At 54.1% G+C, this 139,139-nt stretch overlaps 1 protein-coding gene and 13 long non-coding RNA genes across 15 annotated transcripts; 12 read left to right on the forward strand and 2 right to left on the reverse strand.

Moving 5' to 3' along the window:
• The first annotated feature begins 2,500 nt into the window (after positions 1-2,500).
• On the forward strand, positions 2,501-3,188 carry LOC135405857 (uncharacterized). The gene is made up of 3 exons (XR_010426041.1): positions 2,501-2,592; positions 2,842-3,015; positions 3,104-3,188. It is a non-coding gene; the product is annotated as an uncharacterized LOC135405857 (long non-coding RNA).
• Positions 3,189-4,993: 1,805 nt separating this feature from the next.
• Positions 4,994-8,347, forward strand: LOC135405849 (ankyrin repeat domain-containing protein 26-like). The gene is made up of 4 exons (XM_064640436.1): positions 4,994-5,054; positions 5,225-5,318; positions 5,784-6,065; positions 8,223-8,347. The coding sequence occupies exons 3-4, from the start codon at positions 5,811-5,813 to the stop codon at positions 8,265-8,267; spliced, it is 300 nt and encodes a 99-aa protein (XP_064496506.1). The 5' UTR covers positions 4,994-5,054; positions 5,225-5,318; positions 5,784-5,810; the 3' UTR covers positions 8,268-8,347.
• A 4,586-nt stretch (positions 8,348-12,933) lies between these two features.
• LOC135405862 (uncharacterized) lies at positions 12,934-14,182 on the forward strand. Of its 2 annotated transcripts, XR_010426048.1 has the most exons (4): positions 12,934-13,114; positions 13,466-13,611; positions 13,723-13,973; positions 14,092-14,177. It is a non-coding gene; the product is annotated as an uncharacterized LOC135405862 (long non-coding RNA). The 2 variants fall into 2 exon arrangements; XR_010426047.1 differs by having other exon boundaries at positions 12,935-13,114; positions 13,723-14,182.
• Positions 14,183-14,953: 771 nt separating this feature from the next.
• LOC135405871 (uncharacterized) lies at positions 14,954-15,606 on the forward strand. Its single transcript, XR_010426057.1, has 3 exons — positions 14,954-15,127; positions 15,253-15,378; positions 15,471-15,606. It is a non-coding gene; the product is annotated as an uncharacterized LOC135405871 (long non-coding RNA).
• Positions 15,607-20,797: 5,191 nt separating this feature from the next.
• Positions 20,798-22,265, forward strand: LOC135405860 (uncharacterized). The gene is made up of 4 exons (XR_010426045.1): positions 20,798-20,944; positions 21,033-21,139; positions 21,843-21,933; positions 22,190-22,265. It is a non-coding gene; the product is annotated as an uncharacterized LOC135405860 (long non-coding RNA).
• A 6,574-nt stretch (positions 22,266-28,839) lies between these two features.
• On the forward strand, positions 28,840-30,785 carry LOC135405851 (uncharacterized). Its single transcript, XR_010426034.1, has 3 exons — positions 28,840-28,947; positions 29,412-30,386; positions 30,741-30,785. It is a non-coding gene; the product is annotated as an uncharacterized LOC135405851 (long non-coding RNA).
• Positions 30,786-32,173: 1,388 nt separating this feature from the next.
• On the forward strand, positions 32,174-32,891 carry LOC135405856 (uncharacterized). Its single transcript, XR_010426040.1, has 3 exons — positions 32,174-32,414; positions 32,538-32,663; positions 32,756-32,891. It is a non-coding gene; the product is annotated as an uncharacterized LOC135405856 (long non-coding RNA).
• Positions 32,892-47,886: 14,995 nt separating this feature from the next.
• Positions 47,887-49,130, reverse strand: LOC135405884 (uncharacterized). The gene is made up of 4 exons (XR_010426070.1): positions 48,936-49,130; positions 48,796-48,816; positions 48,034-48,069; positions 47,887-47,922 (listed from the first exon to the last, which is right to left on the reverse strand). It is a non-coding gene; the product is annotated as an uncharacterized LOC135405884 (long non-coding RNA).
• A 15,014-nt stretch (positions 49,131-64,144) lies between these two features.
• LOC135405880 (uncharacterized) lies at positions 64,145-65,309 on the forward strand. Its single transcript, XR_010426066.1, has 4 exons — positions 64,145-64,257; positions 64,376-64,411; positions 64,710-64,775; positions 65,169-65,309. It is a non-coding gene; the product is annotated as an uncharacterized LOC135405880 (long non-coding RNA).
• A 9,452-nt stretch (positions 65,310-74,761) lies between these two features.
• LOC135405899 (uncharacterized) lies at positions 74,762-81,869 on the reverse strand. Its single transcript, XR_010426084.1, has 2 exons — positions 81,670-81,869; positions 74,762-76,737 (listed from the first exon to the last, which is right to left on the reverse strand). It is a non-coding gene; the product is annotated as an uncharacterized LOC135405899 (long non-coding RNA).
• Positions 81,870-90,292: 8,423 nt separating this feature from the next.
• LOC135405892 (uncharacterized) lies at positions 90,293-91,315 on the forward strand. The gene is made up of 3 exons (XR_010426077.1): positions 90,293-90,330; positions 90,449-90,789; positions 91,175-91,315. It is a non-coding gene; the product is annotated as an uncharacterized LOC135405892 (long non-coding RNA).
• A 16,133-nt stretch (positions 91,316-107,448) lies between these two features.
• On the forward strand, positions 107,449-109,055 carry LOC135405865 (uncharacterized). The gene is made up of 3 exons (XR_010426052.1): positions 107,449-107,914; positions 108,338-108,871; positions 108,960-109,055. It is a non-coding gene; the product is annotated as an uncharacterized LOC135405865 (long non-coding RNA).
• Positions 109,056-110,033: 978 nt separating this feature from the next.
• Positions 110,034-111,041, forward strand: LOC135405872 (uncharacterized). Its single transcript, XR_010426058.1, has 3 exons — positions 110,034-110,255; positions 110,426-110,519; positions 110,983-111,041. It is a non-coding gene; the product is annotated as an uncharacterized LOC135405872 (long non-coding RNA).
• A 3,866-nt stretch (positions 111,042-114,907) lies between these two features.
• Positions 114,908-117,012, forward strand: LOC135405887 (uncharacterized). Its single transcript, XR_010426072.1, has 3 exons — positions 114,908-115,046; positions 115,743-115,978; positions 116,655-117,012. It is a non-coding gene; the product is annotated as an uncharacterized LOC135405887 (long non-coding RNA).
• Positions 117,013-139,139: the final 22,127 nt, after the last annotated feature.

Genomic DNA, 139,139 nt, shown 5'->3' on the forward strand with positions numbered 1-139,139 from the left:
TACTACTGAATATGTAACAGTTCTCCTCTAGTTGGGTGGGGCTTTTTTGTTTTGGTTTGGTTTGGTTTTTAATTAATTTCTTAGCAGCTGTATCAGGGAGAATTTGGAAGGAACAAAACCAATATTTATTAGCAGGACGTGGCCAACAAAAGGGAAAAAAACAAGAGAGAGGAAGGAGGAGAAAAATAAGCCCTCAGTACGACTCCTCAGTCCCCCAGGTGTTGCTTCTGAAGTTATCTCACCTCCCCAGAATGCCCAGAATTGCCCAGAGCAGAAGCTGCACTCTGGGACAGTCGGCAGGCTCACAAGGTCGCAGCGTCCCCGCAACAGGCAACGTTGTCCTTTCAGGTGAAGCTTGTGTCTGCCGAGCACGAACCATCTGCTTTTTACCCAATTAATTGGTGAGGTCTGCCTGGGCAGGTGTGGCCAGCACCACCCAGCCAGAGGCCTTCAGTCCCTGCCAGCGTTCTGGAAGTGGTGCCCCTTCTGCGCACGCGTGTGTCCTTTGGAATTCCCCCCACGCTTGCGCACTGTATTCAGGGGGTCTTTTCTAAATGAGTCTGGGGCCATACTTCATCACCCTCCTCTTCACTTTCTTCTTCAAATGCCCTTGGAAGGCCATCAGCCAATAAGAAGACACCAATTCATTGTAGTTTGTACAAAACGCCTCCTTCAAGGACCAAGTTCCCGTTTCTCAGTGCTTGTTTTCTCCTAACTGGGCAGGAAAAGGAGAGACTGTCCCAGGTGGTTGGGCCAAAGACAGATCAAAAGTATCAACATCTAATACAACCCTGATATATCCACAAAGAAAAGGGGAAATTTCTTCAACCTGCTTGCAGTGCATTGTAGTGTCCCTCCCCTGAGAAAGCTGGTGCAGAACCTCTGGGCCTTCACTTGATGTTGTCACTGGGGCAAAGTGGGACAAGATGTGTTTGAAAGTTTCTTCCTGCCCTGCTGTGTGCTGCCCGTTGGCTGGTGGAGCAGCAGAGCAGAAATTCACTGTTGGCATCTGGCAAAGCAGCAGGAGAGAGCAGTTGTGAGGGGAAGGGGGGTGAGGTGTCTGCTCTTCAAGAGGGACAAGACAAAGGAGTTGGGGAATTGTCCTGGAACTCTGGCCTGGCAGGCTTGGAGCGCTGGGTGGGCATTTCTTGAGAGCTGTGGTGGCCCCACTTCGTCCTGAGCCTCATTTGATGGCAGTGTGTCCAGAGGCAGCCCGGCTCCAGGCTGAAGCAAAAAGCCAGAGCGGGTGATGCGGGAGCTGCTCCAGCGCCTACCGCAGCCTGCGGCCCGGTGGGAGCGTCCCGGGCCCTGCCCCGGGGCGCCCTGAGGCGGGGCAGTGCCCACTCCCGCCGGCCGCCCTCACAAGGCCCAGGCCGCCTCCTTCCCACAAGGCCCAGCAGGGCCGCCCTCACACCTGCCCCGCCCTGCCCTGCCCCGCCCGGCCCCACCCTGCCCCGTGGCCTCTGTCACACCCCACGCTGACGTGCTGAGCCTTCCACCAGCCATTGTGACGCCACAGGCGCCAGTCGGGCACGGCTTTGTTGGTGCCCGCAGCCGGCGCCCAGAGCTGCTGTAGCCTCTCGGGGAGCAGCAGCACATCCCACTCGGGGAGCATTGCGCGCCTGCATCGCCGTCTTGGCAGCTGCAGGCCACGACCACTGCGCAGGGCGACCTCGTCTGCCTTGTGCTTCATACCCTGTGCCCGTCCTTATTCTCGTCCCCTTTGTCACCCTCCCCCTAAACCTCGCCCCGTCCCATTCCTCATCCCCACTTGGCTCCCGGCAGCCCGCCGGGGCCTTCTTGCCCTTCCTGCTGCTGGGAGCTCCAAGCAGGGCCATGCCGTGGCTTCTGAGCAAGAAGCGACGGCAGTCGCCCTCCAGCAGCCCCAGTGGGCAGCCCTGGGCTGCCACCAGCTCCAGCAGCGCCTCCCAGCTCCGGGAGCAGGGGCTGGGCAGGCTGCACCGCGCGGCCGCCCGCGGTGACCTGGGCTGGCTGAGGCGCTGGCGCTGGTACGTCAAGGTAGTCGGCGTTGACAGGCCAGACCAGGAGATGCGGTGAGTTCTGGGCCACGCTGATGGCACACCTTGGCTGCTCCTGAGCCAAGCTGCAGCAGTCCTCGGCAGCCCTCTCTTAGGGACAAGGCTTGAAAAGTGACATTTGCCCTGTCAGCTGGGACAGGGAACTCTTGAGCTTTTCACTGCTCGGAGCTGCCGGCCGGGCTCCAGCGCTGCTGCAAACGCGTGTTGCCCACCTGCCCCTTGGCCGTGCTCTCTCTGCAGGGCTGTTCTGCAGCTGCTCGGCCCTCACCTGTTCTCTTCTGCCCTCTGGCTCCTCAGGGCAGGGTTGCAGCAGCAGCAGCAGCAGCAGCAGCAGCAGGAGCAGCAGAGTCCGGGCAGGGTCCCCAGGGTGCTGGGTAGAGACACAGCTTGGGCTCGTCCTTTGTCTGTCTGGGTTAAGAGCGTCTGTTTAATTTTTAGGACACCTCTGCATCTGGCTTCAGCCAATGGCCATGCAGATGTTGTCAGATATCTGCTAAGAAAGAACAGCCAGCCCAACCTCGCTGACAGCTTCAAGAGAACGGCCCTGATGAAGGTGTGTGGAATGCCTTCTGAGCTTGGAGGTGGGGCTCAGTGCTGGGGTGTTAAAGGGGAGGTGTCTGGCAGGATTCCTTGCAGGGCAGGGCCATAGAAACACGCCTATTGCAATGGGCACGGCACAGCCTCTGTTAGCTGATCTTTGAAGGTGGTCTTCTATGGCAGCACTCAGGGGCTGAGGCAGTTGTGGGAGAGGGGGATGGATGTAAAAGTTGGAAGCCTTTCCCTTTTGGTGTGTTGTTGCCAGGCAGTCCAGCAGGAGCAGGAAGAATGTGTTGCTGTTCTGCTGGAACACGGTGCCGACCCCAATCTGGCAGACGCTGACGGCAACACTGCCCTTCACCTGGCTGTGCTCTCTAAAAACACAGCTGTAGCAGGGCTGTTACTGGAGCATCATGCCAACAGTGATGCTCAGAACCAGGTAACCTTGGCACGTGGCTAAAGCTGCTCTTTCCAACAGCTGCAGAGCTTGTCTGTGTCTTTCTAATGGGGATTCTTTCTCCTTTTAGTGGGGATTTACCCCCTTGAAACTTGCAGCCTTGCAACAGCATGAGGAGATTGTGGAGTGCCTTGTGAGCAAAGCAGCTGACAGGCCTGCTCAAGCCCAGGGGGAAAGGTGAGGGCTTTGTCAAAAGAGCACCCGGGCCTTCTGGGTAGTCTGCATGTGTGAGTGAGACGAGGGGCGTGGCAATGAGCTGGGAAAAAGAAGGAGGAGCTCCGTGGAAGCAGTTCACTGGGTGACTGGTAAATGCAGGTCTCTGCACTTGGCTGCTCTCGTAGCTTTGGGGCTCTCACCCTTTGTCCGCTGAGGTCTGCAAGAAAGCCTTGTCTGTGGTGCCCTTCCCCCCCACAGAGCCAGAGCCATGGGGAAACTTGCCAGTAGCTCAGCAGCGTGGCTGCTCTGCAGGCCAGGGGGGTTTGAGGCAAGGCAGAGTTGGTGCGTTCAGTGCTCTGAAGGGAAGCGTTGGGGGAAAGAGAAGCAACACTGTCCCAGGGGACACGAGGGGCTCCGAGCGCACCGAAGGAGAAAACTTGCTGCCATGGAGATGGTCAGGCGGTGGGGCCTTTGAAGAGCAGTGCAAGGAGCCCTGAACAGCACGGCCTGAGCTGGTAGTTGAGGCTGCTTCAGGGAGGCCCCTTGTAGGAGAAATTCTCCAGTGCTTGCATGGACTTGGCTTTGCTTTCCCAGAGCTTGTAGGAAAGGGGGGAAGAGGTCTTTTGGGAGCAAGCAGGGGAAAAATGATGCAGGATAAGACATGTTTCCGATGAACTTTTGGATGCTTTAGGACTGCTCTTGTGGTTCCTGGAAGCCATGGGGCTCACCTGGAGGAAGATAATCTGCGCTTCCAGGAGGAGTTGGACAGGGCTGACGCGGAGGTATGGAAAGCCTGTCCCCACAGGGATAAACCTGGGGGTGCTTGTTGCTTCCTCTCCATCACAAAAAGGGACAAAACAGTATTCTGGGAGCCACTCTGACAGAGACCTAAGGAAGCGGCAGTTCCATCAGGCTTTGATCTGCCTCTGTCCCTCCGGCCCCCTGCCCCACAACCCGCCATGCTGAGGCAGAGCTGCCTCTCCTTAGGGTTTCACTCCTTACCGCTCAGGGGGGCAGGGGTTCCTCTCTTTCTGCTCCATTGGAGGTCTTCCTACTTTAAGAAGACTCCCCACGCAGCCCTGGCTCCATTCTCGACTCCAGGGCAGGTCTGTGGAGCAGTTCACCTGGCTGCCTTTGCTGAAATGGCAGTTATCAGCTCGTCAGTGATGCCACCCTTCCTGACCCCACCCCACTGAAGCAGAACTGCCTCTCCTCAGGCATCCACTGCTTCCTGCTCAGGGGCTGCTGGGCGCCTCTCTCTGCACTACAGTGCGGGTCTTTCCCACTGAAGAAAACTCCCCGTGCTGCCCTGGTGCAATCCTGGGCTCCAGAGCACGTGTGCCAGAGCACTTGGCCTCTGCCACTTGCCAGACGCCTTCCTTTAGGAAGATGAACTATTTCAGTGGTCTTTTCCTGGAGTAGCAAGCAAGGGAATACAGGAAGTGTCCCAGGTGACCAAAAAGGACGGAGGGGCAGTGTCGGTGCTTAGAAGCGTGCTGTAGGAAAGCAGTGGAGGGATAGGAGAGGCTGCTGTAAAAGAGGACAAAGGCCTACAGTTTGTGTTCATGGGGCAGTAGAAGTGAAGCTTTGAAGGGACTTGAGTGGATTGCAGTTCTTTGGGCAGAGGGGATGCACACAGACATGCAGCACCTGAGTTCTTCAGCAGCAGCTGGCTCCTCTCTGGAAAAGCTCCCCTGACAACTGTGGATTCTTCCCGTGGTTTTACAGCTGCGGGAGGAGGAAGAAAAGCATCTTCAGTCTGAGCATCGCGTTTGTGACTTGAAGACTGCCTTGGATTCCAAGAGAAGAGAGGCAATAACTTCCTCCCAGGAACTGCAGGACCTCCTGGAAGAAGACGCGCAAGAGTAAGAGAGTAACCCAGTGAAGCGAGGGGTCTGTGGCTTTGGGGGATTGGGTGGAAACAGGGGGAGAGTCAGTGGGATTTTGAAGGACACTTCTGCTGTGGCTTCTGTTCCTTAGCACAGTTTGTCTGGCATTGGACTTTCTGGTAATAAGAGCTGTATTTCTTCTTAAGCTTTGCAAGTGAGAACAGCAGATTGGAAGCCACTGTCCAGCAGCCAAGCGAGAGCGTTGAAGCCCTTCCGAGAGCCCTGCAAGCCTCTGCCTCAGTAAGCTGGTCCTAAATTTCCCTTTCTGTGACTCTTGAGCCTAGTTGCCTATTTCTGTGGGGCAATTGCCAGATGAAGTTTTCCTGGAGAGCCTGGGGAGCTCAGTTTCTGCCTTCTCCTCAGCAGAGGCTGCTCAGAAAGCAGCCTGGTCCTTTCCCCAGCTGCTACAAAAGCCCTGAGAGTATTTGGTGTGCTGGACACTGGAGGAATTCTTAGATTCTAAATGAGGAGTTTCATCATGAGCTCCAAGGGACCCAGAAGTATTGCTGCCAGAAGTGTCTCCCAAATTCTTAAGTAGGTGTAAAGTTTCTTCTTTCTGTGGGGGAATCTTTCAAGTGTTTCCTAGGCTGGTTTCCAGTAGATGATAAATACAGTTGCCATGGCCACCCCCTTGAGAGATTTTCTCAGAATTCACTGCCTTTAGATCACGCTGAGTTTCCCTTTCTTTTTTTTTTCTGTGTCCAGGGTGGTGAACTTTCCCAGCAGCTGGACATGGAGCCTGGAACAGGCATGCAGCTCGAGGCCCCAAACCAGGCTTTGCAAGAAGAGCTGTCCACTCTGCTTGGGAAGTGTGAACAACTGGAGAAGAGCAAATGTCAGCTGCAAGAAGAGGTGACAAAACTCCACCACCATTTGGAGACTTTGGTGCTGGATGGCAGCCAAAGAGAACAGTGTACAGGAGAGGTGGCAGAAGGAGCTGACCAGGAAAGAAGTGCAAAGCTACAAGAGGTCAGCCTCGTTTTGCAAGTAAGTGAATTTCTCCCCAGTGTCCACAGGCTCTTCATTAGGAGCTTTGAAGCAGAGTGCTCATTTGGGCTTCTTTCCCACTGCAAAGAATTGTTTGCCCTGGTAGCTCCTGGGTTCTGCCTTGATTGCTGCTGGGAGTGAGGAGGCAGAGCCGCCTCTCTGAGTAAGGCTGGGCCCTTGGAACTGGGTGTGTGCAATTTTGTGCTGGGCAGAGCTCTCTTTTTCTTGTGGTGGTTGAAGGTGCACTGTCTCCTTCAGGCACAGGCAGCCCACCAGGCCCCACTAGGACAAATTGAAGACAGTCATTGTGTTTCCATGAGAATCCAGTTGGAAAAAAGGATTAGAGATCTGGAAAGTGAATTGGAGAGGATCAAAAACACCCAACAAGAGAGAGCTTCTCGTAAAGAAGCAGCACAGGGAGGGATGGAAATGTACAAAGAGCTGTATCTGGAGGAAGTGAAAACCAGAAGATGCCTTGCCAAGAAACTGGAAAGGTAAGTCCTTGCTTGTTTGGAGTGGTAATAAGAGACTCCTTTTTCTTCCTGCATTTTCCTTGGAAATCCATCTTCTACATCTGGCCAGCATTATTGCCCTCCATTGGCCACCAGGGTCTGATGGAGTTGCCAAGACCCTCTCCTTGATGTTTGAAAAGTCGTGGCAGTCAGGGGAAGTCCCAGGTGAGGGGAAAAAGGGAACCCCACTGTGCCCATCTTTGAAAGGGGTAGAAAGGAGGGCCCTGGGAACTGCCAACCTGTCAGCCTGCCCTCTGTGCCTGGGGAGGTGATGGAAAAGATCCTTCTAGAAGCTCTGTCAAGGCACGTGGATGACAGGGAGGTGATTGGAAGCAGCAGCACAGCTTCGCCAAGGGCAAGTCCTGCTTGACCGACCTGGTGGCCTTCTAAGATGGAGTGACTGCCTCAGTGGACAAGGGCTACCCATGTCATCTCCCTGTCATTCTGGGAAGCCTTTGACAAAACATCCTTCTCTCCAAAGTGGAGAGAGATGGATTGGATGTGTGGACTGTTAGATGGATAAGAAATTGGGTGAACAGTGCCATGCAGAGGTGGTGATCAATGGCTCAGAGTGCTGAGGGCCATCAGTGCCGAGTGGTGTCCCTCAGGGGTCTGGACTGGGCCCAGTGTTCTTTAATGTCTTCACTAATGATCCAGAGGAAGGGCTGGAGTGCGCCCTCAGCAAATTTGCAGCTGACATCAAGCTGAGGGGTGTGTTTGACACAGCTGATGCCATCCAGAGGGCCCTGGACCAGCTGGAGAAGTGGGCCCATGGCAATCTGCTGATGGTTTACCAAGAGCCAGTGCAAGCTGCTGGCCGTGGCTCAGGGCAGCCCCTGTATCAGTGCAGGCTGGGGGATGAAGAGGGGCAGAGCAGCCCTGCCGAGAAGCCCTTGGGCTGGAGGAGAGGCCGGACATGAGCCGGCGATGTGCGCTCGCAGCCCAGAGAGCCAATTGTGTCCTGGGCTGCGTCCAAGGCAGCGTGGCCAGCGGGTGGAGGGAGGGCATTCTGCCTCTCTGCTCTGCCCTTGGGAGAGCCCAGCTGGAGGGCTGCATCCAGCTCTGGGCTCCTCAGCACAGCAAGGACCTCCAGCTGTTGGACTGAGCCCAGAGGAGGCCACCAAGGTGCTTGGAAAGATGGAGCACCTCTGCTAGGAGAAAAGGCTGGGACAATTGCAACCCTTCAGCCTGGAAAAGAGAAGGCTTTGGGGTGACCTAATTGTGGCCTTTTGGGGTGAGAAGGGAGCCCACAAGAAGGATGAAGAGAGTGCATTTAAAAGAGCAGGTAGTGAGAGGACAAGGGGGAATGGCTTCAAATGGAAAGAGAGTAGGTTTAGATTTGATCCTGGGAAGAAATTGGTTGCTGTGAGGGTGGTGAGGAACTGCAACCGGTTGCCCAGAGAAGCTGTGGATGCCCCATGGCTGGAAGTGTTCAAGGCCAGGTTGGATGGGGTTGTGAACAAGCTGGTCTGGTGGAAGGTGTCCCTGCCCAGAGCAGGAGGCTTGGAACTGGATGATCTTTAAGGTCCCTGCCAAGCCAAGCCATTCTAGGCTTGGATGCTGTCTGTGCTGTTTCTGTGAGACTGTGGGGGAAAGGCTGGTTCTTCCTGTGTTTCATGGGTTTCTTGACTAATTTGCTGTGCAGGCTGGAAAAGCTTCTGAGGATAGAGAGCAGGAAACTCCGGGTTAATGAAGAGAAAGGAAGTCAGTCCCAGCTGGAAGAAATGAAGAAGAGATATTCTGAAAAGGTCAAGGAAGTTGAAAGATTCCAAAGAGAGGTGAGCTGCGCTCTGGGTAGGGCTCTTTGGTTGTGGTGTTCCTTCTTTTGAAAGCTGGGAGATGCTTTCCCTCTATTTCTTGTCATGTGGATGTTTTTATTCCCTTGGCTGCATTTTGGATGTGATGGGCTTTTCTTAATGCTCCTCCTGCTGTTCCAGTGGGAGATGACTCGAACTAATCCAGAGGTAGTTCTCCTTCTGGGGAAAGATGCAAATGTTGAGGGCAAAGCAGTAGGTGTAAGGGCTGATGGAGGCCAGGCTGTCCTGCAGAGGAGGGGCAAGCCAGGAGTGGCAGCCAGCCTGGCAGGGTGCGTGAGCTGAGGGGCCAGGGAGCCGTCCCACAGGCCCTGAGCAAGAAGAGCAGAACAGGTCCCCTGAGAGTGAGCGGGGTCAGCCAAGAGTGCAGATCCCCCGGCTGGGCCTGAGGGATGGGCAGGTCTGCCGTCCTGGCAGGACATCACGTGCATGGGCTGAGAGCAGTGGGGCCCAGCTCAGGCCTGGCTGCAGCTGGAGGGAGGCTGTGACAGCGTCCTCTGGGTGTGCCAGATGAATTGCTGCCCTGGCAGAGAGGGGAGGAACAGCGCTGTCACTGGCAGGGCACCATCAGCCCCTGAGCCCTGTCTCAGGCACGAGCTGAGCAGGAGGCACTTGAGGTTTGGCTTTTCTGCACAGTGTTGTTGCTGCCCAGGGCCCAAGGAGGACAGGGGCCTCCCAGGGGAAAATCTGTCCCTTCTTGCTCACGGGGAGCTGTTTCAGCCCATCCTGTGGCGGGGAGCCAGAAGGACTGTTCCCAGCAGTGCTGTTGAGGCTGCTGTGCCTGTGCAGCAGTGGCACAGAACCTCTGATCCCTTCTCCGCTCGTCACTCGGATCCGTTGCTAAAGCGGCGTCTGTCAGAGCCACGCTTGGGTTTGAAGGCATCCCTGTAGAATGGCTTCCTGCCTTTGCAGTCATTCCTTTGGAGTCCAGAAGCTTGGAGCATTTTTGCATGAGGAACTCCAAAAGGCTGGGAAGCTGAGGAATCCTATGGCAAATGATGGGAAAGCTGTTCTTGCTGGAAAAGAAAAGCCTGGTTGCACTTTGTGTCTAGTCCTGAGCCAGCAGATGATGAATAAAGTCTCCCTGGGCACCCCCTTTTGGGGTTTTCCCAGAATTCACTGCCTTTACACCATGCTGAGTTCCTTTTTTGTTCTTTCTGTCTGCAGGTTGCTGAACTTTCCCAGCAATTGGACAGGGAGCATGAACAGTGCACGCAGCTGGAAGCCAAAAATCAGGCTTTGCAAGAAGAGCTGTCTGCCCTGCGTGGGGAGTGCGAGAACCTGGCCATGGACAAATGCCAGCTGCAAGAAGAGCTGGCAAAACTCCACCATCATTTGGAGACCAACGTGGTGGATCGCAGCCAACTAGAACAGTGCAAAAGAGAGGTGGAAGAACAAGCAGACCAGGAAATAAGACAAAAACTCCAAGAAGTCAATGAGTTTTTGCAAGTAAGTGAATTTCTCCCCAGTGTCCACAGGCACTACGTAAACTTCTCTTGTGGCCATGGTGTTTGGTCTTTTTCTTTTGCTCCTGTATTCTGTGGGTTAGCTTCTGTCTTTGCTGAAGGCAGTGGCAGAAGGCAATCTGGTTGGGCAGGAGTGCTGTCATGGGTGTGGAATGTGCTGGCAGGTCCCTGAATCCAAAGGCTGCCCAAGGCAGATTCCCACTTTGCAGTGCTTGGGGGGATCTCTGTGCGCTGCTCTGCTTCTCACTGCTCATCCTTGAATGGGTTTGGCAACTTGCAGCTGTCATGGCCAGACCTACAGGTGCTGCTTTGTCCTTGTAGGGGGTGAAAGTGCTCAGAAAAGGAGTCACTGAAATTCCAGTGGTGTGGGTGAGGGGGTGGAGGTGGAGGTGGAAGCTCTTCTTGTCTTTGAAGAATCCTTTTGGACATGCCCTGCCCTACAGACCCAGTGTCTCTTCATTAGTAGCTTTGAAGCAGAGTGCTCATTTGGGCTTCTTTCCCACTGCAAAGAATTGTTTGCCCTGGCAGCTCCTGGGTTGTGCCTTGGTTGCTGCTGGGAGTGAGGAGGCAGAGCCGCCTCTCTGAGTAAGGCTGGGCCCTTGAAAGTGGGTGTGTGCAATTTTGTGCTGGGCAGAGCTCTCTTTTTTTTGTGGTGGTTGAAGGTGCACTGTCTCCTTCAGGCACAGGCAGCCCACCAGGACACCTTAGAAGAAATCAGAGCCAGTCATGTGGACTCACTGAAAAAACAGTTAGAAGACAGAATTAGAGATCTGGAACGTGCACTGGGAAGGACAAAAAGCAACCAAGCAGAAAGACCTTTTCAAAAAGAATCAACCCAGGCAGAAGTGGACAAGTACAAAGAGCTGTATCTGGTGGAAGCCAAAACCAGAAAAAGCCTCGCCAAGAAACTGGAAAGGTAAGTCCCTGCTTTTTTGGACTGGTAAGAACAGACTCCTTTTTCCTCCTGCATTTTCCTTGGAAATCCCTTTTCTACATCTGGCCAGCGTCAGGTGTGAAAGCAAAACGTGGCATCTTTGTGGGGAAAGTTCCTTCAGAGCCTTCCCTTCCTCAGACCTGTCTTCCTTTCTCTTTAGAGTTCCAGCAGTAACCCCACAGCAGCACCACTGTGGCATTATTGGTGTCTTTTCAAGTTGAGGTTGTTTTAGCAGGCAGTCTTTTTGCCAGTCTCTCCTCTCCTCATGCCGTGGGTGACAGAGAAGATGAATCTTGTGCCCTTTCCTGTTTGAATAAGGAGAGGCCTCTGGGAGAAGAGAGTTGGATTCTGTGAATCCAAACTAAGGCGGCTCTTTCTTGGCTTCTGTTTTGGCAGCGGGTCTGAGGGTTGAGCTTTCCTTGAGAAGGCCAGGGTAGGCCAGAGTTCTTCTGGAGGTGACACTGGCTGCTCCTTGCACTTGGTGTGATTTCTTAGAAACAGGCCCTGTGAACAAGCTCAGATCAAAGGATGTGCTTGTTTTGGACGCTCTTCATGCCCTTGGCTTTTAGAAGTCGAGTAGTAGCCAAGGCTGTGGAGGGGAACTTTGCAAAAGCCTTCCTGCCAAAGATGACTCTGTGTGTGCTTGGGAATGTTTCAGAGCTACTGAGAGACTTGCAGTGGCCAACACCAAGCTCTTTTTGGAGCGCCACAGAAGCAGATCTGCGGTCCCAAGCAGCGCTGTCAGCGGAGTTCTGGCTGCAAGTCCACTTCTGGATTCACCTGGCCTGGGACATCTTGGCATCAGTTTGGGACTGAGCAGAAGTCTGGCTCTCAGAACACCACCCAGACACCTGTGGTAAAGCCCAAGACTTCTGCTCATCAGGTTGGTACAGATTTTCCAGAGTGGTCAAAGGCCAAAAAGATTGAAATGGAAGCAATGAGCTGTGGAACTCCATTCTTTTCCAAGAGAAACTGTGGGCAAGAGCTCTGTGGCACAGGAACCTCCCACCTAAGTTCTACCCTAAATTTACACGTAGTAATCTTCTGTAGTCTGTGGGGTTTGGCAGGAAGCCAACTCCAACCAGCTACAGATGGTTTTGGTGTCAGAAGTGGGATTGTTTTGGTTCCTTTGGTTTTGTTGTGGGAACATTGTCTGGGAAAGCTGCCAAGAGCAGGTTTGTTTTGTCAACATCCACCATTGTTTTGGGACACTCCTGGGAGAGCTGCCAAGAAGGATTTTGTTTATCTAAACATAGCTTTGTTTAAGAACAAGGAGAAAGAAAAATAATAACAATGGCCTTTTTACTAATTTTATTCCTGATTCTTGCTGGTTTTGTGCCTGTCCCAGGACATCCTGTAAGGGACCGTTCAGATGGATGGAACAAATTGCTTCCTTTCCTTAATTTCGACATCCACAGCCTAGTAACCAGTTTCCTTAATGGTGGCCTTCAAGGTTTGGTAGCAAAGACTCCAAGATCAGCTCTAACCCATCCCTGCATTGTTCAACGACAATGATCCTAGTGGTGAAGGCAGCGAAAATGCTACTTAAAATTGGAGAGGTGGTGCTGCATTGGTCCCCTTGTTGTACGAAAGGAATCGCTGGAGCTTTGGGGACAAGAAGTGCCAACGGCCACGACAACTGTACACAGGCAACAGTATCGGAGGAACCGAGATGCTGTGACCCCCATCCATCCATCCAGTACATCCATGACATCATTGTGTGGGGGGACACAGCAGAAGAAGTTTTTGAGAAAGGACAGAAGATCATCCAGATTCTCCTCGAGGCCGGTTTTGCCATCAAGAAGAGTAAGGTCAAGGGCCCTGCCCAAGAGATCCAGTTCCTAGGGCTGAAATGGCAAATGGACGACACCAGATACCAACAGACGTCATCAACAAGATTGTAGCCATGGCTCCACCCACAAACAAGAAAGAAACCCAAGCTTTTCTGGGAGCCATTGGCTTCTGGAGGATGCACATCCCAGAGTACAGCCAGATGGTGAGCCCTCTTTACTTTGTGACCTGTGAAAAGAACAATTTCCAGTGGGGTCCTGAACAACAACAAGCTTTCAGGCAGATCAAGCAAGAGATTGCACATGCCGTGGCTGTTGGAGCAGTCAGGACAGGACCAGAGGTAAAGAATGTGCTCTACTCTGCAGCTGCAGATAAAGGTCCCTCCTGGAGCCTCTGGCCAAAGGTGCCTGGTGAGACGTGAGGGCGACCACTGGGTTTCTGGAGCCGAAGCTACAGAGGTTCTGAGGCCAATTCCACCCCTGAGGAGAAGGAAATCTTAGCAGCCTATGAAGGCATACGAGCAGCTTCAGAGGTAATTGGTCCCAAAGCACGTCTCTTCCTGGCACCCCAGATGGGACCCCAGCATGCAAAGTGTAACTAGATAAGGGAAAAAGGGGTAGGGTTTATCCATTTTAGGGAAAGGGTGGCCAAAAGGGAAATACTGCAATGCAGCAAACTTTGGCCAATCGGGGAGCGGGGTCTAAGGATACAGACATCAAGGGGAGTTTTCATCAAACTTTCAGGGGACAAACAAGGGAAAAACTACAAGAAATGTTAAGACACAACCGTAAAACTCGAAAGGCATTGGGTCTGAACTTCTTGACAACTTCATCCAGGGCTTTCATCCTCTGGAGGGTCACACATTTCTTGTTGTCTTCTCCAGCTTTCAGATTCAGCAATGTCCTCACTCCTGACAGACCAGGGTCCCCTTTCCAGAGTAATGGAGGAGCACCGTGATTTTTTAATCCAAAATTCCCGGATTTGAATGAAATGCTCTGGAAAGGCTCTGGAAATCATTGGGTGTTCACAGTGAGTCTCTGGTTTCCCATCCCCTGCTTCAGATGTGAAAACATGTTCCTTGCAGTCGGAATGTAAACTCATCGACTCCATTAAACTTGAGCACTATATCCCATCATCCAGATCATCAATGAAGATGTTCACCAGGAATTGCTGATCACTGGCCTCCAGCTGGATGTTGCACTCCTGATCACCACCCTGGCCAGCAGATTTCAACCAGCCTGCTGTCTGCTCATCCAGCCCATACTTCATGGGCTTCTCTGTGAGGGAGCCCTGTCTGTGTCCACTAGTACACACATTCATTTTGATTTTAAAAAATCAAACAGAAGTGAGAGTTTTAAGAGCAGAATTATTTTTCAAAGGGAAATAGAAGGGTAAGAGTTTTCAATTTTAATGATCATGTTTTACATGATGCTAATTGACATCTAGTAGAAATGAGAGAGCACCTTAAGAGACAAATCTACATTCTCTATTTATGCCTCTGAATTACAGGTATGGCTTTGATGGAACGAGTGCCTTCAAGCTCCATTGGCAGGCACTGTTTGAAAACTATTTGGGTGATTTTGGATAAGAAATGAAAGATGCAACAGCAGGAAGCCATTCAGCAATCCCTGACAAGGGAGGTCCACTGTCAATTGCTGGGAGGGCCCTCACCTGTTTCTTTTAATGGTGCTCCCAAATCCCACCCCTTGGGCCTCCCATCCCATCCTTTTTGGTCCCCTCAGGCATCTCCTCCCCAGGATCTGCTCTGTGTCCTACCCAGGGTCCCCAAACATCCTCCCACTGATCATTCCCAAAGCTTTTCTTTCCAGACCTTTGCCTTTCACCCAGGCCACTGCCCTGGTACCTCCCAAGACCATTCCTTGCCTCCCTCTCCACTCCCAACCATCTCCCAGTGCCCTCGTTTTTGTCCTCCTCCATCCTCCTCCTCCTGTCCCCACCAAGCCTCTCCCTTGCAGTCCCCATGTCCCTACACTTGAATTCCTTTCCCCTCCCCTGCATCCCACACAGGGTCCCTTCAACACCCCAATCCCAGTCCCGTGGGCTCCCCAGTTCCCCCCAGTTCAGCATCTTTGGGTCCCCTCCTACTCCCCCCACCCTCCCTGCAGGCCCTGAATTCCCCTGGCTCTCCTTGTCTCCATCCCCACCCTGGGCCCTGCAGGCACAGGGGTTGGAGGTGAAACTGGGTGCAGTGGGAGCAGGGGGAGCAGAAGGGATTTTCCCCTTCAGACGGGGGCAGCCCTGGGCTGGGGGGGCTGGGGACACCGTGTCCCTCCCCCAGCCCCACGGGGGCCAATCCTGCTTAAACCTTTGCTCTCCTTGCCCAGGCACTCTTGGCAGGAACCCAAAATGAACTGCGGGAGGTGAGTGGGCCGGGGGGACTGGAGGGCATCCAGTCTGGGAACTGGGGGACACTTTGGTCCCCCCATCCCTCACCTGGCACCGGGGACATCCCAGTGACCAGCCAGGGCTCCTGGTCTCTCTCCAGCTGCATTTAGTGGACGTTGGGATCCTGAAGATGGCTCAGGTGGGTACCAGGAGTTCTGCCTGAGTCGGGTCCTCCCCTCACATGGCCATGACACTCCCAATCCATCCCAGTCTGCCCCAGTATACCCCAGTGCACCTTCCCAATGATCCCATTTCTTCCCCCAGGCTCCCAATACATCCCACTGCACCCAGGGTGTCTCTGAGCCTGTCTTTGTCCCCAGCCCCCTGTGGTTGAGAAGGTGCTGGGTCTTGTTGGTGAGAAAGGCGTGGCTGCATCCCTGGATGGCTGAGGTGAGCAGTGCCTGCAGGGAGAGGGGTCAGGACAAGGCCCCTCTCATGTTGCAGTGGACTTTGGGGGTGACATTTTGGGCTCTGTCTTTCAGGACTGGTGGTGACACCCGTGCCCTGTCCCCCTCCAGCACCATGAAGAGATGATCATCCCTGGAAGAACCCCCTGCTTTCCCTCAGAGCCCAGGGGCATTTTCCCTGAATGATCAATAAATCCCTTCAGCAAAGCTACTCTGCTTGATCTTGTGTGTGTGTTCCCATCTCCATGGGTGTGTTCCCATCTCCATGTGTGTGTTCCCATCTCCATGTGTGTGTTCCCATCTCCATGTGTGTGTTCCCATAGAATCACCACTTCCCTGGGCAGCCTATTCCAATGGCTGATTACCCTCTTTGTAAAGAAATTCTTTCTAATATCCAACCTAAACCTCCCCTGGCACAGCTTCAGACCCAGCCCTCTTGTCTTGCTGATGGTTGCCTGGGAAAAGAGACCAACCTCCAGCTGGCTACACCCTCCTGTCAGGGAGTTGCAGAGAGTGAGGAGGTCTCCCGTGAGCCTCCTCTTTTCCAGGCTGAACAGCCCCAGCTCCCTCAGCCTCTCCTCACAGGACTTGTGCTTGAGTCCCTATCCCAGCCTTGTTGCTCTCCTCTGGACCTGCTCCAGGACCTCAATATCCTCCTGATCTGAGGGGCCCAGAACTGGACACAGCACTCCAGGGGCGGCCTCACCAGCACTGAGTCCAGGGGAAGAATCACTTCCTTGGACCTGCTGGCCACACTGTTCCTGAGCCAGGCCAGGATGCCATTGGCCTTCTTGGCCACCCGGGCACGCTCTGGCTCATGTTCAGCTTCCTGTCAATCCAAACCTCCAGGTCCCTTCCTGCCTGGCTGCTCTCCAGCCACTCTGTCCCCAGCCCAGGGTGCTGCAGGGGGTTGTTGTGGCCAAAGGGCAGGACCCGGCCCTTGGCCTGGTTGAACCTCATCCCGTTGGAATGAGCCCAACTCTCCAACCTATCCAGGTCCCTCTGCAGAGCCCTCCTGCCTTCCAGCTGATGGACACTCCCCCCCAGCTTGGTGTCATCTGCAAACGTGCTGATGATGGACTCAATCCCCTCATCTCATCATGGCCAGTCTTCATGAACCAAGATTTGGGAAAGGTCTCCACCCACATTTGTTACAAGCGCGCTGGTGACACAGGGCTTTGCAAATGCGGGTAAGGCCTTCGAGCCTGAGCAATGGATATTTTAGGTGAGACACAGTGTGCGCTGAACTGAGCCCACCCTTTAATCCTGAGGTTCATCTGCCGGGGCCGAGCGAGCTTGGACGGTGGCAGCGAGGTGCTCAGGATGTAGGTTTGTTCAGAGTGACCTTCTCTTAGATGGATGACCAGGTCGAGAGCAAAACGGCCTCAGAGCTTTTTCCAACACACACACCCCTTGCCTCCGTTAAGGCAGAAAGTGAAGTGCCACTTTCCAAGGAGAGGAGGGGAGAAAAAAACCCCTCACGCCCCCCCCCAGCCCCAGGGAGAGCTGTCAGGCTGGAATGTAGTTCTGCCAGCCAGCTCCTTTGGGTAGGTAATCACCCAAGGCAGAAAACTGTCCTCCCCATTCAACATCCCTCCCTCACAGGCAGCAGGGGAAAAAAAATTCCCGTCCGGGTTTTTAGAACAAGTAAACCCGTGACACTGGGGAACAAATCCCCCAGTGTATTGCCCCCATCTCTACACTGTCAACTCCTTTGAACACCAGGCTGGGCAGGGATTCTTACTGTCATTGGATCTCTGTGAACACAAACAGAGCTGTCCTTGGGGGCTGAATGACTGCAAAGGGTCATAAGTGAACATGGCAGTGAGGACTTGTGCTCCACATCCCAGCAGCTGTGCCACAGGAAACTGTGTTACTGGTAAATTTCATTGAATCTGGCCCAGTGCTACAGACAGAGCCCATTCATCCTGGGTTTGATCCTACTAATCATCCTAATAACCATCATCCTGGGTTTGCAACTACTAATTTTCTTCTCATCGAAACCCCCTTTCCATACTTGTTGGGTTTAACAGCCTTTGAAACACCTTGCAAAGCACAGTGACACAAAAGAGCTGGTTAATATTCAAGGATCACTTCCATCAAGCTCAAGAGAGTTTCATCCTAAAAAGCAGGAAATCAGGGAGAAATTCCAGGAGGTCTGCATGGATGGCTTGACAAGGAGCTTCTTGTTCAAACACAAAAAGGAAGCTTACAGAGAGTGGACGCAAAGAAAGAAAACAGAAATGTTATCTGGGCATGCAGGGATGAAGTTGATAAAGCCAAAGCCCAAATGGAACTGAATCAGGCCAGTGATGTCAGAGACAACAGGAAGGACTTCTTTAAGTCTGTAGGTGACAAAAGGAAAAGCAGGGAAAATGTGGGCCCATCCCTCAACAAGATGGGGCAGCTTGTTCCACAGGACAGGAAAAAAGCAGAAATACTGAATGTCTTCTTTGCCTACGTCTTTCCTGGCTTTTCCCAACCTTCAGGGATCGCGACAACTGTCTCTAGGAAACCCTGTTCCAGAACAGGCCTTGGACTAGAGCACCTTAGTCTTTCCGTGATTCTGTGCAGAGGGTGAGCAGTGGCCACCAGCAGAGCAGGGCCATACCCACAGTGCAGCCTGTGCCAAAGCACACACAGCATAGAGGGGCTCCTCCGCCAGAACCAACGGCAGTCGCCATCAAGACTCCAGGATGTGTCCTCGTTTTCTTCTTTTCCCCCTGCCGGCTTTGCTTCTCCCATTCCCCCATCCCAAGGCTGTCCCCTCTTCTTCCCTCTGCTTGCCTCTGGGACAGGTGGGGACCTGTCCAACTTTGGCAGAAAGGGCACGGCTGCCACAACTGTCCCGACATTTGAGGAGAACTGCTGCGTTTGGTGACAGAATTGGAGCTCTTTGGGCCTAGGTGGGAGGGATGAGAAGAGTCATATTTTTGAAGGCTTCTTAAGGCTTTCTTCCCGGGCCGGGAATTAAGACTTCTCTCTCTGCCCTTGCTCTGAGTGCAAATCAGTCCAGCAGACATCTTCAAGGCTGAAAGAGAAGCCAAGCCTGAAGGCTGAGCCAGAGCTGTCCTCTGCTCCCTTCAGCTCTGCTCACAGCTGCATCTTCAGCCTGTCCCAGAGGCCAGGCAAATGTGTGCCCTTCCTCCGGGAAGGCTTGAAGCACAGTGGTGTTAAGATCATGGCCTCCAGGTGAGCTATTGCTGCTACTCAGTTGCCAGACTCTTGCAGTGCTTTCGAGCCCTCCTCTTTGTGTTCTGGGCAGAAGATAGTGGGTGAGCTCCTGGTAGCCTTAAAACACAGGCAAATCCCTGATCCTGAGGGAAGCAGACTGGTTTGTAGCCTGCAGAAAAAAAGGGAAATTTCTTCAGCCTGCTTGCAGTCCACTGTAGTGTCCCTCCCCTGAGAAAGCTGGTGCAGAACTTGTGGTCCTTCACTTGGTGTTGTCATTGGGACAAAGTGGGACAAGATGTGTTTGAAAGTTTCTTCCTGCCCTGCTGTGTGCTGCCCGTTGGCTGGTGGAGCAGCAGAGCAGAAATTCACTGTTGGCATCGGGCAAAGCAGCAGGAGAGAGCAGTTGTGAGGGGAAGGGGGGTGAGGTGTCTGCCCTTCAAGAGGGACAAGACAAAGGAGTTGGGGAATTGTCCTGGAACTCTGGCCTGGCAGGCTTGGAGCGCTGGGTGGGCATTTCTTGAGAGCTGTGGTGGCCCCACTTCATCCTGAGCCTCATTTGATGGCAGTGTGTCCAGAGGCAGCCCGGCTCCAGGCTGAAGCAAAAAGCCAGAGCGGGTGATGCGGGAGCTGCTCCAGCGCCTACCGCAGCCTGCGGCCCGGTGGGAGCGTCCCGGGCCCTGCCCCGGGGCGCCCTGAGGCGGGGCAGTGCCCACTCCCGCCGGCCGCCCTCACAAGGCCCAGGCCGCCTCCTTCCCACAAGGCCCAGCAGGGCCGCCCTCACACCTGCCCCGCCCTGCCCTGTCCCGCCCGGCCCCACCCTGCCCCGTGGCCTCTGTCACACCCCATGCTGACGTGCTGAGCCTTCCACCAGCCATTGTGACGCCACAGGCGCCAGTCGGGCACGGCTTTGTTGGTGCCCGCAGCCGGCGCCCAGAGCTGCTGTAGCCTCTCGGGGAGCAGCAGCACATCCCGCTCGGGGAGCATTGCGCGCCTGCATCGCCGTCTTGGCAGCTGCAGGCCACGACCACTGCGCAGGGCGACCTCGTCTGCCTTGTGCTTTCTACCCTGTGCCCGTCCTTATTCTCGTCCCCTTTGTCACCCTCCCCCTAAACCTCACCCCATCCCATTCCTCATCCCCACTTGGCTCCCGGCAGCCCGCCGGGGCCTTCTTGCCCTTCCTGCTGCTGGGAGCTCCAAGCAGGGCCATGCCGTGGCTTCTGAGCAAGAAGCGACGGCAGTCGCCCTCCAGCAGCCCCAGTGGGCAGCCCTGGGCTGCCACCAGCTCCAGCAGCGCCTCCCAGCTCCGGGAGCAGGGGCTGGGCAGGCTGCACCGCGCGGCCGCCCGCGGTGACCTGGGCTGGCTGAGGCGCTGGCGCTGGTACGTCAAGGTAGTCGGCATCGACAGGCCAGACCAGGAGATGCGGTGAGTTCTGGGCCACGCTGATGGCACACCTTGGCTGCTCCTGAGCCAAGCTGCAGTAGTCCTCGGCAGCCCTCTCTTAGGGACAAGGCTTGAAAAGTGACATTTGCCCTGTCAGCTGGGACAGGGAACTCTTGAGCTTTTCACTGCTCGGAGCTGCCGGCCGGGCTCCAGCGCTGCTGCAAACGCGTGTTGCCCACCTGCCCCTTGGCCGTGCTCTCTCTGCAGGGCTGTTCTGCAGCTGCTCAGCCCTCACCTGTTCTGCCCTCTGGCTCATCAGGGCAGGGTTGCAGCAGCAGCAGCAGCAGCAGCAGCAGCAGGAGGAGCAGAGTCCGGGCAGGGTCCCCAGGGGGCTGGGTAGAGACACAGCTTGGGCTCGTCCTTTGTCTGTCTGGGTTAAGAGTGTCTGTTTAATTTTTAGGACACCTCTGCATCTGGCTTCAGCCAATGGCCATGCAGATGTCGTCAGATATCTGCTAAGAAAGAACAGCCAGCCCAACCTCACTGACAACTTCAAGAGAACAGCCCTGATGAAGGTGTGTGGAATGCCTTCTGAGCTTGGAGGTGGGGCTCAGTGCTGGGGTGTTAAAGGGGAGGTGTCTGGCAGGATTCCTTGCAGGGCAGGGCCATAGAAACACACCTATTGCAATGGGCACAGCACAGCCTCTGTTAGCTGATCTTTGCAGATGGTCTTCTATGGCAGCACTCAGGAGCTGAGGGAGTTGTGACAGAGGGGGATGGAAAAGTTGGAAGCCTTTCCCTTTTGGTGTGTTGTTGCCAGGCAGTCCAGCAGGAGCAGGAGGAATGTGTTGCTGTTCTGCTGGAACACGGTGCCGACCCCAATCTGGCAGACGCTGACGGCAACACTGCCCTTCACCTGGCTGTCCTCTCTAAAAACACAGCTGTAGCAGGGCTGTTACTGGAGCATCATGCCAAGAGTGATGCTCAGAACCAGGTAACCTTGGCACGTGGCTAAAGCTGCTCTTTCCAACAGCTGCAGAGCTTGTCTGTGTCTTTCTAATGGGGATTCTTTCTCCTTTTAGTGGGGATTTACCCCCTTGAAACTTGCAGCCTTGCAACAGCACGAGGAGATTCTGGAGTGCCTTGTGAACAAAGCAGCTGACAGGCCTGCTCAAGCCCAGGGGGAAAGGTGAGGGCTTTGTCAAAACAGCCCCCGGGTGTTCTGGGTAGTCTGCAAGTGTGACCCAGACGGGGGCGTGGCAATGAGCTGGGAAAAAGAAGGAGCAGCCCCGTGGAAGCAGTTCCCCGTGGGACTGGTAAATGCAGGTCTGCCCTTGGCTGCTCTCGTACCTCAGGGGCTCTCGTCCTTTGCCTGCTGAGGTCTGCAAGAAAGCCTTGTCTGTGGTGCCCTCCCCACACCCAGAGCCAGAGCCCCGGGGAAACTTGCCAGTAGCTCAGCAGCGTGGCTGCTCTGCAGGCCAGGGGGGTTTAAGGCACGGCAGAGTTGGGGCGTTCAGTGCTCTGAAGGGAAGCGTTGGGGGAAAGAGAAGCAACACTGTCCCAGGGGACACGAGGGGCTCCGAGCACAGAAGGAGAAAACTTCCTGCCATGGAGATGGTCAGGGGGTCGAAGGGCTTGCCCTGGGAGTTTGTGCAGCCGCATCGGGGGGACTTTGAAGAGCAGTGCAAGGAGCCCTGAACAGCACGGCCTGAGCTGGTAGTTGAGGCTGCTTTAGGGAGGCCCCTTGGAAGAGAAATTCTCCAATGCTTCCATGGACTTGGCTTTGCTTTCATGGAGCTTGTAGGAAAGGGGGGAAGAGCTGTTTTGGGAGCAAGCAGGGGAAAACTGATGCAGGATCAGACATGTTTCCGATGAAATGTTGCATGCTTTAGGAGTGCTCTTGTGGTTCCTGGAAGCCATGAGGCTCACCTGGAGGAAGATAATCTGCGCTTGCAGGAGGAGCTGGACAGGGCTGACGCGGAGGTATGGAAAGCCTGTCCCCACAGGGAGAAACCTGGGGGTGCCTGTTGCTTCCTATCCATCCTGAAAACAGACAAAACAGTGTTCATTGTGTTCATTGGGGAGTAGAAGTGAAGCTTTGAAGGGACTTGAATGGATTGCAGTTCTTTGGGCAGAGGGGATGCACACAGACATGCAGCACCTGAGTTCTTCAGCAGCAGCTGGCTCCTCTCTGGAAAAGCTCCCCTGACAACTGTGGATTCTTCCCGTGATTTTACAGCTGCAGGAGGAGGAAGAAAAGCATCTTCAGTCTGAGCATTGTGTTCCTGACTTGAAGACTGCCTTGGATGCCAAGAAAGGAGAGGCAATAACTTCCTCCCAGGAACTGCAGGACCTCCTGGAAGAAGACGCGCAAGAGTAAGAGAGTAACCCAGTGAAGCGAGGGGTCTGTGGCTTTGGGGGATTGGGTGGAAACAGGGGGAGAGTCAGTGGGATTTTGAAGGACACTTCTGCTGTGGCTTCTGTTCCTTAGCACAGTTTGTCTGGCATTGGATTTTCTGGTAATAAGAGCTGTATTTCTTCTTAAGCTTTGCCAGTGAGAACAGCGGATTGGAAGGCACTGTCCAGCAGCCAAGAGAGAGCGTTGAAGCCCTTCCGAGAGCCCTGCAAGCCTCTGCCTCAGTAAGCTGGTCCTAAATTTCCCTTTCTGTGACTCTTGAGCCTAGTTGCCTATTTCTGTGGGGCAATTGCCAGATGAAGTTTTCCTGGAGAGCCTGGGGAGCTCAGTTCCTGCCTTCTCCTCAGCAGAGGCTGCTCAGAAAGCAGCCTGGTCCTTTCCCCAGCTGCTACAAAAGCCCTGAGGGTATTTGGTGTGCTGGACACTGGAGGAATTCTTAGATTCTAAATGAGGAGTTTCATCATGAGCTCCAAGGGACCCAGAAGTATTGCTGCCAGAAGTGTCTCCCAAATTCTTAAGTAGGTCTAAAGTTTCTTCTTTCTGTGGGGGAATCTTTCAAGTGTTTCCTAGGCTGGTTTCCAGTAGATGATAAATACAGTTGCTGTGGCCACCTCCTTGAGAGATTTTCCCAGAATTCACTGTCTTTAGACCACGCTGATTTTCCTTTTCTTTTATTTTTCTGTGTCCAGGGTGGTGAACTTTCCCAGCAGCTGGACATGGAGCCTGGAACAGGCATGCAGCTCGAGGCCCTAAACCAGGCTTTGCAAGAAGAGCTGTCCACTCTGCTTGGGAAGTGTGAAACACTGGAGAAGAGCAAATGTCAGCTGCAAGAAGAGGTGACAAAACTCCACCACCATTTGGAGACTTTGGTGCTGGATTGCAGCCAAAGAGAACAGTGTACAGGAGAGGTGGCAGAAGGAGCTGACCAGGAAAGAAGTGCAAAGCTACAAGAGGTCAGCCTCGTTTTGCAAGTAAGTGAATTTCTCCCCAGTGTCCACAGGCTCTTCATTAGTAGCTTTGAAGCAGAGTGCTCATTTGGGCTTCTTTCCCACTGCAAAGAATTGTTTGCCCTGGTAGCTCCTGGGTTGTGCCTTGGTTGCTGCTGGGAGTGAGGAGGCAGAGCCGCCTCTCTGAGTAAGGCTGGGCCCTTGGAACTGGGTGTGTGCAATTTTGTGCTGGGCAGAGCTCTCTTTTTCTTGTGGTGGTTGAAGGTGCACTGTCTCCTTCAGGCACAGGCAGCCCACCAGGCCCCACTAGGACAAACTGGAGACATTCATTGTGAATCCATGAGAATCCAGTTGGAAGAAAGAATTAAAAATCTGGAAAGTGAATTGGAGAGGATCAAAAACACCCAACAAGAGAGTGCTTCTCGTAAAGAAGCAACACAGGGAGAGATGGGGATGTACAAAGAGCTGTATGTGGAGGAAGTGAAAACCAGAAGATGCCTTGCCAAGAAACTGGAAAGGTAAGTCCATGCTTGTTTGGAGTGGTAATAAGAGAGTCCTTTTTCTTCCTGCATTTTCCTTGGGAATCCATCTTCTCCATCTGGCCAGCATTATTGCCCTCCATTGGCCACCAGGGTCTGATGGAGTTGCCAAGACACTCTCTTTGATATTTGAAAAGTCGTGGCAGTCAGGGGAAGTCCCAGGTGAGGGGAAAAAGGGAACCCCACTGTGCCCATCTTTGAATGGGGTAGAAAGGAGGGCCCTGGGAACTGCCAACCTGTCAGCCTGCCCTCTGTGCCTGGGGAGGTGATGGAAAAGATCCTTCTAGAAACTCTGTCAAGGCACGTGGATGACAGGGAGGTGATTGGAAGCACCAGCACAGCTTCCCAAGGGCAAGTCCTGCTTGACCGACCTGGTGGCCTTGTAAGATGGAGTGACTGCCTCAGTGGACAAGGGCTACCCATGTCATCTCCCTGTCATTCTGGAAAGCCTTTGACACAGTCCCCCACAACATCCTTCTCTCCAAAGTGGAGAGAGACGGACTGGATGTGTGGACTGTTAGATGGATAAGAAATTGGGTGAACATTCCCATGCAGAGGTGGTGATCAATGGCTCAGAGTGCTGAGGGCCATCAGTGCCGAGTGGTGTCCCTCAGGGGTCTGGACTGGGCCCAGTGTTCTTTAATCTCTTCACTAATGATCCAGAGGAAGGGCTGGAGTGCGCCCTCAGCAAATTTGCAGCTGCCACCAAGCTGAGGGGTGTGGTTGACACAGCTGATGCCATCCAGAGGGCCCTGGACAAGCTGGAGAAGTGGGCCCATGGCAATCTGCTGATGGTTTACCAAGAGCCAGTGCAAGCTGCTGGCCGTGGCTCAGGGCAGCCCCTGTATCAGTGCAGGCTGGGGGATGAAGAGGGGCAGAGCAGCCCTGCCGAGAAGCCCTTGGGCTGGAGGAGAGGCCGGACATGAGCCAGCGATGTGCGCTCGCAGCCCAGAGAGCCAATTGTGTCCTGGGCTGCGTCCAAGGCAGCGTGGCCAGCGGGTGGAGGGAGGGCATTCTGCCTCTGCTCTGCCCTTGGGAGAGCCCAGCTGGAGTGCTGCATCCAGCTCTGGGCTCCTCAGCACAGCAAGGACCTCCAACTGTTGGACTGAGCCCAGAGGAGGCCACCAAGGTGCTTGGAAAGATGGAGCACCTCTGCTAGGAGGAAAGGCTGGGACAATTGCAACCCTTCAGCCTGGAAAAGAGAAGGCTTTGGGGTGACCTACTGGTGGCCTTTTGGGGTGTGAAGGGAGCCCACAAGAAGGATGAAGAGAGTGCATTTAAAAGAGCAGGTAGTGAGAGGACAAGGGGGAATGGCTTCAAATGGAAAGAGAGTAGGTTTAGATTTGATCCTAGGAAGAAATTGGTTGCTGTGAGGGTGGTGAGGAACTGCAACCGGTTGCCCAGGGAAGCTGTGGATGCCCCATGGCTGGAAGTGTTCAAGGCCAGGTTGGATGGGGTTGTGAACAAGCTGGTCTGGTGGAAGGTGTCCCTGCCCACAGCAGGAGGCTTGGAACTGGATGATCTTTAAGGTCCCTGCCAAGCCAAGCCATTCTAGGCTTGGATGCTGTCTGTGCTGTTTCTGTGAGACTGTGGGGGAAAGGCTGGTTCTTCCTGTGTTTCATGGTTTTCTTCACTAATTTGCTGTGCAGGCTGGAAAAGCTTCTGAGGATAGAGAGGAGGAAACTCCGGGTTAATGAAGAGAAAGGAAGTCAGTCCCAGCTGGAAGAAATGAAGAAGAGATATTCTGAAAAGGTCAAGGAAGTTGAAAGATTCCAAAAAGAGGTGAGCTGCTCTATGGGTGGGGCTCTTTGGTTGTGGTGTTCCTTCTTTTGAAAGCTGGGAGATGCTTTCCCTCTATTTCTTGTCGTGTGGATGTTTTTATTCCCTTGGCTGCATTTTGGATGTGATGGGCTTTTCTTAATGCTCCTCCTGCTGTGCCAGTGGGAGATGACTCGAACTAATCCGGGGTAGTTCTCCTTCTGGGAAAAGATGGAAATGTTGAGGGCAAAGCAGTAGGTGTAAGGGCTGATGGAGGCCAGGCTGTCCTGCAGAGGAGGGGCAAGCCAGGAGTGGCAGCCAGCCTGGCAGGGTGCGTGAGCTGAGGGGCCAGGGAGCCGTCCCACAGGCCCTGAGCAAGAAGAGCAGAACAGGTCCCCTGAGAGTGAGCGGGGTCAGCCAAGAGTGCAGATCCCCCGGCTGGGCCTGAGGGATGGGCAGGTCTGCCGTCCTGGCAGGACATCACGTGCATGGGCTGAGAGCAGTGGGGCCCAGCTCAGGCCTGGCTGCAGCTGGAGGGAGGCTGTGACAGCGTCCTCTGGGTGTGCCAGATGAATTGCTGCCCTGGCAGAGAGGGGAGGAACAGCGCTGTCACTGGCAGGGCACCATCAGCCCCTGAGCCCTGTCTCAGGCACGAGCTGAGCAGGAGGCACTTGAGGTTTGGCTTTTCTGCACAGTCTTGTTGCTGCCCAGGGCCCAAGGAGGACAGGGGCCTCCCAGGGGAAAATCTGTCCCTTCTTGCTCACGGGGAGCTGTTTCAGCCCATCCTGTGGCGGGGAGCCAGAAGGACTGTTCCCAGCAGTGCTTTTGAGGCTGCTGTGCCTGTGCAGCAGTGGCACAGAACCTCTGATCCCTTCTCCGCTCGTCACTCGGATCCGTTGCTAAAGCGGCGTCTGTCAGAGCCACGCTTGGGTTTGAAGGCATCCCTGTAGAATGGCTTCCTGCCTTTGCAGTCATTCCTTTGGAGTCCAGAAGCTTGGAGCATTTTTGCATGAGGAACTCCAAAAGGCTGGGAAGCTGAGGAATCCTATGGCAAATGATGGGAAAGCTGTTCTTGCTGGAAAAGAAAAGCCTGGTTGCACTTTGTGTCTAGTCCTGAGCCAGCAGATGATGAATAAAGTCTCCCTGGGCACCCCCTTTCGGGGATTTCCCAGAATTCACTGCCTTTACACCACGCTGAGTTCCTTTTTTGTTCTTTCTGTCTGCAGGTTGCTGAACTTTCCCAGCAGTTGGACAGGGAACGTGAACAGTGCACGCAGCTGGAGGCCAAAAATCAGGCTTTGCAAGAAGAGCTGTCTGCCCTGCGTGGGGAGTGCGAGAACCTGGCCATGGACAAATGCCAGCTGCAAGAAGAGCTGGCAAAACTCCACCATCATTTGGAGACCAACGTGGTGGATCGCAGCCAACTCGAACAGTGCAAAAGAGAGGTGGAAGAACAAGCAGACCAGGAAATAAGACAAAAACTCCAAGAAGTCAATGAGTTTTTGCAAGTAAGTGAATTTCTCCCCAGTGTCCACAGGTGCTACGTAAACTTCTCTTGTGGCCATGGTGTTTGGTCTTTTTCTTTTCTCCTGTATTCTGTGGGTTAGCTTCTGTCTTTGCTGAAGGCAGTGGCAGAAGGCAATCTGGTTGGGCAGGAGTGCTGTCATGGGTGTGGAATGTGCTGGCAGGTCCCTGAATCCAAAGGCTGCCCAAGGCAGATTCCCACTTTGCAGTGCTTGGGGGGATCTCTGTGCACTGCTCTGCTTCTCACTGCTCATCCTTGAATGGGTTTGGCAACTTGCAGCTGTCATGGCCAGACCTACAGGTGCTTTGTCCTTGTAGGGGGGAAGGTGCTCAGAAAAGGAGTCACTGAAATTCCAGGGATGGCAGGGAGGGGGTGGAGGTGGAGGTGGAAGCTCTTCTTGTGTTTGAAGAATCCTTTTGGACATGCCCTGTCCTACAGACCCAGTGTCTCTTCATTAGGAGCTTTGAAGCAGAGTGCTCATTTGGGCTTCTTTCCCACTGCAAAGAATTGTTTGCCCTGGCAGCTCCTGGGTTCTGCCTTGGTTGCTGCTGGGAGTGAGGAGGCAGAGCCTCCTCTCTGAGTAAGGCTGGGCCCTTGAAAGTGGGTGTGTGCAATTTTGTGCTGGGCAGAGCTCTCTTTTTCTTGTGGTGGTTGAAGGTGCACTGTCTCCTTCAGGCACAGGCAGCCCACCAGGACACCTTAGAAGAAATCAGAGCCAGTCATGTGGACTCACTGAAAAAACAATTAGAAGACAGAATTAGAGATCTGGAACGTGCACTGGGAAGGACAAAAAGCAACCAAGCAGAAAGACCTTTTCAAAAGGAATCCACCCAGGCAGAAGTGGACAAGTACAAAGAGCTGTATCTGGTGGAAGCCAAAACCAGAAAAAGCCTCGCCAAGAAACTGGAAAGGTAAGTCCCTGCTTTTTTGGACTGGTAAGAACAGACTCCTTTTTCCTCCTGCATTTTCCTTGGAAATCCCTTTTCTACATCTGGCCAGCGTCAGGTGTGAAAGCAGAACGTGGCATCTTTGTGGGGAAAGTTCCTTCAGAGCCTTCCCTTCCTCAGACCTGTCTTCCTTTCTCTTTAGAGTTCCAGCAGTAACCCCACAGCAGCACCACTGTGGCATTATTGGTGTCTTTTCAAGTTGAGGTTGTTTTAGCAGGCAGTCTTTTTGCCAGTCTCTCCTCTCCTCATGCCGTGGGTGACAGAGAAGATGAATCTTGTGCCCTTTCCTGTTTGAATAAGGAGAGGCCTCTGGGAGAAGAGAGTTGGATTCTGTGAATCCAAAATAAGGCGGCTCTTTCTTGGCTTCTGTTTTGGCAGCGGGTCTGAGGGTTGAGCTTTCCTTGAGAAGGCCAGGGTAGGCCAGAGTTCTTCTGGAGGTGACACTGGCTGCTCCTTGCACTTGGTGTGATTTCTTAGAAACAGGCCCTGTGAACAAGCTCAGATCAAAGGATGTGCTTGTTTTGGACGCTCTTCATGCCCTTGGCTTTTAGAAGTCGAGTAGTAGCCAAGGCTGTGGAGGGGAACTTTGCAAAAGCCTTCCTGCCAGAGATGACTCTGTGTGTGCTTGGGAATGTTTCAGAGCTACTGAGAGACTTGCAGTGGCCAACACCAAGCTCTTTTTGGAGCACCACAGAAGCAGATCTGCAGTCCCAAGCAGCGCTGTCAGCGGAGTTCTGGCTGCAAGTCCACTTCTGGATTCACCTGGCCTGGGACACCTTGGCATCAGTTTGGGACTGAGCAGAAGTCTGGCTCTCAGAACACCACCCAGACACCTGTGGTAAAGCCCAAGACTTCTGCTCATCAGGTTGGTACAGATTTTCCAGAGTGGTCAAAGGCCAAAAAGATTGAAATGGAAGCAATGAGCTGTGGAAGTCCATTCTTTTCCAAGAGAAACTGTGGGAAAGAGCTCTGTTGCACAGGAACCTTCCACCTAAGTTCTACCCTAAATTGACACGTAGTAATCTTCTGTAGTCTGTGGGGTTTGGCAGGAAGCCAACTCCAACCGGCTACAGATGGTTTTGGTGTCAGAAGTGGGATTGTTTTGGTTCCTTTGGTTTTGTTGTGGGAACATTGTCTGGGAAAGCTGCCAAGAGCAGGTTTGTTTGTCAACATCCCCCATTGTTTTGGGACACTCCTGGGAGAGCTGCCAAGGAGGATTTTGTTTATCTAAACATAGCTTTGTTTAGGAACAAGGAGAAAGAAAAATAATAACAATGGCCTTTTTACTAATTTTATTCCTGATTCTTGCTGGTTTTGTGCCTGTCCCAGGACATCCTGTAAGGGACCGTTCAGATGGATGGAACAAATTGCTTCCTTTCCTTAATTTCGACATCCACGGCCTAGTAGCCAGTTTCCTTAATGGTGGCCTTCAAGGTTTGGTAGCAAAGACTCCAAGATCAGCTCTAACCCATCCCTACATTGTTCAGCGACAATGATCCTAGTGGTGAAGGCAGCGAAAATGCTACTTAAAATTGGAGAGGTGGTGCTGCATTGGTCCCCTTGTTGTACGAAAGGAATCGCTGGAGCTTTGGGGACAAGAAGTGCCAACGGCCACGACAACTGTACACAGGCAACAGTATCGGAGGAACCGAGATGCTGTGACCCCCATCCATCCATCCAGTACATCCATGACATCATTGTGTGGGGGGACACAGCAGAAGAAGTTTTCGAGAAAGGACAGAAGATCATCCAGATTCTCCTCGAGGCTGGTTTTGCCATCAAGAAGAGTAAGGTCAAGGGCCCTGCCCAAGAGATCCAGTTCCTAGGGCTGAAATGGCAAATGGACGACACCAGATACCAACAGACGTCATCAACAAGATTGTAGCCATGGCTCCACCCACAAACAAGAAAGAAACCCAAGGTTTTCTGGGAGCCATTGGCTTCTGGAGGATGCACATCCCAGAGTACAGCCAGATGGTGAGCCCTCTTTACTTTGTGACCTGTGAAAAGAACAATTTCCAGTGGGGTCCTGAACAACAACAAGCTTTCAGGCAGATCAAGCAAGAGATTGCACATGCCGTGGCTCTTGGAGCAGTCAGGACAGGACCAGAGGTAAAGAATGTGCTCTACTCTGCAGCTGGAGATAAAGGTCCCTCCTGGAGCCTCTGGCCAAAGGTGCCTGGTGAGACGTGAGGGCGACCACTGGGTTTCTGGAGCCGAAGCTACAGAGGTTCTGAGGCCAATTCCACCCCTGTGGAGAAGGAAATCTTAGCAGCCTATGAAGGCATACGAGCAGCTTCAGAGGTAACTGGTACCAAAGCACAGCTCTTCCTGGCACCCCAGATGGGACCCCAGCATGCAAAGTGTAACTAGATAAGGGAAAAAGGGGTAGGGTTTATCCATTTTAGGGAAAGGGTGGCCAAAAAAGGAAATACTGCAATGCAGCAAACTTTGGCCAATCGGGGAGCGGGGTCTAAGGATACAGACATCAAGGGGAGTTTTCATCAAACAATTTCAGGGGACAAACAAGGGAAAAACTACAAGAAATGTTAAGACACAACCGTAAAACTCGAAAGGCATTGGGTCTGAACTTCTTGACAACTTCATCCAGGGCTTTCATCCTCTGGAGGGTCACACATTTCTTGTTGTCTTCTCCAGCTTTCAGATTCAGCAATGTCCTCACTCCTGACAGACCAGGGTCCCTTTCCAGAGTGATGGAGGAGCACCGTGATTTTTTAATCCAAAATTCCCAGATTTGAATGAAATGCTCTGGAAAGGCTCTGGAAATCATTGGGTGTTCACAGTGAGTCTCTGGTTTCCCATCCCCTGCTTCAGATGTGAAAACATGTTCCTTGCAGTCGGAATGTAAACTCATCAGCTCCATTAAACTTGAGCACTATATCCCATCATCCAGATCATCAATGAAGATGTTCACCAGGAATTGCTAATCCCTGGCCTCCAGCTGGATGTTGCACTCCTGATCACCACCCCGGCCAGCAGATTTCAACCAGCCTGCTGTCTGCTCATCCAGCCCATACTTCATGGGCTTCTCTGTGAGGGAGCCCTGTCTGTGTCCACTAGTACACACATTCATTTGGATTTTAAACAATCAAACAGAAGTGAGAGTTTTAAGAGCAGAATTATATTTCAAAGGGAAATAGAAGGGTAAGAGTTCTCAATTTTAATGATCATGTTTTACATGATGCTAATTGACATCTAGTAGAAATGAGAGAGCACCTTAAGAGACAAATCTACATTCTCTATTTATGCCTCTGAATTACAGGTATGGCTTTGATGGAACGAGTGCCTTCAAGCTCCATTGGCAGGCACTGTTTGAAAACTATTTGGGTGATTTTGGATAAGAAATGAAAGATGCAACAGCAGGAAGCCATTCAGCAATCCCTGACAAGGGAGGTCCACTGTCAATTGCTGGGAGGGCCCCCACCTGTTTCTTTTAATGGTGCTCCCAAATCCCACCCCTTGGACCTCCCATCCCATCCTTTTTGGTCCCCTCAGGCATCTCCTCCCCAGGATCTGCTCTGTGTCCTACCCAGTGTCCCCAAACATCCTCCCATTGATCATTCCCAAAGCTTTTCTTTCCATCTTTCCCCTCAGACCTTTGCCTTTCACCCAGGCCACTGCCCTGGTACCTCCCAAGACCATTCCTTGACTCCCTCTCCACTCCCAACCATCTCCCAGTGCCCTCGTTTTTGTCCTCCTCCATCCTCCTCCTCCTGTCCCCACCAAGCCTCTCCCTTGCAGTCCCCATGTCCCTACACTTGAATTCCTTTCCCCTCCCCTGCATCCCACACAGGGCCCCTTCAACACCCCAATCCCAGTCCCGTGGGCTTCCCAGTCCCCCCCAGTTCAGCATCTTTGGGTCCCCCCCAACCTCCCCCCACCCTCCCTGCAGGCCCTGAATTCCCCTGGCTCTCCTTGTCTCCATCCCCACCCTGGGCCCTGCAGGCACAGGGGTTGGAGGTGAAACTGGGTGCAGTGGGAGCAGGGAGAGCAGAAGGGATTTTCCCCTTCAGACGGGGGCAGCCCTGGGCTGGGGGGGCTGGGGACACCCGTGTCCCTCCCCCAGCCCCACAGGGGCCAATCCTTCTTAAACCTTTGCTCTCCTTGCCCAGGCACTCTTGGCAGGAACCCAAAATGATCTGCGGGAGGTGAGTGGGCCGGGGGGACTGGAGGGCATCCAGTCTGGGAACTGGGGGACACTTTGGTCCCCCCATCCCTCGCTGGCACCGGGGACATCCCAGTGACCAGCCAGGATTCCTGCTCTCTCTCCAGCTGGATTTAGTGGAAGTTGGGATCCTGAAGATGGCTCAGGTGGGTACCAGGAGTTCTGCCTGAGTTGCGTCCTCCCCTCACATGGCCATGACACTTTTGACCATCCCAGTCTGCCCCAGTATACCCCAGTGCACCTTCCCAAGGATCCCATTTCTCCCCCAGGCTCCCAATACATCCCACTGCACCCAGTGTGTCTCTGAGCCTGTCTTTGTCCCCAGCCCCCTGTGGTTGAGAAGGTGGTGGGTCTTGTTGGTGAGAAAGGCGTGGCTGCATCCCTGGATGGCTGAGGTGAGCAGTGCCTGCAGGGAGAGGGGTCAGGACAAGGCCCCTCTCATGTTGCAGTGGACTTTGGGGGTGACGTTTGGGGCTCTGTCTTTCAGGACTGGTGGTGACACCCATGCCCTGTCCCCCTCCAGCACCATGAAGAGATGATCATCCCTGGAAGAACCCCCTGATTTCCCTCAGAGCCCAGGGGCATTTCCCCAGAATGATCAATAAATCCCTTCAGCAAAGCTACTCTGCTTGATCTTGTGTGTGTGTGTTCCCATCTCCATGTGTGTGTTCCCATCTCCATGTGTGTGTTCCCATCTCCATGTGTGTGTTCCCATCTCCACGTGTGTGTTCCCATCTCCATGTGTGTGTTCCCATCTCCATGTGTGTGTTCCCATCTCCATGTGTGTGTTCCCATCTCCATGGGTGTGTTTCCATCTCCATGAGTGTGTTCCCATCTCCATGTCTGTGTTCCCATCTCCATGTGTGTGTTCCCATCTCCATGGGTGTGTTCCCATCTCCATGTGTGTGTTCCCATCTCCGTGCCTGCGTTCCTGTGTCCCTGTCCCCTCCTTCTCCAGCCCCTGCACACCCAGTGCCTCTCTGGCCGCTCCCCTGCCATGAGCAGAGAGGCTCAGGGGGCTCCTGGGGGTCTCTGCACACGAGATCCCCTTCACCCCCTCCATGTGCATCCTGAGCAGTGCAGGTTGGGGCATCATGGAATGTCCCTGCTGGGTGCTGGGAAAGGCAAGGGGCACACGGGGCAGCCCCTGGAGCACCTGGACCTCCCCTGTGCTCTGGGAGGGATGGGAAAGGGGATCAAAGGAGCCAGCGGGTGTCAAATGCCCCCAGATGTGAAGGGCCAGGCTCGGGGCTGAAGGGATGGAGAGCAGCCCTGCATCCAAGGCCATGGGGATAGTGGGGGATGAAAAGCAGGATGGGAGCCAGCAATGGGAGCTCACAGCCCACAACCCCCCCGTGTCCTGGGCTCATCCCACAGTGTGGGCAGCAGGGGAGGGGGGTTCTGCCCCTCTGCTCCGCTCAGCTGAGACCCCTCCTGCAGTGCTGCCCCCAGCTCTGGGGCTGCCTCAGGGTGTGGTTTTCTGTTGAGGAGGAAAAGGCAGGACTGAGTCAGGTCAGACTCTATTGGCAAAATGTGTCTCTCTTTTTAGGAAGACCTCTCTGCATCCCCCTCCCCTGAGCTCTGGGTTTTGCTGGCTGATGGGGGCTTTGAGAGCAGGGACCCTGTGACAGGCTCCCGAGGAATCCTCCTTGCTGTGAGAGGCAACTCGGAACACAGGGTGATCCGAGATTAAATGTGCCTGTGACACATCAAAGCGTTTCCAGCCCTGCTGTTCACAGTTTGCCCAACTGCAGAGCAGAGCTGAGGGGATTTGCTGTAGTTTTGTTACAGTTTCACTTGGCACATTTAGGAGTGAATTTGGATGGCTGAAATCCCTGACATTTCTAATGTTCTCCAAGTGAAATCTCGTGGGTCCTGGGAGGCAAAGGGATGGTCTCTCAGTGCAGAGAGAAGAACTACGCTGGCCATCACTCCTGTTCTCAGCCGCCCCTCGCTGGCAGCTTGGAGCTGAGGGAGGATCACACTAAGGAGCTCCCTTAAAAAGAGACAGGGCCTTTCTGGGAGCAGAGGAATCTGGGCTCAAAGGGCAGATTGACAGACTCCTTGTCTTTTCTCAGGGTGCCTGTTTAGGATCTCCTCTTTCTTCTCCCAGACTGCTGCACAGAGGGATCATTGCAGCTGCCCAGAGCATTTCTATGGCTCTTACCATCGAGGTGTCCTCTCCATGGGGATCCCAGACAGCACAGAGATACTATGGCAGAGCTGTGCCCTTCTGGAGGACACCCTGCAGGACACCCGGGGAAGCAGCTGAATGTCCTGAAGTTGCCTGGAAGGCACTTGGGCATTTTGCTCCCACAGACATCCCCACAGCAGCACCCAAAGGGTTTGTGTCTGGACAGGAACCTGCCACCCCAAAGCCCCTGCACTGCCTGAGAAAAGCCAGTGGTGAGAAGAAGAACAGCCCAGACAACAGGGGATGGCAGGGAAATGCCACAATGCGGCTGCCAAGGGAGGAGGGACACACAGAGAGAGATGGAAATGGGGGCCTTGTCCTTGCCTGGGCTCTGGCTGCTGCAGGGCAATGCACAGCCCAGGGGCCATGGCCTGAGGGCACAGGCTCTGCTTAAGCTGGGAAAGGAGCCCAGGGAGGAGCTGCTCAGGGAAGGGGTCTGTGCCACAGGGACAGCAGGGAGGGCCCACATCCCCCTGCCCAGCACTTGTGGCAGCAGCTGCCTCTCCCTGCCTGCCTGTCTCTGGGTGAGGAGCTGTTCCTGCCAGCAGCCCCTGCCTGTGCCCAGCTCAGCTCCCTGCCAGTGCTGCCAGAGCCATGCCCAGCCCAGTGCCCAGGGGCAGCTCTGCCTGGGCAGGGGCTGCAGAGCAGATCCCAGACCCCTGCGGTGGCTGGGAAGGGGGAGGTGTTCTGGGGGGATGTGCTTCCTGAGAAGGGCCCCTGGAAATGGAGGAGGTGGAGCTGAAGCTGTGAGGAGCCCTGACCCTGCAGCTGAAGGGCCCTGCCCAGCCCTGCCCGGCCCTGCCCAGCCCTGCCCGGCCCTGCCCGGCCCTGAGGGGTCACTCCTTCCACCCACCCCTTCTCCCCCAGCCCCGTGGCAGCTCCTTGGCCGGGCTGAGAGCTGACCCTGGCAGGCAGCAGAGTCCCTGCCCCAGCACACAGAGCCCTGGGGGCAGGACCCTGCTCTGCACCACAGCCCTGGGCACCCCTGGCTGCACCCCCACCTTCCCACCCCACAGCCAGCCCTGCCACAGGGAACCTTCTTGCCCTGGGCCTCTGAGGGGGCAGCAGCAAGTCCTGCTCTGCAGCAGCTTCTCCTGCTGCACCCCAGCAAATCCAGCAGAGCCATCCTGGCAGCTCCTGCCACTGCTGGCATTTGGCAGCTGGGAGAGACACTTGCAGGAACTCACCTGCACTGCTCTGCAGCCACAGCCTGACCCTGGCAAAGGGCTGGGAAGGTTCCTCCCCCGAGCAGCTCTGCCCTGTCCTCCCACCCCAGGATCCCTTGAACCTCCTGCTCCCTTCTCCTCTCTGGCCTTGCTGCCTGCAGCTCCTGCCCTGCTCTGCCATGTGGCCACTTCCCCTGCACTGCAGCAACTGGGAGAGTCCTGCTGAAAGATCCTAGAAGCTGTGGGATGTGACAGCTTTAGGAGATGCCTTCAGGAAGGGAAGTTGAACTTTCCTGCAGCCAGAGAAATAATCCTTCAAATCCCGTGAAGGTTTCTCCCACAGTGAGAGCTCAGTCACCTCCCAGCCCAGGCTGCCTCTCATCTCTCTGCCTTCTCTCCTGTGCCCTGGGTGCTGCAGGCAGTGCCCTCAGCCCTGCTGGGCTGTGCAGAGGAGCTGCTCCTGGGCAGAGCTTGCCAGGAGCTCCCTGTGTGCCAGGAGCCCGGCCCAGCTCAGCAGCACAGCAACAGCCCCAGGCAGCACTTCTGCCCTTCAGGGATCCCTCCAAGTGTCCCTGGGGCTCCAGGGGACCCTGCTGGGACACAGCTGAAGGAAATAATGATGTTCCTTCTCTCAGCTGGGCACAGACACTTCTTTCAGCAGGGTCATTTCTCCAAACAGACACTGAGTTAAATTCAAGATTCCCCTTTTCATGTCCCATCATTAGACAGGAAACCCAGACAGTGCCCAGGAGGGATCTCCTTCAGCTGCACTGAGGGAAGGGACTCAGCTGAGTCAACAGAGGTGTCTCCTTGTGGCTCTGCAGACCTGGGGCCAGAAGGACACTCAGCTCCCTCCACAGCCCCCATGGGGTGGGATTCCTCCTGCCCCAGTTCAGGGGGCCCAAAACAGGCACCTGCAGGTGACTCCTGTTGGGGCAGATGACACTGCAGAGATAAGAAATTATCTTAGCCAGAAACCATGGAATTGAAAGACAGACAAGGAAAGCTTCTTTACATATACCACCTGATATTTTTATACTATCTTTTAATTAAGCAGACTTGCTGTCTCCACGAAAATCCTTTTACCACCTTGTTTACCCCATCTCCTGTTGTAAATGTGATAAAGAAATATCTGTTTATCTGTTTGAAGAAAAATATCTCCCTGCGCTTCCTGGACCCTCAACCTCAAATGTGAATACAATGTATGTCCCCCCTTCCCTGAACCCTATATATAGCTAGAGTTGTGTCAAACAAAGGATTCAGCTTTGTACCCACAAAGTGGATCGTGCAATTATTTAAACCGTCTTAGACTCCTTGTCCCATCTCCTGTGGGAATGAATGAAGACCAAAGCCAGGAGTGACCTGCTGGGACACAAAGCCCTGGTCACTTCTGAGGGGCCAGAGGTGACCGAGATTCCTGCTGGGAACTGCAGGCTCCAATGGAGCAGTTCCTAGGCACAGGGCAGCAGCTGTGGGATCTTCTTGGAGGCTGCTGGGACATTGCTTTGGCCAACTTCAGTGGCAGAAGGTGCCCACATGTAGGACAGGGGAACCTGTCACTGTTCCTCCTGTCCAGGGCAGCCCACAGAGGTGCTCAGCTGACCAAATGCAGGGAGAGAGGTCTCTCTCCTGTTCTTTATCAGGGTATTTTCTACACATCCTTAGAGTACAATGGCAGTTGTCTCCTGGACATCCCTTCATTGCTGAACAAAATTCAGGGCAGCTGAACCTGAATTTAGTACCCAAAGAGGGGCCTGTAGTGCCAGGGGAGGTGCCAGGGCTCTGCAGCACAAGTGCAGCAGCTGCCCTGGACAGCACAGGGCCTGTGCAGGGACCCCGTCCCCATTCCCAGCAGTTGTGGGACAGGCACCACCCAGGGCTCCTCAGACACATTGGGGGCCTTTGGGGCAGGGAGTGAATCCCAGCCCTGCAGGGACATAACGTCTGGCCCTTCTCTATCCAGCTGGTGCTGGGCAGTTCCTGAATACAAAGCACATCCCAGCAGGGTCTCCACTCCTGTGCATTCCCTTTTTGTGTGGTTTAACCCCAGTGAGCAGCCAAGTGCCACAGAACTGCTCACTCAGTCCCCCGACCTCCCCCTGCACTGACAGGGGGAGGAGAATCAAGAAAAGGCAAAACCTGTGGGTTAAGAAAAATGTAATAACTGAAACAAAGTAAAGTATGAAAATAACAGTAAGTGTAGTAACTGTGATAATAACTGTATTGAAAAGGGAGACAGAAGAAAGAGAGAGAGAAATAAAACCCCAGAGGAACAAGTGATGCTCAACATGATTGCTCACACACACTGCCCAGTGCCCCACACCCCAAGCAGTGATCTGCCCCTCCTGCACAACCCCTCCTCATGTATCCACTGGGAATGATGTTCTGTGGTGTGGAATATCCCTTTGGAATGTCCAGGTCGGCTGTCCTGGCCCTGCTCCCTCCCAGCTTCTTGTGCACCCGGCAGAGCACGGGAAGCTGGAAAGTCCTTGATGAGGGTAAGCACAACCAAACCATCAGTGTGTGATCAACATTGTTCTTTCATGGAATCCAAACCACAGCCCTGCACCAGGTATTAGGAAGAAAATTAACTCTCTGCTTAGGAAGAAAATTAACTCTATTTCAGAATTAATCTGTAGTTAATCTATAGGAAGATTAACTCTATCTACTAGGAAGAACAGCCAAGACAAGGCTGGTGTCCACCTCTTATTCCACACCATTTACACCATATCAGATCCCACATTTTCCAATACATTCCACCATCACCTTTCCTATCATTTGATAGAAACCCACAGATCTCATTGCTTAGTCTATGAAAGTCTGTTGAGTTCATTTAGTCCAGGATTTTAGGCTCCATCTGCCAAAATACTTTTTCAGGGCAGGAAAAATGCTGTCTGCTGTGAGATTGTTGCCTGTTGCAGCCAGTTCTTGTTCCATCACCGCTGTGCTTGTCTGGTCTCCTCCAAGCTCATTGTTCATTTCTCTCAGTGATTTTCACTGTAATACCCCAACAGGGCAAAGAGTGGCCACAGCAGTGAGAATGCAGTGTTGGATAGTTACCACCGTAATACACCTGAATTCCTTGGCTGTTCTCACCCAAAATCCAGTCCCTTCGAGGCACACACTGGATTTCCCATCTTTCCCTCCTTCCCCACCAAGCGCATCCGTGTCCTTGAGACACGTGAATCCCACGGGTGCACTTCCCTTTGCCTGAAGCAGGAATAACCCAGACTGTCTTCTCAGCATGTTTTTAATGTGCACTACAGGAACTTTATCCCTTTCCATGGCACGTAAAAACTTGGACTGGACAGGGCCAGCCTGATTGGCACATCCCCCAGTGCTGAGTGACCAGGTGGCCTTTGCTAAATGTGCATCCCAATGTTGGCAGGTCCCAGCACCCACTGCATCATTCCATCTTTGCTGGTGCATGGCAGGTGTGGTGGTTTTAGCACCATCAGGAAATTAAAATTCACATAAGTCACTCCCTTTCCCACGGCCCTTCTGGTGAGGGAGGGACAAAAAATGAGAGACTCTGGGTGGAGATAACAATTCACTAAAAGCACAGAGCAATGGAATAAGACGCACAGTCACAACAGCAATATCAGCAGCAAAAGTATCCAGAAATAGAAGGTGTTTCACTCCCAAAAGGGGGTCACCACCGGGCACACAGAGAAGATGTTGGGTGCTCCCCAAGTGACGTGTCCGTGCGGTGCCCCCGGACAAAGGCAATGCGGTGGGGGAGCTCCCAAGGGTAACGTGTCCAACCCCTCAGCCCAACAACAAGGAGAACCAAGGACAAGCCAAGCCCCGGGAGCTGGGTCGTCCCGGCCGTGTGGCGCAGCCGCTCCCTGGGCTCAGTCCCGCGCTGGCTCCTCTCTTCTCCTCCCAACCCGAGGGCTGAGGGGGCTGAGGCTGCCCCCCAACCGCCCCGTCCTGCTCAGAGCTTTGGTTCAGCACCACGGCCCGTCGTGGTTTCCCCTTTCAGCACCAAAGGTCCATCGTCCCGATCTGGGGAAAACGTGAGGGGGAGCAGCGGGGCAGAGGACGGGGAGCAAAGGAGTGATGCTGACAGTCCCTGCCCTGCAGAGAGCGGGGCAGGATGGAGCAGTTGCGGTGCAGAGCCCCGGCTTTTCCTGCTGGAAGCACAGCCCTAGGGATGGCACGGATGGTACAGGATAAATAACTTGGTGACACCCACAAAGCGCTAAACTGCCCCCTCTGCTCCCTAACCAGGACACTGTGGTGACTGACCATGGGAATGGGAATGCGTGATGGTTGCCATGGTAACTGACCATAGCAATGGGAATGTCTGATGGTTGCCATGGTAACCGACCATAGCAATGGGAATGTCTGATGGTTGCCATGGTAACTGACCATAGCAATGGGAATGTCTGATGGTTGCCATGGTAACCGACCATAGCAATGGGAATGTCTGATGGTTGCCATGGTAACTGACGGTAGCAATGGGACTGTTTGATGTTTGCCATGGAACTGCCCATAGCAGTGGGAAGTGTGATAGTTGCCATGGTAACAACTGTAGTGACAGGAATGTCTGATGGTTGCCATGATAACTGACCGTAGCAATGAGACTGTCTGATGGTTGCCATGGTAACCGATTGTGCCGGTGGGAAGTATGATGCTTGTCATGATAATTGACCTTAGCAATGGGACTGTCTGATGGTTGCCATGGTAATCAACTGTAGCAATTGGCATGTGTTATGGTTGCTATGGTAACTGACCGTAGCAGTGGGAATGTTTGATGGGTGCCATGGTGAATGACCATAGCAATTGGTATGTATGACGGTTGCCATGGTAACTGACCATCGCAATGGGAATGCATGATAGTTGCCATGGTAACCAACCGTAGCAATGGGAATGCATGATGGTTCCATGGTAAGTGACTGTAGTATGGGAATGTCTGATGGTTGCCATGGTAACTGACCATAGCGATGGGAATGTACGATGGTTGCCATGGTAGCTGACCGTGGTAAAGAAGAATGTGTGATGGTTTGCATGGTAACTGATGGTAACAATGGGAATGTATGGTGGTTGCCATGGTAACAGACTGTAGCAATGGGAATGTCCGATGGTTGCCATGGTAACTGACCGTAGCAATGGGAGTGGATGATGATTTGCCATGGTAACTGACTGTAGCAGTTGGAAGTAGAATAGTTGCCATGGTAACATACTGTAGCAATGGGAATGTTTGATGGTTGCCATGGTAACAGACTGTAGCAATGGAATGTGTGATGGTTGTCATGGTAACCGACCATAGAAATGGGACTGTCTGATGGTTGCCGTGGTAACTGACCATAGCAATGAGAATGTATGCTGGTTGCCATGGTAACTGACTGTAGCAATGGGACTGTATGATGGTTGCCGTGGTAACTGACAATAGCAATGGGAATGTCTGATGGTTACCATGGTAACTGACCGTAGTGACAGGAATATCTGGTGGTTGCCATGGTAACTGACCATAGCAATGGGAATGTATGCTGGTTGCCATGGTAACTGACCATAGCAATGGGAATGTATGCTGGTTGCCATGGTAACTGACCATAGCAATGAGAATGTCTGATGGTTGCCATGGTAATTGACCATAGCAGTGTGAAGTATGATAGTTGCTATGGTAACCAACCGAAGTGACGGCAATGTCTTATGGTTTCCGTAGCAATGGAAATGGTGGGAAACCATCACGTATGGTGACCGTAGCAATGGCAATGTGTGATGGTTGCCATGGTAACTGACCGTAGGAGTGGGAACTATGATAGTTGCCATGGTAAATGACCATAGTGATGGAAATGTGTGATGATTGTCATGGTAACTTACTGTAGCAACGGAATGTATGATGGTTGCCATGGTAACCGACCATAGCAGTGGGAGTGTATGATGGTTGCCATAGTAACTGACATAGCAATGGGAATGTATGATGGTTGCCATGGTAACTGACATAGCAATGGGAATGTATGATGGTTGCCATGGTAACTGACTGTAGCAAAAGGAATGTGTGATGGTTGCCATTGTAACCGACCATAGCAATGAAAATCTCTGCTGTTTGCCATGGCAACTGACTGTAGCAGTGGCACTGTATGAGGGTTGCCATGGTAACCAACCATAGCACAGGGAATGTATGATGGTTGCCATGGTAACTGTTTGTAGCAATGGAAATGTGTGATGGTTGCCATGGTAACCAAACACAGCAATGGGAATGTACGATGGTTGCCATGGTAACTGACCGTGGCAAGGGGGCTCAGTGGCGTTGCCCACGGCTTCCACTTCTGCAAATTGGCTTCATTCACCTTCTCCTTCAGCAGCCTCAGCCACTCGTCGTGGGGGCCCCACACAGCAGCTTCCCAGCTCCGTGAGGTTCTGCAGCAGCCCAGGGTTCCTTTGGCCCCACAAGGTCCTGCAGTGTCCCGATGGCCCCTCGATTCTGTGAGGCCCCACAGTGTCCCAGGGTCTCCCTGCTTCCATGAGTTTCCCCAGTGTCCCAGGTTTCCTTTGATTCCACGAGACCCAGATGTGAAGCAGTGGCCCCTTCATTCCACGAGGTTTTGCAGTGTCCCGATGGCTCCTTTCTGCCCTCAGGTTCTGCACAGTCTCAGGTTCCTCTGTTTTCAGGAGTTTCTGCAGTGTCCCGATGTCCTAGTTAGGACAGCTGAGAGCAGTTCATCACTGGATGGGTGTAACCCAGAACTGTGTATTCTATAGCCTTCCATGCCATTTCCCAGAAACTGTTATCAATAGAGCATTTACACCATCTGCACACAGAGCCTGACTCCTCAGGCTATAAACTAGGCATTAAGAGGCCTGCAAGATAGGAATATGTTCCTGTCCTCACACCCTTTTATGGAATACCCCGCTCTGAGGGAAGGACTGAGCATTCCTGCCTGAACTGGAGAATATATAAACTTGGAGTTTTGGAACCTTTTTTACCACTCGTGGGATCCAGAGGAAGACTGCAGCTCACTGCTCTCAACCAGACTGAGACCACCACCCTCAGCTGGACTGCAATCACCACTCTTGACCAGACTGCAACAGCACTCTCACCAACAGGTTTTCCCCTCACCTTTTCCTTTGGACTCAGGGGGCCCAAAGAACACCACTCTGTTCATGCCCCAAGGTGCTGGGTTATATATTTGGGGTTTGTGGGTTAAAACCAATTGTTTGTCTGTATAATTGTACTTATTGTATTCTTGTATTAAATTGTTATTCTGATTTATAATCTCTCTTTTGAGCTGAGTTCATTTCCTATTTATTCTTGCTTTGGTTTTCTCCTTCTTTCATATGCTCTAGTTTTATGGAAGAAATTTGCTTGAACCATGCATCACCACAAAATTCCAACATTTTACCTCAGGGAATATCTGGAGGAACATAAGAGTTGTCACCCTTTTTGCCACATCCCCTATCTGGATTTTTGCCCGTCTTGGGCACTGAACTTTTGTCCCCCTTAGGCATTTTCCTTTTGCTTCCCCCCCTTCCCACATTTACTCACTGATGAGATTCCTCAGTCTTTCCCTGTGGACTCCTTTCCAGATTAGGACATTTCCTTACCCTTTCTTCCCCTCTCGCCTGTCTCTGGCCAGTCTCAGGAACCCGATGAACTGTTTGATTCCGGCCACAAATGAAGGGAGTTGATCACCAAACTTCAAAGCAGGGGCTTCCCTATCCCTTGCAGCTGCTGGGTTCTCTTGTTCCTCAGCAAACTATACAGATGCTTCAAAATGGGGGTCAAAGGCTGCTTCAAAATGGGGTCAAAGGCTGCATAAACAGTAACTTTCTACTCTACTGCTAAACCAATTAGGACTGTAGCACAAGTTTTGCAAGAACAGTCTTATTATTACTTATACCAGGCAGGGAGTTTCCAGCACAGGATGAATTTTCTTTGTTAGTCTCTTCTTTATCTTGTGGTTACTTCACATGTCCTTGGAGGGCTCTAAATTCTGGATTCCACGTGTCCAGATTTTAGTTCCCCCAGGATTTCTTCATTGAAGCTTTTAAGTTTGAAACTTAAAGTTTCAGTGGTCTAATGATCAACTCTGACAGTAACTGTCTGTGAAAACAAGTTTGGCACCAAGCTGACTGAAGTGGGAAATTTCTTGATTGAGGTGTTTGTTCCCTCTTGAGCCTCCTTTTGCTACGAGGGGATTTCTCTGATGGTTCCCTGTTGGCTTCCATTACCCCAGGAGTCCCTGGCTCACCTCTGTGAGACATCAGCTGTGCTCCAGTGTGGCTGTTCCATCTCAGAGTCACCTCAGAGGGGCCCTCACGGGTACCTTGTCCCTCTAAGTTTTTAATGTTATCCCACAGATTTCCCGGAACAAGCCTGATCTTGTGCCCCTCCCCCATCATGTCCAGTGTAGAGCCCTGGGACACTGTGGAACCTCATGGAACCAAGGGGCCACTGGGACACCACAGGGCCTCATGGAACCCAAGGGACCCTGGGACACTGTGGGGGCTCATGGAACCCAAGGGACCCTGGGACACTGTGGGGGCTCATGGAACCCAAGGGACCCTGGGACACTGTGGGGGCTCATGGAACCAAAGGGACCCTGGGACACTGTCAGGAGCCTCGTGGTGCCCAGGGCTGAGGAATCCCGTGGGTGCAGGTGGCTCAGGGAGCAGCTGCAGTTGGAGCTGTGGGATGAGCTCTGGGTGAGGGGCCTCAGCCCAAAGGCCGTGAGCTGCTGACCCTGGAGCAGCCAAGGGAGAGGACACTTGGAGACAGGGCAGGAGCCCAGGACTCAGCAGGAAGAGCAGTTTGTGTGCTTGGAGTGTGAGGGGATAAAACCCCATGGAGGTTTTTTTGGGGGTCCCTCCTTGAGGCACCAGCTCGGGCTGTTTCTGTGTTTCTTCACAAGAAATAAATTGTTTTATTGTTTCTAAGACATGAGACTCTGCCATGGGAAACCTGGGGTGGAAGCAGTGAGGAAACCTGGTCCGACTGTGAGAGTGGGGGGTGTGGGGAGTCACAGGGGACCCGTCGGGTCACTGGAGCTGCTGCTGCTGGGAAGGGGCCTGAGTGTCAGCAGTGCCAGTCTGGGCTGGTGGGAGAGTCACTGCCAGGGAGTCCTGGGAATGGTGAGCCTGGGAAGTTGCCTTAAGAGTGTGAGGGGGATCTTGTGTGCAGAGACCCCCAGGAGCCCCCTGAGCCGCTCTGCTCATGGCAAGGATGCAGAGAAGGCAGAGTTACTGAACACCTTTGCCCTGACAAGACCAGCCCTCAGGGATCTCTGGCCCAGGAGACCAGGCTATAGGAATGTTGGAAGGAAGATCTTGCCTTGCTTAAGGAAGATTGGGTCAGAGAACACCTCCAAAAACTCTACCCCCACAAGTGCATAGGACACTTGATGACTTCCTGTCACCAAGGGGACCCTGTGACACTGTGGGACCTCGTGGTTATCAGACTCCCAAATATTGTGTGCAACTACAGTTTCACAGAACTTCCAAAAGTACTGTGAAAAACAGTGGAGCCTGAGCGTGTTGATCCAAACTATTCCCATCTCACCTGAAGATGTCCCTGCTAACAGAGGTCCTGTGTGTTCCCTCTGCTCTCTGGGCACTTGCATCCTTTGAGAGCTGCCCATCACTCTGGTAGCCAGGAGCACAGGGCGGGGGATCCCCTGGAGGGGGAGCAGAGACATCTTTCCTAGATCACCTTGCTCAGAGCCCCATCCAACCTGGCCTTGAATGTTTGCAGGGATGGGGCATCCACCACCTCCCTGCAAATGTGTTCCAGTGTTTCAGTCTCATCATCAAATGTTTCTTCCCTCTCTCTAGTTTGAACCTCCCCTCTTTTAGTTTAACTCCCTCACTGCCTGTCCTACTCTGACAGGCCCTACTGAACCCTTTGCCCACATGTCACTAAAAAGCTGCCTTGAAGTACTGGAAGGCCCCAAGGAGGTCTCCCCACAGGCTTTTCTTCTGCAGGCTGAAGAGCCCCCACTCTCTCAGCCTGTCTCCATTAGAGGTGCTGCAGCCCTGGGATCCCCTTGGTGGCCTCCTCTGGAAGTGCCCCAAGAGGTGCGTGTCTTTGCTGTGCTGAGGAGCCCATGGAGCTGCAGGAGATGCCAGGGCTGGCAGGGGAATCCCCCCAAGCCATTGCCATTGCGGGCGGGTGCGTTGCAGACAGCCAGAGGAGCCCAGAGCTGGAGGCAGCACTGCAGGAGGGGTCTCAGCTGAGCGGAGCAGAGGGGCAGAACCCCCCTCCCCTGCTGCCCACGCTGTGGGATGAGCCCAGGACATGGGGGGTTGTGGGCTGTGAGCTCCCATTGCTGGCTCCCATCCTGCTTTTCATCCCCCACTATCCCATGGCCTTGGATGCAGGGCTGCTCTCCATCCCTTCAGCCCCGAGCCTGGCCCTTGAGATCTGGGGGCATTTGACACCCGCTGGCTCCTTTGATCCCCTTTCCCATCCCTCCCAGAGCACAGGTGTAACAGGGAAGGGACTAAACCAAAGGGAAAAACACAGGTTCGCGAGATTCTGGAACGTGAATAAACCAAACATCGTTGTTAGTTGGCAAAAATAATAGCTATTTTTTAGGAAAAGGTGGCAAACAAGGAAAAGGGAGAAAACAAAACAGGCGCCTGTGGGAAAAGGATTGGGGCGGAGGAAGAAGTGCATAGAAGACCCTAGGATGAAGGCTTTCCCCCCCATACTCACCCAGGTGTCACCTGTAAACAAGTCTTACCCACTCTAACCTATAATGAAATCCCCCTGCAGCAGCTGCGGGTTCATGGGGGGTGGCAGGCTCCCACTTCAAGCAGGCGTCCCCGCTGAAAACAACTTGGTCCATCGTGAAGAGCCGGCCACCCGCCAAGAAGCGTCTCTGCTTTTATAAAGTTTTTTGAGAGCACCTGCCCTGGAGAGGTGTGGCCAGCACCGCCCCGTCAGGGCTCTGAACCCCACCCCTTCTGTTGTGTAAGTGCACCCCTCCTGCGCGTGCGTGAGCACCTTGGAAAGTCCCCCACGCAGGCGCAGTGATTTGGGAGGGGTCTTCCCAACTGAGTCTGGGGGATGGCCTTCAGCACCATCATCATCACTTTGTCCTCCAACTGCCCCTGACGAGCAATTGACCAATCACAACGGACCAATTAAAACAGTTTACACAGAAGCTCTCCCTCCAAGGCCAAGTTCACTGCTTTATCAGAAGACTTCGCAGGAGAAAATATAAACTAACTGCAGGTGGCTAGGGCCAAACACAGGCCAAAAAATAACATCCCAACTTCGTCCGAGTACAACAGGGAAGGACTGAGGGGCCTTGACTGATTGTCCCTGACCCTCCCCTGCCCCGACACCAAGCTGTGCTCCTTGGGGACGGTGCTTGGACAGCCCCAGTCAGACCCTGTTTCCCGCTGTGCCCCCAAACCACCGGGTGCCCCAGGGGACGTGGGAACACACATGGACACGGGAAGGCACCCGTGGATGTGGGAACACACCCACCCAGACAGACACAGAGCACTTGTTTTGCTGCAGGGGTTTATTGATTCTTGCAGGGAAATTGCCAGGGCACCCAGGGGATCAGGGGGGTCCTCCAGGGATGATCATCTCCTCATGCCGCTGGAGGGGGCCAGGACACGGGTGTCACCACCACTTCCAGTCCTGAAAGACAGAGCCCCAAACATCACCCCCGGTGTCCACAGGGACATGGCAGGGGCCTTGTCCCCACCCCATCTGTCTGCAGGGAGCTGGGGCAGGAGAAGGGAATTGGATGCTGAGATCCATGTGGCCCCAGAGCCCCTGAGCCCGGGATGCTCTGACACCTCCCCGAGCCCCTCCCTGCCCTCCCGGTGAGCCTGGGGGTCTGCAGAGCCCCCAGTGCAAGGCAAGGCTTGGGGGCAGCTCTGTCCAGCTGCCCCGGGACACGGAGCAGGGACAGCCCCCTGCGTGTCCCTCTGCTGTCCCCAAGCTCTGCCCACTGCAGAGGGCTCAGGGACCCCCCAGGGCCCTGCCAGGCTCCTTTGGGGGGCTGAGGAGCCTCCCATATTTCTCACCTGGACATGCAGAGAGGCAGCCGAGCGTCACTGGCGCATCAGCTCCACCTGGTCAGCCACGGGGGGCTGGGGACAAAGGCAGGGTTAGAGACACACTGGGCTGGTTCTGGGACACACTGAGCTGTACTGGGACACACTGGGCATTACTGGGACACACTGGGATACTGGGGCACACTAGGGTGGACTGGGACACACTGGGATGCCAGGGAGGGTCGTGGCCATGAGAGGGGAGGGTCTGGACCCAGCAGAACTCGAGGTACCCACCTCAGACCTCTTCACTCGATGGACATCCATGCCTCCCTGGAGAGAGAGTGTGAGGTGTCACTGGGGTGTCCCCAGGCCCAGGAGGGATGGGGGGACTACATTTCCCCCCATTTCCCGCACTGGGGACATCCCAACTCCAGGACTTACCCCGACACATCCACCTCCTCCTTGTCCCGAGATTGGCTGGGGAAGGAGAGCAAAGGTTTGAGCAGGATTGGCCCCTGTGGGGCTGGGGGAGGGACACGGGTGTCCCCAGACCCCCCAGCCCATGGTTGGCCCCTGGTCTGAGGGGAAAAATCCCTTCTGCTCCCCCCAGCCCCACTGCACCCAGTTTCCCATTGGGATCCCTGTTCCTGCAGGGCCCAGGGTGGGGATGGAGACAAGGAGAGCCAGGGGAATTCAGGGCCTGCAGGAGGGTGGGGGGAGAAGGAGGGGACCCAAAGAGGTTGAAGTGGGGGGAATTGGGGATCCCACAGAATGGGCATTGGGGTGTGGAAGGGATGGGACTGTGGGGGATGCGGGTGAGGAGGAAGGGATTGCAGTGGAGGGGACCCAGGGAATGAAGCAGGGCAGGGGTGGGGGCAGGAGAAATGGGGAAGGGGAGAGAACTGGAAGGGATTGGGAGGGGCTTTGGGACTGAGGGGTCAAGGAAGGGGATTTCTGGACACGAGTGTCATGGGCAATGGGAAAGGGGAAGGATTAGAGGAGAAAGAAGGGAAGAAATGGTGTGGGAATGATGGCCTGTGTGTGTGTGGTGGGGTGGACTGGGGTGTGTGGGAATAGAGTGGGGGCCCTGAGGAAGGGCCTCCCCGGGGCACACTGGGGTGGACTGGGGAGCACTGGGATGGCCTGGAGGGTGGTGGCCACCAGAGGGGAGGGTCTGGGCCCAGCACAAGCCCTGGTACCCACCGGGCCGCCGATCCCGCCTGCCTGTAGAGAGACAAGGAGACATCACTGGTCACTGGGGTGTCCCCAGTGCCAGGAAGGGATGGGGGGCCCAAAGTGCCCCCCACTTCCCACACTGGGTGCCCCCCAACTCCCAGACTTACCTCCCCACATTGGACGCCGCCGGCCTGAACGGGCTGCAGGAGGAGAGCAAAGGCTTGGTTGGGGTTGGCCTTGTGGGGCTGGGGGGGACACGGGTGTCCCCACCCCCTCCAGCCCCGGCTGCCCCCCGGGCTGAGCGGGGCTCTTTGGGATTGCGGCTCCCAGGCAAGTTGGGGACACCAGTGCAGGGGGAAAGGCAAGGCACTGAGGGCAGAGCCTGGAGGAAAGGCCCTGGGAAGGGGTCATGGCAGGGCATTTCCCAGTTGGTGCCAGTTCAGCCTGGCCAGGCCTTGTCCCACTTGAGCCCAGGGTGGAGCTTGGGCCTGTTTGTCCTCCTTGGACTCCAGTGGGGTTTGGCCCAGTTCCACCCAGTTTGGGTTGGGCCTTTGCCTTGGCTGGGAAAGAGAGGAGATGGTGGGGAGATGCCCCAGGGGACCAAGAGGATGGGATGGGGAGGCCCAAAAGGGTGGGATTTGGGGTCAGAAAGAGCAGGAAGCGTTGGGACTGTGCCAGGACGGAGCTGGGTGCAAGCATCCCGTGAGGAAGAGGAGCTGCAGCAGCAGGAGTTGAATTGTGGGAAGGGGAAGGAGAGAGGGAATTGTGGCCAGAAGAAAGTGGCCTGGCCCGGGGCTGGGGGTGCTGGGGAGTGCTGGGGGAGCCCCTGGATCGGGAAGGGGCCCATCCCTGAGCCCATGGCCGTGGCATGGGGGTCTCACCTTGGCATCTGCCGGGGGGCTCAGCAGGATGGTGAAGAGCAGGGCCACGCTGAGCACAGCGACCTTCATCTTCCTCTGGGCCTGGGCAGCGCTGGCTGAGGCTGCACAAGGGCAGGAGCACATTTATCCCTGCCGGGACTCCTCCCTGCCCCCTCCCCGAGAGCCCCCGGGGCAAAGCCCGGCTGGGCACAGCCCCCAGCCCTGGCCACAAGCCCAGCCCTGGCACAGAGTCCATCCCGCCTGCGGCACCCATCCAGCCACCTTCCCCGGCATCCCTCCAGCTTCCTGCACGGGGCAGCTGCCCCTGGAAGGGCCCAGGCCCCTGGGGGTGCCAAGGGGGTGGGCAGGGAGCTGAAAGCAGCTGCATACCCTGTGGGGACAATCCCACACAACACAAGCCATCCTCCAACAGCCCCCAAAGCCTGATCCACCCATGTCCTCCTGCCCATCCCTTCCAGAGCTTTCCCTCTGGGACACCCCAGAGCTCAGCCCAGCCCCAAACCCGGCGTGTCTGAGCACAATTGTCCCTGTTCCCACTCCAGCTCTTTGACTGAACCTGGGGCTGGCAGTGACCCCCTTCTTGGGGCACCAGGACCCCGGGATCAGGGAAACAGGGAGCTGGGAGATAAAGGGGCTGATGGGCAATGGGCACAGGCGGGTGACTGGGATCTCCAGTGTGGGCAGGCACTGGGGAGCACTGGGCAATGCTGGCCCTGGCACACAAGGGCTGGGCCCAGGGAAGTGCTGGGGTGGTGGCAGTGCCCGGCTCCAGCCCATTTGCCGGCACTGCAGCCCCCAAGTGGTGCAGGCCCAGCCACGGCCTCCCCGAGCAGAGCCCAGAGGGGCAGATGCCCTTTGCTGGCCCTGCCCCTGTCCCAGCTGGGCACACCGTGTCCTCCCGCATCAGCCGGGCCCTGCTCTGCTGAGCTGGCCCAGGCAGGGGGGGCCAGGCACTGGCAGCCCAGCAGGGCTCTGGCTCCACACTGGGCTGGCCCTGGCACACAGCTGCCCCAGTGCCCCTGTCCCCAAGGATGGCCCTGCCCTGCCCTGGGCCCAGCGCTGGCCCTCAGCAGGATGGCACCTTCCCGCCCCACTCTCCCTCCCTCCCCACCCGCCTCACAGGCCCCTCTGGGCTGGGACCCCCGTGGGCACAGATCAAGGACAGGCACTGAGCGGGGGCTCCCGGCACCTGCCACAGCCTCAATTCTCCACTCACCTTTGGCCACATTTCCGCAACACCTTCCATCCCTACGGGCCCCTGACCACACACAAGAGACCATTGTGGGGCAGCTGGGAAAACATCTCAGCTCAATGACTTGACTGTTTGCCTTGCATTTTCCCCAGGAGCCGGCAGTGACCTGGAAGATTTTCCTTTTGCCCTTTTCTGCTTCGTGCCTCGTTTGTTGGATAATTGAGGAACATTGACTGAGGAGGGGCCCAGGGGAGGTGAAGCCGCTCAAGAGGGAGGCATTTACAGCCACTCAACACCAAAGGTCCCACTCTGGACCATCCAAATTGTGGGAGCAGCAGCTCATTGGAAGAGGGAAATGTCCCCAGTTTGGTGTTTGAGAGAGAGATGGACGAGAGTCGTGAGCAGGGTGCCTGAGGTGCAGCTGATCCCCCTGGACTGTCTCCTTCCTTCCCCCTGAGCAGGGCTGGGAGCACCTGGGGAAATTCCTCTTGTTCCTGCAGTCCCTCCTGTGGGGCATCACATCCTCCTCTATGACATCACATCCTCCTCTGTGACATCACATCCATCATATAACATCACATCCTCCTCTATGACATCACATCCATCTTATGACGTCACATCTCTCCTGTGACATCACATCCCGCCTTTGATATCACACCTTCGTTATGATGTCGCATCCGTCATATCACATCACATCCTTCCAGTGAGATCACATCCTCCTCGTGACATCACATCCATCGTATGACATCACATCTCTCCTCTGACATCATATCCTTCCCCGTGACATCACATCCTCCTCTGTGATATCACATCCTTCTTCTGTGTCATCACATCCATCATATGACATCACATCCTCCTCTGTGACATCACAGCTTCTCTCTGACGTCCCATCAATCGTATGACATCACATCTCACCTGTGACATCACATCCTTCCTCTGTGTCATCAAATCCTTCTCTGTGACATCACATCCTTCTTGTGACATCACATCCTCGTCTGTTACATCACATCCTTCCTCTGTTACATCACAGCTCCTCTAGGATGTTGCATCCATCATATGACATTATATCTATCCTTTGACAACACATCCTTCCTGTGAGAACACATCCTCTGCATGACATCTCATCCTTCCTTTGTGACATCACATCCTCCCCGTGACATCACATCCTTCCTATGACATCACATCCATCATATGACATCGCGTCCTCCTCTGTGACATCACATCCATCATAGGACACATCCTTCCTGGGACATCACATCCTCCCTGTGATATCACAGCTCCTCTATGTCGTCGCATCCATCATATGACATCATATCTCTCCTGAGACATCACATCCTTCCGCCACTGTGACATCACATCGTTCCTGTGACATCACACCCTTCTGTGTAACATCACATCCTCCTCTGGGACATCACTTCCTCTGTCTGTGACATCACACCCATCATATGACATCACATACATCTCTCTGGTGGCATCACATCCTCCTCTGCATGACATCACATCCTTTCTAAGACATCACATCCATCAGATGACATCACATCCTTCCTGTGATATCTCATCCTTCTTCTGTGACATCACATTCTTCCTGTAACATCACATCATTCTTCGGTGGAATCACATTATTCCTGTGACATCACATCCTCCTCTGTGCCATCATATCTCTACTATGACATCACATCTCCCCTGTGATATCACATCCATCATATGACATCACATCTCACCTATGACATCACATCGCACCTATGACATCATATCTCTCCAGTGACATCGCATCCACATTATGACATCACATCCTCTTCTGTGACATCACATCCATCATGTGACATCACATTCTACTCTGTAACATCACATAGTCCTCTGTGATATCACATCCTCCCTCTGTGGCATCATCTGCATCATGTGACATCACATCTCTCCTGTGTTATCACATCCATCATCTTCCTTCACATCCTTCTCTGTGACATCACATCCAGCATATGACATCACATCCTCTTCTGTGACATCACATCCTCCCTGTGACATCACATCCTCCCTGTGACATCACATCCCTCATATGACATCATATGTCTCTGGGCCCAGCGCTGGCCCTCAGCAGGATGGCACCTTCCCGCCCCACTCTCCCTCCCTCCCCACCCGCCTCACAGGCCCCTCTGGGCTGGGACCCCCGTGGGCACAGATCAAGGACAGGCACTGAGCGGGGGCTCCCGGCACCTGCCACAGCCTCAATTCTCCACTCACCTTTGGTCACAGTTCCGCAACACCTTCCATCCTTACGGGCCCCTGACCAGACACAAGAGACCATTGTGGGGCAGCTGGGAAAACATCTCAGCTCAATGACTTGACTATTTGCCTTGCATTTTCCCCAGGAGCCGGCAGTGACCTGGAAGATTTTCCTTTTGCCCCTTTCTGCTTTGTGCCTCCTTTGTTGGATAATTGAGGAACGTTGACTGAGGAGGGGCCCAGGGGAGGTGAAGCCGCTCAAGAAGGAGGCATTTACAGCCCCTCAACACCAAAGGTCCCTCTCTAGACCATCCAAACTGTGGGAGCAGCAGCTCATTGGAAGAGAGAAATGTCCCCAGTTTGGTGTTTGAGAGAGAGATGGACGAGAGTCGTGAGCAGGGTGCCTGAGGTGCAGCTGATCCCCCCTGGACTGTCTCCTTCCTTCCCCCTGAGCAGGGCTGGGAGCACCTGGGGAAATTCCTCTTGTTCCTGGAGTCCCTCCTGTGGGATTTTTCCCACTCTCTGGATCCAAATGGATTTTGGGTCTGGCCGTTCTCCTCAGGCCGTGACACGCAGGGAGGTGTCGTGGTGACTCACAGAGGGAAAGGGGAGGAGAAAAGGAGGCCTTGTTCTCCCCACATTTACGTCTCCCTTCCCAGTTTCCTGGTGCCCTCGGCTTCCCAGAGTCCCTCAGTAGCTGCACGAGAGGGGGGGACCAGACTGAGCAGGAGGTCTCTGTCCTGTTGTCCTGGTTTTGACTGGGATAATGGACTGGTTTACAGTCCCTGCCCACAACAGGGACTTGTCTCAGCACAGAATCCTGGAATCATGGACTGGTTTGAGTGGGAAGGGACCTTAAACTCATCCCGTGCCACGCCCTGCCATAGGCAGGGACACCTTCCACTAGCCCAGGTTACTCCAAGCCCCGTCCATCGTGACCTTGGACACTTCCAAGGATGGGGCAGTCACAGCTTCTCAGGGCAACCTGTGCCAGGGCCTCCCCCCTCACAGGGAAAACTTTCTTCCCAATATCCCTCTAAGCCTGCCCTCTGTCAGTGGGAAGCCATTCCCCCTTCTCCCATCCCTACAGGTCCTTGTCCAAAATCCCTCTGCAGCTCTCTGGGAGCCCCTCGAGGCACTGGAAGGGGCTCTAAGGCCTCTCTGGTGCCTTCTCTTCTCCAGACTGAGGTTTAGGAGGAGTTTGAGGGTTTCGACTGAGAAGTGCTACAATTGTTTCTGGGTGCCTGGGGAGCTTTGTGGGGCATCGTGACCTTATCCCAGCTGGGAAGCAGCAGCTGGAGTCTCTTTGCTGTCCGGGAAGCAGCAGCTGGTTTTCCTCTCTAATTCCTATTCTATGTTAACTTTTAGCCTTATCTCTCTCTCCACACTCTGGGACCATTTCTCTGGCTTGTCCAGGTCCCCCTGGATGCCATCCTGTCCCTCAGGTGTGTCACCTGCCCCGCTCAGCTCAGTGTCACGGGCTCAGGGTGCCCTCCATCCCTTGGCCTCCATCATTAAGGAAGATGCCGGACACTGGGGCCAGGAGTGAGGAATTGGAGGGTGTGGAGTCCAGCTGGGGATTCCTTGCTGGGGATAAGGGCACGGACAGCGGGATTGGGAAGGGGGCAGCAGTCCTCAGCCTCTGGAGGTGTCTCCTGCAGAGAGGGAAGGACAGGAATGGCTTTGAGAAAGATCTTGCAAACTGCCAGTGGAGGAGGTGCCCAGGATGAGATGGAATTCCCTGTGGTGGAGGCAATCACATCCCCTTGGGGTGCAGGGGCTGTAAATACCTCTTTCTTGAGCAACTTCACCTCCCCTGGGCCCCTCCTCAGTCAACGTTCCTCAATTATCCAACAAACGAGGCACGAAGCAGAAAGGGGCAAAAGGAAAATCTTCCAGGTCACTGCCGGCTCCTGGGGAAAATGCAAGGCAAACAGTCAAGTCATTGAGCTGAGATGTTTTCCCAGCTGCCCCACAATGGTCTCTTGTGTGTGGTCAGGGGCCCGTAGGGATGGAAGGTGTTGCGGAAATGTGGCCAAAGGTGAGTGGAGAATTGAGGCTGTGGCAGGTGCCGGGAGCCCCCGCTCAGTGCCTGTCCTTGATCTGTGCCCACGGGGGTCCCAGCCCAGAGGGGCCTGTGAGGCGGGTGGGGAGGGAGGGAGAGTGGGGCGGGAAGGTGCCATCCTGCTGAGGGCCAGCGCTGGGCCCAGAGATGTGATGTCATATGAGGGATGTGATGTCATATGAGGGATGTGATGTCACAGAGGAGGATGTGATGGCACAGGAATGATGTGATGTAACTGATGCCTTAAGCCCCTAGTATAGTTTTTATTTTTCTAATTTTTATAAGCTTTATTAGTTTTATAAGTGGTAGAAGTAGATTTGAAAAGCAGCATCCCTCACTCCCTTTCCCTGTATTACAAGTAGTTTACACATTCCTTAACCCTCTTACCCCATTCTATGCTCCCCATATCAAATCTACCCCTGACTTCAGTGGCAATGTTTAGTGTCTTGTCAAGGCAAGGCCTAGGCTGTTTAGAGAACAGCCATTTCAGGGCCTGAACAACAAAAGAGAGTCAAGAACTAGGTGACTATACACCCTCTGTGCTCTGTAGATGATGAGAATGATGAAGAGGTGGTCCTGAAATACACCCCAGACTCAATTCTCAGGGGGTGGACCCGGGTGGACCAGAGCAAAGGCTACGGTGTGGACACACTTGGGATTGGACAGACAATATTATAAAATGAACCATCTCGAGCACAGTGGCGCGTGTCTTGTAACATCCATTGCCTTGGCACAATTAAACCCTTTCCTTATCTCAGCCCTAATTAACTGCTCCTGAGTAATTTCTTTAGCACCAACATTCCACAGCATCACACAGAAGAGGATGTGATGGCACAGAGGAGGATGTGATGTCACAGGGAAGGATATGATGTCAGAGGAAGGATGTGATTCACAGTGCAGGATGTGATGTCACGAGAGAGGTGATGTCATACGATGGATGTGATGACATAGACCAGCTCTGATGTCACAGAGGAAGATGTGATTTCACTGAGGAAGGATGAGATGTCACATGGGAGGATGTGATGTCACAGATGAGAATTTTATGCTGTGTGATGGATGTGATGTCACAGAGGAGGATGGGATGTCACGGGAAGGATGTGATGTCACAGTGGAGGATGTGATGTCACAGGAGAGATATGATGTCATATGATGGATGGGACTTCATAGAGGAGCTGTGATGTCACAGGGAGGATGTGATGTCACAGAGGTAGAATGAGATGTCACGGGGGATTCCAGAGTAACTCGTGGAAATATCCACTGAGGGGTTTTCCCTTTTGTTGTGACGTGTCAGTCCCCGAAAAAGGGCCCTGGAATTCCCCCCACCTGGTGGATCTGTTTGGTGGAGGGTTCCTGGGTGGAATATGGGACAGACTAGATGGGACTGACAGGGTTTGGTTTTTCCCTGGGGCACCAGCAGACAAACAAATCTCCAAGAGTCGGGTGAATTCCCCTTCCCCCGTTTCCCGGCACACACGGGAATCTGCTGAGGTTGGACAAGACCAAGGTGGTGCAGCCGGGTCAGGGCAACCCCCGGGATCGGTGCAGGCTGGGGGAGGAAGGGATGGAAGTCCCTGCTGGGAGAGGGCTCTGGGGGGGCTGGTGGGTGACAAATGGGACACGAGCCAGCCCGGAAACCCCCCGTGTGCAGGGCTCATCCCGGGGGCAGGGGAGGAGGGGAATGTGCCCCTCTGCTGCCCTCAGGTGAGACCCCACCTGCAGTGCTGCCTCCAGCTCGGGGGGCCCAGATCAGGAGGAATGGACCTGTTGGAGTGGATCCAGAGGAGGCCACAAAGATGCTCGGAGGGCTGGAGCCCCTCTGCTCTGGGGACAGGCTGGGACAATTGGGATTGTTCAGCCTGGAGAAGAGAAGGCTCCAGAGAGGCCTTAGAGCCCCTTCCAGTGCCTCGAGGGGCTCCCAGAGAGCTGCAGAGGGATTTTGGACAAGGACCTGTAGGGATGGGAGAAGGGGGAATGGCTTCCCACTGACAGAGGGCAGGCTTAGGGGGATATTGGGAAGAAAGTTTTCCCTGTGAGGGGGGGAGGCCCTGGCACAGGTTGCCCTGAGAAGCTGTGGTTGCCCCATCCCTGGAAGTGTCCAAGGCCAGGATGGACGGGGCTTGGAGCAACCTGGGCTAGTGGAAGGTGTCCCTGCCCATGGCAGGGACATGGTGGTACGGGATGAACTTTAAGGTCCCTTCCCACCCAAACCAATCCATGATTCCAGGACTCTGTGCTGAGACAGGGAATGTCCCTGTAGCACTAAGTCTGATGAGAAACTTGTTTGAACATGTCTTAGGATGGCTCTTTGTGGTCTCTTTGTAAACACGTGTTTCTTCTTCCCAACAACCCCCTGTGAAGCTATTGTCTCCCATACAAGGTGTCCTGAGGTGTCCCACTGGTCCTTGTTAACCCCTTCCTGTGATTGGGTGTTCCTGTAAGCCCCTTGAGACTTCTAATTGGTTAACCTGTGATTCTCCCTAACCCTATAAATGTGACATCCCCAACAATAAACACTCTCTTGCCTCCTCTCCATGCCCGGTGTGCTGTCTCTGTGCCTGCCATGGGGCCACGTGGGTGGTGGGGGGAGGGGGGAGCACCTCTCCCCTCCAGGCTCGGGGCCTGAAAAACCCCTGTCGCTGGAGTCCCCTTTCCCCGTCCTTTCAAGACGTCGGAATGGTTCTTCAGATGGAGAAGGAACCACAACTGGGCTCCCCCACGTCGAGGGTGGGGAAAGGGATCCAGATGTCCCTGTTGTGGGCAGTGACTGTAAACCAGTCCATTATCCCAGTCAAAACCAGGACAACAGGACAGACACATCCTGTTGAGTCTGGTCCTGCCTCCCCCTCGTGCAGCTACTGAGGGACTCTGGGAAGCCAAGGGCACCAGGAAATTGGGAAGGGAGATGTAAATGTGGGGAGAACAGGGCCCCCTTTTCTCCTCCCCTTTCCCTCTGGGAGTCACCACAACACCTCCCTGCGTGTCACGGCCTGAGGAGAACGGCCAGGCCCAAAATCCATTTGGAACCAGAGGGTGGGAAAAAATCCCACAGGACGGACTACAAGAACCAGGGTAATTTCCCCACGTACTCCAAGCTCTGCTCAGGGGGAAGGAAGGAGACAGTCCAGGGGGGATCAGCTGCACCTCAGGCACCCTGCTCATGTCTCTCGTCCATCTCTCTCTCAAACACCAAACTGGGGACATTTCCCTCTTCCAATGAGCTGCTGATCCCACAATTTGGATGGTCCAGAGTGGGACCTTTGGTGCTGAGGGACTGTAAATGCCTCTTTCTTGAGCAACTTCACCTCCCCTGGGCCCCTCCTCAGTCAATGTTCCTCAATTATCCAACAAACGAGGCACGAAGCAGAAAGGGGCAAAAGGAAAATCTTCCAGGTCACTGCCGGCTCCTGGGGAAAATGCAAGGCAAACAGTCAAGTCATTGAGCTGAGATGTTTTCCCAGCTGCCCCACAATGGTCTCTTGTGTGTGGTCAGGGGCCCGTAAGGATGGAAGGTGTTGTGGAAATGTGGGCAAAGGTGAGTGGAGAATTGAGGCTGTGGCAGGTGCCGGGAGCCCCCGCTCAGTGCCTGTCCTTGATCTGTGCCCACGGGGGTCCCAGCCCAGAGGGGCCTGTGAGGCGGGTGGGGAGGGAGGGAGAGTGGGGCGGGAAGGTGCCATCCTGCTGAGGGCCCGTGCTGGGCCCAGAGATGTGATGTCATATGAGGGATGTGATGTCATATGAGGGATGTGATGTCACAGAGGAGGATGTGATGGCACAGGAATGATGTGATGTAACTGATGCCTTAAGCCCCTAGTATAGTTTTTATTTTTCTAATTTTTATAAACTTTATTAGTTTTATAAGTGGTAGAAGTAGATTTGAAAAGCAGCATCCCTCACTCCCTTTCCCTGTATTACAAGTAGTTTACACATTCCTTAACCCTCTTACCCCATTCTATGCTCCCCATATCAAATCTACCCCTGACTTCAGTGGCAATGTTTAGTGTCTTGTCAAGGCAAGGCCTAGGCTGTTTAGAGAACAGCCATTTCAGGGCCTGAACAACAAAAGAGAGTCAAGAACTAGGTGACTATACACCCTCTGTGCTCTGTAGATGATGAGAATGATGAAGAGGTGGTCCTGAAATACACCCCAGACTCAATTCTCAGGGGGTGGACCCGGGGTGGACCAGAGCAAAGGCTACGGTGTGGACACACTTGGGATTGGACAGACAATATTATAAAATGAACCATCTCGAGCACAGTGGCGCGTGTCTTGTAACATCCATTGCCTTGGCACAATTAAACCCTTTCCTTATCTCACCCCTAATTAACTGCTCCTGAGTAATTTCTTTAGCACCAACATTCCACAGCATCACACAGAAGAGGATGTGATGGCACAGAGGAGGATGTGATGTCACAGGGAAGGATATGATGTCAGAGGAAGGATGTGATTCACAGTGCAGGATGTGATGTCACGAGAGAGGTGATGTCATACGATGGATGTGATGACATAGACCAGCTCTGATGTCACAGAGGAAGATGTGATTTCACTGAGGAAGGATGAGATGTCACATGGGAGGATGTGAAGTCACAGATGAGAATTTTATGCTGTGTGATGGATGTGATGTCACAGAGGAGGATGGGATGTCACGGGAAGGATGTGATGTCACAGTGGAGGATGTGATGTCACAGGAGAGATATGATGTCATATGATGGATGGGACTTCATAGAGGAGCTGTGATGTCACAGGGAGGATGTGATGTCACAGAGGTAGAATGAGATGTCACGGGAGATTCCAGAGTAACTGGTGGAAATATCCACTGAGGGGTTTTCCTTTGGCTGTGACGTGTCAGTCCCCGAAAAAGGGCCCTGGAATTCCCCCCACCTGGTGGATCTGTTTGGTGGAGGGTTCCTGGGTGGAATATGGGACAGACTAGATGGGACTGACAGGGTTTGGTTTTTCCCTGGGGCACCAGCAGACAAACAAATCTCCAAGAGTCGGGTGAATTCCCCTTCCCCCGTTTCCCGGCACACACGGGAATCTGCTGAGGTTGGACAAGACCAAGGTGGTGCAGCCGGGTCAGGGCAACCCCTGGGATCGGTGCAGGCTGGGGGAGGAAGGGATGGAAGTCCCTGCTGGGAGAGGGCTCTGGGGGGGCTGGTGGGTGACAAATGGGACACGAGCCAGCCCGGAAACCCCCCGTGTGCGGGGCTCATCCCGGGGGCAGGGGAGGAGGGGAATGTGCCCCTCTGCTGCCCTCAGGTGAGACCCCACCTGCAGTGCTGCCTCCAGCTGGGGGGGCCCAGATCAGGAGGAATGGACCTGTTGGAGTGGATCCAGAGGAGGCCACAAAGATGCTCGGAGGGCTGGAGCCCCTCTGCTCTGGGGACAGGCTGGGACAATTGGGATTGTTCAGCCTGGAGAAGAGAAGGCTCCAGAGAGGCCTTAGAGCCCCTTCCAGTGCCTCGAGGGGCTCCCAGAGAGCTGCAGAGGGATTTTGGATAAGGACCTGTAGGGATGGGAGAAGGGGGAATGGGTTCCCACTGACAGAGGGCAGGCTTAGGGGGATATTGGGAAGAAAGTTTTCCCTGTGAGGGGGGGAGGCCCTGGCACAGGTTGCCCTGAGAAGCTGTGGTTGCCCCATCCTTGGAAGTGTCCAAGGCCAGGATGGACGGGGCTTGGAGTAACCTGGGCTAGTGGAAGGTGTCCCTGCCCATGGCAGGGACATGGTGGTACGGGATGAACTTTAAGGTCCCTTCCCACCCAAACCAATCCATGATTCCAGGACTCTGTGCTGAGACAGGGAATGTCCCTGTTGTGGGCAGTGACTGTAAACCAGTCCATTATCCCAGTCAAAACCAGGACAACAGGACAGACACATCCTGTTGAGTCTGGTCCTGCCTCCCCCTCGTGCAGCTACTGAGGGACTCTGGGAAGCCGAGGGCACCAGGAAATTGGGAAGGGAGATGTAAATGTGGGGAGAACAGGGCCCCCTTTTCTCCTCCGCTTTCCCTCTGGGAGTCACCACAACACCTCCCTGCGTGTCACGGCCTGAGGAGAACGGCCAGGCCCAAAATCCATTTGGAACCAGAGGGTGGGAAAAATCCCACAGGACGGACTACAAGAACCAGGGTAATTTCCCCAGGTACTCCCAGCTCTGCTCAGGGGGAAGGAAGGAGACAGTCCAGGGGGGATCAGCTGCACCTCAGGCACCCTGCTCACGTCTCTCGTCCATCTCTCTCTCAAACACCAAACTGGGGACATTTCCCTCTTCCAATGAGCTGCTGATGCCACAATTTGGATGGTCCAGAGTGGGACCTTTGGTGCTGAGGGACTGTAAATGCCTACCTCTTGAGAGGCTTCACCTCCCCTGGGCCCCTCCTCAGTCAACGGTCCTCAATTATCCAACAAAGGAGGCACGAAGCAGAAAAGGGCAAAAGGAAAATCTTCCAGGTCACTGCCGGCTCCTGGGGAAAATGCAAGGCAAACAGTCAAGTCATTGAGCTGAGATGTTTTCCCAGCTGCCCCACAATGGTCTCTTGTGTGTGGTCAGGGGCCCGTAAGGATGGAAGGTGTTGCGGAAATGTGGGCAAAGGTGAGTGGAGAATTGAGGCCGTGGCAGGTGCCGGGAGCCCCCGCTCAGTGCCTGTCCTTGATCTCTGCCCACGGGGGTCCCAGCCCAGAGGGGCCTGTGAGGCGGGTGGGGAGGGAGGGAGAGTGGGGCGGGAAGGTGCCATCCTGCTGAGGGCCAGCGCTGGCCCAGTGTGGAGCCAGAGCCCTGCTGGGCTGCCAGTGCCTGGCCCCCCCTGCCTGGGCCAGCTCAGCAGAGCGGGGCCCGGCTGATGCGGGAGGACACGGTGTGCCCAGCTGGGACAGGGGCAGGGCCAGCAAAGGGCATCTGCCCCTCTGGGCTCTGCTCGGGGAGGCCGTGGCTGGGCCTGCACCACTTGGGGGCTGCAGTGCCCGCAAATGGGCTGGAGCCGGGCACTGCCACCACCCCAGCACTTCCCTGGGCCCAGCCCTTGTGTGCCAGGGCCAGCATTGCCCAGTGCTCCCCAGTGCCTGCCCACACTGGAGATCCCAGTCAGCCCCTTTATCTCCCAGCTCCCTGTTTCCCTGATCCCGGGGTCCTGGTGCCCCAAGAAGGGGGGCAGTGCCAGCCCCAGGTTCAGTCAAAGAGCTGGAGTGGGAACAGGGACAATTGTGCTCAGACACGCCGGGTTTGGGGCTGGGCTGAGCTCTGGGGTGTCCCAGAGGGAAAGCTCTGGAAGGGATGGGCAGGAGGACATGGGTGGATCAGGCTTTGGGGGCTGTTGGAGGATGGCTTGTGTTGTGTGGGATTGTCCCCACAGGGTATGCAGCTGCTTTCAGCTCCCTGCCCACCCCCTTGGCACCCCCAGGTGCCTGGGCCCTTCCAGGGGCAGCTGCCCCGTGCAGGAAGCTGGAGGGATGCCGGGGAAGGTGGCTGGATGGGTGCCGCAGGCGGGATGGACTCTGTGCCAGGGCTGGGCTTGTGGCCAGGGCTGGGGGCTGTGCCCAGCCGGGCTTTGCCCCGGGGGCTCTCGGGGAGGGGGCAGGGAGGAGTCCCGGCAGGGATAAATGTGCTCCTGCCCTTGTGCAGCCTCAGCCAGCGCTGCCCAGGCCCAGAGGAAGATGAAGGTCGCTGTGCTCAGCGTGGCCCTGCTCTTCACCATCCTGCTGAGTCCCCCGGCAGATGCCAAGGTGAGGCCCCCATGCCACGGCCATGGGCTCAGGGATGGGCCCCTTCCCGATCCAGGGGCTCCCCCAGAACTCCCCAGCACCCCCAGTCCTGGGCCAGGCCACTTTCTTCTGGCCACAATTCCCTCTCTCCTTCCCCTTCCCACAATTCAACTCCTGCTGCTGCAGCTCCGCTTCCTCACGGGATGCTTGCACCCGGCTCTGTCCTGGGCTCAAGTGGGACAAGGCCTTGCCAGGCTGAACTGGCACCAACTGGGAAATGCCCTGCCATGGCCCCTTCCCAGGGCCTTTCCTCCAGGCTTTGCCCTCAATGCCTTGCCTTTCCCCCTGCACTGGTGTCCCCAACTTGCCTGGGAGCCGCAATCCCAAAGAGCCCCGCTCAGCCCGGGGGGCAACCGGGGCTGGAGGGGGTGGGGACACCCGTGTCCCCCCCAGCCCCACAAGGCCAACCCCAACCAAGCCTTTGCTCTCCTCCTGCAGCCCGTTCAGGCCGGCGGCGTCCAATGTGGGGAGGTAAGTCTGGGAGTTTGGGGGGCACCCAGTGTGGGAAGTGGGGGACACTTCGGGGCCCCCATCCCTTCCTGGCACTGGGGACACCCCAGTGACCAGTGACGTCTCCTTGTCTCTCTACAGGGAGGCGTCATCGGCGGCCCGGTGGGTACCAGGGCTTGTGCTGGGCCCAGACCCTCCCCTCTGGTGGCCAACACCCTCCAGGCCATCCCAGTGCTCCCCGGTCCACCCCAGTGTGCACTGGGAAGGCCCTTCCTTTGGGCCCCCACTCTATTCCCACACACCCCAGTCCACCCCACCACACACACACAGGCCATCTTTCCCACACCATTTCTTCCCTTCTTTCTCCTCTAATCCTTTCCCTTTCCCATTGCCCATGACACTCGTGTCCAGAAATCCCCTTCCTTGACCCCTCAGTCCCAAAGCCCCTCCCAGTCCCTTCCAGTTTTCTCCCCTTCCCCATTTCTCCTGCCCCCACCCCTGCCCTGCTTCATTCCCTGGGTCCCCTCCACTGGAATCCCTTCCTCCTCCTCCGCATCCCCCACAGTCCCATCCCTTCCAGACCCCAATGACCATCCTGTGGGATCCCCAATTCCCCCCACTTCACCCTCTTTGGGTCCCCTCCTCCTCCCCCCCACCCTCCCTGCAGGCCCTGAATTCCCCTGGCTCTCCTTGTCTCCATCCCCACCCTGGGCCCTGCAGGAACAGGGATCCCGGGGGAAACTGGGTGGAGTGGGGCTGGGGGGAGCAGAAGGGATTTTCCCCCTCAGACCAGGGGACAACCATGGGCTGGGGGGTCTGGGGACACCCGTGTCCCTCCCCCAGCCCCACAGGGGCCAATCCTGCTTAAACCTTTGCTCTCCTTCCCCAGCCAATCTCGGGACAAGGAGGAGGTGGATGTGTTGGGGTAAGTCCTGGAGTTGAGATGTCCCCAGTGTGGGAAATGGGGGGAAATGTAGTCCCCCCATCCCTCCTGGGCCTGGGGACACCCCAGTGACCAGTGACACCTCACGCTCTCTCTCCAGGGAGGCATGGATGTCCATCGAGTGAAGAGGTCTGAGGTGGGTACCCCGAGTTCTGCTGGGCCCAGACACTCCACTCTCATGGCAACGACCCTCCCCAGCATCCCACTGTGCCCCAGTCCAGCCCAGTGTGTCTCAGTACATCCCAGTGTGTCCCAGTCTACCCCAGTGTGCCCCAGTACATCCCAGTGTGCCCCAGTCCAGCCCAGTGTGCCCCAGTACACCCAGTGTGTCCCAGTCCAGCCCACTGTGCCCCAGTTCAGCCCAGTGTGTTTCAGCAAAGCCCAGTGTGTCCCAGTTCACCCCAGTGTGTCTCTAACCCTGCCTTTGTCCCCAGCCCCCCGTGGCTGACCAGGTGGAGCTGCTGCGCCAGTGACGCTCGGCTGCCTCTCTGCATGTCCAGGTGAGAAATATGGGAGGCTCCTCAGCCCCCCAAAGGAGCCTGGCAGGGCCCTGGGGGGTCCCTGAGCCCTCTGCAGTGGGCAGAGCTTGGGCACAGCAGAGGGACACGCAGGGGGCTGTCCCTGCTCCGTGTCCCGGGGCAGCTGGACAGAGCTGCCCCCAAGCCTTGCCTTGCACTGGGGGCTCTGCAGACCCCCAGGCTCACCGGGAGGGCAGGGAGGGGCTCGGGGAGGTGTCAGAGCATCCCAGGCTCAGGGGCTCTGGGGGCCACATGGATCTCAGCATCCAATTCCCTTCTCCTGCCCCAGCTCCCTGCAGACAGACAGGGTGGAGACAAGGCCCCTGCCATGTCCCTGTGGACACCGGGGGTGACGTTTGGGGCTCTGTCTTTCAGGACTGGAAGTGGTGGTGACACCCGTGTCCTGGCCCCCTCCAGCGGCATGAGGAGATGATCATCCCTGGAGGACCCCCCTGATCCCCTGGGTGCCCTGGCAATTTCCCTGCAAGAATCAATAAACCCCTGCAGCAAAACAAATGCTCTGTGTCTCTCTGGGTGTGTGTTCCCACATCCACGGGTGCCTTCCCGTGTCCATGTGTGTTCCCACGTCCCCTGGGGCACCCGGTGGTTTGGGGGCACAGCGGGAAACAGGGTCTGACTGGGGCTGTCCAAGCACCGTCCCCAAGGAGCACAGCTTGGTGTCGGGGCAGGGGAGGGCCAGGGACAATCAGCCAAGGCCCCTCAGTCCTTCCCTGTGCTCTGGGAGGGATGGGAAAGGGGATCAAAGGAGCCAGCGGGTGTCAAATGCCCCCAGATGTCAAGGGCCAGGCTCGGGGCTGAAGGGATGGAGAGCAGCCCTGCATCCAAGGCCATGGGGATAGTGGGGGATGAAAAGGAGGATGGGAGCCAGCAATGGGAGCTCACAGCCCACAACCCCCCGTGTCCTGGGCTCATCCCACAGCGTGGGCAGCAGGGCAGGGGGGTTCTGCCCCTCTGCTCTGCTCAGCTGAGACCCCTCCTGCAGTGCTGCCTCCAGCTCTGGGCTCCTCTGCCTGTCTGCAACGCACCCGCCCGCAATGGCAATGGCTTGGGGGGATTGTCCTGCCAGCCCTGGCATCTCCTGCAGCTCCATGGGCTCCTCAGCACAGCAAAGACATGCACCTCTTGGGGCACTTCCAGAGGAGGCCACCAAGGGGATCCCAGGGCTGCAGCACCTCTAATGGAGACAGGCTGAGAGAGTGGGGGCTCTTCAGCCTGCAGAAGAAAAGGCTGTGGGGAGACCTCCTTGGGGCCTCCAGTACTTCAAGGCAGCTTTTTAGAGACATGTAGGCAAAGGGTTCAGTCGGGTCTGTGACAATAGGACAGAGGGTGAGGGAGTTAAACTAAAAGAGGGGAGGTTTAAACTAGAGAGAGGGAAGAAATATTTGATGATGAGAATGAAACACAGGAAGACATTTGCAGGGAGGTGGTGGATACCCCATCCCTGCAAACATTCAAGGCCAGGTTGGATGGGACTCTGAGCAAGGTGATCTAGGAATGATGTCTCTGCTCCCCCTCCAGGGGATCCCCCGCCCTGTGCTCTTGGCTACTCCAGTGATGGGCAGCTCTCAAAGGATGCAAGTGCCCAGAGAGCAGAGGGAACACACAGGACCTCTGTTAGCAGGGACATCTTCAGGTGAGATGGGAATAGTTTGGATCAACACGCTCAGGCTCCACTGTTTTGCCTCTCTGTGGTTGCACAGAACTGTCAGAAGAGACCAATAACCACGAGGTGCCCCAGTGTCACAGGGTGCCTTTGGGTCCCTGAGGCCCTGCATTGTCACAGGCTCCTCCTTGCCATCAGGAGGCCAGGAAGTGTCCGAGGTGCCCCAGGGCACCAGGAGGTCCTGCAGGGTCAAGGGGCAGCCTTGATTCCATGTGTCCCTGGAGTGTCCCAATGTCCCCATGGCTCCAGGAGGCCCCGCTGTGCCACAGAGGAGCAGCATTGGGCCGATATCAAAGGACCCAAAAGCAATGTCACTGTGAACTCTCGAGGGCTGGAAGGAGTCAGGGAGACCCGAAGGCCATAAAGAGCCGGGCAGAGTCGAAGGCTGAGCCGTGCCCCGGAGCCAGGCAGAGCTGAGAAACAAAAGGAGCTGGGAAGACCTGGCAACACCATCCCGCCCCAGCCCTGCATTTCAGGATCAAGAAATAGGTTTGTCCAAAAGCAGGTGGGGTGGTGGGAAGGGGCAGAGGCAGCAGAGCCCAGCGCAAAGCGAGCGGCTCCAGGCACGGCTTCTCCCGCCCGCCGGGAGAGCGCAGGGGCAGGAGCCCTTTGCCGGGTCTGGCTCCCGGTGCTGCCGGCGCTCGGCAGCTTTGGGGTTTGGCTTTGGGGTCTGACGGGAGGAATTATTGCTGTGGTGGTGGGTGGCAGAGGGGCTGAAGGACTGGGCACGAGAGGGATGGCTGTCCCTGCAAGGGACAAGTGCACAGACAGGGATCAGGTGTTCCCGCTGGGCTCAGACACCAGGTCTGTCCAGCAGCACCCAGGGAAGGGAGGGAGGATCATCGTGCTCCGTTCCATCACTGTCACCAGGTCCAGTCACAGGGCACAGACAGCAGGTGGAGTGGGTTGGCCCTGCCTGGACACCAGGGACCCCCTAAAGCTGCTCTCTCACTCCCCTCTGCCACTGGACAGAGGAGAGAAAAAAACCAGCCAAGGATTCATGAGCCAAGAGCTGACAGAGGTCACTTCCTGATCACCTTCCCAGGCAAAACAGACTCCAAGGGGGGATATGAAGTGATGCAGAAAAACCTTGGAATAACAGAAGTGCTCAGAGACTTGGCATCTTTAAGCAGCAAGGTATTTGTTTCTTCAGCGCTGGGAGCAAGGCAGCTCCCTGACCTTCCTGGCCTTGTGGAAGACCCCTGTCTTCTGCAGGATCTAGGCTGGAGGTGGGAAGATTTGGGAGTCCCTGGTGGATGTTGGGGGTCCCAGTGTGTTGGGTGTGCCAGGAGAGGTTTGGGGATTCTGGGGGTGGTTTGGGGGTCCCAGGGGGGGTCGGGGGGATATTTTACGGGTTCCCTGAACATTCCAGACCAGGCACTTGAGGCTGTGGGCACAGGCTGGGAGGGGGGAGCGCCCAGGGTGATCCCCGTGACCCCCAGAGCCAGTGAGGAGCTCCACTGCGGGTTCAGGGTGTCGATCTGCACCTGGGTGCTGTCCCTGTGACGTCACCGTGACGCCATCGACAACCGCGGTGATGTCGTTGACACACAGAGTGATGTCATCACACAGCTACCCCCAAACGTCAGCATGTTCCCCTGTGACGTCACTACATTCCCCATGACATCACCACATTCTCCTGTGACATCATTGCGTTCCCCTATGACATCACCGTGTTCCCCTGTGACATCATCGCATTCCCTGTGACATCACCAAGTTTCCTATGACATCTGTGTTCCCCTATGACATCCCCACGTTCCCCAATGACATCCGCACAGTCCTCTATGACATCACCATGTCAATCTATGACATCACCATTTCCCCTATGACATCACCATGCTCTGCTATGACATCACCACATTACCATATGACATCACCACCTTCCCTATGACATCACTAGGGCCCCTGTGACATCACCACGTTCCTCTCTTACATTACCATGCTCCTTGTGACATCACCGCGCCCCCATGGCATCACCATGTTCTTCTATGGCATCCCCATGCTCCCCCATGACATCACCACATTCCCCTGTGACATCACCAAGCCCCCATGACATCCCCAAGTTCTTCTATGACATCCCTATGCTCCTCCATGACATCACCACGTTCCTCTATGACATCACTATGCTCCCTATGACATCGCCATGTTCCCCTATGACATCACCACATTCCCCTATGACATCACCATACTGCCCTATGACATCACCACATTCCCCTGTGACATCACCAGGTACGGGGAAGAGGCGGCCAGAGGGAGGGGCTGCCCCACGACCACCAGCCCCTGGTTGTAGCTGGAGAGTCTGGAGGCCGTTCTGTTCCCGTTGGACAGCAGGATGTTCTTCCCGTGGCACCCCAGGAACAGGGGGGGCCCTGGGGGGCACAGGGGGGCCATGAGGGGGGTCACAGGGGGGAGGGGCAGCAGGAGGTTCTTCCCATGGCACCCCAGGAAAGCTCACAGGGGGGTCACAGTATGGGAGGGGTCCTCTCACTGCCCTCCCAGTGCCTCCCAGTCCCACTCAGTCCCCCCCCCAGTCCTTCCCAGTGCCCCCCAATTGCTCTCCATCCCCTCCCAGTCAAACACAGGTCCTCCCAGTTTGTCCCACTCATTCCCTTTCCAGTCCACCTGTGGTGGGGGGAAACAGTTTTCCCCCTGAAGTTCTAAAATGGTAAAACCCCAGGGGGGGTGACCATTGAAGTTTTACCCAATGAGCGCTTCTGCACAATATAAACATATCACAAGCAGACCGGAAAAGAAGTTAGTTGTAGTTGTTGTGGAAGAAGTAGCCATGTTCTGAGGCCACAAGGAAGGGGCTCAGTCCCCGGCTGGGGGGGCTGCAGGGACTTGGAACAGCGTCAGGCTGGGCTAAGTACCTGGTGCTGAAAGCTAAAGAAGTTTTCTCCACCGTGAGTGAGCAGAGACAGAGCAGCAGCAGAAGCAGTGTCCAGAGATTGTGGCTAAGAGCCAACAGATAAGAACTGAAGAAGCAACAAAACAGCATGCAGCCAAAGAGACACAGAGTTGTCTGAGAGAGCCAAGGGAGAGACAGCAGCAGAGAGAGCAAACCTAAGCTCTACAGACAGAGTTCTTGGGGTAAGAACTGAACCAAAAGACCCCAAACTCCTTGGAGACCCCTCACCTCCTAGAAGGGAGGGGTGAAGTGCAACATGCACTGCAGAGGAGCTGAAAAGCTCAAAGCATCCTGGAAAGCTGGACCGGGACGGAGGAAGAATGCGGAGAGGGTGACCTTGCCACCCCCCCCCGCTGCTTGAGACAGAGCACAGGAGGTCTGGTAGAACTCTTGAGACAAAGACTTTCAACTGAAAGCTGTTCTGACTCAGAGGTAAATCCCCTGAGGAAGGGATATTCACGAAGATGTCCCTGCACTTCATGATAGGCCCCTGGTGAAGCGAGTCTTGTCCCTGCTGGCAGTCCACGGGTGAGACCTTCGCTTGGAGCCGAAGGGCGAGAGGGCTGAAAGGAGACCCCCTTGTGTGTATTGAAAGGAGATCCAGCTACAACAATCCTGTTACAACTGCTGCATGCAAGACAGAAGAGAGGCTGCTGCCCTAAATGTGGAAAGGATCTTTCCTTCTTCCCTTCTGGACTTTTATTTGGAGGGGAGAAGAGATTTGATCCATTGTAAATACTTATGTCATGGTAGAGATAATTAAGACTGTATATAATGTATTGTAGTATTTATTGGTACAGTCATTGCAATATATTCCCTTTCCCCCATTCTTGAGTCTCGTGTGATGTCTGGAAAAAACCATCTCACATTGGGTTGACATGTGAGAAGGGGCTTAGACCAGGGAATTAGATTTTTGGGGTTCTCAAACCATGACACCGCCCCAGTCCTTCCCAATCTCCCCCCAGTCCCTCACAGTTCCTCCCAGTTGCTCCCAATCCCCTCCCAGGTTCCCCAGTCCCTCATCATCCCTCCCAGTCCCCCCAGTCCCCACAGTGATGGATGTGACGTCACAGGGGAGCTTTGACGTCACAGGGGAGAATGTGATGTCATAGGAAAGATGTGATGTCATAACAAGGACGTGACATAAGAGGGATGATATAATATCACAGGAAGGATGCGATGTCATCTGATGAATGTGATGTCACAGAGGAGGATGTGATGTCACAGGGAGGATGTGACATCAAAGAGGAAGATTTGATGTCACAGGGGAGCTGTGATGTCATGGGAGAGGATGTGGTGTCACAGGGGAGCTCTGATGTCACAGAGGAGCTGTGATGTAATATGATGGATGTGACATCAGAGAGGAGGTGTGATGTCACAGGAAGGACGTCATTTCACAGGAAGGTTGTGATGTCACAGGGGAGCTGTGATGTCACAGAGGAGATGTGATGTCACAGAGGAGGATGCGATGTCACAGGAAAGCTGTGATGTCACAGGGGAGCTGTCATGTCATAACAGAGATGTGATGTCACAGAAAGGATGCGACGTCACAGAGAAGGATGTGACGTCACAGGGGAGGATGTGATGTCACAAGAAGTATTTGAAGGATGTGATGTCACAGAGGAGGATGCGGTGTCACAGGAACGATGTGATGTCACAGAGGAGGATGTGATGACACAGGGAGGATGTGATGTCACAGACGAGGATGTGATGACACAGGGAGGATGTGATGTCACAGAGGAGGATGTGATGTCACAGCAAGAATGTGAAGGATGTGATGTCACTGTGGTGGGAGAAAAAAGGTTTTCCCCTGGAGTTAAAAAAATGGTAACCCCCGAGGGGGGGGTGTCTCTCTTGGTGTTGACCCAATCAGCACTCCTGCAAAATTAAACATATCACATCAGACCAGAAAAGGAGGATGATGGAGTTGTTGGAGAAGAAGTGGCCATGTTCTCAGGTGGCCTCTCCTCTCAGGAGAGGGGGCAGGAGCTCCGATGGGGGGCCACAGCCCCCCATCCCCCAGCTGGGGTCAGAGAAACAGTGTTAAACTGACCGAGGTATGTGACTGAGAAGCTGGGAGTCTTCTCCACTGGGAGTGGGCAGCAGAAGACGGAAAGGCGGCGGCAGAGACAGCACTGAGCAGAGGCTATGGCAGAAAGCCCAGGAGATCAGAAACAAGTATGCAGCTGAGCAGAGAGACAGAGAGGTGTCTGAAGGAGAGACAGAGCCGGCAACAGAGCAAGACTAAGCTCGACAGAGGCAGAGTTTGGGGTAAGAACTGAATCCAAAATTCCCCAAAACCCCTCTGAGACCTCCCAGAGAGGAGGAGGAGGTGGACTCCCACTTGAGGGGAGTCTTGGAATGCAGCAGCACTGGAGAGAGAGGAGTTGAGAGCTCGGAGACGTCCCGGAGCTGGAGTGGGACGGGCAGAAGGAATGCGGAGGAGGGCCTCGCCCCCGCTGCTGCCCAGCTGGCAGCCTGAGACAGAGCACAGGAGCTCTGATGGACCGCTCGAGGCAAAGACTTTCAACTGAAAGCTGCCCTAACGTTCTGACTCAGGGGAGCTTGAATCCTCTGAGGAAAGGGACCGTCACAAAGCCCCCTGCACTTCATGATATAACACGGTGAGGCGAGCCTGTCCCTGCTGTCGCAGTCCAAGGAAGAGAGAGAGAGACCTTTGATTGGAGTCGAAGAGCCGAGAGGGGTGAGAGGAGACCCCCCTGGGGTCTATTGGAAAGAGATCCAGCTACAACAATCCAGCTACAGCTGCTGCGTGGAAGAAGAGAGACACTGCTGCTCATGGGTGGAAAAGATCTTTACCTTCTACCCTTCTGAACGTTTATTGGAGAGAGAAGAGATTTGATCCAATGTATATACTGATTTATCATAGGAGAGACAGTTAGGATTATGAATATGATGTATTATAATATTTATTTGTGTAGTAATATAATTCCCTTCATCCCATATTGAGTCTTGCGTAGTGTCTGGGAAATCCATCTCACACTGGGGTGAGATGTGGGAGGGGGGATTGGACCCGGGAATTGGATTTTAGGGGTCTCAAACCACAACAGTCATAGAGGAGGATGTGATGCCACAGAAAGAATGTGAAGGATGGGATGTCATAGAGGAGAATGTGATGTAACAGGGAGGACGTGAAGTCAGAGGGGAGCTGTGATTTCAAAGGAGAGATGTGATGTCACAGGGGAGGATGTGATGTAACAGGAAGGATGTGAAGAGTGTGATGTGACAGAAAAGGATGTGATGTCACAGATGACGATGTGATGTCACAGAGGAGGATGTGACGTCAAAGGAAGTATGTGAAGGATGTGATGTAATAGAGGAGGATGTGATGTCACAGGTAGGATGTGATGCCACAGGGAGGGTGTGATGTCACAGGGGAGCTGTGATGTCACAGGAAAGATGTGATGTCACAGATGAGGATGTGATGTCAAAGGATGTGAAGGATGTGATTCACAGAGGAGGATGTGATGTCACAGCAGAAGATGTGATGTCACTGGGACAATGTAATGTCTCATGTAGGACGTGATGTCACAGAGGATCTGATGTCACAGAGGAGGATCTGAGGTCACAGAGGAGGATCTGAGGTCACAGAGGAGGATGCTCCCCAGTCTCTGCGGGCAAGGGGGGCTGGCACTGACCCCCTTCTTGGGGCACCAGGACCCCGGGATCAGGGAAACAGGGAGCTGGGAGATAAAGGGGCTGACGGGCAATGGGCACAGGCAGGTGACTGGGATCTCCAGTCTGGGCAGGCACTGGGGAGCACTGGGCAATGCTGGCCCTGGCACACAAGGGCTGGGCCCAGGGAAGTGCTGGGGTGGTGGCAGTGCCCGGCTCCAGCCCATTTGCGGGCACTGCAGCCCCCAAGTGGTGCAGGCCCAGCCACGGCCTCCCCGAGCAGAGCCCAGAGGGGCAGATGCCCTTTGCTGGCCCTGCCCCTGTCCCAGCTGGGCACACCGTGTCCTCCCGCATCAGTCGGGCCCCGCTCTGCTGAGCTGGCCCAGGCAGGGGGGGCCAGGGACTGGCAGCCCAGCAGGGCTCTGGCTCTTTTGGGCCCAAACCAGTGCATGATTCCAGGATTGTGTGCTGAGACAAGGCCTGTCCCTGTTGTGGGCAGTGACTGTAAACCAGTCCATTATCCCAGTCAAAACCAGGACAACAGGAGAGAGACGTCCTGCTGAGTCTCGTTCCCTCCAACCTCGTATAGCTACTGAGGGACTCTGGGAAGCCGAGGACATCAGGATGTCACAGAGGAGGATGAGATGTCACAGGGAGGATGTGATGTCAGAGCAGAGAATGTGATGTCACATGGAGGATATGAAGGATGTGATGTCACAGAGGAGAATGTGGTGTCATAGAGGATGGATGTGATATCACAGGATGAATGTGATGTCACTTGAAGGATGCGATATCTTAGAGGAGGATGTGATGTCACAGAGGAGGATGTGACGTCACAGAGGAGGATGTGATGTCCCAGCAAGAATGTGAAGAATGTGATGTATCTGGGAGGATATGAAGGATGTGATGTCACAGGGGAGGATGTGATGCCACAGAAGGGGATGTGAAGGATGTGATGTGACAGAGAAGAAAGTGATGTCACGGGTAGGATTTCATATAATAGATGTTACGTCACAGAGGACCCTTGATGTCACAAAAGGAACTGTGCTGTTATGGGGAGGTTGTAATGTCACAGAGGAGGATATGATGTCACAGGGATGATGTGATATCATAGGAAGGATGAGAATGATGTGATGTCAGAGAGGAGGATGTGATGTCAAGGGGAGGACACGACAACACAGAGCAGGATGTGATGTCATAGCAAGAATGTGGAGCATGTGATGTCACAGAGGAGGATGTGATGTCGCCGGAGGGTTTTGATGTCACGGGACGGATGTGATGTCACAGAGGATGATGTGATGTCACAGAGGAGGATTTTTTGTCACCGGAAGGATATGAAGGATTTGTTGTCACAATGGAGGATGTGATGTCACAGGAAGGATGTGATGTCACAGAGGAGGATATGATGTCACAGGAAGGTTGTGAAGGATGTGATGTCACAAAGGAGGATGTGAGGTCATAGAGGAGGATGTGAAAGATGTGATGTCACAGAGGAGGATGTGATGTCTCAGGGAGACATGAAGAATGTGATGTCATAATGGAGGATGTGATGTTACAGGTAGGATGTGATGTCAAATAGAAGGACGTGATATCACAGAGAAGGACGTGATGTCACTGGGAGGACAGTACGTCACAGCGGAGGATAAAATGGACAGGAAGGATGTGAGTTCAGAAACGAGGATCTGATGTCAAAGGAAGGATGTGATGTTGTCGCGACGGAAAGCTCTAGACACCTCAATGTGAGAATCCAGGAACTTCGTTTATTGTAGATTGACAACAGCTTAATATACACTCTATAATAGGTTCATGAATATTACAGAAATTAGGCTCATTATTGGTGCCCAGTTAGGTGGTGATACCATCTCAACTGCCTTCTATTGTTTACACAGGTGGCTCGTTAAGTGTCTTTGTTTTGCAAATGCCTAGCTCCTGTTTTTGAGCTCAATTTAGAATACCCAAGGACGCTGCTGCTTTCTCACGGCCCTGCTATCTCAAACTTTCTCATGGGCCTAGTCAGACTGCGTCTTGTACTTTAGCAGCTCATCCATAGCCTTAGCGATGTTCATATGTCCTCGCATTTCTAACCAATCCTCTATAATTCCCCCGTTTTTATTTTGGGCCAAGAATGCTTTCTTTGTCGTAGTATTTACATGTCTAGTAATACAAGAAAAGGCAACACGAGTTACTACTACGATTACAATAACTGTCAATATCCACCGTAGGCCTTCTTTAATATAACTTAGAGCCCATTCAGATATAGAACCAAAGATAGATTAAAGCCATGAGTCTATAGGACTAGTTGCTACTGTCACTTTCTTTGTATGATCTGTTAACCATTGTAGTTGTTTATGTATGGAGTTACTGTGATCTGAAAGATTAAAACAGCACATACCATCAAAGTCCTTACAACCATGGCCTTGTGCTAACAACAGAAAATCAATAGCAGCTCGATTTTGTAGGACGGCATGACGTAAACTACCAATGTCTTGTGCAAGTTCTGCTATTACTCGGGTGGTGACATTTGATTGTTTTACAGCCCAGCATGCAAGTTTGCGAATGGATGTTAATGCCTGTGCCGTGCCTACACCTGGGACAATAGATCCAAAGACAGTAGCTGTTTTACCCCATAGCTCTACTTTGTCATCACAATCTGAGGAAAGTTGGTTTAGGCTCCTCTTTTGTCTGCGTGATGAAGTTAGATTAAAAAGCTGTAAAAAGGATGGGGATAACAGCGTAAGTGACCCTATATAGCAGGGCCCTCCGAAGGCACGTACAGGAATGCCAGGCCAAGCTCTGTCACCACAAATAAGAAATACACCTAGTGGTAAGGCACGTGCAGTGTTGTTAACCCAAATACCTGGTGAGGAAGGTTTGACTTCAGCTCCATATGCCCCAAGGCCCTGGTTGTTAGTATTGTTAGTGCCACAATAGTCTCCTACATTTTTATAATTAAACCCTGGGGTACGTGAAGTGACATTAGTCCATCTAGACAAATCATGGTTTTGATGTGCACTTAACCCAGAATGAAATGTTCCCAGCATAAAGCAAGTTTGAGTCCCATTATCACTTGTATTACGTACAGACAATGATCCCATTAAGTCTAACTCTTGGGGACTCTGGGGTAAAGAGGTATTGAGAGCTTTTATAAGGCACGCAGATGTATTAGAGATAATTATTTCATTCCCACACGATGATGAAACCCAACCAGCAAATAGTGAGTTTAACTTATATACCGAGTTAAAAGGCATACCAAATAAGCAAGTACGAAAAGGATCTGAGGCAGATGCCAAGGACAAGCAAAAGGATGATTGTCCTGTTTGATTTGCCCAGGTGACCCATATATTTTTCCGAGGGTCAATGGTGTGAAGAGCCTCAACATTGGCAATCATACCCGTGAAAAGAAGAAAACCTTTTACATAGCCGTACAATGAAATAGACAGAAATCCTAACATCTTTGCTATACTAATGCACAAAAACAGTAAATCAAGTTCGGGCACGTAAGTCTTGCAGTTCCTTTGTGTACAGTTACTCAGTTAATTCAGATGTTGTTCCAGTGTCTCCCTCTTCAGCAGGTGCAGGGGAATCAGGTGTTGAAGAGGCTGGAAGTGGTGGTGTAAGGTCAGGTGAGGCTGCAGGCACCGCAGGTGTCTCTCCTCCTCGTTCTCCAGGGCTCTCAATCGCTGGTTTGACCCAACGACTGGGAACCCACAGGGTACCTGTAGAAGTAGACACACAGAAGTAGCCTCTGCCTATAAAGATGACTTCTGCTGGACCTTCCCACATCCCAGTTTTAGGATTCCGATAATGAACCTTCATGGGTGGCCCTTTTGACACCTGCTCTTTCTGATTATGTTTGACGATAGGAGGTACTGAATCATCTCCGAAAATACACAAATGGTTAAGGACAAAAAGAGTTTTGCTAACTCTCTCTCGGGCATCCCTGATGTCTTTGTATTTCTCAAGGTAGCTTTTAATTGTTCCATTCATTCGCTCTACTATAGCTTGTCCAGTAGGTGAATGAGCTATGCCCGTAACATGCTTTATGTCCCACTGCTGCAAGAATTGTCCCAGAATCCTGCTAACATAGGCAGGTCCGTTATCTGTTTTTAACGTTTTAGGGACTCCCATGACAGCAAAGCAATCTGTCAGATGACGCTTCACATCTTGGACCTTTTCCCCTGGCTGCAGCGTAGCCCATACGAAGTGACTGTAGGTGTCAATTGACACATGCATGTATTTCAGTCGACCAAAAGCAGGAACATGTGTGACATCCATTTGCCACAACTCATTAGTTTTTAGTCCTTTGGGATTAACTCCCACTCCGAGGCCTACTCCTTTATTTTGCTGACTGCAAATAGGGCATGCTTTCACTATTGCTCTGGCATCTTCAACTGACAGTCCATATGAGTGACTGAGACCTCTTGCATTTTGATGATATACAGCATGAGCCTCACATGCTCTCAGGAAAGGAGATATAGGAGCTTTTGTCACTGTTGACACTAGACAATCTGCTCTAGCATTTCCTTCTCCCAGCCCTATATTCCATTGATGACTCCTGATATGCAACACAGCATATCTGGCTGACCGGTAAGCAATTGCTTTGTGAAGCTGCTGTAATAGTTGCATGAGTCTGGCATTCTTAACTTCTCTAATGCTGGCATCTTCGATTCAATTAGCTACTCCTGCAACATACATCGAGTCTGTAACCACATTAAGTGTTTGATCTAACCAGTGAGATAATGCCCACACAACAGCTGCAAGCTCTAATGTTTGTAAAGAGTCCTTTAAGTGAGCGTTCAAGAAGTGTTGATGCCATCGCCCTTCGTGCCTCCAGGTGGCTACGGCACGCTGCGATCTTTTTCCAGCGTCAGTGAATACGGTGATTGCATTCTGAAGTGGTGTCGCAGATCGCTTTGGAACTTGCAGCCACGCCTGGTTAGCCATCCAGGCTAGCGTCGGTGACTGCAAAGGACGGATGTTAATGATGGCATCTGACACTAGTAGTGCTCCTTGCAGCTCAGGAGAATGGACTAAATACCAATCCAAGTCCTCCTGTCTTATTGGCACTTGTATCTCATGTGGTTCTGACCCGGTCGCTTGCACAATCCGGTTTCTGCCTTTTTTAATGAGCTCTGATAAAGTCCGAATCCTTTCCTGGACTGTTCTGCGTGGATGCAAAGACGTTGTCAGCCATTCTAACACAATTTGTTGCCCTTTAGTTGATGTTGTAAGCCGCTTTTGATTGTCCCCTGTTTTTATTTTTTGCTGCGTGAGGGCTCCCATAAAATGCTTTTCTCCTGCCAAGATAGTAAGATTGACAGGTACACCCTCTATCCGTCGGTGTGTGACATGATCAGCAATACTGGCCGCAATCTGATGTAAGAGGTTTCGCTGTTCCGGGGTGACAGTTACTGCTGTTGAAGGGTCTGTACCCTTTAATAGCGGTCTGAGGGGTTCTAGCCACTCATTAGGCATTCCCACTACTGGACGCAGCCACTGTAAGTCTCCTAAGAGTCTTTGAGCATCATGCAAGGTGGCAATCTCAATATTGATAGACAACTTCTGAGGTTGAATGACAGAGTCTGTGATTTGCCAGCCTAAATAATGCCAGGGACTGGATTCTTGAATTTTCGCAGTGGCTATGACTAAGCCTTGCTGCTGCAACTGATTAACCTGTTGCTGGTTTTGATCTTTTGTAAACTTAGTCGGCTGGGCGAACAATAAGTCGTCTACGTAGTGGTAAATTACTGTCGAGGGCCATGATCTTCTGATTGGCTGTAATGCAGCATCCACGTAGAGCTGACAAAGAGTGGGAGAATTCTTCATTCCCTGAGGCAACACAGTCCACTCACAACGTTGCGCTGGTCCTTCTTTGTTTATAGCAGGAACAGTGAATGCAAAACGCTGACGATCCTGCTCATGTAATGCAATAGTGAAGAAGCAGTCTTTAAGATCGAGTATTAACAGGAACCAATTTTGTGGGATCATGGCTGGATTTGGCAGTCCTGGTTGTAATGCCCCCATCGTATGCATCTGGGCATTTACTGCACGTAAATCATGTAACAGCCTGTATTTCCCAGACTTCTTCCTGATCACAAAAATAGGAGTATTCCATGGGCTAGTTGATAAACGCAAATGTCCCTGTTGCAACTGCTCTGACACCAACGCATGTGCCTGTAAAAGACTTTCCCTTTTTAAGGGCCATTGCTCTACCCACACTGGCGTTTCTGTCTTCCATTGGAGCGGGATTGGGAAAGTCCAGGCAATGGCCGTCATGCTAAAGGGGATCTTGTTTCGTTGGTCAGAACCATCCCCATCTGAGCGAGAATGTCTCTCCCTATCAATGCTTGTACTCCATCGGGTAGGGGGAGAACAGACACTGTACAGTTTACAGTCATTTCATCCAACGTGATAGTTATCGGAGGGGACCTTTTTGCCAGAGTCAGACCACCCACTCCTGCAACTGTTGCTCCGGAGTTTACCAAGGGCCACGATGTGGGCCACTTGCGAGCTGCAACAATGCTGACGTCAGCTCCCGAATCCAAAAGAGCAATTAAATGTGCAGTTTGTGAGTTCCATTGGAGCTGGATAGCTTTTCGTGGTCGTCTGGCCAAATCTACTGTTAGCAGAGCCGATGCACCAGTAGATCTGAAGCCCTGATCTCCTTGTTCGGGCTTATCCGATGGTTCAGGAGCGATCTGAGGGAGCGGTATCAGTTGTGCGATACAAGATCTGGCCGGTATATGCAAAGGTGGAAATAGTGTATTTACCATGATTGATATTTCTCCAGTGTAACCGGCATCAATCAGTTCCACTAGAACAGTTAATCCAGCCATTGTGGACGAGGACCGACCTATTAACAAAGCCCCCACTGGTTTGCTGTCAATTAACACCGGCCCGTGCACTCCTGTCGGTATTTTCTGAGGACGCTGGTCTATTAGGGTGCAGTCTATTGTGGTTGCCAGGTCCAGGCCGAGGCTCCCTCTGGTTGCGGGATGCAGTGTGAGGTCTGAGCCGGGAAGCTGTGAGTAGTTGGAGCCATCACTTGTGTCTTGGCGTGGGGCCCCTTCGCGCTGGCTTTCCCGTTTCCCGACCCACGCCAGCACACAGCAGGAACATGCGTATTTTGCTGACAGCGAGAACACCACACTGGACCGGACTGGCACTCTCTTCGTATGTGTCCGTATGCTCCACACCGAAAACAGCGTCTTTTTGTTGGTCTGCTTCCTTGCGTGGCTCCGGTCGGAGCTTGTAAGGGCGCAAGCGCGGCTAAAACCTGAGAGCTAGTAGCCTTCGCCTGCTCCTTTAAGCTTTCAACTAGCTCTTTAACCGCGTTCACTAACATAGCATTAGGCCCCTGGTGTATTTGCGCCATTCGCTCTAATAGCTCCTCAATTGACCAATTACCCGGGAGCGTAACAATGACATTGCGAGCTGTAGAATTACAGTTCTGCAGCGCACACTGCTTTAGCAAAGCGCCGTACATATATTCAGGAACCCCCGCTGACTGGATGGCATTAGCAACCCGATCTACAAAGGATCCAAAAGGCTCCTCTCTTCCCTGCTTGATCCCCATATATGACGGAATTCCCCCTGGAGCTTTGATCTTATCTAGAGCGAGACGGGCTAGGCGCATAGACTCCCTGATCTTATCCGGCCCTAATAACGCTTGTGCCTCTATCCTGAGGTACGGTCCGAAGCCCATTAATTCATCTAGCGTAACCCCGTGCAAAGGGTCAGCTGCCTGTCTCTGAACCGCTACGGCCTCCTGGCAAAACACCTGCCAGTGCGCATTATGTAGCATTTGCTGGTGCTGTGAAAGAACCAACTTCATAATGCTTTTAATATCTGCTGGTAAGAGCAAGTTGCTACCCCAAATATAATTTAACATTTGCCGGGTAGGCTCACCCTGGATTCCACTCTCATTAACGGTAGCACGCAATTGTGACAACAGTTTCCAATCAAGGGCAGTGATAGTCGCTACCATTCCACGCCCTGCTGCCGGAGCATAAACTACCGGAAAGGCATTAGTTAAAGTTTCTGCCGCTTCATTATCTCCCGCTTGCAAAGCGTCTGCGGCAATGCCTTGCCAGAGCTTTCGCCACTCTGCCGCGACAGTACTCGATGTATCAGGTGAGGGGAGTGATGCAGCCCCGGTGGACGAGGTCTGCTGGGACTCAGGGGACGGGCTAGGGAACTCTAGGGAAGGGGCAGTGGGAGTAATAAGAGCCTGCTCTTGGGGTTCAGGTGGGATAGGTACAACATTAGTCGAGGGAGGCAACGGGCACGGAGACTCAGCCGCGAAAGGATTGCCAATGTCTCCCAAACGCTGCGCAGTGGCTCGAGCAGCCTGCTGTTCAGCTTTATGTTGCTGTAAAGCATTAGAAACAGCCTGCCACTGCTTGCCTAACTTTTTAGCTACTTTATCATCATTCAATAAATCGTCCCACAACTTATCCCCGTACCATTTCCATTCACCTGCATCAAAGACCGTATTGGGGTCCACAAAACACCCTTTCGCAAACCCCACTTTAAGCAATTCCGGTAAATCCTTTTTTAAATCTAACCCTTTAACTCCCCGCTTTTCTAAAAAGCATTGGAGCAATGATAGTGCCACCTGTCGCTCCATTACCTAAAAAACGTGTTACCACGCTTTGTGCAGCCCTTTCCACGAGACTTTGCGGCTTTGTCGGCGGGCCCCCTTCTTCAATAGTCGTCCCGGGCGCTGGGTCCAACTATTTCGTTGCTAGGAGCGCGGAACTTAACTCTTTCGCCGTCCAAAATCCCCGGAAGGGAGGCGTCCGGCGGCGGCAAGTTGAGCTCTTTTTCGCTCGACCCTTTCGCCTTCTTGTGCTGCATGGCAAGACCGACCGAAACTCCTACGTCCGACTTGGCTCTCGGGAGTCCGACTTGACTCCGACCCAGAAGATCCGACTTGACCTCCTAGGGACCCCCTCTAGTCCCTGCACATGGGCGCCAAAATATGTCGCGACGGAAAGCTCTAGACACCTCAATGTGAGAATCCAGGAACTTCGTTTATTGTAGATTGACAACAGCTTAATATACACTCTATAATAGGTTCATGAATATTACAGAAATTAGGCTCATTATTGGTGCCCCGTTAGGTGGTGATATCATCTCAACTGCCTTCTATTGTTTACACAGGTGGCTCGTTAAGTGTCTTTGTTTTGCAAATGCCTAGCTCCTGTTTTTGAGCTCAATTTAGAATACCCAAGGACGATGCTGCTTTCTCACGGCCCTGCTATCTCAAACTTTCTCATGGGCCTAGTCAGACTGCGTCTTGTACTTTAGCAGCTCATCCATAGCCTTAGCCATGTTCATATGTCCTAGCATTTCTAACCAATCCTCTATATGATGTCACAGAGGAGGATGAGATGACACAGAGGAGGATGAGATGACAGAGGAGGATGTGATGTCAGAGGAAGGCTGTGATGTCACAGAGGAGGACGTGATGTGGCAAAGAAGGATGGGATGTCCCAGAGGAGGGTGGGATGTCAGAGAGAGGATGTGGTGTCACAAGAAGGATGTGAAGGATGTGATGTCAGAGAAAGGATTTGATGTCACGGGGAGGATGTAATGTCACAGAGGAGGATGTGATGTCACAGGAAGGATATGAAGGATGTGATGTCACATGGAAAAAGGAAGCTGGGAGATAAAGGGGCTGACGGGCAATGGGCACAACCCATTGGTGACTGGGATCTCCAGTCTGGGCAGGCACTGGGGAGCACTGGGCAATGCTGGCCCTGGCACACAAGGGCTGGGCCCAGGGAAGTGCTGGGGTGGTGGCAGTGCCCGGCTCCAGCCCATTTGCGGGCACTGCAGCCCCCAAGTGGTGCAGGCCCAGCCACGGCCTCCCCGAGCAGAGCCCAGAGGGGCAGATGCCCTTTGCTGGCCCTGCCCCTGTCCCAGCTGGGCACACCGTGTCCTCCCGCATCAGCCGGGCCCCGCTCTGCTCAGCTGGCCCAGGCAGGGGGGGCCAGGGACTGGCAGCCCAGCAGGGCTCTGGCTCCACACTGGGCTGGCCCTGGCACACAGCTGCCCCAGTGCCCCTGTCCCCAGGGATGGCCCTGCCCTGGGCCCAGTGCTGGCCCTCAGCAGGATGGCACCTTCCCGCCCCACTCTCCCTCCCTCCCCACCCGCCTCACAGGCCCCTCTGCGCTGGGACCCCCGTGGGCACAGATCAAGGACAGGCACTGAGCGGGGGCTCCCGGCACCTGCCACAGCCTCAATTCTCCACTCACCTTTGCCCACATTTCCGCAACACCTTCCATCCCTACGGGCCCCTGACCAGACACAAGAGACCATTGTGGGGCAGCTGGGAAAACATCTCAGCTCAATGACTTGACTATTTGCCTTGCATTTTCCCCAGGAGCCAGCAGTGACCTGGAAGACTTTCCTTTTGCCCCTTTCTGCTTCGTGCCTCGTTTGTTGGATAATTGAGGAACGTTGACTGAGGAGGGGCCCAGGGGAGCTGAAGCCGCTCAAGAATGAGGCATTTACAGCCCCTCACCACCAAAGGTCCCACTCATGACCATCCAAATTGTGGGAGCAGCAGCTCATTGGAAGAGGGAAATGTCCCCAGTTTGGTGTTTGAGAGAGAGATGGATGAAAGACGTGACCAGGGTGCTTGAGGTGCAGCTGATCCCCCCTGGACTGTCTCCTTCCTTCCCCCTGAGCAGGGCTGGGAGCACCTGGGGAAATTCCTCTTGTTCCTGCAGTCCCTGCTGTGGGATTTTTCCCACCCTCTGGTTCCAAATGGATTTGGGGCCTGGCCGTTCTCCTCAGGCCGTGACCCGCAGGGAGGTGTTGTGGTGACTCACAGAGGGAAAGGGAGGAGAAAAGGGGGCCCTGTTCTCCCCACATTTATGTCTCCCTTCCCAATTTCCTGGTGCCCTCAGCTTCCCAGAGTCCCACAGTAGCTAAACGAGTAGGGGGACCAGACTCAGCAGGAGGTCTCTGTCCTGTTGTCCTGGTTTTGACTGGGATAATGGACTGGTTTACAGTCACTGCCCACCACAGGGACTTGTCTCAGCACAGAATCCTGGAATCATGGATTGGTTTGGGTAGGAAGGGACCTTAAACTCATCCCGTGCCACCCCCTGCCATGGGCAGGGACACCTTCCACTAGCCCACGTTACTCCAAGCCCTGTCCATCCTTGCCTTGGACACTTCCAGGGATGGGGCAGCCACAGCTTCTCAGGGCATCCTGTGCCAGGGCCTCCCCCCTCACAGGGAAAACTTTCTTCCCAATATCCCTCTAAGCCTGCCCTCTGTCAGTGGGAAGCCATTCCGCCTTCTCCCATCACTACAGCTCCTTGTCCAAAATCCCTCTGCAGCTCTCTGGGAGCCCCTCGAGGCACTGGAAGGGGCTCTAAGGCCTCTCTGGAGCCTTCTCTTCTCCAGGCTGAACAATCCCAATTGTCCCAGCCTGTCCCCAGAGCAGAGGGGCTCCAGCCCTCCGAGCATCTTTGAGGCCTCCTCTGGATCCACTCCAACAGGTCCATTCCTCCTGATCTGGGCCCCCCGAGCTGGAGGCAGCACTGCAGGTGGGGTCTCACCTGAGGGCAGCAGAGGGGCACATTCCCCTCCTCCCCTGCCCCCGGGATGAGCCCTGCACACGGGGGGTTTCTGGGCTGGCTCATGTCCCATTTGTCACCCACCAGCACCCCCAGAGCCCTCTCCCAGCAGGGACTTCCATCCCTTCCTCCCCCAGCCTGCACCGATCCCGGGGGTTGCCCTGACCCGGCTGCACCACCTTGGTCTTGTCCAACCTCAGCAGATTCCCGTGTGTGCCAGGAAACAGGGGGAAAGGGGAATTCACCCGACTCTTGGAGATTTGTTTGTCTGGTGGTGCCCCGGGGAAAAACCAAACCCTGTCAGTCCCATCTAGTCTGTCCCATATTCCACCCAGGAACCCTCCACCAAACAGATCCACAAGGTGGGGGAATTCCAGGGCCCTTTTTCGGGGACTGACTCGTCACAGCAAAAGGAAAACCCCTCAGTGGATATTTCCACGAGTTACTCTGGAATCCCCTGTGACATCTCATCCTACCTCTGTGACAGCACATCCTCCCTGTGACTTCACAGCTCCTCTATGAAGTCCCTTCCATCATATGACATCATATCTCCCCTGTGACAGCACATCCTCCTCTGTGTCATCACATGCATCACACAACATAAAGTTCTCATCTGTGACATCACATCCTTTCTGTGACATCACATCCTTTCTGTGACATCACATCCTCCCACGTGACATCACATCCTTCCTCAGTGAAATCACATCCTCCTCTGTGACATCACAGCTGGTCTGGGTCGTCGCATCCATCATATGACATCACCTCTCTCATGACATAACATCCTCCTCTGTGAATCACATCCTTCCTCTGACGTCATATCCTGCCCTGTGACATCCTCCTCTGTGACATCACCTCCTCTTCTGTGTGATGCCGTGGAATGTTGGTGCTAAAGAAATTACTCAGGAGCAGTTAATTAGGGGTGAGATAAGGAAAGGGTTTAATTGTGCCAAGGCAATGGATGTTACAAGACACGCGCCGCTGTGCTCGAGATGGTACATTTTATAATATTGTCTGTCCAATCCCAAGTGTGGCCACACTGTAGCCTTTGCTCTGGTCCACCCCAGGTCCACCCCCTGAGAATTGAGTCTGGGGTGTATTTCGGGACCACCTCTTCATCATTCTCATCATCTTCAGAGCACAGAGGGTATATAGTCACCTAGTTCTTGACTCTGTTTTGTTGTTCAGGCCCTGATATGGCTGTTCTCTAAACAGCCTAGGCCTTGCCTTGACAAGAGACTAAACATTGCCACTGAATTCAGGGGCAGATTTGATATGGGGAGCATAGAATGGGGTAAGAGGGATAAGGAATGTGTAAACTCCTTGTAATACAGGAAAAGGGAGTGAGGGATGCTGCTTTTCAAATCTACTTCTACTACTTATAAAATTGATAAAGCTTATAAAAATTAGAAAAATAAAAACTATAGTAGGGGCTTAAGGCATCAGTTACATCACATCATTCCTGTGCCACCACATCCTCCTCTGTGACATCACATCCCCCACATGACATCACACCTCTGGGCCCAGCGCTGGCCCTCAGCAGGATGGCACCTTCCCGCCCCACTCTCCCTCCCACCCCACCCGCCTCACAGGCCCCTCTGGGCTGGGACCCCCGTGGGCACAGATCAAGGACAGGCACTGAGCGGGGGCTCCCGGCACCTGCCACAGCCTCAATTCTCCACTCACCTTTGCCCACATTTCCGCAACACCTTCCATCCTTACGGGCCCCTGACCAGACACAAGAGACCATTGTGGGGCAGCTGGGAAAACATCTCAGCTCAATGACTTGACTATTTGCCTTGCATTTTCCCCAGGAGCCAGCAGTGACCTGGAAGATTTTTCTTTTGCCCCTTTCTGCTTCGTGCCTCATTTGTTGGATAATTGAGGAATGTTGACTGAGGAGGGGCCCAGGGGAGGTGAAGCCGCTCAGGGGGGCATTTACAGCCCCTGCACCCCAAGGGGATGTGATTGCCCCAGCACAGGGAATTCCCTCACATCCTGGGAACCTCCTCCACTGCCCATAGAAGGGGTGGTACGGGATGAGATTTAAGGTCCCTTCCCACCCAATCCAGTTCATGATTCCAGGATTCTGTGCTGAGACAAGTCCTTGTGGTGGGCAGTGACTGTAAACCGGTCCATTATCCCAGTCAAAACCAGGACAACAGGACAGACACCTCCTGCTGAGTCTGGTGTCCCCTCTCGTGCAGCTACTGAGGGACTCTGGGAAGCCGAGAGCACCATGAAATTGGGAAGGGAGATGTAAATGTGGGAAAACAGGGCCCCCTTTTCTCCTCCCCTTTCCCTCTGTGAGTCACTGCAACGCCTCCCTGCAGGTCATGGACTGAGGAGAATGGCCAGGCCCCAAATCCATTTGGAACCAGAGGGTGGGAAAAATCCCACAGCAGGGACTGCAAGAACAAGAGGAATTTCCCCAGGTGCTCCCAGCTCTGCTCAGGGGGAAGGAAGGAGACAGTCCAGGGGGGATCAGCTGCACCTCAGGCACTCTGGTCACGACTCTCGTCCATCTCTCTCTCAAACACCAAACTGGGGACATTTCCCTCTTCCAATGAACTGCTGATTCTACACTTTAGATAGTCCAGAGTGGGACCACTGGTGTTGAGGGGCTGTAAATGCCTCATTCTTGAGCGGCTTCGCCTCCCCTGGGCCCCTCCTCAGTCAACATTCCTGAATTATCCAACAAAGGAGGCAGGAAGCAGAAAAGAGCAAAGGGAAAGTCTTCCAGGTCACTGCCGGCTCCTGGGGAAAATGCAAGGCAAATAGTCAAGTCATTGAGCTGAGATGTTTTCCCAGCTGCCCCACAATGGTCTCTTGTGTCTGGTCAGGGGCCTGTAGGGATGGAAGGTGTTGCGGAAATGTGGGCAAAGGTGAGTGGAGAATTGAGGCTGTGGCAGGTGCCGGGAGCCCCCGCTCAGTGCCTGTCCTTGATCTGTGCCCACGGGGGTCCCAGCCCAGAGGGGCCTGTGAGGCGGGTGGGGAGGGAGGGAGAGTGGGGCGGGAAGGTGCCATCCTGCTGAGGGCCAGTGCTGGGCCCAGGGCAGGGCAGGGCCATCCTGGGGACAGGGGCACTGGGGCAGCTGTGTGCCAGGGCCAGCCCAGTGTGGAGCCAGAGCCCTGCTGGGCTGCCAGTCCCTGGCCCCCCCTGCCTGGGCCAGCTGAGCAGAGCGGGGCCCGGCTGATGCGGGAGGACACGGTGTGCCCAGCTGGGACAGGGGCAGGGCCAGCAAAGGGCATCTGCCCCTCTGGGCTCTGCTCGGGGAGGCCGTGGCTGGGCCTGCACCACTTGGGGGCTGCAGTGCCCGCAAATGGGCTGGAGCCGGGCACTGCCACCACCCCAGCACTTCCCTGGGCCCAGCCCTTGTGTGCCAGGGCCAGCATTGCCCAGTGCTCCCCAGGGCCTGCCCAGACTGGAGATCCCAGTCACCTGGCTGTGCCCATTGCCCGTCAGCCCCTTTATCTCCCAGCTCCCTGTTTCCCTGATCCCGTGATCCTGGTGCCCCAAGAAGGGGGTCAGTGCCAGCCCTGTGTTCAGCCAAGGGGCTTGAATGGGAACAGGGAAAACTGTGCTCAGACACGCCGGGTTTGGGGCTGGGCTGAGCTCTGGGGTGTCCCAGAGGGAAAGCTCTGGGAAAGGGATGGGCAGGAGCACATGAGTGGTTCAGGCTTTGGGGCCATTGGAGGATGGATTGTGTTGTGTGGGATTGTCCCCACAGGGTATGCAGCTGCTTTCAGCTCCCTGCCCACCCCCTTGGCACCCCCAGGGCCTGGGCCCTTCCAGGGGCAGCTGCCCCGTGCAGGAAGCTGGAGGGATGCCGGGGAAGGTGGCTGGATCGGTGCCACAGGCGGGATGGACTCTGTGCCAGGGCTGGGCTTGTGGCCAGGGCTGGGGGCTGTGCCCAGCCGGGCTTTGCCCCGGGGGCTCTCGGGGACGGTCAGGGAGGAGTCCCGGCAGGGATAAATGTGCTCCTGCCCTTGTGCAGCCTCAGCCAGTGCTGCCCAGGCCCAGAGGAAGATGAAGGTCGCTGTGCTCAGCGTGGCCCTGCTCTTCACCATCCTGCTGAGCCCCCCGGCAGATGCCAAGGTGAGGCCCCCATGCCACGGCCATGGGCTCGGGGATGGGCCCCTTCCCGATCCAGGGGCTCCCCCAGCACTCCCCAGCCCCCCCAGTCCCGGGCCAGGCCACTTTCTTCTGGCCACAATTCCCTCTCTCCTTCCCCTTCCCACAATTCAACTCCTGCTGCTGCAGCTCCGCTTCCTCACGGGATGCTTGCACCCGGCTCCGTCCTGGCACAGTCCCAACGCTTCCTGCTCTTTCTGACCCCAAATCCCACCTTTTTGGGCCTCCCCATCCCATCCTCTTGGTCCCCTGGGGCATCTTCCCACCATCTCCTCTCTTTCCCAGCCAAAACAAAGGCCCAACCCAAACTGAGTGGAACTGGGCCAAGCCCCACTGGAGTCCAAGGAGGACAAACAGGCCCAAGCTCCACACTGGGCTCAAGTGGGACAAGGCCTGGCCAGGCTGAACTGGCACCAACTGGGAAATGCCCTGCCATGCCCATTCCCAGGGCCTTTCCTCCAGGCTTTGCCCTCAATGCCTTGCCTTTCCCCCTGCACTGGTGTCCCCAACTTGCCTGGGAGCCGCAATCCCAAAGAGCCCCGCTCAGCCCGGGGGGCAGCCGGGGCTGGAGGGGGTGGGGACACCCGTGTCCCCCCCAGCCCCACAAGGCCAACCCCAACCAAGCCTTTGCTCTCCTCCTGCAGCCCGTTCAGGCTGGCGGCGTCCAATGTGGGGAGGTAAGTCTGGGAGTTGGGGGGCACCCAGTGTGGGAAGTGGGGGGCACTTTGGGCCCCCCATCCCTTCCTGGCACTGGGGACACCCCAGTGACCAGTGACGTCTCCTTGTCTCTCTACAGGCAGGCGGGATCGGCGGCCCGGTGGGTACCAGGGCTTGTGCTGGGCCCAGACCCTCCCCTCTGGTGGCCACCACCCTCCAGGCCATCCCAGTGCTCCCCAGTCCACCCCAGTGTGCACTGGGGAGGGCCTTCCTCAGGGCCCCCACTCTATTCCCACACACCCCAGTCCACCCCACCACACACACACAGGCCATCATTCCCACACCATTTCTCCCCTTTTTTCTCCTCTAATCCTTCCCCTTTCCCATTGCCCATGACACTCGTGTCCAGAAATCCCCTTCCTTGACCCCTCAGTCCCAAAGCCCCTCCCAGTCCCTTCCAGTTTTCTCCCCTTCCCCATTTCTCCTGCCCCCATCCCTGCCCTGCTTCATTCCCTGGGTCCCCTCAACTGGAATCCCTTTTTCCTCACCCGCATCCCCCACAGTCCCATCCCTTCCACACCTCAGTGACCATCCTCTGGGATCCCCAATTCCTCCACTTCACCCTCTTTGGGTCCCCTCCTCCTCCCCCCCACCCTCCCTGCAGGTCCTGAATTCCCCTGGCTCTCCTTGTCTCCATCCCCACCCTGGGCCCTGCAGGAACAGGGATCCCGGGGGAAACTGGGTTCAGTGGGGAGAGGGGGGAGCAGAAGGGATTTTCCCCCTCATACCAGGGGCCAACCATGGGCTGGGGGGTCTGGGGACACCCGTGTCCCTCCCCCAGCCCCACAGGGGCCAATCCTGCTTAAACCTTTGCTCTCCTTCCCTAGCCAATCTCGGGACAAGGAGGAGGTGGATGTGTTGGGGTAAGTCCTGGAGTTGGGATGTCCCCAGTGTGGGAAATGGGTGGAAATGTAGTCCCCCCATCCCTCCTGGGCCTGGGGACACCCCAGTGACCAGTGACACCTCACGCTCTCTCTCCAGGGAGGCATGGATGTCCATCGAGTGAAGAGGTCTGAGGTGGGTACCCCGAGTTCTGCTGGGCCCAGACCCTCCCCTCTCATGGCCACCACCCTCCCTGGCATCCCAGTGTGCCCCAGTCCAGCCCAGTGTGCCCCAGTCCAGCCCAGTGTGCCCCAGTACAGCCCAGTGTGTCCCAGTCCAGCCCAGTGTGTCCCAGTCCAGCCCAGTATGTCCCAGTGCACCCCAGTGTGTCCCAGTTTACCCCAGTGTGTCTCTAACCCTGCCTTTGTCCCCAGCCCCCCGTGGCTGACCAGGTGGAGCTGATGCGCCAGTGACGCTCGGCTGCCTCTCTGCATGTCCAGGTGAGAAATATCGGAGGCTCCTCAGCCCCCCAAAGGAGCCTGGCAGGGCCCTGGGGGGTCCCTGAGCCCTCTGCAGTGGGCAGAGCTTGGGCACAGCAGAGGGACACGCAGGGGGCTGTCCCTGCTCCGTGTCCCGGGGCAGCTGGACAGAGCTGCCCCCAAGCCTTGCCTTGCACTGGGGGCTCTGCAGACCCCCAGGCTCACCGGGAGGGCAGGGAGGGGCTCGGGGAGCTGTCAGAGCATCCCGGGCTCAGGGATCCACATGGATCTCAGCATCCAATTCCCTTTTCTTGCCCCAGCTCCCTGCAGACAGACGGGGTAGGAACAAGGCCCCTGCCATGTCCCTGTGGACACCAGGGGTGACATTTGGGGCTCTGTCTTTCAGGACTGGAAGTGGTGGTGACACCCGTGTCCTGGCCCCCTCCAACGGCATGAGGAGATGATCATCCCTGGAGGACCCCCCTGATCCCCTGGGTGCCCTGGCAATTTCCCTGCAAGAATCAATAAACCCCTGCAGCAAAACAAATGCTCTGTGTCTGTCTGTGTGTGTGTGTTCTCACATCCATGAGTGCCTTCCCGTGTCCATGTGTGTTCCCACGTCCCCTGGGGCACCCGGTGGTTTGGGGGCACAGCGGGAAACAGGGTCTGACTGGGGCTGTCCAAGCACCGTCCCTGTCATGGTTTGAGATAGCCCCAAAATCCAATCCCCTAGTCTAAGCCCCCTCCCACATCTCAACCTAATGTGAGATGGGTTTTTCCAGACAAAACACACCAGACTCAGAATGGGGAAAGGGAATATATTACAATGACTGTACAGTAAATACCATATCACATTATACACACGATCACAATATCTCTACCATGACATATAGTATTTACAATGGACCCGATCTCTTCTCCCCTCCAAATAAAAGTCCAGGAGGGAAAGAAGGACAGATCCCTTCCAGTCCTTAAGCAACATCTTCTAAGGCAGCTGGTTTCTTCTTCTCATGCATGCAGCAGCTGTGGCTGGCTTTCTGCCAGCACTCACGAGGGAGGTATCCAAGCTCCCTCGGTCCCCTTGACGCAGGGGGTCGTTTCACCACGGTCATATCACGAGACACAGGGGGGTCTTCCTGATGGTCTGGTATCTCCAGGAGACTCAAGCTCCTGCAGGGCCTCTGTGCCCTGTTCTCAGGCTGCCACCGTGGCAGCAGTGCGAGGGGGGAGCCAAGGTCACCCCCCTCTGCATTCCTCTGGCCATCCCGGTCCAGCTCCGGGACCTCTTTGAGCTTCTTAGCTCCTCTCTCTCTCCGGTGCTGCATGTCCAAAACTACTCTCCAAAATAGGAGTCCATGTCCCTCTTCTCTAAGAGGGGTCTCAAGGGAGTTTTGGGGTCTGGTATCAGTCTTACCCCAAACTCTGTAGCTCTGCTGCTGGCTCTCTCTCTCTCTCTCCCTTTCCAGGAGTCCTTTCTGCGATGCTGCATGTCTCTGTTGCTTCTCTGGTTCAGGTCTTATCTGTCCTGGCTCTGTGCCACTGTTTCTCTGGTCAGTGCCGGCTGCTGCTCTGTGCCCATGGAGAAAACATCTCCCGGCATAACTACAGACGCTTAGTCCAGTCTAGCACTGTTCCAAATCTCTGTAGCCCCAACTGGGGCTGGGGGCCCCGGAGGCCCCGAGGGGCTCCGAGCCCCTTCCTCGTGGCTCTACAACATGGCCACCTCTCCTCCAACAACCAAACTACAACTCATCTCTTCCGGTGAGCTTGTGATATGTTTACATTTTTGCAGGAGCGCCCATTGGGCAAAACTTCAAAACTTCCAGGGGTTTCCACCCCTTGGGGTTCTACCACTTCTCAGCCTCTGGGGGAAAAACCAAGGTCCAAACCACCACAGAAGGTCTGGCCATAAATGAGGTGAGATTGAAATCTGGTCAGTATTAAAGCAGTGGGATGCTGAGAGGCCAGGTGTGCTTCCCGGGTAGCAAAGAGTTAAAATCACTGCAGTAAACAGAGTAAGTGGGATCTGCCAAACTGCTGAGGTGACTTTATGGCTCCTGGTTGAAAAGTGGAAATCTGGTAATCTTAACCCTAAAGGAAACACAGGGACTGTGCTCTCACAGTGCTGGGTTTGCTGCAACACCAAACAGAATTTCTGAAGTTACAGCTAATTTGGCTCCACTGACAGCTGCAGCATTAAATGTTGCAAACCCAGGAGCCACAGTACCAGCACAGCCGTGCTTCAGCCCTGGAGGAGTGGTCTCAGCCTTCCCTTCCTATTCTCCTCCCTGGGCAGTTTGTTACAGACAGTTGAATACCAATGCTTGGCCTTTAACAGCTGCTCTGCCAACCAGAGGGGACCCCCCTGAAAAATAGGGGAAGTTTGTGTTGTTTTCTTTTTCCAGGAAAGCCAGCACTGCCCCCACTGAAGATGAGAGGAAGGAGTTGCAAGCAGGGCAGCTGCCAGCGGATTTCCCCGAGAAGGCTCACAGCCAGCCAAGATGGGATAATCATTTTTCCCTTAGGCCCTTTGAACTTTGGTTACTTGCTGCTTGAGTAGCATCCTGCCAGACAAGACATTCTTTCTTCTTTTTAAGGATTGGTCTATATTAGGCCAATTTTTCCCTTTTCTTTTCCTAGGAACCTGCTGACAGGTGAGACCCAGCTGCCTGAAACCGATGGAACTTTTAACTGCCCCATAACTGCTTGTGCTGTCAGTTTATTAATGTTTGTGATTTGTTTGTGTTTCCATGGCAAGCAACTTGTTGAGAACTAAAAATATTAGGAGAATCATATAAGACAAACTGTTCTATGTATTGCCAGTTTGATTTTTGCTAAGTTTATTTTGTCTTTTTACTAAAAAGAATGGGGTGGGGAAAGCTTTTGTCTTATGGATGTATAAGTTTGTCTCAGAAAACTCAATCAAATTTAGCCTGGGAGTTGGTACAAGAATTTATGCCTATTTGGAATCCTATAAATATGTATTAACCTTCCCATTCTGCTTCAGAAGGATTTAGATTTATTATGATTTGACTCAATTTTTCAGAGATGTTAATGAGTGAACTAAATAATCTTAACAAAAGAAAACATTACATGGGAAATGGTTGAGTCCCCCTTCCTAAACCAGAATGAGGGACGGCCACGGACTGCAAAGGGGACATGGATAAAATACAGGAAGGCCTTTTACCAGCTCTCAAGACCTGTAACCAGTTTTGGAAACACTTGTATTCTCACTTGAACGTGTCTGATGTACTATTGAGTTTCCTACCCTGTGTCCTAAGCAGGTTTTTTACTTTGCATCTCTTCTTTCTTTTATGCTAATCAATATGGTAACTCTAGTCCATTGTGCACCCCACATGCTTCTAAGCTTTGGGTGCAATTTACTGTAGCAGCAATTGTAAAGGAATGTGATGAGGGGAATTTGCCCACTAAAATTAAAAAAATAAAAAAGGAAAAGCACCTGGGGATAATACAGTTAAATTTGAAAGGGAATTTGTAGCATGTGACCCTTGTATAACAAGGAATAAGTGATGCTCCTCGTGCGGTGGTGAGACAAAGAGGTTTTATTCGAACTCGCGCGCCCTTTTATCCTTACAGATCATGTGACTTTCTTAACCAACCAGTTTACTAACTCTGGGGCATGCTCCTTGGGCTCTGTACCTGGCACATCCTCTGTGCCACCTTTGGCCCGCCCCTACACATCCCCTCTTTTAATTATATTAAGAAGTCACAAAAACAGTATGAACAAAAATGCAAACAACAATGCAAACAACAATTTAAACAATCAGAACATTATAAAACTACTAAGCTTCGCAGTGATCCGGCACATTGCTTGCTCAGTTGCTTAACTCTAATGTAAACCTTTTTAAAACCTTCTTATATTCCTATAGGGTAGTGCAACTTGGATAATTACTTTATTAACTGGGGGCTTATCTTAACTGTGTATAAACTTATAACTTTTTAATCTGAGGGTTTTTATAACTGGGGATTTCAAACTTTATTTAAGAACAGGGTAATCTTAGCAAACTACAATTTCTCAAAAGCGACCTGTGGCTGAGGTAGTGTTATTTGTGAGGTGTTTGTTTTTTATTATTTGACCAGTCACACAACTAATTTCATTCACACACTCATATCATACATCGGTGGCCACCGTACTGAACACACACATGAACACATACACACACACACATTCCAGAGACTGCTTTTCACCACGTTGGTCATTTCCTAATGTAAACTTAAAAACATAACATAACTCTTTTCCAAACTTCTGCGTTGCTCTGGTTCCTGTTGCTGTGGTCACATACTTGAATAGGGTTTTACACACCTGGAAGAAACCTGCTTGAGTTCTTTTCTATAACTTTTAGGCATAGCTTTCTCTTCATGTCACAAACCTAGGTATCTCATCCATCGTCCTGAAATCAAATCTTACTATGATTAGCAACTTTGGAGAAACAAACGCCTGAGGTGCGTGCTGCTTTTCAGACCTGCTTCTTTCAGCACTGTCACAACTCAAAATTTGATAACATACATAGCTTTATACAGATGTTCTTACAGGTTACACCAGTTCTCCCCCCTTTTGTTTAAACTTAGCACGTTTTTCAATATGTGTCTTTACTGTTTTATGGATTAGTGTGAAATACTTGACGTGAGAATTTTCCTATTTCATAGGAAGTAACTGCTTAATTTTAATGTTAATCCATTTTAGAGTACCAAAGGTTTGCTAAGCAAGTAACTCATGTGTTTTACACCTTTGTGTTTTGTCTAGTGAATGTAGTAGCAGTTATGTTTTGTGAATGTATATCTATTTGCATGTACAATTTCAATATGTCCAATTCAAAATGTATATCTCTGATCGCCAAGCCTCATTTGCTATTAACTCTCTAGGGTGGTTTCCTGACAGTGTGGCATACTTTGATGATGTAGCTTTATTGATTGTTATTTGAATGGTCTCTTAGAGAACCTGTATTCTGATGGAGAATGAATGAAGCAATTGTTTGCTTTAAAACTCTGGGTATAGTGTTAAACATTGCTGCTTTAGCAGCTTTTCAGTTTCTGTCAGTCATTGGCTGTGGCAGGTCAGGATGTGATTTTGTGTGCATTTGTATACAAATCATACCTTTTGTAACTCACAGGAACCAATCAGAACGCATTTCAAAAAACAGGTAACGGTTAACAATATCTCAAGGAAATTAACTTTCAAAACAGATTATCAACTTCATAGCATAATAAGCACAATTATAACATCAAAGGATTGTTTTAAAATTTTCCCAAGGTAATGACAACCAGTCCAGAACTATACAGAAGCTTAGTTCATGGCTTGTAGTTTTCTCACTGTTCCGTGGCAGGATTTATTTTAAGTCTATTGCAGCATATTGTGTTTTCCTAGATGCATATGTGAAGGCCCTGAGGCTTTTCATTGGTTCAGTATTGCATCTGGTGTGGCCTTTAAAGGTAAACTGTTGATTTCTGCCACAATCTGTGCTTAAGGAGATGGATTAAAATATTACCACCAAAACTTGCCAGGGCATCTTGAAATCCAGCGTCTTCAGCTGTCATCCTATCCAAATTGTCCTTTCAAGGCTGGAATGTTGGTAAAGGCAGGATTTCTTCCGTCCAGATCCTCAGTCGTGCTCTGCCCTAAATGACAAGCTTACAAACTCAATAGCAACTTACACAGATTTAGGTGGTGGGGTATGACTGAAAGAGCTGTTTTAGAACTAACAGCGGCTTCTCTCAGTTTGATCCCACTGAAACAAAGCTGCAATGCTTCATACCTGCTGGAAACAAAAACTAGGCAGATTTGCTTTTCAGGATCTCCCCTGTTTTGTTTGCTCTTTGTTACCTTGGTATAATTCTCTAACATTTGGTTTGCCTCTGTAGTTAGCAATTTGTCAGACTTTAAGTTGGAGTTCTCCCCTAGCAACACAAAGAGAGGTTGTAGGTCCCCTCTGTTTACGGCTGAAACCGGTTTTAAGCAACTGGTAGCCTTCTGAGGTTTCTGCAACTCCTGTAAATACAAATGTTTTTTACCTCGAGCTGTGTCACTTGTGTAGAGCTTTTTTGCTGTGTTATCTTTTCCATGGCAAGTCCAGAATTGTGGTCGTTGGATCCTTCCTGAAACAAACTGAAGATCTGCACCTTGGGCAGTTTTGGTTAAAACAGCAGGAACAATTAGCAGTTCATTTCTCGTGGCATTGGTTATTACTGTGTCTTCTGCATAATGATGTATTATGGTTGTCTGATACTTCATTGAGGTATTTTGCATCTCCTGAGGAGGTACAGCCCAGCAGTGAGTTTGAATAGTTTGTGCACTGCTTAAAACCATGATGGGAAAGAGGGGTTTCTGGGCATCCTCAGGGTGACAGAGAATGGTAAAAGAACATTTTTTTGAATCAGTTACCACTTGTGACAAATTTGCTAGAAACCCTTTAAATAGAGGCAGTCCAATCTGCAAGGCTTCTGCATGTGTTTTGACTGCGTGTTCCGCTGTTAGCATCTGTAATGTTTTCCACCTGTCACCCTTCTTTGGGGTACAGGGTACATGGTTATTTTGGGGGCTGGTTATTGGTGTGTGGCTTGCCTTAAGTAGTTTTCTCTTTTGCACATGAACAGTAGTGCTAAAAAAGAGTACAGCTAGCAATGCTATTACAAGCAATACAATACTTGTAGCACATCTTTTGTTTTGCGTATGGCACTCTTGGTACAACTGAGTCATTTCTCTGCTGCTAGGGTGTTTATGGAATGTTGCAATTAGGGGTTTCCAGGGACAATTCTCCTGATAGTGATTTATTTCTCCACAACTCAAACAACTAGTTGTGTGTCTGACTTCTTTGTGTGTTCTCATCTGGGCATCTAAAGCTGCAGCTAGAGAGGCAGGTAGCTGCTTCTCAGAGCTAGCCTTTTGATAGGGTTGCACTAGCTCAGTAAAGTCACAGTTCTCTCTTGCAGGAGAGCTCTGCAAAGCTCTTGCATTTTCTCTTTCAAAAGCCAAATGCTTGTACAGCATCTCTCTGGCTTCATTGTATTCAATTTGCTTGTTTAAAGTCGACTGTAGCTGGTCCAAACATCTTAAATTCAACTCAGTATAACTTTGTAACCCTTCACTGTTGGATAGATAATCATTTTGATCTGCAGTGATAATGTTTTCCATAGCCTTTAGGGTTTGCCTGGCTATCTCTTTATGGTATTTTGATTGTGAATCTAAATTATAATTTGCTTTCCCGCTTGACTGGTGTGCTGTGGTGTCTGCCTGTAGGTATTTCCTATGAATAGAACAATTTTTCTGGAAATCAGCTAACCAGACTGTATATTGGGTGTCACTGAGAACTAGTTTTATCAGTTCTTTCCAGTCAGATGTAGTGAGTGGGTAGGTATAACTCAATGCCTCCAAATATTTAAATATATTGGTTAAGGACAGACCAGAACCACTTATCAATTGCCTCATGAATTCTGCGGCCTCATACAAGGCCTGACTCTGAGGGGGCTGGCTTAGGCTCATATCGCCTGGGAAAGCCTAAATAATATTCAGGTTTTCCTTTCGTATTGCCTCGTCCAGACATTGTTCCCACATGTTAGCTGAAATTTTCTCCTGTGCCCTATTGATCCCTCCCGTCGGAACTATGTTTAGCTCTTTCTCCCCCTCCTTCTCCCCTTCCTTCTCTCCCTCCCTCCATTCCTCCCATTCCTCCCATCCCTCCCCCCTTTTGGTTTCGGCAAAACTGGTTCCTTGTGGGGGGATGGTGGTCGGTGCAGGTGGCGAGTGGGGGGCGGGGCTGGGCTCTCGGCCGGAAAAGAAAGGTTGGAGTACAGTTTGTGTGGGGGAGGAAAATGGCTGCGGCCATGGCTGTGCACGTGGTCGCTGATCATTTGCAGCGAAAGGGGATGAATACATTAATTTACTCTCCCCATCACTGTAACAGGACTGCCTTGTGTGGACCCGGGGGTCAGAAGTTCGCATGGCAGTGTCTGTCTCTTCCCAGCGACTCGTTTTGCGTGTCTCCCGTGTCTCCCGGTATGATCCCTGAGTTTGTATTATCATGTTGTGCTGTGCTTGCTTTCAGCAGTGTGTGCGGGGGGGGTGTAGTGTGGCTGTTTTGTCTTTCTCTGTGTGCCTCGTGCAGGCAGAGTTTATCAGAGTAAAGCTGCTTTATGTTGCAAAGTTTAGCAAATCCCTAGAGTCTGAGTTTTGTTTCAATGTATCAGAGGTTTCTATGGAAACAGGTGTCTTATGTTACCTTATTTCGAGCGGTTGGGAGCACACGTTTTGAGTCTCTTTGTAGCAGATTGGGCTAACTGCAGTCTTTTTTCTGCGGCTTTTGGGAGTCCGGGCTGTGTCGGCTGCGGCGAGGGGGGTGCTGCTCCGGCGGCGTGGGCGGTTCTGCGCACGGCTGGAGGCGGCTGCAGCTCGGGGCAGGTCCCGGCGCGGGGGCAGGCTCGGCAGATGCTGGTTCGGCGATGGCAGGCCGTGGGGTTCCGGCGCTGGTGGCTGGTGTCCCGGTGCGGCTGCAAACTGCGGGCTCGGGACAGCGGCGGCGGCGGCGGCGGTGGGGGGGCCAGGACCCGCGCGGGCGGCTCCGGCGGCGTGCTCGGGGCCGCGCGGTCCTAGCGCCCGGGCCGGGGCCGCGCGGGGCGGCGTCCGCAGACGCGGGGCGTCCCCGGCGCGCGCGGCTCGGCGGGCGCCGCGAGGCGCCGGGTTGGCGGCGAAAAGCGGCGAAAAGCGGCAGAAAGTTCTTTTGGGGTTTCCGCGGTTTCTGAAAGGTTTTTCCTCAACTTGAAGGGTCTACACTATTCTCACAAACAGGCAGGGGTCCGCAGGAGGTGGCCAGACTCCTACGGTGCGCAAGACGCGCAGGGGCGGCCAGCACACGTGCTTGGCTCGGCCGCTTCTTGGGTACTTTCAAACTACGGGTTTAGTAGTTGCTAGGCAACAGGCACTAGGTGCCGGCCGGCGGTGCAGCGGGCACGGAGCTTTGCGCTTTCCGCTAGGTAGAAAGGCAATGCGGGGGTCGCGCGGTGGGGCTGGGATGGTACGGGCGGCAGCGAGACCGCTCCTCGCACGCGATCCACACAGTCGGTAGCGAGATATCGCTTTTACCAAACGACCGACACTTAGGGAATCAACAGGCTTTTCCCTGACGATCTTAAGGTGCTCCGCAGCTCGGGGCTCCGAGCTGCAGCCACGTCTCGCCCAGGGATCAGTCTTAGACGTGCGGGTTCGCTCCAGACAGACTCACCGCCTTTGATGTTGCATGGACCCTCTCCGCACTCTCCGGCTGCCTGCTCTGACCTCTCGGCTTCTTCCTTAACTCTTTCTTCTCTTCTTCCGTGCACTACCTAATCTTTTTCGAGCTCGCTAACTAACTATCCGTCTCTTAGATGCCACTAAGACCACGGGGTTTACTGACGTCAAAGTTTTTTGCGGTAAAGACTCCCATCTCCGAAAAATCGAGACGATCCCGGAGTCACCGGCTAATCTCCTGATTCAGGATGAAATATCTCGCTTAATATAAGCTAAATTTGTCCCGTTCGAGCGCCATATGTAGCATGTGACCCTTGTATAACAAGGAATAAGTGATGCTCCTCGTGCGGTGGTGAGACAAAAAGAATTTATTCGAACTCGCGCGCCCTTTTATCCTTACAGATCATGTGACTTTCTTAACCAACCAGTTTACTAACTCTGGGGCATGCTCCTTGGGCTCTGTACCTGGCACATCCTCTGTGCCACCTTTGGCCCGCCCCTACAGGAATTAATTTCATTTATGACCCCACCACCAGTAAAGCCACAGCTTTTTGTTTTGTGTCAGGACTAAATCACGACAGAGCTCTCCCCTGTACTCTGTCCCCTGAGAATGGAGTATAGGCCTGATGTAAAGATGTGCTTATATGAACACTCTTTTATATTTTGTATGAGGACTTTGTATGCCAAAAGTTAATTTTTCATGGTGTGTAGAATTACCCAGTGGGGCAGGAACGTTGCCTAGAAATTCTTCCAACTCGATGTGGATGTGGCCAAGAGAGAACCCTGTTTTAAAGCCTTTGAACTGTATGAACACACCTCCTTACAAACCCAGTCACACTTGTTCTGGTGTGCAAAGGGAACCAATTTACTGGGAGACCTGGAGATCCCCTTTGAGTCTTGGCTGAAAAATACGTGTCTTATACGTGAGGTGTGTTTGTTGGGGATCCCCCTCGATGGGATTGAAAAATCAGTACTTGCTGTGGAATTCTGGGACTCATTTCAAGCCCCAAATGTACTTGAGAGACCCCTGGACTTGCAAGACAAGCAGCTCTGGTGCCCCACTTGGGTTAGCTTGGGGGTGTTCCTGACTCCTCACTCTGGTCTGAGGTGGGGGGTAGTGCTGTCATCCATTTGCCCAAATCGTGTCTCTCCTTACCCATGGGCAGGAAGGACAGGGCAGGAACTGAGTTGTCCTGAACAAAGCTGAGACTGGATCACTGACACACGTGCCCCAGATTATTATACATTCAGGCAAAGGGTAGATTTTCATCTTTGGGTATTTTTTACACCTTCTCTAGTTCTAACACAGCACCAGTGGGCCTTGGAAAGTACCCCAGGGCAGGTGCATGCCCTCAGGAATTGGTCCAGGTGTGTGTTCAGAGAGCTGAACTTGGGAGTCCAGCAGGTGTCAAAACTGGCTTTACAAAATGGGTTGGTGTTAGATATCTTACTGTTAAAGGAACAGGGGGTGTGTGGAATGTTAAATCTTCCTGAATGTTGTATTGCCATTCACAATGTAATGGCATCAATTGAAAAAACCTGAGGCAAACCGAAAGAAAATGCTGATCAAACATCAGAACTTTTGCAATCACTCCAACCCAAGGACTGGCTTCAAGGAACTGGCCCCAATTCCTGGCTGATGTCCATGTTCTGATCCTTGGGACTCGCGGGGTGGGGGCAGTGGCTGATGAGGATTGGGTTGATGGTTGCAACTGGATTTACATTTTTCATGACTGGAATAGCTGATGTCCGTGGTATGATTACTCTTGTTGTTGTTCCTGCTGTTTGTGTCTTTTCTGCTCTGTCTTGTCTACGTGCACATCACCCTGATGGAAAACCCGTGAACTGAGGAAAAGTCCCTGGCAGAGAGTGTTTGAGCCATGGGGTGGGGTAAGGACTTCATGCAGTTGCCTGTCTCCAAACCCTGTCAAAGCCACAGAAGGAACTTGCTGTAAGAGAAGCCACTGGACAAAAAATCCCCACTGTGCAGACGGTGAGAACTTGAGATGAGCCCAGAAGGGAGGAATCTGCAAGAGGAAAGAGCTCATGCCAGGCAGGTGGTGAGGCAGATCTGGGGAACCTCCTCATTCTCAGCAAAAATTCCCACTGTGGCAGCCTGGGGGAAAGGAAACAACTGCTCACACATGTGCAATCCCAAGAAATGGGAATGGGATCTAGGCCCCTTTTAAAGTCCATGAGTTCAAGTAAGGCAGTAAAACTTAGGAGATTGATGTATCTCACCATACTCAGCCATAAGGTTCACATCTGCAGCGGACACTTTTATAGCATGGAGGCAAGAGGTACCTGCACTACCACTTCATGAGGTAAAGATGATTGACTGTAGTCAGGGGGGGCTGTGGCAGGAGGGCCTACCCCGAGAAGGCCCAGAAGTCCATCAGAAAATGCCCACAGTGCAGGCTCTCATGCAAGCTGGCTGTGGTCAGTTCCTGGTGGTGCCACGGTGGTGGGTTTTGGTGTTGAATGAGGCTAAAACCAGCCTGGTTCACCAAACTCCAAACACATCCTGCTTTTTGAAGTTGGATGTGGCGGATAAGCTGGTGGCTGGCCTGTAAATTTGTGACTAGCAGTCAATCACTTTATACTATTAAAGTCCAGTCCACTTTTCTGCAGTCAGGTTCTTCAAACATAGCCCTTCTTGGGGTGTATGTGTGGAGATTCCTCCCTTGGGCTGGGGACTCCCCAAGGATACTCCTGGAGGTTGAGCAAAAGAGTTCTCCCCACAAGCGTTGGTATGGGTGAGTTACATCCAATCTCTACTTAATGATTATTTCCCTTCTGCTCCCTTGAATATAATTGCTTCAATAATTGCTTCAATAGAGTGCACTGTCCTATCCTACCCTGTGCTAGTAGTAGTCTAAGCCTTTATATTGTGTAGTAAATAATTCTCATTGAGATCTTCCCTCTGTTCACTCATCTGTTCATTTGTCTGATCATTTGTATTAATAAATGATTAATTTTATAGAAATAGTCTCACTTTGTCATCATTCAAACCTGCAGGACAAAAGTGGTTCAATGCCACCTCTGTAATTCCTCAGATTTAAACCATTGACATGATCCGAGGCTAAGATTGGATCCAGGCACACCAAGACTCCTCTCTGAGAAGGACTTTAGAAAGCAAGGGGGTCCTTTGTGCCCCTTGTGACTCCCCAGCAGGGCTTCTGTAATAAATGTTGTCTGAGCCTTCCACTCCCACCCGTGACAGCGATCTGGGGGTGTCTCGGCCCTCCTGGTCTTGGAGCCAGAGGAGCTGCTGCCAGGGCTGCTCTCAGTGCTGCTCCTCGTGCAGAAGGAGCTGTGTCATGGCAGTGCCAGCCCTGAGGACGTGCTGCTTGTCCTGGAAAGGGAAAGGAGAGGCTCTGCTGGGAGGGCTGAAGGTCGGTCTGTCCTCCCTGCTGGGAGGGGTTTCCCTTGGCCTTCTGGCCTGCAGGAGAAGGGCTCCCTGGAGAGCAGAGAAAGCAGCATTTCCCCATGCTGGCCCCCCAGGCCTCCCTGCAGAAGGGGCCCAGGACTCGGCTGTGTCCCTCCAGGGAGCCCCCAGCCTCGGGCACGGTGCTGGCAGGCTCCTGGCTTGGGGTGCTTTGTCACCCAGACGGCCCTTCCCAGCCCCCCTCTCCTCACGTGCCACCAGGCACAGATGGACCCACGGACGTGGCCATCCCAGCTGTGGCCCAAGGCGTGGGAAGCAGCAGCTCTCTCCTCTCCTCCTGGCAGCCCAGCCAATTGACCAGCACGTAATGGAAGAGGGGGTAAATGTCTTCACAGAGCTGCACTTCCCGGCTGCCAGGGAAGGGGTGTTGCTCCTGGGTGACATATTGACCCCTTTGGACCATTGTTTCACAACTGTGCCAGGAGAAGAGAAAAGGGAGCACTCGAGAGTCTGCAGCCAGGAAGGTTCCTTGCACCCTCCCCCAAGCCAAGCTTTCTGGGCAGTTCCAGGCTCAGCCCAGGACCAGCTCTGGATCCAAGCTCAGCCTGTGCCCTGAGGTATCTGGATTCAAACCCCTGCCTGTTTCTCTCCTCCTCCCCATCGCACCTTTTCCTCCTAAGTGGCTGTTCCCCTCCAGCCTCTTCCACTGCACCCCTGCACTTCCTCTCCCAATATTCACCCTTTTAACCCTAAAGCAAAGCCAGGGAACAAAGTCATGGGAAGGGACCCGGCAGTTCCTCCACCCCAGCACTGGGGAAGAGACCCTGCAGCTCCTCCACAGGCAGCACTGCCACATCCTGCCCACAGAAACCTCCCAGGCTTCCCCCGCTCCTCCTGCTCACTCACAGCAGTTGGGGATCGCCAAAGCCTGACCTTGCAGCAGGCTGACACTCCCCATGTTCCCTCTGAGATCACAGGGAGGCATCCAAGGTCACTCCAGCCCCATCCCCGGGATCCCGGCCAAGGAGCCGACACTCAGCACTGCAGACGGGGCACAGGATCCGGCCCCTCCACACCCGACTGGGCACAGCAGGGCGAGAGCGGCGTTCCCAGGAAGGGGATGCACCGGGGGCTGCGGAGAAGGCAGAGACAGGCACTGAGAGGAGTAGGGAGAGACACAGGAGGCTGGGGCTGTTCCCTGGCAAGGCTGGGGCTACTGGGCCATGAGGGATGAGCCAGGGGTGTGGGGAGAGCTGTCTTCCTAAGGGGGACCCAGAGGAGCCCTTGAGGCAAATGAGGAGGACAGAGGGGGGCAGAGACCCTGCAGGTTTTTCCCAGCGGGTTCCCACCCTGCAGGAACTGGGATTGGGCTGGTAAGGCAGAGCAGCCGGCTGGCCCTGGCTCAGAGCAAGGAGGCACAGCAACTTCGTACCCCCAGTCCAACAGGGAGCTTTAGAGAAAGGGGAGGGATCTCCCCATGACCGCAGACCCCTGCCCAGACCAGGGGGCCGAGAGTGCCGTGCCGGAGCTGCGGCCACTTTGCCCAAGGTGAGGAGCACAGCCTCACCAGGGCCCTTCCCCGTGGCCTTCAGGTGGCTCTGGAGCTTGGACAGGGCACAGTGGGAGCAGGAGTGGGCCAGAGCCACCCAGATGTCACTCACAGCTGCCGTCACATCATCTGTCACCCCCTGAACAAGCACCACGGGACAAGCTCGTGGCTTCCATTATCTGGTGGTTTGACACTGTAATGGAACTACAGTGCTATTTTTTCCTGTCCTGTATGTTCTTTGCCCACAGAAATAGGGAAGGTCTCCTTTCCAGGATGAAGCCATCCCAAATGTCCCATTGCTCTGGTGGCAACAACACCAAAGTTGTTCATTTCTGCAGCTTTATTTGCAAGCTGTTTCCTTCCACCTCTGCCTTGGGCTGCTGAGGCTGCACCAGCAGCTCCACTGTGCAGGGAACAGAGGCTCTTTGGCTCTTTGGTCCCTTAAGTGTCAGCTCATTTGGATCTTCCTCTGGAAACCACCCTCACAAAACCTCCTATTGATGCATAGATAGCACATAACAGTGACAATGGGAAGCTGATGTCCAGTTAAAAATTCAGACTTCCCGGAGCTGGGGACTGTCACTTCTTAACTTCATTTGCTGCCCCTTGTTTCCCTCACCTGCTGGAACACTCTCAGCACCCTGTCTCTTATTATACCCAGAGCTATTCTGGGGTTAGGTTGCCAGCTTTTGAGCAAAGCTCTATTCTAACTGAGAAAGTTTTGGGTAGTCCCATTTCTGGAGAAGATTTATTTATTCTAGGATTCTATGACTGATGAGGGTTTCCTTTCTTCAAACCTTATAGGTTATGTCCTGACTTCCTTCTATTTCTTTTTTGGACCCAATGAATCCTGCTTTATTGCCAGCTGGGGTCCTATCTGTGCAGGTACTACTGAATATGGAACAGTTCTCCTGTAGTTGGGGGGGGCTCTTTTGTTATGTTTTGTTTTTTAATTAATTTCTTAGCAGTTGTATCAGGGAGAGTTTGGAAGGATGCTGAAACTGAAACCATCCACTGTTGAAAACTCAACCAAACCAATATTTATTATCAAGAGGTGGCCAACAAAACGAAAAAAAACAAGAGAGAGGAAGGAGGAGAAAAATAAGCCCTCAGTACAACTCCCCCAGTCCCCCAGGTGTTGCTTCTGAAGTTATCTCACCTCCCCAGAATGCCCAGAATTGCCCAGAGCAGAAGCTGCACTCTGGGACAGTCGGCAGGCTCACAAGGTCGCAGCGTCCCCGCAACAGGCAACGTTGTCCTTTCAGGTGAAGCTTGTGTCTGCTGAGCACGAGCCATCAGCTTTTTACCCAATTAATTGGTGAGGTCTGCCTGGGCAGGTGTGGCCAGCACCACCCAGCCAGAGGCCTTCAGTCCCTGCCAGCGTTCTGGAAGTGGTGCCCCTTCTGCGCATGCGTGTGTCCTTTGGAATTCCCCCCACACTTGCACACTGTACTTCAGGGGGTCTTTTCTAAATGAGTCTGGGGCCATACTTCATCACCCTCCTCTTCACTTTCTTCTTCAAATGCCCTTGGAAGGCCATCAGCCAATAAGAAGACACCAATTAATTGTAGTTTGTACAAAACGCCTCCTTCAAGGTCCAAGTTCCAGTTTCTCAGTGCTTGTTTTCTCCTAACTTGGTAGGAAAAGGAGAGACTGTCCCAGGTGGCTGGGCCAAAAACAGACCAAAAGTATCAACATCTAACACAACCCTGACACATCCGCAAACAAAAAGGGAAATTTCTTCAGCCTGTTTGTGGTCCATTGTAGCGTCCCTCCCCTGAGAAAGCTGGTGCAGAACTTGTGGGCCTTCACTTGGTGTTGTCATTGGGGCAAAGTGGGACAAGATGTGTTTGAAAGTTTCTTCCTGCCCTGCTGTGTGCTGCTTGTTGCCTGGTGGAGGAGCAGAGCAGAAATTCACTGTTGGCATCTGGCAAAGCAGCAGGAGAGAGCAGTTGTGAGGGGAAGGGGGGTGAGGTGTCTGCTCTTCAAGAGGGACAAGACAAAGGAGTTGAGGAATTGTTGGGAACTCTGGCATGGAAGGCTTGGAGCGCTGGGTGGGCATTTCTTGAGAGCTGTGGTGGCCCCACTTCGTCCTGAGCCTCATTTGATGGCAGTGTGTCCAGAGGCAGCCCGGCTCCAGGCTGAAGCAAAAAGCCAGAGCGGGTGATGCGGGAGCTGCTCCAGCGCCTACCGCAGCCTGCGGCCCGGTGGGAGCGTCCCGGGCCCTGCCCCGGGGCGCCCTGAGGCGGGGCAGTGCCCACTCCCGCCGGCCGCCCTCACAAGGCCCAGGCCGCCTCCTTCCCACAAGGCCCAGCAGGGCCGCCCTCACACCTGCCCCGCCCTGCCCTGTCCCGCCCGGCCCCACCCTGCCCCGTGGCCTCTGTCACACCCCACGCTGACGTGCTGAGCCTTCCACCAGCCATTGTGACGCCACAGGCGCCAGTCGGGCACGGCTTTGTTGGTGCCCGCAGCCGGCGCCCGGAGCTGCTGTAGCCTCTCGGGGAGCAGCAGCACATCCCACTCGGGGAGCATTGCGCGCCTGCATCGCCGTCTTGGCAGCTGCAGGCCACGACCACTGCGCAGGGCGACCTCGTCTGCCTTGTGCTTCATACCCTGTGCCCGTCCTTATTCTCGTCCCCTTTGTCACCCTCCCCCTAAACCTCGCCCCGTCCCATTCCTCATCCCCACTTGGCTCCCGGCAGCCCGCCGGGGCCTTCTTGCCCTTCCTGCTGCTGGGAGCTCCAAGCAGGGCCATGCCGTGGCTTCTGAGCAAGAAGCGACGGCAGTCGCCCTCCAGCAGCCCCAGTGGGCAGCCCTGGGCTGCCACCAGCTCCAGCAGCGCCTCCCAGCTCCGGGAGCAGGGGCTGGGCAGGCTGCACCGCGCGGCCGCCCGCGGTGACCTGGGCTGGCTGAGGCGCTGGCGCTGGTACGTCAAGGTAGTCGGCATCGACAGGCCAGACCAGGAGATGCGGTGAGTTCTGGGCCACGCTGATGGCACACCTTGGCTGCTCCTGAGCCAAGCTGCAGTAGTCCTCGGCAGCCCTCTCTTAGGGACAAGGCTTGAAAAGTGACATTTGCCCTGTCAGCTGGGACAGGGAACTCTTGAGCTTTTCACTGCTCCGAGCTGCCGGCCGGGCTCCAGCGCTGTTGCAAACGCGAGTTGCCCACCTGCCCCTTGGCCGTGCTCTCTCTGCAGGGCTGTTCTGCAGCTGCTCAGCCCTCACCTGTTCTCTTCTGCCCTCCGGCTCATCAGGGCAGGGTTGCAGCAGCAGCAGCAGGAGGAGCAGCAGCAGCAGGAGCAGAGTCCGGGCAGGGTCCCCAGGGTGCTGGGTAGAGACACAGCTTGGGCTCGTCCTTTGTCTGTCTGGGTTAAGAGCGTCTGTTTAATTTTTAGGACACCTCTGCATCTGGCTTCAGCCAATGGCCATGCAGATGTCGTCAGATATCTGCTAAGAAAGAACAGCCAGCCCAACCTCGCTGACAGCTTCAAGAGAACAGCCCTGATGAAGGTGTGTGGAATGCCTTCTGAGCTTGGAGGTGGGGCTCAGTGCTGGGGTGTTAAAGGGGAGGTGTCTGGCAGGATTCCTTGCAGGGCAGGGCCATAGAAACACACCTATTGCAATGGGCAGGGCACAGCCTCTGTTAGCTGATCTTTGAAGGTGGTCTTCTATGGCAGCACTCAGGAGCTGAGGGAGTTGTGACAGAGGGGGATGGAAAAGTTGGAAGCCTTTCCCTTTTGGTGTGTTGTTGCCAGGCAGTCCAGCAGGAGCAGGAAGAATGTGTTGCTGTTCTGCTGGAACACGGTGCCGACCCCAATCTGGCAGACGCTGACGGCAACACTGCCCTTCACCTGGCTGTGCTCTCTAAAAACACAGCTGTAGCAGGGCTGTTACTGGAGCATCATGCCAACAGTGATGCTCAGAACCAGGTAACCTTGGCACGTGGCTAAAGCTGCTCTTTCCAACAGCTGCAGAGCTTGTCTGTGTCTTTCTAATGGGGATTCTTTCTCCTTTTAGTGGGGATTTACCCCCTTGAAACTTGCAGCCTTGCAACAGCACGAGGAGATTCTGGAGTGCCTTGTGAACAAAGCAGCTGACAGGCCTGCTCAAGGCCAGGGGGAAAGGTGAGGGCTTTGTCAAAACAGCCCCCGGGTGTTCTGGGTAGTCTGCAAGTGTGACCCAGACGAGGGGCGTGGCAATGAGCTGGGAAAAAGAAGGAGCAGCCCCGTGGAAGCAGTTCCCCGTGGGACTGGTGAATGCAGGTCTGCCCTTGGCTGCTCTCGTACCTCAGGGGATCTCGTCCTTTGCCCGCTGAGGTCTGCAAGAAAGCCTTGTCTGTGGTGCCCTCCCCACACCCAGAGCCAGAGCCCCGGGGAAACTTGCCAGTAGCTCAGCAGCGGGGCTGCTCTGCAGGCCAGGGGGGTTTGAGGCACGGCAGAGTTGGGGCGTTCAGTGCTCTGAAGGGAAGCGTTGGGGGAAAGAGAAGCAACACTGTCCCAGGGGACACGAGGGGCTCCGAGCACAGAAGGAGAAAACTTCCTGCCATGGAGATGGTCAGGGGGTCGAAGGGCTTGCCCTGGGAGTTTGTGCAGCCGCATCTGGGGGCACTTTGAAGAGCAGTGCAAGGAGCCCTGAACAGCACGGCCTGAGCTGGTAGTTGAGGCTGCTTTAGGGAGGCCCCTTGGAAGAGAAATTCTCCAATGCTTCCATGGACTTGGCTTTGCTTTCCCGGAGCTTGTAGGAAAGGGGGGAAGAGCTGTTTTGGGAGCAAGCAGGGGAAAACTGATGCAGGGTCAGACATGTTTCCGATGAAATGTTGCATGCTTTAGGAGTGCTCTTGTGGTTCCTGGAAGCCATGAGGCTCACCTGGAGGAAGATAATCTGCGCTTGCAGGAGGAGCTGGACAGGGCTGACACGGAGGTATGGAAAGCCTGTCCCCACAGGGAGAAACCTGGGGGTGCCTGTTGCTTCCTATCCATCCTGAAATCGGATAAAACAGTGTTCATTGTGTTCATTGGGGAGTAGAAGTGAAGCTTTGAAGGGGCTTGAATGGATTGCAGTTCTTTGGGCCGAGGGGATGCACACAGACATGCAGCACCTGAGTTCTTCAGCAGCAGCTGGCTCCTCTCTGGAAAAGCTCCCCTGACAACTGTGGATTCTTCCCATGATTTTACAGCTGCAGGAGGAGGAAGAAAAGCATCTTCAGTCTGAGCATTGTGTTCCTGACTTGAAGACTGCCTTGGATGCCAAGAAAAGAGAGGCAATAACTTCCTCCCAGGAACTGCAGGACCTCCTGGAAGAAGACGCGCAACAGTAAGAGAGTAACCCAGTGAAGCGAGGGGTCTGTGGCTTTGGGGGATTGGGTGGAAACAGGGGGAGAGTCAGTGGGATTTTGAAGGACACTTCTGCTGTGGCTTCTGTTCCTTAGCACAGTTTGTCTGGCATTGGACTTTCTGGTAATAAGAGCTGTATTTCTTCTTAAGCTTTGCAAGTGAGAACAGCAGATTGGAAGGCACTGTCCAGCAGCCAAGCGAGAGCGTTGAAGCCCTTCCGAGAGCCCTGCAAGCCTCTGCCTCAGTAAGCTGGTGCTAAATTTGCCTTTTTGTGACTCTTGAGCCTAGTTGCCTATTTCTGTGGGGCAACTGTCAGATGAAGTTTTCCTGCAGAGCCTGGGGAGCTCAGTTTCTGCCTTCTCCTCAGCAGAGGCTGCTCAGAAAGCAGCCTGCTCCTTTCCCCAGCTGCTACAAAAGCCCTGAGGGTATTTGGTGTGCTGGACACTGGAGGAATTCTTAGATTCTAAATGAGGAGTTTCATCATGAGCTCCAAGGGACCCAGAAGTATTGTTGCCAGAAGTGTCTCCCAAATTCTTAAGTAGGTCTAAAGTTTCTTCTTTCTGTGGGGGAATCTTTCAAGTGTTTCCTAGGCTCGTTTCCAGTAGATGATAAATACAGTTGCCATGGCCACCCCTTGAGAGATTTTCCCAGAATTCACTGCCTTTAGACCATGCTGAGTTTTCTTTTCTTTTTTTTTCTGTGCACAGGGTGGTGAACTTTCCCAGCAGCTGGACATGGAGCCTGGAACAGGCATGCAGCTCGAGGCACTAAACCAGGCTTTGCAAGAAGAGCTGTCCACTCTGCTTGGGAAGTGTGAACAACTGGAGAAGAGCAAATGTCAGCTGCAAGAAGAGGTGACAAAACTCCACCACCATTTGGAGACTTTGGTGCAGGATGGCAGCCAAAGAGAACAGTGTACAGGAGAGGTGGCAGAAGGAGCTGACCAGGAAAGAAGTCCAAAGCTACAAGAGGTCAGCCTCGTTTTGCAGGTAAGTGAATTTCTCCCCAGTGTCCACAGGCTCTTCATTAGGAGCTTTGAAGCAGAGTGCTCATTTGGGCTTCTTTCCCACTGCAAAGAATTGTTTGCCCTGGTAGCTCCTGGGTTGTGCCTTGATTGCTGCTGGGAGTGAGGAGGCAGAGCCGCCTCTCTGAGTAAGGCTGGGCCCTTGGAACTGGGTGTGTGCAATTTTGTGCTGGGCAGAGCTCTCTTTTTCTTGTGGTGGTTGAAGGTGCACTGTCTCCTTCAGGCACAGGCAGCCCACCAGGCCCCACTAGGACAAATTGAAGGCAGTCATTGTGAATCCATGAGAATCCAGTTGGAAGAAAGTATTAGACATCTGGAAAGTGAATTGGAGAGCGTCAAAAACACCCAACAAGAGAGTGCTTCTCGTAAAGAAGCAGCACAGGGAGGGATGGAAATGTACAAAGAGCTGTATGTGGAGGAAGTGAAAACCAGAAGATGCCTTGCCAAGAAACTGGAAAGGTAAGTCCATGCTTGTTTGGAGTGGTAATGAGAGACTCCTTTTTCTTCCTGCATTTTCCTTGGGAATCCATCTTCTCCATCTGGCCAGCATTATTGCCCTCCATTGGCCACCAGGGTCTGATGGAGTTGCCAAGACCCTCTCCTTGATATTTGAAAAGTCGTGGCAGTCAGGGGAAGTCCCAGGTGAGGGGAAAAAGGGAACCCCACTGTGCCCATCTTTGAATGGGGTAGAAAGGAGGGCCCTGGGAACTGCCAACCTGTCAGCCTGCCCTCTGTGCCTGGGGAGGTGATGGAAAAGATCCTTCTAGAAGCTCTGTCAAGGCACGTGGATGACAGGGAGGTGATTGGAAGCAGCAGCACAGCTTCGCCAAGGGCAAGTCCTGCTTGACTGACCTGGTGGCCTTCTAAGATGGAGTGACTGCCTCAGTGGACAAGGGCTACCCATGTCATCTCCCTGTCATTCTGGAAAGCCTTTGACACAGTCCCCCACAACATCCTTCTCTCCAAAGTGGAGAGAGACGGACTGGATGTGTGGACTGTTAGATGGATAAGAAATTGGGTGAACAGTGCCATGCAGAGGTGGTGATCAATGGCTCAGAGTGCTGAGGGCCATCAGTGCCGAGTGGTGTCCCTCAGGGGTCTGGACTGGGCCCAGTGTTCTTTAATCTCTTCACTAATGATCCAGAGGAAGGGCTGGAATGCGCCCTCAGCAAATTTGCAGCTGCCACCAAGCTGAGGGGTGTGTTTGACACAGCTGATGCTATCCAGAGGGCCCTGGACAAGCTGGAGAAGTGGGCCCATGGCAATCTGCTGATGGTTTACCAAGAGTCAGTGCAGGCTGCTGGCCGTGGCTCAGGGCAGCCCCTGTATCAGTGCAGGCTGGGGGATGAAGAGGGGCAGAGCAGCCCTGCCGAGAAGCCCTTGGGCTGGAGGAGAGGCCGGACATGAGCCGGCGATGTGCGCTCGCAGCCCAGAGAGCCAATTGTGTCCTGGGCTGCGTCCAAGGCAGCGTGGCCAGCGGGTGGAGGGAGGGCATTCTGCCTCTGCTCTGCCCTTGGGAGAGCCCAGCTGGAGGGCTGCATCCAGCTCTGGGCTCCTCAGCACAGCAAGGACCTCCAGCTGTTGGACTGAGTCCAGAGGAGGCCACCAAGGTGCTTGGAAAGATGGAGCACCTCTGCTAGGAGGAAAGGCTGGGACAATTGCAACCCTTCAGCCTGGAAAAGAGAAGGCTTTGGGGTGACCTAATTGTGGCCTTTTGGGGTGTGAAGGGAGCCTACAAGAAGGATGAAGAGAGTGCATTTAAAAGATCAGGTAGTGAGAGGACAAGGGGGAATGGCTTCAAATGGAAAGAGAGTAGGTTTAGATTTGATCCTGGGAAGAAATTGGTTGCTGTGAGGGTGGTGAGGAACTGCAACCGGTTGCCCAGAGAAGCTGTGGATGCCCCATGGCTGGAAGTGTTCAAGGCCAGGTTGGATGGGGTTGTGAACAAGCTGGTCTGGTGGAAGGTGTCTCTGCCCAGAGCAGGAGGCTTGGAACTGGATGATCTTTAAGGTCCCTGCCAAGCCAAGCCATTCTAGGCTTGGATGCTGTCTGTGCTGTTTCTGTGAGACCGTGGGGGAAAGGCTGGTTCTTCCTGTGTTTCATGGTTTTCTTGACTAATTTGCTGTGCAGGCTGGAAAAGCTTCTGAGGATAGAGAGGAGGAAACTCCGGGTTAATGAAGAGAAAGGAAGTCAGTCCCAGCTGGAAGAAATGAAGAAGAGATATTCTGAAAAGGTCAAGGAAGTCGATGGATTCCAAAGAGAGGTGAGCTGTGCTCTGGGTGGTGCTCTTTGGTTGTGGTGTTCCTTCTTTTGAAAGCTGGGAGATGCTTTCCCTCTATTTCTTGTCATGTGGATGTTTTTATTCCCTTGGCTGCATTTTGGATGTGATGGGCTTTTCTTAATGCTCCTCCTGCTGTTCCAGTGGGAGATGACTCGAACTAATCCAGAGGTAGTTCTCCTTCTGGGGAAAGATGGAAATGTTGAGGGCAAAGCAGTAGGTGTAAGGGCTGATGGAGGCCAGGCTGTCCTGCAGAGGAGGGGCAAGCCAGGAGTGGCAGCCAGCCTGGCAGGGTGTGTGAGCTGAGGGGCCAGGGAGCCGTCCCACAGGCCCTGAGCAAGAAGAGCAGAACAGGTCCCCTGAGAGTGAGCGGGGTCAGCCAAGAGTGCAGATCCCCCGGCTGGGCCTGAGGGATGGGCAGGTCTGCCGTCCTGGCAGGACATCACGTGCATGGGCTGAGAGCAGTGGGGCCCAGCTCAGGCCTGGCTGCAGCTGGAGGGAGGCTGTGACAGCGTCCTCTGGGTGTGCCAGATGAATTGCTGCCCTGGCAGAGAGGGGAGGAACAGCACTGTCACTGGCAGGGCACCATCAGCCCCTGAGCCCTGTCTCAGGCACGAGCTGAGCAGGAGGCACTTGAGGTTTGGCTTTTCTCCTCAGTGTTGTTGCTGCCCAGGGCACGAGGAGGACAGGGGCCTCCCAGGGGAAAATCTGTCCCTTCTTGCTCACGGGGAGCTGTTTCAGCCCATCCTGTGGCGGGGAGCCAGAAGGACTGTTCCCAGCAGTGCTGTTGAGGCTGCTGTGCCTGTGCAGCAGTGGCACAGAACCTCTGATCCCTTCTCCGCTCGTCACTCGGATCCGTTGCTAAAGCGGCGTCTGTCAGAGCCACGCTTGGGTTTGAAGGCATCCCTGTAGAATGGCTTCCTGCCTTTGCAGTCATTCCTTTGGAGTCCAGAAGCGTGGAGCATTTTTGCATGAGGAACTCCAAAAGCCTGGGAAGCTGAGGAATTCTACGGCAAATGATGGGAAAGCTGTTCTTGCTGGAAAAGAAAAGCCTGGTTGCACTTTGTGTCTAGTCCTGAGCCAGCAGATGATGAATAAAGTCTCCCTGGCCACCCTCTTTTGGGGTTTTCCCAGAATTCACCTCCTTTACACCACACTGAGCTCCTTTTTTTATTTTCTGTCTGCAGGTTGCTGAACTTTCCCAGCAGTTGGACAGGGAACGTGAACAGTGCACGCAGCTGGAGGCCAAAAATCAGGCTTTGCAAGAAGAGCTGTCTGCCCTGCGTGGGGAGTGTGAGAACCTGGCCATGGACAAATGCCAGGTGCAAGAAGAGCTGGCAAAACTCCACCATCATTTGGAGACCAACGTGGTGGATCGCAGCCAACTCGAACAGTGCAAAAGAGAGGTGGAAGAACAAGCAGACCAGGAAATAAGACAAAAACTCCAGGAAGTCAATGAGTTTTTGCAAGTAAGTGAATTTCTCCCCAGTGTCCACAGGCACTACCTAAACTTCTCTTGTGGCCATGGTGTTTGGTCTTTTTCTTTTGCTCCTGTATTCTGTGGGTTAGCTTCTGTCTTTGCTGAAGGCAGTGGCAGAAGGCAATCTGGTTGGGCAGGAGTGCTGTCATGGGTGTGGAATGTGCCGGCAGGTCCCTGAATCCAAAGGCTGCCCAAGGCAGGTTCCCACTTTGCAGTGCTTGGGGGGATCTCTGTGCGCTGCTCTGCTTCTCACTGCTCATCCTTGAATGGGTTTGGCAACTTGCAGCTGTCATGGCCAGACCTACAGGTGCTGCTTTGTCCTTGGAGGGGGGAAGGTGCTCAGAAAAGGAGTCACTGAAATTCCAGGGATGGCAGGGAGGGGGTGGAGGTGGAGGTGGAAGCTCTTCTTGTCTTTGAAGAATCCTTTTGGAAATGCCCTGTCCTACAGACCCAGTGTCTCTTCATTAGTAGCTTTGAAGCAGAGTGCTCATTTGGGCTTCTTTCCCACTGCAAAGAATTGTTTGCCCTGGCAGCTCCTGGGTTCTGCCTTGGTTGCTGCTGGGAGTGAGGAGGCAGAGCCGCCTCTCTGAGTAAGGCTGGGCCCTTGAAAGTGGGTGTGTGCAATTTTGTGCTGGGCAGAGCTCTCTTTTTCTTGTGGTGGTTGAAGGTGCACTGTCTCCTTCAGGCACAGGCAGCCCACCAGGACACCTTAGAAGAAATCAGAGCCAGTCATGTGGACTCACTGAAAAAGCAATTAGAAGACAGAATTAGAGATCTGGAACGTGCACTGGGAAGGACAAAAAGCAACCAAGCAGAAAGACCTTTTCAAAAAGAATCCACCCAGGCAGAAGTGGACAAGTACAAAGAGCTGTATCTGGTGGAAGCCAAAACCAGAAAAAGCCTCGCCAAGAAACTGGAAAGGTAAGTCCCTGCTTTTTTGGACTGGTAAGAACAGACTCCTCTTTCCTCCTGCATTTTCCTTGGAAATCCCTTTTCTACATCTGGCCAGCGTCAGGTTTGAAAGCAGAACGTGGCATCTTTGTGGGGAAAGTTCCTTCAGAGCCTTCCCTTCCTCAGACCTGTCTTCCTTTCTCTTTAGAGTTCCAGCAGTAACCCCACAGCAGCACCACTCTGGCATTATTGGTGTCTTTTCAAGTTGAGGTTGTTTTAGCAGGCAATCTTTTTGCCAGTCTCTCCTCTCCTCATGCCGTGGGTGACAGAGAAGATGAATCTTGTGCCCTTTCCTGTTTGAATAAGGAGAGGCCTCTGGGAGAAGAGAGTTGGATTCTGTGAATCCAAAATAAGGCGGCTCTTTCTTGGCTTCTGTTTTGGCAGCGGGTCTGAGGGTTGAGCTTTCCTTGAGAAGGCCAGGGTAGGCCAGAGTTCTTCTGGAGGTGACACTGGCTGCTCCTTGCACTTGGTGTGATTTCTTAGAAACAGGCCCTGTGAACAAGCTCAGATCAAAGGATGTGCTTGTTTTGGACGCTCTTCATGCCCTTGGCTTTTAGAAGTCGAGTAGTAGCCAAGGCTGTGGAGGGGAACTTTGCAAAAGCCTTCCTGCCAAAGATGACTCTGTGTGTGCTTGGGAATGTTTCAGAGCTACTGAGAGACTTGCAGTGGCCAACACCAAGCTCTTTTTGGAGCGCCACAGAAGCAGATCTGCAGTCCCAAGCAGCGCTGTCAGCGGAGTTCTGGCTGCAAGTCCACTTCTGGATTCACCTGGCCTGGGACATGTTGGCATCAGTTTGGGACTGAGCAGAAGTCTGGCTCTCAGAACACCACCCAGACACCTGTGGTAAAGCCCAAGACTTCTGCTCATCAGGTTGGTACAGATTTTCCAGAGTGGTCAAAGGCCAAAAAGATTGAAATGGAAGCAATGAGCTGTGGAACTCCATTCTTTTCCAAGAGAAACTGTGGGCAAGAGCTCTGTGGCACAGGAACCTCCCACCTAAGTTCTACCCTAAATTGACACGTAGTAATCTTCTGTAGTCTGTGGGGTTTGGCAGGAAGCCAACTCCAACCGGCTACAGATGGTTTTGGTGTCAGCAGTGGGATTGTTTTGGTTCCTTTGGTTTTGTTGTGGGAACATTGTCTGGGAAAGCTTCCAAGAGCAGGTTTGTTTTGTAAACATCCCCCAAATTTTTGGGACAGTACTGGGAGAGCTGCCAAGAAGGATTTTGTTTATCTAAACATAGCTTTGTTTAGGAACAAGGAGAAAGAAAAATAATAACAATGGCCTTTTTACTAATTTTTTCCTGATTCTTGCTGGTTTTGTGCCTGTCCCAGGGCATCCTGTAAGGGACCGTTCAGATGGATGGAACAAATTGCTTCCTTTCCTTAATTTCGACATCCACAGCCTAGTAGCCAGTTTCCTTAATGGTGGCCTTCAAGGTTTGGTAGCAAGGACTCCAAGATCAGCTCTAACCCATCCCTGCATTGTTCAGCGACAATGATCCTAGTGGTGAAGGCAGCGAAAATGCTACTTAAAATTGGAGAGGTGGTGCTGCATTGGTCCCCTTGTTGCACGAAAGGAATCGCTGGAGCTTTGGGGACAAGAAGTGCCAACGGCCACGACAACTGTACACAGGCAACAGTATCGGAGGAACCGAGATGCTGTGACCCCCATCCATCCATCCAGTACATCCATGACATCATTGTGTGGGGGGACACAGCAGAAGAAGTTTTCGAGAAAGGACAGAAGATCATCCAGATTCTCCTTGAGGCCTGTTTTGCCATCAAGAAGAGTAAGGTCAAGGGCCCTGCCCAAGAGATCCAGTTCCTAGGGCTGAAATGGCAAATGGACGACACCAGATACCAACAGACGTCCTCAACAAGATTGTAGCAATGGCTCCACCCACAAACAAGAAAGAAACCCAAGCTTTTCTGGGAGCCATTGGCTTCTGGAGGATGCACATCCCAGAGTACAGCCAGATGGTGAGCCCTCTTTACTTTGTGACCCGTAAAAAGAACAATTTCCAGTGGGGTCCTGAACAACAACAAGCTTTCAGGCAGATCAAGCAAGAGATTGCACATGCCGTGGCTGTTGGAGCAGTCAGGACAGGACCAGAGGTAAAGAATGTGCTCTACTCTGCAGCTGGAGATAAAGGTCCCTCCTGGAGCCTCTGGCCAAAGGTGCCTGGTGAGACGTGAGGGCGACCACTGGGTTTCTGGAGCCGAAACCACAGAGGTTCTGAGGCCAATTCCACCCCTGTGGAGAAGGAAATCTTAGCAGCCTATGAAGGCACACGAGCAGCTTCAGAGGTAATTGGTCCCAAAGCACGTCTCTTCCTGGCACCCCAGATGGGACCCCAGCATGCAAAGTGTAACTAGATAAGGGAAAAAGGGGTAGGGTTTATCCATTTTAGGGAAAGGGTGGCCAAAAAAGGAAATACTGCAATGCAGCAAACTTTGGCCACTCGGGGAGCAGGGTCTAAGGATACAGACATCAAGGGGATTTTTCATCAAACAATTTCAGGGGACAAACAAGGGAAAAACTACAAGAAATGTTTAGACACAACCGTAAAACTCGAAAGGCACTGGGTCTGAACTTCTTGACAACTTCATCCAGGGCTTTCATCCTCTGGAGGGTCACACATTTCTTGTTGTCTTCTCCAGCTTTCAGATTCAGCAATGTCCTCACTCCCGACAGACCTGGGTCCCTTTCCAGAGTAATGGAGGAGCACCGTGATTTTTTAATCCAAAATTCCCAGATTGGAATGAAATGCTCTGGAAAGGCTCTGGAAATCATTGGGTGTTCACAGTGAGTCTCTGGTTTCCCATCCCCTGCTTCAGATGTGAAAACATGTTCCTTGCAGTCGGAATGTAAACTCATCAGCTCCATTAAACTTGAGCACTATATCCCATCATCCAGATCATCAATGAAGATGTTCACCAGGAATTGCTGATCACTGGCCTCCAGCTGGATGTTGCACTCCTGATCACCACCCCAGCCAGCAGATTTCAACCAGCCTGCTGTCTGCTCATCCAGCCCATACTTCATGGGCCTCTCTGTGAGGGAGCCCTGTCTGTGTCCACTAGTACACACATTCATTTTGATTTTAAACAATCAAACAGAAGTGAGAGTTTTAAGAGCAGAATTATTTTTCAAAGGGAAATAGAAGGGTAAGAGTTTTCAATTTTAATGATCATGTTTTACATGATGCTAACTGACATCTAGTAGAAATGAGAGAGCACCTTAAGAGACAAATCTACATTCTCTATTTATGCCTCTGAATTACAGGTATGGCTTTGATGGAACGAGTGCCTTCAAGCTCCATTGGCAGGCTCTGTTTGAAAACTATTTGGGTGATTTTTGATAAGAAATGAAAGATGCAACAGCAGGAAGCCATTCAGCAATCCCTGACAAGGGAGGTCCACTGTCAATTGCTGGGAGGGCCCCCACCTGTTTCTTTTAATGGTGCTCCCAAATCCCACCCCTTGGGCCTCCCATCCCATCCTTTTTGGTCCCCTCAGGCATCTCCTCCCCAGGATCTGCTCTGTGTCCTACCCAGGGTCCCCAAACATCCTCCCACTGATCATTCCCAAAGCTTTTCTTTCCATCCTTCCCCTCAGACCTTTGCCTTTCACCCAGGCCACTGCCCTGGTACCTCCCAAGACCATTCCTTGCCTCCCTCTCCACTCCCAACCATCTCCAAGTCCCCTCGTTTTTGTCCTCCTCCATCCTCCTCCTCCTGTCCCCACCAAGCCTCTCCCTTGCAGTCCCCATGTCCCTACACTTGAATTCCTTTCCCCTCCCCTGTATCCCACACAGGGCCCCTTCAACACCCCAATCCCAGTCCCGTGGGCTCCCCAGTTCCCCCCAGTTCAGCATCTTTGGGTCCCCTCCTACTCCCCCCACCCTCCTGCAGGCCCTGAATTCCCCTGGCTCTCCTTGTCTCCATCCCCACCCTGGGCCCTGCAGGCACAGGGGTTGGAGGTGAAACTGGGTGCAGTGGGAGCAGGGGGAGCAGAAGGGATTTTCCCCCTCAGACGGGGGCAGCCCTGGGCTGGGGGGGGCTGGGGACACCCGTGTGCCTCCCCCAGCTCCACAGGGGCCAATCCTGCTTAAACCTTTGCTCTCCTTGCCCAGGCACTCTTGGCAGGAACCCAAAATGATCTGCGGGAGGTGAGTGGGCCGGGGGGACTGGAGGGCATCCAGTCTGGGAACTGGGGGACACTTTGGTCCCCCCATCCCTCGCTGGCACCGGGGACATCCCAGTGACCAGCCAGGGCTCCTGGTCTCTCTCCAGCTGCATTTAGTGGAAGTTGGGATCCTGAAGATGGCTCAGGTGGGTACCAGGAGTTCTGCCTGAGTCGGGTCCTCCCCTCACATGGTCATGACACTCCCGGCCATCCCAGTCTGACCCAGCATACCCCAGTGCACCCTACTGTCTCCTCAGAGAACACCCCTGCCCCCCAGAATTTTCCCAGGAACCCACTTCCCGAGGGCCCCTGTTGCATTCCAATCCCTGACACCACAGGGCTCCCCCCAGATGCCCCAGGATCAGCCCCTCCCCAGCTGTGCCTCTTTGCCAGGACCCCCCAGTGCTCCTGGGCAGGACCACACAAGCTCCTGGACCCCGTTTCTGCCCAGAGGCACCTTCCCCAAGGACCCCATTGCTTGCCCCAGGCTCCCAGTACATCCCAGTTCAGCCCAGTGTGTCTCTAACCCTGCTTTGTCCCCAGCCCCCTGTGGTTGAGAAGGTGGTGGGGCTCGTTCGTGAGAAACGTGTGGCTGCATCCCTGGATGTCTGAGGTGAGCAGTGCCTGCAGGGAGAGGGGTCAGGACAAGGCCCCTCTTGAGTCCCATTGGACATCATGGGTGACATTTTGGGCTCTGTCTTTCAGGACTGGAAGTGGTGGTGACACCCGTGTCCTGTCCCCCTCCAGTGGCATGAGGAGATGATCATCCCTGGAGGACCCCCCTGATCCCCTGGGTGCCCTGGCAATTTCCCTGCAAGAATCAATAAACCCCTGCAGCAAAACAAATGCTCTGTGTCTGTCTGGGTGGGTGTGTTCCCACATCCACGGGTGCCTTCCCGTGTCCATGTGTGTTCCCACGTCCCCTGGGGCACCCGGTGGTTTGGGGGCACAGCAGGAAACAGGGTCTGACTGGGGCTGTCCAAGCACCGTCCCCAAGGAGCACAGCTTGGTGTCGGGGCAGGGGAGGGCCAGGGACAATCAGCCAAGGCCCCTCAGTCCTTCCCTGTGCTCTGGGAGGGATGGGAAAGGGGATCAAAGGAGCCAGCGGGTGTCAAATGCCCCCAGATCTCAAGGGCCAGGCTCGGGGCTGAAGGGATGGAGAGCAGCCCTGCATCCAAGGCCATGGGGATAGTGGGGGATGAAAAGCAGGATGGGAGCCAGCAATGGGAGCTCACAGCCCACAACCCCCCCGTGTCCTGGGCTCATCCCACAGCGTGGGCAGCAGGGGAGGGGGGTTCTGCCCCTCTGCTCCGCTCAGCTGAGACCCCTCCTGCAGTGCTGCCTCCAGCTCTGGGCTCCTCTGCCTGTCTGCAACGCACCCGCCCGCAATGGCAATGGCTTGGGGGGATTCCCCTGCCAGCCCTGGCATCTCCTGCAGCTCCATGGGCTCCTCAGCACAGCAAAGACACGCACCTCTTGGGGCACTTCCAGAGGAGGCCACCAAGGGCATCCCAGGGCTGCAGCACCTCTTGCATGGAGACAGGCTGAGAGAGTGGGGGCTCTTCAGCCTGCAGAAGAAAAGGCTGTGGGGAGACCTCCTTGGGGCCTTCCAGTACTTCAAGGCAGCTTTTTAGAAACAGGTGGGCAAAGGGTTCAGTAGGACCTGTCACAGTAGGACAGGGGGTGAGGGAATTAAACTAAAAGAGGGGAGGTTCAGACTAGAGAGAGGGAAGAAACATTTGATGATGAGAATGAAACACTGGAACACATTTGCAGGGAGGTGGTGGATGCCCCATCCCTGCAAACATTCAAGGCCAGGTTGGATGGGGCTCTGAGCAAGGTGATCTAGGAAAGATGTCTCTGCTCCCCCTCCAGGGGATCCCCCGCCCTGTGCTCTTGGCTACCCCAGTGATGGGCAGCTCTCAAAGGATGCAAGTGCCCAGAGAGCAGAGGGAACACACAGGACCTCTGTTAGCAGGGACATCTTCAGGTGAGATGGGATTAGTTTGGATCAACACGCTCAGGCTCCACTGTTTTGCCTCTCTGTGGTTGCACAGAACTGTCGGAAAAGACTGATAACCATGAGGTGCCCCAGTGTCACAGGGTGCCTTTGGGTCCCTGAGGCCCTGCATTGTCACAGACTCCTCCTTGCCATCAGGAGGTCAGGAAGTGTCCGAGGTGCCCCAGGGCACCAGGAGGTCCCGCAGGGTCAAGGGGCAGCCTTTATTCCATGTGTCCCTGGAGTGTCCCAATGTCCCCATGGCTCCAGGAGGCCCCACTGTGCCGCAGAGGAGCAGCATTGGGCCGATATCAAAGGACCCAAAAGCGATGTCACTGTGAACTCTTGAGGGCTGGAAGGAGCCGGGGAGACCCAAAGGCCAAAAAGAGCCGGGCAGAGCCGAAGGCCGAGCCGTGCCCCGGAGCCAGGCAGAGCTGAGAAACAAAAGGAGCCGGGAAGACCTGGCAACACCATCCTGCCCCGGCCCCGCATTTCAGGATCAAGAAATAGGTTTGTCCAAAAGCAGGTGGGGTGGTGGGAAGGGGCAGAGGCAGCAGAGCCCAGCGCAAAGCGAGCGGCTCCAGGCACGGCTTCTCCCGCCCGCCGGGAGAGCGCAGGGGCAGGAGCCCTTTGCCGGGTCTGGCTCCCGGCGCTGCCGGCGCTCGGCAGCTTTGGGGTTTGGCTTTGGGGTCTGACGGGAGGAATTATTGCTGTGGTGGTGGGTGGCAGAGGGGCTGAAGGACTGGGCACGAGAGGGATGCCTGTCCCCTCAAGGGACAAGTGCACAGACAGGGATCAGGTGTTCCCGCTGGGCTCAGACACCAGGTCTGTCCAGCAGCACCCAGGGAAGGGAGGGAGGATCATCGTGCTCTGTTCCATCACTGTCACCAGGTCCAGTCACAGGGCACAGACAGCAGGTGTAGTGGGTTGGCCCTGCCTGGACACCAGGGACCCCCTAAAGCCGCTCTCTCACTCCCCTCTGCAACTGGAGAGAGGAGAGAAAAAACCAGCCAAGGATTCATTCATGAGCCAAGAGCTGGCAGAGGTCACTTCCTGATCACCTTCACGGGCAAAACAGACTCCAAGGGGGGATATGAACTGATGCAGAAAAACCTTGGAATAACAGAACTGCTCAGAGACTTGGCATCTTTAAGCAGCAAGGTATTTGTTTCTTCAGCATTGGGAGCAAGGCAGCTCCCTGACCTTCCTGGCGTTGTGGAAGACCCCCCTCCTCTGCAGGATCCAGGTTGGGGGTGGGGGGATTTGGGAGGGCTCAGGGATCTTGGGAGGGGGGGGGTGGGGGTCCCAGCAGTGGTTTTGGGGTCCCAGGGGTTGTTGGGGGGTCCCGGGGGTTGTTTGGGGGATATTTTGGGGGTCCCCCTGAGCTTTCTGGCTTTGTGGAAGACCCCCCTCCTCTGCAGGATCCAGGCTGGAGGTGGGGGGGTTTGGGGGTCCCTGGTGGATGTTGGGGGTCCCAGGGGGGTCAGGTTAGTTTGAGGGTCCCAGGGGTGGTTTGGGGCTCCTGGGGGGTTTCAGGGGGTGTTTTTGGTGGTCCCCCTGACCTTCCTGTCATTGTCCCTGTGACCCCCAGGGCCAGCGAGGAGCTCCACTGCGGGTTCAGGGTGTCGATCTGCACCTGGGTGATGTCACCGTGATGTCACCGTGACACCATCAACAACCGCGGTGATGTCATCGACACACGGAGTGATGTTATCACACAGCTACCCCCAAACGTCAGTGTGTTCCCCTGTGACATCACAACATTCCCCTGTGACATCAGCACGCTCCCTATGACATCAGCACATTCTCCTGTGACATCATTGCTTTCCCCTATGACATCACCATGTTCCCCTGTGACATCATCACTTTCCCCTGTGACATCATCACATTCCTCTGTGACATCACTACATTCCTCTGTGACATCACTACATTTCCTATGACATCTGTGTTCCCCTATGACATCACCACATTCCCCTATGACATCCCCATGTTCCCCTATAACATCAACATGTTCCGCTATGACATCCCCATGTTAATCTATGACATCACCATTTCCCCTATGACATCACCATGTTTTGCTATGACATCACCACATTCCCATATGACATCACCCTGCCCTCTATGACATCACCACATTCCCCCATGACATCGCCACCTTCCCTATGACATCACTATGCCCCCATGACATCACTACATTCCTGTCTGACACCACCACAGTCCCCTATGACATCACCATGCTCCCTGTGACATCACCACGCCCCCAGGACATCACCACGTTCTCCTATGACATCCCCATGCTCCCCCATGACATCACCATGGTCCCCTGCGACATCACCACAGTCCCCTCTGACATTGCTACAGTCCCTATGACACCACCACATTCCCCTGTGACATCACCATGGTCCCCTGTGACATCACCACATTCCCCAATGACATCACCATGGTCCCCAATGACATCATTGTGCCTCCTATGGCATCACCACGTTCCTCTATGACACCACCATGGTCCCCTATGACATTACCATGTTCCCCTATGACATCAGCACGTTTCCCTATGACATCCCCATGCCCCCATGACCTCACCGTGCCCCCTACGACATCACTACATCCCCTATGACATCACCACACTGCCCTATGACATCACCACATTCCCCTGTGACATCACCACGCTCCCCTGTGACATCACCAGGGAGGGGTACGTGGAAGAGGCAGCTGGGGGGAGGGGCTGCCCCATGACCACCAGCCCGTGGTTGTAGCTGGAGAGCCTGGAGGCCGTTCTGTTCCCGTTGGACAGCAGGATGTTCTTCCCGTGGCACCCCAGGAACGTGGGGGGGCACAGGGGAGGTCACGGGGGGGTCACAGTTGGGGATGGGCCCTCTCACTGCCCTCCCACTTCCTCCCAGTGCCTCCCAGTCCCACTCAGTGCCCCCACAATCCTTCCCAGTGCCCCCCAATTGCTTCCAGTTCCCTCCCAGTCAAACATGGGTCCTCCCAATTTGTCCCACTCATTCCCTTCCCAGTCCACCCCAGTCCTTCCCAATCTCCCCCCAGTCCCTCCCAGTTCCCCCCAGTTGCTCCCAATCCCCTCCCAGTCCCCTTCAGTCCCTCCTCATCCCTCCCAGTCTCTCCCAGTCCCCCCCAGTTCCCCCTAGTCTCACCCAGTCTCTTCAAGTCACTTTCCGGTCCCTCCCAATCCCTCCCAGTCCCCCCAGTCCCTCTCAGTGCCCCCCAGTCCCTCTCAGTGCCCCCCCAGTCCCTCTCAGTGCCCCCCAGTGCCCCCCAGTCCCCACAGTGATGAATGTGATGTCAGAGGGGAGCTTTGATGTCACAGGGGAGATGTGATGTCACGGGAAGGATGTGATGTCATAGGAAAGATGTGATGTCACAACAAGGATGTGACGTAAGAGGGATGATATAATATCACAGGAAGCATGTGATGTCACATGATGAATGTGATGCCACAGAGGAGGATTGATGCCTATTTTGCCCCCAAAAAAGGCTCAGAAAACTGCTCAGAGACAAATTTTAGTCTTTAAGCAGCGAGGTATGTTTATTGAGCAATGTTGGAGAGCAGCCAGCTGGCGCTGGACAAAACTGCTCTGTCTCTCCAGTGAATTTACAGGTTTTTATACCATTTTTACAGGTGATCGCAACAGGTTTACATACACATTCATATAATTGCAACATGTGATTATAATATTCATAATAGGCGGAGTCTAGGCGGAGTCGGAGGCGTGGTCTTCAATTTGGGGAGAATTCAGGAGGGTCGTTCCTGTTTCTTCATCCTTTGGTGGTCGTTTTTACTCCTCTTCCTCGGCTGAACTTTTCAACTTTCTTGATTTTGGCAGGCTTAATGGTGTATTTTGCAATATTCTTGGACCCAAATCCTATTTTGCCCCCTTATCTTACTCAGGTTGGGGGTGTGTGTGCATTCTTTCAGTGTACAGTACCATCTATCCTCTATCTCTAAGTGCTGGCAGTGCATCCTAGCTAAGTTTTGGCAAGGTTCTTTGTGCTTTCGTTTATACTTATATTTTTATATCCTGCTTATATTCCTATATTCTGCTTAGATTTTAGCTCTACTTGTTTTCTAGGTCTTGTCTGGCTTCAGGATGTGACGTCAAACAGGAGGATTTGATGTCACAGGGGAGCTGTGATGCCATGGGAGAAGATGTGATGTCACAGGAAGGATGTGATGCCACAGAGGAGATGTGATGTCCCAGAGAAGGATGTGATGTCACAGGAAAGCTGTGATGTCACAGGGGAGCTGTCATGTCATAGCAGAGATGTGATGTCACAGAAATGATGTGATGTCCCAGGAAGGATGTGATGTCACAGGAAGGATGTGATGTCACAGCAAGAATGTGAAGGATGTGATGTCACTGTGGTGGGGGAAAAAAAAGTTGTTCCCCTGGAGTTAAAAACATGGTAACCCCCGAGGGGGTGGTGTCTCTCTTGGTGTTGACCCAATCAGCACTCCTGCAAAATTAAACATATCCCATCAGACTGCAAAAGAAGGGTGATGTTGTTGTTGGAGAAGAAGTGGCCATGTTCTGAAGCCATGAGGAGAGGGGGCAGGAGCCCCGATGGGGGGCCACGGCCCCCCAGCCCCTGGTTGGGGTCAGAGAAACTCGGAAACAGTGTTAAACTGATCCAGGTCTGTGACTGAGAAGCTGGGAGTCTTTTTCCACTGGGAGTGGGCAGCAGAAGATGGAAAGGCGGCGGCAGAGACAGCACTGAGCAGAGGCTATGGCAGAAAGCCCAGGAGATCAGAAACAAGCATGCAGCTGAGCAGAGAGACAGAGAGATGTCTGAGGGAGAGACAGAGCCAGCAACAGAGCAAGACTAAGCTCGACAGAGACAGAGTCTGGGGTAAGAACTGAATCCAAAATTCCCCAAAACCCCTCTGAGACCTCCCAGAGAGGAGGAGGCGGTGGACTCCCACTTGAGGGGAGTCTTGGAATGCAGCAGCACCGGGGAGAGAGGAGCTGAGAGCTCGGAGACGTCCCGGAGCTGGAGCGGGACGGGCAGAAGGAATGCGGAGGAGGGCCTCGCCCCCGCTGCTGCCCAGCTGGCAGCCTGAGACAGAGCACAGGAGCTCTGATGGACCGCTCGAGGCAAAGACTTTCAACTGAAAGCTGCCCTAACCTTCTGGCTCAGGGGAGCTTGAATCCCCTGAGGAAAGGGACCGTCACAAAGCCCCCTGCACTTCATGATATAACACGGTGAGGCGAGCCTGTCCCTGCTATCGCAGTCCACAGAAGAGAGAGAGACCTTTGATTGGAGTCGAAGAGCCGAGAGGGGTGAGAGGAGACCCCTCTGGTGTCTATTGGAAAGAGATCCAGCTACAACAATCCAGCTACAGCTGCTGCATGGAAGAAGAGAGACACTGCTGCTCATGAGTGGAAAGGATCTTTTCCTTCTTCCCTTCTGAAAGTTTGTTGGAGAGGAAAGATATTTGATCCAATGTAAACACTGATTTATCATAGGAGAGATAGTTAGGATTATGTATATGATGTATTATAATATTTATTTGTGTAGTGATTGCAATATAATTCCCTTCATCCCATATTGAGTCTTGTGTTGTGTCTGGGAAATCCATCTCACACTGGGGTGAGATGTGGGAAGGGGGCTTGGACCCGGGAATTGGATTTTAGGGGTCTCAAACCACGACAGTCATAGAAGAGGATGTGATGCCACAGAAAGGATGTGAAGGATGTGATGTCATAGAGGAGGATGTGATGTCACAGGGAGGATGTGATGTAAAAGGAAGGATGTGAAGAGTGTGATGTGACAGAAAAAGATGTGATGTCACAGGGACGATGTGATGTCACAGAGGAGGATGTGATGTAAGAGGAAGGATGTGATGCCACTGAGGAGGATGTGATATCACAGGTAGGATGTGCTGCCACAGGGAGGATGTGATGTCACAGGGGAGGACAATCCCACACAACACAATCCATCCTCCAACAGCCCCCAAAGCCTGATCCACCCATGTCCTCCTGCCCATCCCTTCCAGAGCTTTCCCTCTGGGACACCCCAGAGCTCAGCCCAGCCCCAAACCCGGCGTGTCTGAGCACAATTGTCCCTGTTCCCCCTCCAGTCCCTGTCCTGAACGTGGGGCTGGCACTGCCCCCCTTCTTGGGGCACCAGGAGCCCGGGATCAGGGAAACAGGGAGCTGGGAGATAAAGGGGCTGACGGGCAATGGGCACAGGCGGGTGACTGGGATCTCCAGTCTGGGCAGGCACTGGGGAGCACTGGGCAATGCTGGCCCTGGCACACAAGGGCTGGGCCCAGGGAAGTGCTGGGGTGGTGGCAGTGCCCGGCTCCAGCCCATTTGCGGGCACTGCAGCCCCCAAGTGGTGCAGGCCCAGCCACGGCCTCCCCGAGCAGAGCCCAGAGGGGCAGATGCCCTTTGCTGGCCCTGCCCCTGTCCCAGCTGGGCACACCGTGTCCTCCCGCATCAGCCGGGCCCCGCTCTGCTCAGCTGGCCCAGGCAGGGGGGGCCAGGCACTGGCAGCCCAGCAGGGCTCTGGCTCCACACTGGGCTGGCCCTGGCACACAGCTGCCCCAGTGCCCCTGTCCCCAGGGATGGCCCTGCCCTGCCCTGGGCCCAGCGCTGGCCCTCAGCAGGATGGCACCTTCCCGCCCCACTCTCCCTCCCTCCCCACCCGCCTCACAGGCCCCTCTGGGCTGGGACCCCCGTGGGCACAGATCAAGGACAGGCACTGAGCGGGGGCTCCCGGCAACTGCCACAGCCTCAATTCTCCACTCACCTTTGCCCACATTTCCGCAACACCTTCCATCCTTACAGGCCCCTGACCAGACACAAGAGACCATTGTGGGGCAGCTGGGAAAACATCTCAGCTCAATGACTTGACTATTTGCCTTGCATTTTCCCCAGGAGCCGGCAGTGACCTGGAAGATTTTCCTTTTGCCCTTTTCTGCTTCGTGCCTCGTTTGTTGGATAATTGAGGAACGTTGACTGAGGAGGGGCCCAGGGGAGATGAAGTCTCTCAAGAAGGAGGCATTTACAGCCCCTCACCACCAAAGGTCCCGGTCTGGACCATCCAAATTGTGGCATCAGCAACTCATTGGAAGAGGGAAATGTCCCCAGTTTGGTGTTTGAGAGAGAGATGGACGAGAGACGTGAGCAGGGTGCCTGAGGTGCAGCTGATCCCCCCTGGACTGTCTCCTTCCTTCCCCCTGAGCAGGGCAGGGAGCACCTGGGGAAATTCCCCTGGTTCTTGTAGTCCCTTCAGTGGGATTTTTCCCACCCTCTGGATCCAAATGGGTTTGGGGTCTGGCCGTTCTCCTCAGGCCGTGACCCGCAGGGAGGTGTTGTGGTGATTCCCAGAGGGAAAGGGGAGGAGAAAAGGGGGCCCTGTTCTCCCCAAATTTACATCTCCCTTCCCAATTTCCTGGTGCCCTCGGCTTCCCAGAGTCCCTCAGTAGCTGCACGAGGGGGGGCAGGACCAGACTGAGCAGGAGGTGTCTGTCCTGTTGTCCTGGTTTTGACTGGGATAATGGACTGGTTTACAGTCCCTGCCCACAACAGGGACTTGTCTCAGCACAGAATCCTGGAATCATGGATTGGTTTGGGTGGGAAGGGACCTTAAAGCTCATCCCGTGCCACCATGTCCCTGCCATGGGCAGGGACACCTTCCACTAGCCCAGGTTGCTCCAAGCCCCGTCCATCCTGGCCTTGGACACTTCCAGGGATGGGGCAACCACAGCTTCTCAGAGCAACCTGTGCCAGGGCCTCCCCCCTCACAGGGAAAAATTTCTTCCCAATATCCCCCTAAGCCTGCCCTCTGTCAGTGGGAAGCCATTCCCCCTTCTCCCATCCCTACAGCTCCTTGTCCAAAATCCCTCTGCAGCTCCCTGGGAGCCCCTCGAGGCACTGGAAGGGCCTCTAAGGCCTCTCTGGAACCTTCTCTTCTCCAGGCTGAACAATCCCAATTGTCCCCAGAGCAGAGCTGGACCCACCAGCACCCCCAGAGCCCTCTCCCAGCAGGGACTTCCATCCCTTCCTCCCCCAACCTGCACCGATCCCGGGGGCTGCCCTGACCCGGCTGCACCACCTTGGTCTTGTCCAACCTCAGCAGATTCCCGTGTGTGCCGGGAAACGGGGGGAAGGGGAATTCACCCGACTCTTGGAGATTTGTTTATCTGCTGGTGCCCCAGGGAAAAACAAAACCCTGGCAGTCCCATCTAGTCTGTCCCATATTCCGCCCAGGAACCCTCCACCAAACAGATCCACCAGGTGGGGGGAATTCCAGGGTCCTTTTTCGGGGACTGACACGTCACAACAAAAGGGAAACCCCTCAGTGGATATTTCCACCAGTTACTCTGGAATCCCCCGTGACATCTCATTCTACCTCTGTGACATCACATCCTCCCTGTGACATCACAGCTCCTCTATGAAGTCCCATCCATCGTATGACATCATATCTCTCCTGTGACATCACATCCTCCACTGTGACATCACATCCTTCTTGTGACATCCCACCCTCCTCTGTGACATCTCATCCATCGCACAACATAAAATTCTCATCTGTGACATCACATCCTCCCATGTGACATCTCATCCTTCCTCAGTGAAATCACATCTTCCTCTGTGACATCAGAGCTGGTCTATGTCATCACATCCATCGTATGACATCACCTCTCTCGTGACATCACATCCTGCACTGTGAATCACATCCTTCCTCTGACGTCATATCCTTCCCTGTGACATCACATCCTCTTCTGTGTGATGCCGTGGAATGTTGGTGCTAAAGAAATTACTCAGGAGCAGTTAATTAGGGGTGAGATAAGGAAAGGGTTTAATTGTGCCAAGGCAATGGATGTTACAAGACGTGCCACTGTGCTCGAGATGGTTCATTTTATAATATTGTCTGTCCAATCCCAAGTGTGGCCACACCGTAGCCTTTGCTCTGGTCCACCCTGGGTCCACCCCCTGAGAATTGAGTCTGGGGTGTATTTCAGGACCACCTCTTCATCATTCTCATCATCTACAGAGCACAGAGGGTGTATAGTCACCTAGTTCTTGACTCTGTTTTGTTGTTCAGGCCCTGGTATGGCTGTTCTCTAAACAGCCTAGGCCTTGCCTTGACAAGAGACTAAACATTGCCACTGAATTCAGGGGTAGATTTGATATGGGGAGCATAGAATGGGGTAAGAGGCTTAAGGAATGTGTAAACTACTTGTAATACAGGGAAAGGGAGTGAGGGATGCTGCTTTTAAAATCTACTTCTACTACTTATAAAACTTATAAAGCTTATAAAAATTAGAAAAATAAAAACTATACTGGGGCTTAAGGCATCAGTTACATCACATCATTCCTGCGCCATCACATCCTCCTCTGTGACATCACATCCCTCATATGACATCACATCTCTGGGCCCAGCGCTGGCCCTCAGCAGGATGGCACCTTCCCGCCCCACTCTCCCTCCCTCCCCACCCGCCTCACAGGCCCCTCTGGGCTGGGACCCCCGTGGGCACAGATCAAGGACAGGCACTGAGCGGGGGCTCCCGGCACCTGCCACAGCCTCAATTCTCCACTCACCTTTGCCCACAGTTCCGCAACACCTTCCATCCTTACGGGCCCCTGACCAGACACAAGAGACCATTGTGGGGCAGCTGGGAAAACATCTCAGCTGAATGACTTGACTGTTTGCCTTGCATTTTCCCCAGGAGCCGGCAGTGGCCTGGAAGATTTTCCTTTTGCTCCTTTCTGCTTCGTGCCTCGTTTGTTGGTTAATTGAGGAACGTTGACTAAGGAGGGGCCCAGGGGAGGTGAAGCTGCTCAAGAAGGAGACATTTACAGCCCCTGCACCCCAAGGGGATGTGATTGCCTCCAGCACAGGGAATTCCATCTCATCCTGGGCACCTCCTCCACTGACAGTTTGCAAGATCTTTCTCCAAGCCATTCCTGTCCTTCCCTCTCTGCAGGAGACACCTCCAGAGGCTGAGGACTGCTGCCCCCTTCCCAATCCCGCTGTCTGTGCCCTTATCCCCAGCAAGGAATCCCCAGCTGGACTCCACACCCTCCAATTCCTCACTCCTGGCCCCAGTATCCGGCCTCTTCCTTAATGATGGAGGCCCAGGGATGGAGGGCACCCTGAGCCCGTGACACTGAGCTGAGCGGGGCAGGTGACACACCTGAGGGAGGGGATGGCATCCAGGGGGACCTGGACAGGCCAGAGAAATGGTCCCAGAATGTGGAGAGAGAGATAAGGCTAAAAGTTAACATAGAATAGGAATTAGAGAGGAAAACCAGCTGCTGCTTCCCGGACAGCAAAGAGACTCCAGCTGCTGCTTCCCGGCTGGGATAAGGTCACGATGCCCCACAAAGCTCCCCAGGCACCCAGAAACAATTGCAGCACTTCTCATTACAAACCCTCAAACTCCTCCTAAACCTAAAGAAAGAGCATAAAAGAGAGTTGGAGATGGGGAAAGAATTGAGGGAGATTTCCATTGAACCTGCTGGGATCAACGGAGGGGTTGAACCTGCCTTCCTCCCCCTCAGGGAGGCCTGTGCTGGGTGGGAAGTGTCAGCTTTGTGTGTTAGTCACTGCTTGGAAGGACTAGAGCTGGCTTTTGCTTCCTAATGTAGTTGTGGATTGGTTTGGTTTAGAGGTTGTGCTTTGCTTTGCTTTAACAACCATTTTGACATTGTTCAAAGTGTGTTTTTGCAGCCAGACCCTGTCCCTGACCACCACGAACCTCTAACCTGTGCCAATTTGTATCAATAAAGAGTGTTATTCCTCAGACTATTGGAGGGAGTCCTTTATAAAGGTGCTGTCAGTTTTGTTGATGCTGGAGTAACTGGTGGAAATATCCACTGAGGGGTTTTCCTTTGGCTGTGACGTGTCAGTCCCCGAAAAAGGACCCTGGAATTCCCCCCACCTGGGGGATCTGTTTAGTGGAGGGTTCCTGAGTGGAATATGGGACAGACTAGATGGGACTGCCAGGGTTTTGTTTTTCCCTGGGGCACCAGCAGACAAACAAATCTCCAAGAGTCGGGTGAACTCCCCTTCCCCCCGTTTCCCGGCACACACGGGAATCTGCTGAGGTTGGACAAGACCAAGGTGGTGCAGCCGGGTCAGGGCAACCCCCGGGATCGGTGCAGGCTGGGGGAGGAAGGGATGGAAGAATCTGCTGGGAGAGGGCTCTGGGGGTGCTGGTGGGTGACAAATGGGACACGAGCCAGCCCGGAAACCCCCCGTGTGCGGGGCTCATCCCGGGGGCAGGGGAGGAGGGGAATGTGCCCCTCTGCTGCCCTCAGGTGAGACCCCACCTGCAGTGCTGCCTCCAGCTCGGGGGGCCCAGATCAGGAGGAATGGACCTGTTGGAGTGGATCCAGAGGAGGCCACAAAGATGCTCTGAGGGCTGGAGCCCCTCTGCTCCGGGGACAGGCTGGGACAATTGGGATTGTTCAGCCTGGAGAAGAGAAGGTTCCAGAGAGGCCTTAGAGCCCCTTCCAGTGCCTTGAGAGGCTCCCAGAGAGCTGCAGAGGGAATTTGGCCAAGGACCTGTAGGGATGGGAGAAGGGGCAATGTCTTCCCACTGACAGAGGGCAGGCTTAGGGGGATATTGGGAAAAAAGTTTTCCCTGTGAGGGGGGAGGCCCTGGCACAGGTTGCCCTGAGAAACTGTGGTTGCCCCATCCTTGGAAGTGTCCAAGGCGAAGATGGATGGGGCTTGGAGTAACCTGGGCTAGTGGAAGGTGTCCCTGCCCATGGCAGGGGGTGGCACGAGATGAGCTTTAAGGTCCCTTCCCACCAAAACCAATCCATGATTCCAGGATTCTGTGCTAAGACAAGGCCAGCCCCTGTTGTGGGCAGGGACTGTAAAACCAGTCCATTATCCCAGTCAAAACCAGGACAACAGGACAGAGACATCCTGCTGAGTCTGGTCCCCCTCCTCGTGCAGCTACTGAGGGACTCTGGGAAGCTGAGGGCACCAGGAAATTGGGAAGGGAGATGTAAATGTGGGGAGAACAGGGCCCCCTTTTCTCCTCCCCTTTCCCTCAGTGAGTCACCACAACACCTCCCTGAGGGTCACGGCCTGAGCAGAACAGCCAGACCCCAAACCCATTTGGATCCAGAGGGTGGGAAAAATCCCACTGAAGGGACTACAAGAACCAGGGGAATTTCCCCAGGTGCTCCCTGCCCTGCTCAGGGGGAAGGAAGGAGACAGTCCAGGGGGGATCAGCTGCACCTCAGGCACCCTGCTCACGTCTCTCGTCCATCTCTCTCTCAAACACCACACTGGGGACATTTCCCTCTTCCAGTGAGCTGCTGATGCCACAATTTGGATGGTCCAGAGTGGGACCTTTGGTGGTGAGTGACTGTAAATGCCTCCCTCTTGAGAGGTTTCAGCTCCCCTGGGCCCCTCCTCAGTCAACGTTCCTCAATTATCCAACAAAGGAGGCACGAAGCAGAAAAGGGCAAAAGGAAAATCTTCCAGGTCACTGCCGGCTCCTGGGGAAAATGCAAGGCAAATAGTCAAGTCATTCAGCTGAGATGTTTTCCCAGCTGCCCCACAATGGTCTCTTGTGTCTGGTCAGGGGCCCGTAAGGATGGAAGGTGTTGCGGAACTGTGGGCAAAGGTGAGTGGAGAATTGAGGCTGTGGCAGGTGCCGGGAGCCCCCGCTCAGTGCCTGTCCTTGATCTGTGCCCACGGGGGTCCCAGCCCAGAGGGGCCTGTGAGGCGGGTGGGGAGGGAGGGAGAGTGGGGCGGGAAGGTGCCATCCTGCTGAGGGCCAGCGCTGGGCCCAGGGCAGGGCAGGGCCATCCCTGGGGACAGGGGCACTGGGGCAGCTGTGTGCCAGGGCCAGCCCAGTGTGGAGCCAGAGCCCTGCTGGGCTGCCAGTGCCTGGCCCCCCCTGCCTGGGCCAGCTCAGCAGAGCGGGGCCCGGTTGATGCGGGAGGACACGGTGTGCCCAGCTGGGACAGGGGCAGGGCCAGCAAAGGGCATCTGCCCCTCTGGGCTCTGCTCGGGGAGGCCGTGGCTGGGCCTGCACCACTTGGGGGCTGCAGTGCCCGCAAACGGGCTGGAGCCGGGCACTGCCACCACCCCAGCACTTCCCTGGGCCCAGCCCTTGTGTGCCAGGGCCAGCATTGCCCAGTGCTCCCCAGTGCCTGCCCACACTGGAGATCCCAGTCACCCGCCTGTGCCCATTGCCCGTCAGCCCCTTTATCTCCCAGCTCCCTGTTTCCCTGATCCCGGGCTCCTGGTGCCCCAAGAAGGGGGTCAGTGCCAGCCCTGTGTTCAGCCAAGGGGCTGGAGTGGGAACAGGGACAATTGTGCTCAGACACGCCGGGTTTGGGGCTGGGCTGAGCTCTGGGGTGTCCCAGAGGGAAAGCTCTGGAAGGGATGGGCAGGAGGACATGGGTGGATCAGGCTTTGGGGGCTGTTGGAGGATGGATTGTGTTGTGTGGGATTGTCCCCACTGGGTATGCAGCTGCTTTCAGCTCCCTGCCCACCCCCTTGGCACCCCCAGGGGCCTGGGCCCTTCCAGGGGCAGCTGCCCCGTGCAGGAAGCTGGAGGGATGCCGGGGAAGGTGGCTGGATGGGTGCCGCAGGCGGGATGGACTCTGTGCCAGGGCTGGGCTTGTGGCCAGGGCTGGGGGCTGTGCCCAGCCGGGCTTTGCCCCGGGGGCTCTCGGGGAGGGGGCAGGGAGGAGTCCCGGCCGGGATAAATGTGCTCCTGCCCTTGTGCAGCCTCAGCCAGCGCTGCCCAGGCCCAGAGGAAGATGAAGGTCGCTGTGCTCAGCGTGGCCCTGCTCTTCACCATCCTGCTGAGCCCCCCGGCAGATGCCAAGGTGAGTCCCCCATGCCACGGCCATGGGCTCAGGGATGGGCCCCTTCCCAATCCAGGGGCTCCCCAGCACTCCCCAGCACCCCCAGCCCCGGGCCAGGCCACTTTCTTCTGGCCACAATTCCCTCTCTCCTTCCCCTTCCCACAATTCAACTCCTGCTGCTGCAGCTCCGCTTCCTCACGGGATGCTTGCACCCGGCTCCGTCCTGGCACAGTCCCACCGCTTCCTGCTCTTTCTGACCCCAAATCCCACCTTTTTGGGCCCCCCCATCCCATCCTCTTGGTCCCCTGGGGCATCTCCCCACCATCTCCTCTCTTTCCCAGCCAAGGCAAAGGCCCAACCCAAACTGGGTGGAACTGGGCCAAGCCCCACTGGAGTCCAAGGAGGACAAACAGACCCAAGCTCCACCCTGGGCTCAAGTGGGACAAGGCCTGGCCAGGCTGAACTGGCACCAACTGGGAAATGCCCTGCCATGGCCCCTTCCCAGGGCCTTTCCTCCAGGCTTTGCCCTCAATGCCTTGCCTTTCCCCCTGCACTGGTGTCCCCAACTTGCCTGGGAGCCGCAATCCCAAAGAGCCCCGCTCAGCCCGGGGGGCAGCCGGGGCTGGAGGGGGTGGGGACACCCGTGTCCCCCCCAGCCCCACAAGGCCAACCCCAACCAAGCCTTTGCTCTCCTCCTGCAGCCCGTTCAGGCCGGCGGTGTCCAATGTGGGGAGGTAAGTCTGGGAGTTGGGGGGCACCCAGTGTGGGAAGTGGGGGGCACTTTGGGCCCCCATCCCTTCCCTGGTACTGGGGACACCCCAGTGACCAGTGACGTCTCCTTGTCTCTCTACAGGCAGGCGGGATCGGCGGCCCGGTGGGTACCAGGGCTTGTGCTGGGCCCAGACCCTCCCCTCTGGTGGCCACCACCCTCCAGGCCATCCCAGCGCTCCCCAGTCCACCCCAGTGTGAACCGGGGAGGCCCTTCCTCAGGGCCCCCACTCTATTCCCACACACCCCAGTCCACCCCACCACACACACACAGGGCATCATTCCCACACCATTTCTTCCCTTCTTTCTCCTCTAATCCTTCCCCTTTCCCATTGCCCACGACACTCGTGTCCAGAAATCCCCTTTCTTGACCCCTCAGTCCCAAAGACACTCCACAGTCCCATCCCTTCCACACCCCAATGCCCATCCTGTGGGATCCCCAATTCCCCCCACTTCACCCTCTCTGGGTTTTCTCCTCCTCCCCCCCACCCTCCTGCAGACCCTGAATTCCCCTGGCTCTCCTTGTCTCCATCCCCACCCTGGGCCCTGCAGGAACAGGGATCCCGGAGGAAACTGGGTGCAGTGGGGCTGCGGGGAGAGGAAGGGATTTTACCCCTCAGACCAGGGGCCAACCCCAGACCCCCCAGCCCCACAGAGGCCAATACTGCTAAAAACTTTGCTCTCCTTCCCCAGCCAATCTCGGGACAAGGAGGAGGTGGATGTGTTGGGGTAAGTCCTGGAGCTGAGATGTCCCCAGTGTGGGAAATGGGGGAAAATGTAGTCCCCCCATCCCTGCTGGGCCTGGGGACACCCCAGTGACCAGTGACACCTCCCGCTCTCTCTCCAGGGAGGCATGGATGTCCATCGAGTGAAGAGGTCTGAGGTGGGTACCCCGAGTTCTGCTGGGTCCAGACCCTCCCCTCTCATGGTCATGACCCTCCCCGACATCCCAGTGTGTCCCAGTCCACCCTAGTGTGCCCCTGTATCCCAGTGTGTCCCAGTAAAGCCCAGTGTGTCCCAGTCCAGTCCAGTTTGTCCCAGAACCAGCCCAGTGTGTCTCTAACCCTGCCTTTGTCCCCAGCCCCCCGTGGCTGACCAGGTGGAGCTGATGCGCCAGTGACGCTCGGCTGCCTCTCTGCATGTCCAGGTGAGAAATATGGGAGGCTCCTCAGCCCCCCAAAGGAGCCTGGCAGGGCCCTGGGGGGTCCCTGAGCCCTCTGCAGTGGGCAGAGCTTGGGGACAGCAGAGGGACACGCAGGGGGCTGTCCCTGCTCCGTGTCCCGGGGCAGCTGGACAGAGCTGCCCCCAAGCCTTGCCTTGCACTGGGGGCTCTGCAGACCCCCAGGCTCACCGGGAGGGCAGGGAGGGGCTCGAGGAGGTGTCAGAGCATCCCGGGCTCAGGGGCTCTGGGGGCCACATGGATCTCAGCATCCAATTCCCTTCTCCTGCCCCAGCTCCCTGCAGACAGATGGGGTGGGGACAAGGCCCCTGCCATGTCCCTGTGGACACCGGGGGTGACGTTTGGGGCTCTGTCTTTCAGGACTGGAAGTGGTGGTGACACCCGTGTCCTGGCCCCCTCCAGCGGCATGAGGAGATGATCATCCCTGGAGGACCCCCCTGATCCCCTGGGTGCCCTGGCAATTTCCCTGCAAGAATCAATAAACCCCTGCAGCAAAACAAATGCTCTGTGTCTGTCTGGGTGGGTGTGTTCCCACATCCACGGGTGCCTTCCCGTGTCCATGTGTGTTCCCACGTCCCCTGGGCACCCGGTGGTTTGGGGTGTGCTGGTTTAAGAGTTAACCAGCAGGGGAAATGAACTCAATTTAAAGGAAAGATTATAAGTCAGAATAACAATTTATTAAAATAATACAGTAAGTACAATCATACAAACAAACAATTGGTCTCAACCTACAAAACCCAAATGTATAACCCAATACCGTGGGGCATGAACAAAGTGCTGTTCCTTGGGCCCCCCCTGAGTCCAAAGTAAAGGGAGAGGGGAAGAACCTGCAGGTGGGAGAGCTGCTGCAGTCTGGTCAAAAGTGGTGGTCTAAATCTGGTTGAGAGCAATGGGCTGCAACCTTCCTCTGGATCCCACGAGTGGGTTCAAAAAATGTTCCAAGACTCCAAGATTATATATCCTCCAGTTCAGGCAGGAGTGTTCAGTGCTCCCCTCAGGGTGCGGAGTTCCACAAAGGGTGTGGGGACAAGGGCATCCTCCTGTCTCACAGGCCTCTTAACACCCAGTTTGTAGCCTGAGGAGTCAGGCTCTGTGGGCAGAGGGTGCGAACAGTCTGTTCACAACAGTTTCTGGGCAATGGCATGGAAGGCTCTAGAATACACAGTTTGGGGTTACACC

This window comes from Pseudopipra pipra, chromosome W (genome assembly GCF_036250125.1).
Source record: "Pseudopipra pipra isolate bDixPip1 chromosome W, bDixPip1.hap1, whole genome shotgun sequence".
Lineage (NCBI taxonomy): Eukaryota > Metazoa > Chordata > Aves > Passeriformes > Pipridae > Pseudopipra > Pseudopipra pipra.

What these genes read in the sequence shown, in the direction of transcription:
- LOC135405849 (XM_064640436.1), top strand. Translation starts at nt 5,811, where the DNA reads ATGGAGCCTGGAACAGGCATGCAGCTCGAGGCCCCAAACCAGGCTTTG. An exon ending in AGGTCAGCCTCGTTTTGCAA is followed by an intron (nt 6,066 to 8,222) that starts GTAAGTGAATTT and finishes TTTGCTGTGCAG; the next exon opens with GCTGGAAAAGCTTCTGAGGA.